The sequence below is a fragment of the Bufo bufo genome, chromosome 2 (genome assembly GCF_905171765.1).
Source record: "Bufo bufo chromosome 2, aBufBuf1.1, whole genome shotgun sequence".
Taxonomy (NCBI): Eukaryota; Metazoa; Chordata; class Amphibia; order Anura; family Bufonidae; genus Bufo; species Bufo bufo.
Window position 1 is genome coordinate 278,593,963 of NC_053390.1, and position 118,357 is coordinate 278,712,319.

General features: G+C 43.0%; 1 protein-coding gene across 1 annotated transcript; it reads left to right on the forward strand.

Moving 5' to 3' along the window:
- Positions 1–2,431: 2,431 nt before the first annotated feature.
- Positions 2,432–90,936, forward strand: LOC120990784 (sodium-dependent serotonin transporter-like). Its single transcript, XM_040419687.1, has 13 exons — positions 2,432–2,645; positions 30,431–30,565; positions 31,022–31,241; positions 38,393–38,531; positions 39,936–40,070; positions 47,420–47,523; positions 48,864–48,991; positions 54,792–54,904; positions 56,410–56,541; positions 74,270–74,369; positions 75,798–75,898; positions 78,123–78,290; positions 90,222–90,936. The coding sequence occupies exons 1-13, from the start codon at positions 2,432–2,434 to the stop codon at positions 90,300–90,302; spliced, it is 1,770 nt and encodes a 589-aa protein (XP_040275621.1). The 3' UTR covers positions 90,303–90,936.
- Positions 90,937–118,357: the final 27,421 nt, after the last annotated feature.

Here is a 118,357-nt window from a genome sequence, read left to right on the forward strand (position 1 = left end):
CTGCCAGAAGTTTACAAGTAGGGTGGTGAACGCAGTAGTGGACTGAAGGAGCTGGAACCAAGAGGGAAGGAGAAGGTAAGTAGGTGTTCTTCCATAAGACTACAGGGAGGAGCCAACATTTGTTAAAAAGCTGGAGAACCCCTTTAAATAAGTGTTTATGACCTCTTAATAGTTTAGAGATAAGGGTAAATACAAACCGGATTCCAAAAAAGTTGGGACACTATACAAATCGTGAATAAAAACTAAATGCAATGATGTGGAGGTGCCAACTTCTAATATTTTATTCAGAATAGAACATAAATCACGGAACAAAAGTTTAAACTGAGAAAATGTACCATTTTAAGGGAAAAATATGTTGAATCAGAATTTCATGGTGTCAACAAATCCCCAAAAAGTTGGGACAAGGCCATTTTCACCACTGTGTGGCATCTCCCCTTCTTCTTACAACACTCAACAGACGTCTGGGGACCGAGGAGACCAGTTTCTCAAGTTTAGAAATAGGAATGCTCTCCCATTCTTGTCTAATACAGGCCTCTAACTGTTCAATCGTCTTGGGCCTTCTTTGTTGCACCTTCCTCTTTATGATGCGCCAAATGTTCTCTATAGGTGAAAGATCTGGACTGCAGACTGGCCATTTCAGTACCCGGATCCTTCTCCTACGCAGCCATGATGTTGTGATTGATGCAGAATGTGGTCTGGCATTATCTTGTTGAAAAATGCAGTGTCTTCCCTGAAAGAGATGACGTCTGGATGGGAGCATATGTTGTTCTAGAACCTGAATATATTTTTCTGCATTGATGGTGCCTTTCCAGACATGCAAGCTGCCCATGCCACACGCACTCATGCAACCCCATACCATCAGAGATGCAGGCTTCTGAACTGAGCGTTGATAACAACTTGGGTTGTCCTTGTCCTCTTTGGTCCGGATGACATGGCGTCCCAGATTTCCAAAAAGAACTTCGAATCGTGACTCGTCTGACCACAGAACAGTCTTCCATTTTGCCACACTCCATTTTAAATGATCCCTGGCCCAGTGAAAACGCCTGAGCTTGTGGATCTTGCTTAGAAATGGCTTGTTCTTTGCACTGTAGAGTTTCAGCTGGCAACGGCGGATGGCACGGTGGATTGTGTTCACTGACAATGGTTTCTGGAAGTATTCCTGAGCCCATTCTGTGATTTCCTTTACAGTAGCATTCCTGTTTGTGGTGCAGTGTCGTTTAAGGGCCCGGAGATCACGGGCATCCAGTATGGTTTTACGGCCTTGACCCTTACGCACAGAGATTGTTCCAGATTCTCTGAATCTTCGGATGATGTTATGCACAGTTGATGATGATAGATGCAAAGTCTTTGCAATTTTTCGCTGGGTAACACCTTTCTGATATTGCTCCACTATCTTTCTGCGCAACATTGTGGGAATTGGTGATCCTCTACCCATCTTGGCTTCTGAGAGACACTGCCACTCTGAGAAGCTCTTTTTATACCCAATCATGTTGCCAATTGACCTAATTAGTGTTAATTGGTCTTCCAGCTCTTCGTTATGCTCAAATTTACTTTTTCCAGCCTCTTATTGCTACTTGTCCCAACTTTTTTAGGATTTGTTGAGACCGTGAAATTTTGAATCAACGCATTTTTCCTTTAAAATTATACATTTACTCGGATTAAACGTTTGATCTGTCATCTACGTTCTATTACAAATAAAATATTGACATTTGCCATCTCCACATCATTGCATTCAGTTTTTATTCACAATTTGTTTAGTGTCCCAACTTTTTTGGAATCCGGTTTGTAGATGACTGGCACAAAGTGAAAGTCACACAGTTAGAAAAACTGTTAACCCTTTGTGACTGAACAGCTCAATATTTTTAATAAATGGCAATTGAAAATATCATTCAATCATAATTTTTTTTTTACTTCAAATGTGTACATAGCCTTTAATCTTTACTACACATACTTAACTGCTTCCTGACATCAATGGCAAACAAGTATTTACATCAAAAGATCTGTAATTTGTAATTTTATACTTTCATGAGACCCATCATATTTCAGCAAAACAGTGACAAGCCTTTTGCTTTGTCTTTCTTCTACATTTTGTAAAATAACGATTAAGTACCAAAATGTCAAGTAGTTTGATCAACCATGATTGCAAGATGTTACTGTTTTTATCAAATTGATGGCGAACAAAACAGCCAGGTTCACATGTCACAACTAAGAAGAAGTTCAAAGTGAAAAGGCATACAGCAATTCTATCCCTTCTCCATTCACAGTGAACTATGTGCTTAGTACTGGGGATTTGCCACTGTGAAGGTGGAGGATTCACTTTGTGTTGTACCCTCCTCCTTTCCCTCTCTCCCTCCTGTCAACAGCCTTATGAAATTCTCCCTGACTTACACTTATTCAGCTGAAACCCTGCTTGGTATATAGGAGAGGCAGCATGTCAGAGCAGAACTCCACAGCCCCTGCAGACAAGTACCCCAAACAGGATGCAGTTCCACCCAACAGTAACACTTTACCACTTTCAATTTCTCAGACGGATTCAAGGGATAAATGGAGCAAGAAGATGGACTTTCTACTCTCTGTCATTGGATTTGCAGTTGACTTGGGAAATGTGTGGAGGTTCCCATACATCTGCTATCAGAATGGTGGAGGTAGGTTATATGTTTTCTAGGTTGTTAATATTAGTTGCAGTCATTTTTCAACTACTGGTTGCTTGAGTTCCATTAAACATTAATGAACATTTTCAGAAATGAATTTCTCTTATGGAAGTTGTACAATTTAATGCAACATCTATAATTATATAATATTAATATGATTTCCAATGACTTGCAGCTATAGTTGCTTTTAAAGTATTAAATTCACTGTAATAATTTAGATTTCTATTCATTTTTAAGCAAACACATAAGTCATAGGTCTTGATACACTCTGAATGCATATTAACTGGAAAGCAGAATATTTAAGTTTTAAACTTACAGATGTGTTTTGCCTTTCCTCTTGGTTCAAGATACCCTATGATGAGTGGCAGAAGGTGACCAGCTTGGAAACAATAATTTTTTGCTCATATGTACAATTCTGATATTGTAAGCAATTCTGTTTTTAACTCAGTTATTATTATACCATGGCCAAATTTTACCAGAATATAATAAAATCTCAAAGTTAGTGGAAAGAAATGTATTCACTTGACATCATACAGTATACAGAAAGCTGGGTATGGAAAAAAAAACGTAATAGGTAAGTTTTAAAAATATATCTTGCATCTTAGGGTATGTTCATACCGCCTATCTAATTTAGCTCAGGATACAGTGTGTTTTTCGCTTAGTTTTTTACACTGTTTTGGTGCATTTTTGGGCAAATTTTTTATTTTTAATCAATGGGTGTTCAATATAAAACTGCATTTTCAGCTTCAGATATTGGGGTTGATCCGCACCAAAAACCATGCATAGAACGCACATAAAACCCACAGACTTGTACAGAGCTTTTTTTTTATGCTTACCGCTCATTTCAATGTGTTGATTCAGCGCTGATTCTGCCCCAAGATAGGGCATGCTGCTTCTTTTTATCGCACTTCTTTTTTCCACATTTCCGATACAAATGAATAGGAGGCCGTTTTCAAACTCTGTGTGAACTGGCCTTAGTGTTTTCTCAATCAAGCTTGTTATCCTGTATTAACATAAAGTTATGGCTATTGCTGTGTATGGTAAAAAAGAACTTGTACAATAGCTTTAACTTTATTTTAGGTATCCTTTATTTATGGGGATAAAAACTGACTGCTTCCAGATTCTTGTTAAGCCGCTGTACTGGTAATATTCGTTCTTACGGCTTTTGGCAGTGATCCAATGACTCATTTTATTGTACTTTTTTTTTTTTCAACAATCTACTGTGTAGTAGATATCATTAAGAGTGTTGTGGTTGTTAGTGTTTTTTTCTAAACTAGCCTTTGTGTACATCCATATGCAATAAGGTAAGCCGCAATCTACCTTTGCAATAATTCACAGTTACAATCTTTTCCTATTATTTGTATTGACCTTTAACGCTGAAATATAATTTGAATGTTTAAAAGCCAATGTAATACATGACGACTAATACCAATAAAAACCATTAAAATGATGCATCTGCAATATAAATAACTTCTTACATATATTCATTAATTGAATGAAACATCATTTTATCTATTTTGACTCTGTTTTGTTATATTATACATTATATTAATCCCTTTATCAATTAGTCAGATCTATCTATCTCTCTATTATCTGTCTATCTGTCTATCTATCTATCCATCTATCTATCTATCTATCTGTCTATCTTTTTATCTAGTTAGTTTGGCCATCTTCACTTTTCCACCCCAAGAAGCTGAATCTCACATGCTGTAATCTGGAGTTATGTAAATTCAATGAAGGGATGCCACAGAGAATTCAAAATTTCAAACAGTTACTCTTAAATCTTTTTTTTTTAAACCTATAAACTAGTCTTTACCATGCTTTTTAGTCAGCTATTGGACACAGGATGCAGTAAAACCACAAGGACAGTAAACCCCCTGCAATGTACCTATATCCTTCCCCTGAGGGTAAGGCTACTTTCACACTTGTGGTAGCAGGGTCCGGCAGGCTGTTCCGGTAGGGGAACAGCCTGCTGGATCCGTACTAACGCTAGCCCACCGTGCCGCCAGAGGTTCACTCCGGCCCTATTCACTATAATGGGGGCGGGCCGGAGGTCCGGCCGCAGCACAGCAAACAAGCCGAGAGGCAGCCAGACAAAAACTGCATCGTTCCGGTGGGGGGAACAGCCTGCCAGACCCTGCTACCGCAAGTGTGAAAGTAGCCTTATCCATCTAATAGTAGTAAACAAGCACAAAAATACATCGAAAATACTAAAGATTCTTTCTATTATTAAAATGTACACTTAAATGCACATAAATACTAACTGTGAATATTTTACATATATTAATGTTCATATATGTGCAAGAAGTTTTATTAAAAGTGTATGATTTCATTAGAAGAAGGTATGAAACAAAGAAACAGTAACTAGAAATAGATTTATGATTCTAGTGCACACACATTGTGGTTTGAGTAGGATATATTCTATATGATCTATTCCATGCAACCTAACAAAAAACCTAACAATATTAATGTGCATATTAAAAGGATGAGGGTTTACATCTGTGAAGTTAGAGTACATCTCAGGGAAGAACTGTATTCACTATAACTGACACATCTCAGGCAAAGCCCAGCATATGCATGAGCTGTCCATGGTGCTGTTCTAGCATGTAAATTTCTTTTATGTTATCTATATGTGATAAAGTACTCATTAATGCGGCTTAAGGAACACTTGCTGGTTTAATTTGTATCAGTATATGCAGAAAAAGATATAGCAATTAGAATTCTGTATGCTCATTACATAGCAGTATACTGCACTCAAACATTTTCAAATGTGTATTACATATATTTTACAATGATAAGTTACTGTATTTTTTGGACTGCTATATAAGACGCATCTAGGTTTTAGAGGAGGACAATAAGAAAAAAAATATTTTTCATTAGACCTCAGATCAGACCAGGAAGCAGACCCCCAATGTTAATCAGACCCTCAAACAGACCTCAGATCAGACCCCAATGTTAATAAGAGCCCAATAAGACCTCAGATCAGACCCACAATCAGACCTCAGCTCAGACCCCAATACAAATGACCCTCAATCAGACCTCAGATAAGAGCCCCAATATAAATAAGATCCCCCATTCAGACATTAGATCAGACTTCCGTGCCTCAAAACAGCCCCCATGCCTCAGATCAGACCCCCATGCTCATATTAGCCCCCCCATGCCACAGATCATCCCCCCATGCCACAGGTCAGCCCCCAGCCTCAGATCAAATAAAATAAAATAAAATCCACTTACCTCTCCTGCTTCAGATGCCGCCACTCCTCACCACCAGTGCTGTTCTTCTTCCTGCCGTCGGCTGTGACCCGACACGCACAGCGTGCGCAGCCACAGCACAGCCGACCGCAGAGGACCAGGAAGCAGTGAGTACAGACCACAGGGTGCACTGCATTCACCGCTTCCTGGTCCTCCGATACTAATGAATGCTACCATAATGGAAGCGCTCATTAGTATTTGCCCCATAAGACACACTGATTTTTCTCCCCCACTTTGGGAAAAAAGTAAGTCTTATGGGGTAAAAACTACGGTATGTGAATTAGCTTAAGCACAATAGTTCTACAATGGCTAATTCACATAACTTATTGCAAAGTTTTTAATAGTTTTTCTAATTTGAGGATATGCTGCATTGTAAGTTTATTAACATTACAAATGTATTCAAATGTAATACACACGTCTACAATGGGATTATTTCCAAAATTGTTCTGTATTTGATGTGCTTAATATGAATTTAATAATTTCAACATGAAATAGAACAGGAAATTTCTCTCCTTAGTTACACTTAAGTTTAAGTGCTTTTTTTCTGGAGAATAATTTTCTAATTAATTAGAAACAAGATAGAAAACAGACGGACAGTTACAGCTAATGTGATTACATATAAAAATGTTAATGAAATAAAAACTTTAAAATACTAAGTGCAGAGGGGTTTTGAAAATTTTATTAAAGCCTTGGTGAACTGCTGGCTCCAGGATTTAAGTGCTTGATGGTTACATTACAGCACTCCATCCTCTGATTGATCAGTCACTTGTATGCAGTGCACATGCATCATCTGGAATGCTGGCTGGTCATGTAACAGACCATAGAGGGGCACCGACAGCCAGGACCTGCAGACATCACTGGAATGTGCGCAGGAAAGCTTCTTTTTCCAGAGGGGACCTTTTTCCCTTCTTGCAAGTAAAATTATCTAGATAATGAATTTTAACATTTGGATTAATATATTCTATTAATATACTACTAGTGTTGGGCGAGCATGCTCTGCCGAACACTAATTTTATTTTAGCATTGCGATGCTCGGCACATAGCAGTGTCTCAAGAGGTTGATGATGAGGATGAGACACAGTTGTCAATAACTGAGGTTGTTGTTAGGTCAACGAGTCAGAAGGATAACCAGAGTGAGGAAGTGGAAGAGGAGGTGGTGGACGATGAAGTCACTGACCCAACCTGGGAAGGTGGCAAGCTAAACGAGGACAGCAGTACAGAGAGCAGCACCGCAACAGGCTGGAAGAGGCAGTGGGGTGGCAAAAGGGAGAAGGCGGTCCACACCAAACAGGCCCGCAATTGTTCCCCGGAGCACCCCATTGCGGCAATCTCCCTTGCCATTGGGTAGGTGTTCCGCAGTCTGGCGCTTTTTTAAAGAAAAAGTGCGGACGATAAAAGAATTGTTATTTGCAACCTGCGCCGTACCAAAATGAGCAGGGGCATGAACACTAGCAACCTCAGCACAACCAGTTTGATCCACCACATGGCATCAAAGGACCCTAATAGGTGTCTGCGGGTCACACCACTGCCTCCTTCTCTTCCCCTGTGTTACATGCTGGCCAATCCCCTGTCCAAGACGCAGGCCTGGATGCCTCCCGCCATGCATCTGGACTTTTGCAAGCACCATCAGCTAGCACATCCACTTCTGTGTCCCAGCGCAGCGTACAGATGTCTATACCCCAGGCCTTTGAACGAAAGCGCAAATACCCAGCCACTCACCCACAGGCCATAGCACTAAATGCGCACCTTTCCAAATTGCTGGCCCTGGAAATGTTGGCATTTAGGCTGGTGAACACTGAGGCTTTCTGCAGCCTGATGGCGGTGGCCGTCCCGCGTTACTCTGTCCCTAGCCGCCAATATTTTTCACGGTGTGTATTCCCAGCCTTACACCAGCATGCGTCCAGTAACATCACCCGTACCCTGAGCAATGCAGTTATTGGGACGGTCCACTTAATGACTGACACATGGACAAGTGCTTTTCGCCAGGGACGCTACATTTCCCTGACGGCACACTGGGTGAACGTTGTGGAGGCTGGGAGCGAGTCGTACCCTGGGATGGCACAGGTGCTACCGACACCAAGGATTGTACAGGCAGAGAGATGGGGTTGTGAAGTGGAATAGGATATGGGGCGGTTGGAAGACTTGATTGGTTGTAATAATTTATAAAAAAAAAAAAAAGAAATTCCCCCTTTTTTTTTTTTCCCTCTTTCTCTTTTTTTTTATTTTTCTTTTCTTTCCTCTCCCCTCCCCCTGTCTCTGCCCCCTTTTTTTTCTTGGGGGGGGGGGCAGAGGGGGAGGGGAGGGTGGACGCATCACAGGTTTGGGGTGGGGGGAGGGGAGTTGGTTTGGTGGAATAGGCATAAGGGGAAAATATATTGAATATGTGGAGTGTTTATTTAATTCTTCTGTTTATTGTGACTGGTTTTGGTATATTAATAAAGATAATTAATTTAAAAAAAAAGGATTGCAGGCCCTACTTCCATCAGGGTTTCCACCACCACCTACGTTAGTGCCTGCAACCCCCCTTCTCACCCTCCACTTCCCCCTTCTCACCCTCCACTTCCACCTCTGAATTATCATCTTGCAGTACCAGTCAGACATCAGTCAGTAGCTGGAAGCAGTGTAGCACTGCAGTGGGGAAGCGGCAATAGGCCGTGCTTAAACTAATCTGCTTAGATGACAAACAGCACACCGCCGCAAAGTTGTGGCAGGGGATAAGGGACCAGACTGAGCTGTGGCTCTCACCACTCAACCTACAACCAGGCATGGTTGTGTCTGATAATGGCCGTAACTTGGTGGCGGTTTTGGAGCTCGGCAAGCTCACACACATACCATGCCTAGCCCACGTGTTCAACCTAGTGGTTCAGCGGTTTCTCAAAACCTACCCCAATTTGCCTAAGCTACTGGTGAAGGTGCGCCGTGTGTGTGCCCATTTCCGCAAGTCATTGACAGCTTCCGCCGGTCTGGAAACGCTGCAGCTGCGCTTGAAATTGTCAGCTCACCTACTGTTGTGTGACGTGAGCATGCGCTGGAACTCCACGTTCCACATGTTGGCCAGGCTTTGTTAGCAGCAAGGGCAGTAGTGGAATACCAGCTACAACATGGTCGTCGCCTTTACAGTCAGCTTCCGCTCTTCACAAGTGACGAGTGGGAATTGATGTCTGACCTCTGTGAGCTTTCACGCAACTTTGAGGAATCAACACAAATGGTGAGCGGTGATAATGCTATTATCATCGCAACCATCCCACTTCTGTGTCTACTCAAATGCTCGCTACTCACGCTTTGCATGTGGAAGACATGGAAATGTGGGAAGACAGTACACAGGGTGAAAGCCAGACCACCCTCAGTTCGTCTTCTCAGTGCAAATTGGATGGGGAGGAGGAGGAGGAGAAGCAGGAGACGGTTGCCTCCGCTACAGAGGGTAGTACCCATGGAAGTTTTATTCCATCTGTTCAGCATGGATGGGTAGAACGGGAGGAAGAGGATGAGGAGATTGAGAGTCATCCTCCGGATGAGGACAGCGAAGTCTTGTCTTTTGGGACTCTGGCACACATGGCTGACATTATGTTAGGCTGCCTTTCCCGTGACCCTCGCATTGTACACATTTTGGCCAACACCGATTACTGGTTGTTCTCCCTTCTCGACTCCCGATACAAAGGGAACTTCTCATCTCTCATTTCTGTGGTGGAGAGGACAAGCAAAATGGTGCAATACCAGAAGGTCCTTGTGGAAAAATTGCTCCAAAAATTTCAAGCTGACAACACTGACTGCAGAGTACGTAGTTCCTTGGCCAGGGGAGGGGAGACAAGGGAACACACAGCAGTTACAACAGAGGCAGGGCAACACTCTCCAAGGCCTGGGACAGTTTCATGACACCCCACCAGCACACTTAACCTGATGCGCGGCCTAGTGTAAGAAGGAGGGAAAAATTTTGGAAGATGGTGAAGTAGTATGTAGCAGACCGTGTCAGCATCCTCAGTGATCCCTCTGTGCCTTCCAACTATTGGGTGTCCAAGCTCTACGCCTTGGAGGTGCTGGCCTGCCCCGCCGCCAGCGTTTTGTCAGAGTGTGTATTTAGTGCTGCTGGGGGCATAATAACTGATTAGCGCATCCGCCTGTCAACTGAAAATGCTGACAGGTTGACTCCTATAAAAATGAACAAGGCCTGGTGTAACGGGGCGCCGGAGGCGCATTCGGTCTCCCATCAGCCGCAGACCTGCTGCTTAGCTTCCGGAGCGAGGATCTGTGTTTGGCCTCGTTCCCAGGGCGGCTTTGCTGCTGGGAGGCTCCCTGCTCCTAGGTCTGCCTTGAGCGCCGAGCTGATCACTTGGTGCTCGACTTGTCTGTCTGTCAGTCATGTGACGCTGGCCACGTCACATGACCCTCACTCCCCACTATAAATACAGGTGGCCTGCTGGCTACAGGTTGCCTGTGATTTTCTTCCTATAGGCTGTGTACTTTATTGTTATTTAGCTACCTCTGGAATTGAACCTCGATCCGCCACTTGATACCTCTCCTGCCTGCTCCCTGTACCTTGACGATACCTCTCGGATTTTGACCTCGGCTTGTTTACGGATTTGTCTTTGCCTCTTCCCTTGTTATGACGTGACCTCCTGGACTGACCTCGGCTAGTTTACCCGCCTCGCCTTCCGTTTTTGTTCTACCTCTTGTCCGCTTATTGTAACTTCTCAGTGGCTGTCCTCTTCCCTTCTGTCTCTTTCTCTCTGCTTGCACTTAGTAGGTTAGGGACTGTCGCCCAGTTGCGCTCCGTCACCTAGGGCGGGTGGTGCAAGTAGGCAGAGACAGGGGACCGGGTGGCAGCTCAGGGGGTGCACCTCCGCTCTATCTTGATTCCCGTGACTCTACCCGTGACACCTGGATTGCTCCTAACTTCTCTACTCCACCAGAAAGCGGCTGAACATAAAGGCACTCTAAATGTGTTTTTTATGGTGTATTGAATACACTGTATTCCCATGCAACCCTTCCACCACTAAAAAGGGTATATGGTTCAATCTCTTTTTTCTCATCCTTCTCCTCCTCCTCTATCATATCAACATGCTTATTAGGCTTCCCTTTCTCCTAATGTTTTAGAGGGTCAGTTCAGTAGCAGGCCCTCACCCATAATGTTTTAGAGGGTCACCAGCAGGCCCTCGCCCATAATGTTTTTGAGGGTCACCAGCAGACCCTCGCCCATAATGTTTTTGAGGTTCAACAGCAGGCCCTCACCCAAAATGTTTTAGAGGCTCACCAGCAGGCCCTCACTCATAATGTTTTTGAGGGTCACCAGCAGGCCCTCACCCATAATGTTTTAGAGGGTCAACAGAAGGCCCTTGTTCTTAATGTTTTAGAGGGTGACCAGCAGGCCCTCGCCCATAATGTTTTTGAGGGGCACCAGCAGACCCTCGCCCATAATGTTTTTGAGGTTCACCAGCAGGCCCTTGCTCCTAATATTTTTGAGGGTCACCAGCAGGCCCTCGCCCATAATGTTTTAGAGGGTCACCAGCAGTCCCTTGTTCAAAATGTTTTTGAGGGTTACCGAAAGGGCCATCGCCCCTAAGTTTTAGATGGTCAGATCAGCAGCAGGCACTCTCCCTTAATGTTTTAGAGGGTCAGCTCAGCAGAAGACCCTCACCCCTAATTTTTTAGATGGTCAGCTCAGCAGCAGACCCTCACCCCTAAAATTTTAGATAGTCAGATCAGCAGCAGGCCCTCGCCCCTAATGTTTTAGAAGGTCAGATCAGCAGGCCCTTGCTCCAATAGTTTTTGAGGGTCACCAGCAGGCCATCAATCATAATTTTTCAAGGGTGTGTATGATGCCCTGCTTTATGTGTAATAAAGGGTGTATTGTAGTGTCGGTTCCTTGTAATTGTTGGCAGCCCTTTCACTTAGTGCATAGGCTTTATGAGTGTAGACGTCCCACTACCTGAACAATTGTACCACAATGTAAAATGAGACCCTCCTTTATGTGATATACAGGTTGTATCGGAGTGCCTCTTCCTTGTAATTTTTGGCAGCAATTGCACTTTATATACAAGTAAATATACAGGAAAGAATGTTTTCTAACAATTTTTCCTCTAAAATCGATTTTATCTTCGGTTTTGTGCGTATTATTGTCAGTCTGTAAAAGTGGTGTACTACTCGGACAACAACGTTCCCAGCAGCAACATAGTCCAAGATGCATCCAGACATCCTCCCCATGCTGTTCCTGAACCATTTCAGTGGTGTTTCCATAATTTTCTGACCTTTTCCTGTGAACCAGACACTCTCCCCTCTTCAGAGCAGGGGGTGCCTGGTTTAATGCTCGGGTTCTTCCATTGACTTCCATTGTTCTCTGGCGCTCGACCAACACTATATACTACGTTGTTCTCAATCCAACCAAAACAAATATTTAGAAACTTTTAATACCATGGCTGTAAGCATAGTGCATAGTTTGGGTCCTGAAAGGAGAGGTGAATTGTAAAACTGGATAATAGTATTAGAAAACTGGGCCTTATGTGGAGAATGGATGCCTGGAACTTCAGTAGCGGTCCTGAGCAAGGATTTCCTGCATGTGTACTAGGGATATTGTTCATTGAACCTCACATCACCCTGCAGTACTACAATAGTTAATTCTCTTGTGCTCTGTGTGCAGCTGCTTGACTAATGTGCTAATCAGTTCTGCTATATATGCTGTGCTGTTGGTCCCACACTTTGCCTTAGCAATAGGTTTCAGTAGCTTGCTAGATCTTGCAACAGTGCTATAATTTGCTTGTCTGCCTATGTGCCAATCTCTGCCAATCAGATTCTGGCTGCCTGACCTGTCCTGTGCCTGTTCACTGTACTGACCCTATGCCACAAGCCCTGACCTTTGGACTGTTACTGAGTATGAGTTTTGCCTAATTCCTGGTGTTTCTGACCCCAAAGAGTCAGCAGCCAGCCACACAGAGACTACTTTCAAGAGGTAGCAGCCTGGTGCATTCCCTGCAGCGAAGACTAGATCCCTGTATATTGGTTAAAGGGTAAAAACCAGGGAGCTGCCAGCATAACGCCCTAAGGTTTAGCCCAAAGCCAAATCCGTAGCATGCAGTAAATGTATTCAAACAGAGAAGAGAAGAATATGCTAGGCTGGAATTAATAGCAAAATGTTTAATATTCATAGTAGGTGATGATCTAATCTGAAATATGAAATACTGTGAAATGTCCTGTAGAGATGCACAGACATTAAAACTGCTTAATGTATGTTATTTTATAGATTGTATTGACTTCTCTAAAGTTCTGGCTAATACTTAGGCTCTGTCTGCACCTGGGTGAAAGCTTAGTTAGGAGCCTTCATTTCAGGTTCTGTCATTTTTGATGCATACAGAACTATTTTTTCCCATCATAACAACAGACACCTTGGTGGAACTAAAAAAAACTCAATAGTTAATGAGATCCAGAAACACAGTGCAGATGTGAACAAAACCTTACTTTGCTTACACAATAACACAGGTCACACTTTGTTCACAGGTAAATTATTTAGCTTATTTTAAAATTTTAAGTATACAGTAATGTTACTTGTTTTGTTTTACTGTACAAAAAGGGTTGTTAAATAGTAAAGATTGTAGAAAGGCGCAAGGGGCCGTCATTGATGGAAGGTACGTGTCACCGAGATTCCTGGCCTCGGGGAGGTAAGAGCTGGTAGTTTTAAGTGTCAGCGGCAGCTAGTGCTGGTTGACACTGGTTGTTGTTAGTGTGGCTGGCCGGGCCGGCTCCTACTGGGAGTAGCCAAAATGCTGGATGGGTGGCTACTCCCCACGCTCCAGGCCAGGTCTTCATTGGCCTATATAAAACCCAGACAGCAGTCTCAGCTGGGTGTGGATTATCCTCCATCTGACAGGGGAGCTCTGTCAGTCTCTGTGTGTTTTGGAACTGAGAACTTGTGCCGTGAGGGTAAGGCTGAGAGACGCCTGCTGGGAAACAGGCTCTAAAGCCTGCTGTGGGCTGCGGGTGGAAAAACTGCTGACCAGGTGAAGGCTTTTTTTTCTGTGGACTTTTTATGGTGTTAACAAACACCAAGGCTGCAAACCGTTACTTTCTGTTTTTCCCTATGTGTGACTAAAATACTGAACTGTTTAAGTAAAAGACTTTGTGATTGCCTCTGTACTGCGTCCGCTAGCCTGTCTACCAGAGCAAATTTCCACAAGATGTATATATCACTACACAATGTAGTGATGTATAATACTAGCATGTCATACAACATGCCTATTGACTAAGTTTGACACTTTGTTTGGATTATCAAGGTATCCCCTTAACCCATTTTGCGCATCTAAAAGTAAGTTGCAGTGTGTGGATGCCCATCAAATGCTAGTGAAAGCCCACGTCTTCTCTTCCTGTTACATACATCCATACTTACTCACTAATGTCAGAGGTCAGAAAAGGTTTAAGATTTATGCCCCTTATGCCATTAACCCTTACACGTGCCACATCCTACAGTTACGTCATGGTGACATATAAAGTGAATGGTGCAGGCTCACACGCTGATTGGGATCAGTGATGCCGCTGATCTTGGTTACTTAATCTCTCAGATGCAGCAGTCATTGCTGACCCCAGTTATTTAACTATTGTGGTCAATAGTGATTTCAGCATCTGAGGGGTTAGACAGAGGGAGGGGGCTACCTCAGCTGCTGAGGTCAATAGCAATTGCGGCATCTGAGGGTTCAGATAGACGGTCCTTCGGAGCCACACTGTAAAATTCTAAGGTTTTTATTTTTTTACAAGTAGTAAAACATAATAAAAATTATATAAATTTAGTATTGCCATAATTGTACTGACCCATAGAATAAAGTTGTCCTTTTTAGCACACAGCGAATGTCGTAAAACCCAAACCCAAAAAACCTTGGAATTTCCGTTTTTCCCCGATTTCACTGCACAAAGAATGTTTCTTTCGTTTTCCAATAAAAACTATGCGGTCCTAGCACAGAACCGCCTGAGGCTGCAGTCTCACTTTGCCTCATGAACAGCTCTCCCCTGCCCCAGGGACATCATCAATCAGGATATCTACTATGGTTGATCAGGCACTGATCTTAGCATGTTATGGTGAAAACCCAAATTACATCATCAGTCAGGAATCAGGATATCTACCATGGTTAGACAAGCCCTGGTCATAGAATAGACCCCAGTGACTCTTTCTCTTTCTACATTGTATCTCTAAGGCTACACAACAGAAGTCTGGTATTATTTCAACTATAAGTAATGACACTTCATAAAATAATACAGAATGTACAGTTTATGCACAATACTGTTACATAAACAAAATAACAAAATATTACAAAATAAAGTTTTGATCCTGGAATGAAGAAGTAAAAAAAAACACATTCTGCTTCTAAAGTCCAAAATAACTTTTGTATTGTGGTACTTAAAGGGGTTGTTTCACTTCAGCAAACAGCATTTATCATGTAAATAAAGTTGATACAAGGCACTTACTAATGTATTGTAATTGTCCATATTTCCTCCTTTGCTAGTTGGATTCATTTTCCCATCACATTATGCACTGCTTGCATCCAGGGTTTATGACCAAGCCATCAGTGATGGCTGTTCTTATACAGTATAGGACAAAGTGCCAGCCTAGGTGCACTCCTATGGTCCTGGCCACCATAGTGCCTTTTCCTGTAGTGTTGCCCACTTTCCTTTACTGCTGGGTCTCACCAATTACCCAAGCCTGGCAGCATCCTCTTCTGAGCCCTTTTGGGAACATCCTGGTCACTTGCTGTAAGTCTCTGTAGAGCGGCCACAATCACCTCTCTGTCAACAACCACTTTCAGCTTGTCCCCCAAATCAGCACACATCTATTTACATATGTACTGCATGATTCCATTCTGCCGACTATCACCAAGTATAATGACCTTCCCCAGAATGCAGGCCAAGGATACAGTAGTTGTACATATAATTTGACACAGGCTTGGGATGCAGTTAACCAAGTCAACATTTGCTTGGCTTTCTTACACTTAAAGAGGAACTACACTTTTTTTCTAGGGACACATCAGAACTGTTGATCGGCGGCGGTCCCAGCTCTGAGACCCCAACTGATTGCTAGAACGAGGGATCAGAAGCGCTCAGCCGAGAACAGCTTCTCCTCGCTGCTGAGCGCGAGACTGTAGACGTACTCAATAAAAAGTCTATTGAGTTTGTCTACAACATTTTAGCTTTGATGATGGTCCTCAGGGACATCAGCCAACTTAGTGGTTCACTCTCCTTTTTTCATTTTTCTCTATTTTCCGCTGTATGAACATACCCTTAAGAGGTGTTCCAGGAGTTTGTGATTGATGGTATAAACCGTGCCTTTCATCTGTTTTATTCGTAGCTCAGGCACCATAAATACAGAGCTCTGTCTTTGTGTAGTGGATGGAGAAAGTTGTTACAACACTGCATTCACTTTAGTGGAAACAGAGCTGCAGTAACCAGTGCTGTCCAATACACACTGGACACAGCCTCAACTTCTGGCGCCTGAGCTATTACAGAACAGCTGATGGATGGGGATTCAGACTCTGCTGATCAATAATAATGGGTTATCCTGAGGATAGTAAAACCTGAAATACCCCTTTAAAATTAAAAAAATGTGATGCCAATTTTACTTTTGTATAAGGACTCATGCACATGACTCTGATCATCACAGGAAACACAGATCTACTGGGCCGACTGCGACTCCCCTGACCAGAACTAGCTGTATCATAGGCAAATACAGCACCAGAACCAAGTCTATAAGTCGAACACAGCACCAGAACCAAGTTTACTGCATAAATACAGCACCAGAACTAGGTTCACTACAAAAAAATGCACCAGAACCAAACGCATAATTCAAATACAGCATCAGAACCAAGTTCATTACATAAATACAGCACCAGAACCATGTGCAGTACATATATACATCACCAAAATGGTAAAAGTTCAGTACAGATACCATTTGAGTAGTCGGGTCAGCCCTCGCCATATAAGCTTGTACGGTGTGAAACCACAGCTCCCAGTATGGCCTGAACAGTAGTAAAGGGATGCTGGGAGTTGTTGTTTCACAAAACAGCATGCTACCACCCATTATCAGCTGTAGATCACCCAGGTGACTACAGTACTCATCATACCCAGTCAGTGGCAGAATAATAATTTACATTTAGTGACTTACAGGTGATATCTCCTCCTGCGTTGTTCTCCATATGGTCCAGGCCACAATGATGATATCTCTCGGCCACTATTCGGCTCTGCAGATCTCTTCAGCTTCTCATTTTACCAACACATTGGCACCCTGCATACTAACACAAACTCTTCTTAGTGCCATATGCTGTGCCCTGAATATAATAGCAGCATTAGTGCTGCATACAGGGCCCCCAATGGTAGTGCTACATGCTCTGTGCCCTCTGTATATAGTGTCACATACTCTGTGCCCTCTGTATATAGTGTCACATGCTCTGTGTCCTCTGTATATAGTGCCAAATGCACTGTGCCCTCTATATAGTGCCACATGCTGTGTCATCTGTATATAGTTCCACACTAAGAGGTACTGTATAATAAATGCAGTGGGTATATATAGTATATACAGCAGTGTGTTTATATGTGGGCTTGCAGTATAAATTACACCCTGTATTTCAAATATCAGTACACTGCTTTATATACCATACATCTGTACACACTGCATCTATTATACCTCGTACCTCACATATCAGTACACTGCTGTATATAATATATATCTGTACTGACTGCATCTATTATACCTCGCACCTCACATATCAGTGCATTGCTGTATAATATACAAACCGGATTCCCAAAAAGTTGGGACACTAAACAAATTGTGAATAAAAACTGAATGCAATGATGTGGAGATGGCAAATGTCAATATTTTATTTGTAATAGAACGTAGATGACAGATCAAACGTTTAATCCGAGTAAATGTATCATTTTAAAGGAAAAATACATTGATTCCAATTTTCACTGTGTCAACAAATCCCAAACAAGTTGGGACAAGTAGCAATAAGAGGCTGGAAAAAGTAAATTTGAGCATAACGAAGAGCTGGAAGACCAATTAACACTAATTAGGTCAATTGGCAACATGATTGGGTATAAAAAGAGCTTCTCAGAGTGGCAGTGTCTCTCAGAAGCCAAGATGGGTAGAGGATCACCAATTCCCACAATGTTGCGCAGAAAGATAGTGGAGCAATATCAGAAAGGTGTTACCCAGCGAAAAATTGCAAAGACTTTGCATCTATCATCATCAACTGTGCATAACATCATCCGAAGATTCAGAGAATCTGGAACAATCTCTGTGCGTAAGGGTCAAGGCCGTAAAACCATACTGGATGCCCGTGATCTCCGGGCCCTTAAACGACACTGCACCACAAACAGGAATGCTACTGTAAAGAAAATCACAGAATGGGCTCAGGAATACTTCCAGAAACCATTGTCAGTGAACGCAATCCACCGTGCCATCCGCCGTTGCCAGCTGAAACTCTACAGTGCAAAGAAGAAGCCATTTCTAAGCAAGATCCACAAGCTCAGGCGTTTTCACTGGGCCAGGGATCATTTAAAATGGAGTGTGGCAAAATGGAAGACTGTTCTGTGGTCAGAATAGTCACGATTCAAAGTTCTTTTTGGAAATCTGGGACGCCATGTCATCCGGACCAAAGAGGACAAGGACAACCCAAGTTGTTATCAACGCTCAGTTCAGAAGCCTGCATCTCTGATGGTATGGGGTTGCATGAGTGCGTGTGGCATGGGCAGCTTGCATGTCTGGAAAGGCACCATCAATGCAGAAAAATATATTCAGGTTCTAGAACAACATATGCTCCCATCCAGACGTCATCTCTTTCAGGGAAGACCCTGCATTTTTCAACAAGATAATGCCAGACCACATTCTGCATCAATCACAACATCATGGCTGCGTAGGAGAAGGATCCGGGTACTGAAATGGCCAGTCTGCAGTCCAGATCTTTCACCTATAGAGAACATTTGGCGCATCATAAAGAGGAAGGTGCAACAAAGAAGGCCCAAGACGATTGAACAGTTAGAGGCCTGTATTAGACAAGAATGGGAGAGCATTCCTATTTCTAAACTTGAGAAACTGGTCTCCTCGGTCCCCAGACGTCTGTTGAGTGTTGTAAGAAGAAGGGGAGATGCCACACAGTGGTGAAAATGGCCTTGTCCCAACTTTTTGGGGATTTGTTGACACCATGAAATTCTGATTCAACATATTTTTCCCTTAAAATGGTACATTTTCTCAGTTTAAACTTTTGTTCCGTGATTTATGTTCTATTCTGAATAAAATATTAGAAGTTGACACCTCCACATCATTGCATTAAGTTTTTATTCACGATTTTTATAGTGTCCCAACTTTTTTGGAATCCGGTTTGTACTATATATCAGTACAAGCTGCATCTATTATACCTCTTACCTCACATATCAGTACACTGCTGTGTATACTATTTCGCTGTATCCACTGCATCTATTATTCCTCATACCTGACATATCAGTACACTACTGGATATACGATATACCTGTACACACCTGTACCATAAAATACATGCAGTGCGTATAGATATATAGTATACACAGCAGTGGACTGAAATATCTGTACTCACTAGATCTTTTATACCTCATACCTGACGTATCAATACACTGCTTTATATAGTATATATCTGTACACCCTGCATCAAGTATACCTTGTATCTGACGTATCAGTAGTATACTGTATCAGGTACGAGGTATAAGGCTACTTTCACACTAGCGTTTTAGTTTTCCGGTATTGATATCCGTCATAGGGTCTCAATACCGGACAAAAACGCTTCAGTTTTGTCCCCATTCATTGTCAAAGGGGACAAAACTGAACTGAACAGAACAGAATGCTCCAAAATGCATTCCGTTCCGCTCTCATACCGGAGAGCAAACTGCAACATGTTGTAGTTTGCTTTCCGTCCTGGGATGTGGAGCAAGACAGATCTGGCATAACCCCTAATGCAAGTCAAGGGGGACGGATCCGTTTTCTCTGACAAAATAGAAAACGGATCCGCCCCCCATTGACTTTCAATGGAGTTCATGACGTATCCGTCTTGGCAAAGTTAAAGATAATACAAACGGATCCGTTCATAACGGATGCAGATGGTTGTATTATCAGTAACAGAAGCGCTTTTGCTGAACCCTGCCGGATCCAGTAAAAACACTAGTGTGAAAGTAGCCTAAAAGATGAAGTGGGTACAGATATATGTGGACAGTCATATTTTATGGTCACTATGTGAGCTACGTAAGGTATTGGGGCTGTAGTTAAAGGGGTTCTGCACTTTGTTTTAACTGATGATCGCGTGGGCGCGGCTAAGCTCCATTTGAGTGAACAGAGCTTAGCCCCACCCACGCTATTTGACACTAGTCGTGACGTCAGTGGGCCGGCGGTAAACAGTGAGAAGGCTGCGGCGCTACTGGAGCACCGCTGCCTTCTCAAACAGCTGATCAGCGGGGGTCCCGGGTGTCAGAAGCGGATGATCTATCCAGAGGATAGATCATTAGTTAAAACAAAGTGCAGAACCCCTTTAAGTTTAGCGTTAGGCCGAATGCACACGGCCGTGTTCCGCGGCCGAGAGCGGTCCGTCGTATGCCGGGCTGGATTCCTGTTCAGAGCAGGAGCGCACGGCGTCATTGGTTGCTATGACGCTGTGTGCTTCATGCCGCCGTTGCACTACAGTAATACACTCGTATAGTGTATTTCTGTAGTGCAACGGCGGCATGAAGCACACGGCGTCATAGCAACCAATGACGCCGTGCGCTCCTGCTGTGAACAGGAATCCAGCCCGGCATACCACGGACCGCTCTCGGCCGCGGAACACGGCCGTGTGCATTCGGCCTTAGTCTTAGGTTTAGAATTAGTATTACGGTTAGGAATAGTAATAGGATTAGTGTCCGCATTAGGATTAGGCCTCATGCACACGACCAATCCGTTTTTTGCATTCCGCAATCCGCGGATTCACAAAAAACGGAAGCCACCCGTGTGCCTTCCGCAATTTGCGGAACGGAACGAGCGGCCGTCAATATAAATGCCTATTCTTATCTGCAAAGCGCGGACAAGAATGGGACATGTTATATTTTTTTAGCGGGGCCGCGGAACGGAGCAATGGATGCGGACAGCACACGGAGTGCTGTCCGCATCTTTTGCGGCCCCATTGAAGTGAATGGGTCCGCATCCGAGCCGGCAAAACGGCGGCTCGGATGCGGACCCAAACAACGGTCGTGTGCATGAGGCCTTATTATTAGGGTTAGGCTGGTTTCACACGGGCGTTGCGGGAAAAGAAGCTGGTGCGTTGTGGGAACATGCGCAATTTTTCCGCGCGAGTGCAAAACATTGTAATGCGTTTTGCACGTGCATGAGAGAAATCGGCATGTTTGGTACCCAGACCCGAACTTCTTCACAGAAGTTTGGGTTTGGGATCCGTGTTGTGTAGATTGTATTATTTTCCCTTATAACATGGTTATAAAGGAAAATAATAGCATTCTTAATACAGAATGCAAAGTAAAATAGCGCTGGAGGGGTTAAAAAACTCATGTGATGACTCATGTGATGGATCATGTGATGAGCGCAGTGACGTCATCAAAGGTCCTATTCCTCAAAGAAGAAGACAGAAGAGAAGCCAGGCTGCGCGAACAAGTGGATTAAGGTGAGTTAAATTATTTTTTATTTTTTTTTAACCCCTCCAGCCCTATTTTTACTATGCATTCTGTATTAAGAATGCTATTATTTTCCCTTATAACCATGTTATAAGGGAAAATAATAATGATCGGGTCCCGATCTTGCTTGCGGATGCTTGCGATTTTCACACAGCCCCATTCACTTCTGGGGTCTGCGTTGCGTGAAAAATGCACAATATAAAACATGCTGCGATTTTCACGCAACGCACAAGTGATGCGTGAAAATCACTGCTCATGTGCACAGCTCCATTGAAGTGAATAGGTCCGGATTCAGTGCGGGTGCAATGCGTTCACCTCACGCATTGCACCCGCATGGAAATTTCGCCCTTGTGAAAGGGGCCTTAGGGTCAGTATTAGGGTTAGGGCACATGGAGAGAAAAGGGAAGGGCAGTCTACTCACCTGTCTTGATGAGGTCCCACAATAAAAAAAAGTTTAAAATATTTATGATTAGCATTGTTTAATAGATTAACTATTGAAATGTCTCCTTTTTAACTTATATTATATTTTGTTGCCTATGAATATTTTTAGTTTTACATAAAGGTTGTATTCACTTTTTATGAAGTGATGGCATATCCTTAGGTTAGGCCATTACTAGCTAATCAGCAGGGGTCAGAGATTTCGTCAATCAGCTGTTCAGCAATAGCTCTGCTGCAGGGTGTCAGACTCCTGACAATTAGCCAACAGTCAATAAAAGCTGGACAAACCCTTTAAGTTATATTTAAAAACCTAGCATGACCCACATTCATCAATCACAATAATTAAAAAACAGCATTGCACATTTTAATACACATTTTATGCAACCGACTTTAAAAGAATCATATTTATTTTATCCCTTAGGCACATGTTAAGTAATCCCAGATGTAAACTTTTTAAGTATGCAAAGTTATCATCATCATATCTCATAATCCTATATTTTTAATAACTACTTACTTTAATTATGTAAACTGATCTATTAAATATTAACACAAGGCTCACAGACAAAAGCACAAATCTTTGCACATTTTTTCGCACAGTTTCCTTGTGCACTTAATTCACTTCAAAGTTGTTTTAAGTCTAGGGAATTAACCTGTTTGTTGCTAGAAGGCTTTGATGTGATTTTATTTTATTTATAAAAATACATGAGCAATCATAAAAGCTCTATTTCTTATTAAACATTCTGTGTTGTTCCTAGTGAAATAAATATCATGGTCATTTATTTCAGGCTAGGCTCACTGCGGCAGAGAGCTCCGGCAGGCAGTTCTGGTAGAGAATAGCCTGCTGGAGTTCTCTACAGGGTGGGCCATTTATATGGATACACCTTAATAAAATGGGAATGGTTGGTAATATTAACTTCCTGTTTGTGGCACATTAGTACATGTACATTGTCAGGACTGCTGTGCATGCACACAAAGAGTTCTTTCCATTATATTAGAAAAGCACTGCAGTCCAGACTATGTATTTCTGCACAGCTTTGAGAGCTCACAGCAGGGGAACGGGAGACAGTAGGAAAAAAAAAATAGCTATCTGGACTCCTTATCGGCAGGACTTCTCTTATATTACTATAGATAATAGTCCAAAATCGAGGTGACAAGATTCCCTTTAAGGATAGCCAGTACCTCCCCTAAGTATATTCTTGTGAGAAGTGTGCCAGGTTTTACGTAATACTAATCCGTTTGACATTGTAGCCTTAAAATGCTAACATTAAAGATGGACGTATAATATTTTGGTTTATTACTACAGGGAGTGCAGAATTATTAGGCAAGTTGTATTTTTGAGGATTAATTTTATTATTGAACAACAACCATGTTCTCAATGAACCCAAAAAACTCATTAATATCAAAGCTGAATATTTTTGGAAGTAGTTTTTAGTTTGTTTTTAGTTTTAGCTATTTTAGGGGGATATCTGTGTGTGCAGGTGACTATTACTGTGCATAATTATTAGGCAACTTAACAAAAAACAAATATATACCCATTTCAATTATTTATTTTTACCAGTGAAACCAATATAACATCTCAACATTCACAAATATACATTTCTGACATTCAAAAACAAAACAAAAACAAATCAGTGACCAATATAGCCACCTTTCTTTGCAAGGACACTCAAAAGCCTGCCATCCATGGATTCTGTCAGTGTTTTGATCTGTTCACCATCAACATTGCGTGCAGCAGCAACCACAGCCTCCCAGACACTGTTCAGAGAGGTGTACTGTTTTCCCTCCTTGTAAATCTCACATTTGATGATGGACCACAGGTTCTCAATGGGGTTCAGATCAGGTGAACAAGGAGGCCATGTCATTAGATTTTCTTCTTTTATACCCTTTCTTGCCAGCCACGCTGTGGAGTACTTGGACGCGTGTGATGGAGCATTGTCCTCCATGAAAATCATGTTTTTCTTGAAGGATGCAGACTTCTTCCTGTACCACTGCTTGAAGAAGGTGTCTTCCAGAAACTGGCAGTAGGACTGGGAGTTGAGCTTGACTCCATCCTCAACCCGAAAAGGCCCCACAAGCTCATCTTTAATGATACCAGCCCAAACCAGTACTCCACCTCCACCTTGCTGGCGTCTGAGTCGGACTGGAGCTCTCTGCCCTTTACCAATCCAGCCACGGGCCCATCCATCTGGCCCATCAAGACTCACTCTCATTTCATCAGTCCATAAAACCTTAGAAAAATCAGATATTTCTTGGCCCAGTCTTGACGTTTCAGCTTGTGTGTCTTGTTCAGTGGTGGTCGTCTTTCAGCCTTTCTTACCTTGGCCATGTCTCTGAGTATTGCACACCTTGTGCTTTTGGGCACTCCAGTGATGTTGCAGCTCTGAAATATGGCCAAACTGGTGGCAAGTGGCATCTTGGCAGCTGCACGCTTGACTTTTCTCAGTTCATGGGCAGTTATTTTGCGCCTTGGTTTTTCCACACGCTTCTTGCGACCCTGTTGACTATTTTGAATGAAACGCTTGATTGTTCGATGATCACGCTTCAGAAGCTTTGCAATTTTAAGAGTGCTGCATCCCTCTGCAAGATATCTCACTATTTTTGACTTTTCTGAGCCTGTCAAGTCCATCTTTTGACCCATTTTGCCAAAGGAAAGGAAGTTGCCTAATAATTATGCACACCTGATATAGGGTGTTGATGTCATTAGACCACACCCCTTCTCATTACAGAGATGCACATCACCTAATATGCTTAATTGGTAGTAGGCTTTCGAGCCTATACAGCTTGGAGTAAGACAACATGCATAAAGAGGATGATGTGGTCAAAATACTCATTTGCCTAATAATTATGCACGCAGTGTATTATAATTATTATTTAAAGTAGTTTTTTTTCTGAGAATTATTAGCATACTTACCTGCTCCCCACAGCTCCGGTCCTGCACTATTAGTCCCATTATGCTATTTTCCGGTCCCCGGCTTGTTTTCTTTCACTAATGTCCTGTCACGGTGGAGAGTGGGGGAAACCCCCTACCGTACAATGTAAAAGGGATAAAAGTAGCAACTAGGCCAGGACGCCGGGATCAGGGAGCCTCCCATTGCATCCCTAATCCTCTCCCTAACTCCTAACCGTATGAGCGGACCCTGATGGTGGGACGGCTCATACCCTGGATACCTAATATCGTGAGTCGCCCTGGAAATCCCTCACTTAGGAGCAGGGGAGAGATGACCTGTTCATCCACAACACGGAGGAACAGGAGTCTCTAAAGGCCTAGAAGCAAGAGGATCGGCAGGTAAGAACAACATGACAACTCACTCACCTGCCGAAGTCTCCATGACTGGAACCCGAGCATAAGTACAGGTGCCCACACACCAAACAGGACAAACAACACACACAGGTATCCAGCACTCCTGATACTGCCTGGACCCCATGCCACAAGGAGCACGGCAGCCCCAGGCAGAACTGCATACAGACTATTGGTTAACCCCTCAGAGAAACCAGCCCACTCACGGAGGTTTCAACATACCGGGTGACTATAGCATACATGCAGGGACCAACACCAACAGAAGCCCAGAAATGTAACAACCAACAAAATGCTTAACACACCCAGAACATAAACCCACACCACACATATAACAAGTGAGGGTAAAGGTACAAGGAGGGTACATAAGGGAGGACAATTTATGTTCCATAAGGTGGCCCTCAAGGACTGGGCTGGAACACCCAGGCAAGGAGCGAAGGTTGCGGCCACACCCAGGAAACACCTTAATCCCCACTAGCCAGAACATTAACCCCTTGCTCACCAAACAGCAGGGAGGCACACCTTAAAGTGGAAGTGCACGTGCAAACCACAAACTACACGTTGCCCCTGGCAACCAGTCTGCACGGCAACCGCGTCACGGTCAAACACCAATATGACCGTGACATGTCCTCTTCAACAATCTCTGGGTCAGGAGCCTGACTGCTCGCAACACCAGCTCCCACGCCACTCTCCTCACTACTTGCCCGCCTACCGGAGGAAGCGGCGGATGTCTTCTCCACATCTTGCCTGGTCAGTAGCTGCTGACTGTCCTCTAGTAGCTCGTCCTCGCTGTATAGTGGAGCTGAGCCCACAGCATATAATACTTCTCTGGCTGAGGTAACAGAAAATTACAGAGGCAGGTTGAGGACATGCCAACTAAGGGTTGTGTCTGATGAACCCACCGACTCTTGGTTGGGGGTGTCTGATGTCACGTGGGATGAAGCGGAAAACCGAGTCAACCATTCAAGAACCGCTGGGTTGCTGGTCAAGACACGACCGCTAGATGACACAGGGAGCTCAGGCCTCTCGCTGCAACTCCTGCTGCCACACCCCCTTACTCTGCTGCGACCTGTGCCAGAAACATTTAGGCCTCTGCCACTCCCCTGTGCAGGGTCTGGCACTTCTCTGTCTGACATACTGTTAGATCAAGTAAATAAAAAGGAAAATAAATAAATAAAAAAAGTCTGTAATTTTCTCACTTCACCAAACAATGGCTAATACGCCCTTTTTTTTCCACTAATACATGGCAAAAAGGGCTTTAGAACACATAACTGCACCGCTGAATGGCAAATAGGCCCTCACTTTTTTCCACTTATACATTCCACAAAAGGCTTTAGGACATATAACTGCACCGCTGAACGGCAAATAATATATTTTTTGCCACTAATACACGCCAAAAAGGGCTTTAGAACATAGAACTGCGTCGCTGAACGGCAAATACTGTATATATTTTTTGGCCACTAAAACACTCCAGAAAGGGCTGTCATTTTCTCACTTCACCACACAATGGCAAATGCTTTCTTTTGTGCTACTAATACAAGCCAAAAAGGGCTTTAGAACATATAACTGCACTGCTGAACAGCAAATAGGTCCTTATTTCTTTCCACTTATACAGCCACAAAAGGCTTTAGAACATATAACTGCACAGCTGAACGGCAAATAATATATATTTTTTTGTCTCTAATACATGCCAAAAAGGGCTTTAGAACATATAACTGCACCACTGAATGGCAAATATATATTTTTTTGCCACTAATACACGCCAAAAAGGGCTGTAATTTTCTCACTTCACCACACAACGGCTAATAAGCCCTTTATTTCCCTCTAATACAAGCCAAAAAATGCTTTAGAACATATAACTGCACTGCACAAGGGCAAATAAGACATTGAAATATTTCCTTGTAATAAACCCTGTTAATGGCTGTATCAAACAGCACTTGCACCCCAATAACAAGAACGGTTTGCTAATATTACAGAGCTGTATAATGGCAATTTGGATCCGCAGTCAGTGCAGCAAGGTGTAATAGGATTGTTCCTATTACCAAGGCTGTAAACTCCCCTACTGAACCCTGTTCTGCTTCAATACTGTAGAATGATTCCTCCCTATCCTTTCCCTGAACTTCTATACAGCAAAATAAAAGTTTTAAAGTATTTTCTACCACTGTCCCTAGCGCCTGCTGACATCTCTCTCTGCACTAAGTACACTGGAAAATGGCTGAATCCAAGATGTCTGAGGCTATGTATAAGGCTGTGACATCACAGGGTGGCTGCTGATTGGCTGCATGCATGACATTGTGGGTGATCCCTCGTTACCAGAGTTCCTTGCTCCATATCCTAACACGTGCAGCAGTCATTTTAGGAAAAAATGTGATTCGTTACAACGAAGTGTGAGGAAATTCAGATTCGGTGCGAATCAAATTTTTCCTGAAATTCGGATCGAATTCTACTTCGTAAACTTCGATTCACTCAGCTCTAGTAACCACTAACATATAAAAATTATTGTTTTCAAAGGTTCCATGGAATTAAATGGTCCCTGTCATTTTAATAAATTTTGCATTAATCAGTAGTACAGGTAATATAAGGAACTTTGTATATCTTAACAGATGAAAAAAAATCCTTTTTCTCCACGTATCAGGCTTATTTTCTCACCCCACCTAGCTCCATAGAAAGTAAGAGGAGAGCAATATCTCCTATAGTTTATGTGCCGTTTATGGGAGATATCATAGCAGCTAGTCTTCAAACATTAGCTCAGGGAGAACTGAAAATTACAACCTACGGAGTGAAAAATACCTTTACAAATAGTATAATAGAGCTACTGAGGAAGGGATGACAGGATACCCCGAAACGCGTTTAGCCAGGACCCCAATGACCGTGACCCAGCCAGGACCCCAGTGACCGTGACTAGCCTGCTGACTGTTATTCCGTCTGCCACGCGAATGGGAAGGTGAATCACACAGCGTAAGACTAACCATATCAGCTGGAGTCTAGCTGCACATGGCCAACAAACCACCATCGTGGGAGAACGGAGACAAGAGTCGCTCGTGAGTATTGGCCTGACAAATACAGGACCACCGAGCCGAGCTCCTTTGGGACATTTACTTATACGGTAAGATCGTCCTGATTCTTCCGGCAGGCAGTCATAAGGAGCACGAGAAAGTTTCTTTCCCCAGTGGGACGTCGCTGGTGATAGTTTATAGCGGGACGCCGCTATCTCTCTGAGTGTATGTACACACTATTTACAATTGACTTATAGGATCCAGTTTGTGTTACCATACCAGGAACATCCATTTGATCCTTTTTAGGATATTTTGTAAATATCGATTACATTTGGGACTATACATCAAATGCGACTATATATTAAGTGCAATCCATCTACCTCATCGACAGTGCTGTTCTCTATTCTTCAGCGATATTTTGTTACTTGTGGCCACTTGTATATTTATTTATATTTATATTTTAGGGTTTCTTGTTGGCATGTATATTCTTATCTTTAGGAGCATCTATTAGGATGTGTATTGGTAGCGGAGGTTTATGAATTTGCATTTTATCAATTAGTATTTTATTTATTTGTGTAGTAATAAATTCTTTATGGTCTGATTATCTTGAGAGTGCCCAGATTTTCCTTTGTTACACGTATCTGACCTTTTGAGGATACGGTGAGTCCTCTTGTCTGAGAGCACCTCATTTGGGTCCTAGTGAATACTGTGCGCCACATCCATTACTGTTAAATAGTATAATAGACAGATATAGTTCCACTCCTCAGATATACTTCATTTGCTTTAACCATCAACAAGAACCTCTCCTTAAAGGGATTGTCTGAGTTATGAAAAAAAAAATATAGCACTGTAAATCTGATGGTCAGCAATATATAACTAAGCTAAGAAAGTTTTCAGCAAACAAATAAAAATATTTTCTTATTTCACTGGTTCTCTTCTGGGCTTTTATTTACCTGCAATAACAACAATCTCTGCCCCTCCCCCTGCTCTGAAAAAGGGAGTGAATACGAGTGCTGCCCTAAGTGGCATGTCTGCCTGCTAGGAGACTCAGCTGCATGTTGTATTTGTAGGACAAGTCCCAGCTGTACAATGACACTGCTGATACACAGAGGATCTTCTTCCTACCTGTTCTTGTGCAATGCTCTGCAGAACTCCTCTGTCAGCTCCTGTGCCCAGCATTTGTCTCCTCACTGCCTGAAGCTACTCAGTAAAGCCTTCAGCCCTGAGTCTGTGCAGCTGAAGGGGTTAAGAATCCAGGGAGAGAGCAGACAGCAGAAGACGGCAGTGAACGCGGCGTGGCCAGCACAGTGACGTCTCGTGTACAGACTTATATCTGATCTCTCAGGCTTGTGCATGAAACATCATCAGAGTAGGGAGAGAAGCTGACATCACAGGTCATGTGACGCTCAGTGAAATCTGAGAAAGCAGCAACTACAGATGCAGTAAGTGCATGGTAAAGCTGTTACATTTGTCTAGTTAGAAACATACAAAGAACAAAAAAATAGCTCAGACAACCCCTCTAAGGCTACTTTCACACTGCCGTTTCTGGGTCCGCCTGTGAGATCCGTTTCAAGGCTCTCACAAGCGTCCCAAAACGGATCAGTTTAGCCCCAATGCATTCTGAATTGATAAGGATCCGTTCAGAATGCATCAGTTTGGCTCCGTTCCGCCTCCATTCCGCTCTGGATGCGGACACCGAAACGCTGCTTGCAGCATTTTGGTGTCCGCCTGGCGATACAGAGCCAAACGGATCCGTCCTGACTTACAATGTAAGTCAATGGGGACGGATCCGTTTACATTGACACAATATGGTGCAATTGTAAACGGATCCATCCTCCATTGACTTTCAATGTAAGTCAGGACGGATCCGTTTGACTTACACTTAGACTTTTTTTTGACATAGTAATGCAGACGGATCCATTCTGAACGGATACCAGCGTTTGTATTATAGGTGCGGATCTGTCTGTGCAGATACCAGACAGATCCGCACCCAAACATAGGTGTGAAAGTAGCCTAATGCCTTTTTAATGTTTGAAAATCTAATATCTTCTTTTTCTAATAAATGCTTTTTTCAGACATAAAAAAACAAACTTTGCATAAAAAATCTGTATGTTATGGCAATGTTGACATTGTATTATCTATTATTTTAGGAGCATTCCTGATTCCATATACCATTATGGCCCTATTTGGTGGTGTCCCTCTCTTCTTCATGGAGTTGGCTTTAGGACAGTTTCATAGAACAGGCGCTATCCCCATTTGGAAACATATTTGTCCTATCTTTAAAGGTAAAATTTATCTATTCAGTATACTTCTTGTACTGGCTTATGTAATCATACATTTATACAGAAGTCTGCAAGCAGAAGGTCTCTATGATACAGAGTTCATGTATGCTAATATACTTTTCCACAAACAAAGGCAAAACCCAGCTCACCGGTTCTGGACTGTTCATTTTTTGGATATACTAATATTCCTATTTTAGATGGCAAATGCCAAAAAATAGATTGTATTTTGTATTATTTGCAAATTTGCTACATTTCCCTTGCTGCATCCACTTGCTATGGCTTCCCCCAGCAAAATCAACTGTTTACCAAGGTGCCAGGAGTGGGACCAAGGGTGATCAGTTGATTAACCAGGGATCTACATTCTGAGAGACCTACATTAAGCTGTCTCTAATGAACTTGTTGCTTCTTCACGTCTAACACAACGATAACAATATTATAACCAAAGCTTCTTTTTTCTAGGCATTGGGTTCGCTATATGCATCATTGGATTGTACGTATCCTTCTACTACAATACTATAATAGCCTGGGCGTTGTATTATTTCTACTCCTCTTTTTCCACAACTTTGCCATGGACAAGTTGTGACAACCCTTGGAATACAAAAAACTGCACAAATTACTTTGGAAAGAGCAACATCACATGGACTAATTACTCCAAATCCCCTGCTGAAGAGTTTTATACGTAAGTGCATGTAAGTGGATTTAAATTAGATGGTCTAGATTGGATATTATTGTATAGTTTAGACTTAAAGTCGCATTTAATTTACAATTGATTACATATTCAAAAACACTGCAATTATCTATTTTTCTATCTATCTATCTATCCATCCATCTATCTATCTATCCATCCATCTATCTCATCTATCTACAGTTGCAAGAAAAAGTATGTGAACCCTTTGGAATGATATGGATTTCTGCACAAATTGGTTATAAAATGTGATCTGATCTTCATCTAAGTCACAACAATAGACAATCACAGTCTGCTTAAACTAATAACACACAAAGAATTAAATGTTACCATGTTTTTATTGAACACACCATGTAAACATTCACAGTGCAGGTGGAAAAAGTATGTGAACTCCTAGACTAATGACATCTCCAAGAGCTAATTGGAGTGAGGTGTCAGCCAACTGGAGTCCAATCAATGAGATGAGATTGGAGGTGTTGGTTACAGCTGCCCTGCCCTATAAAAACCACACACCAGTTCTGGGTTTGCTTTTCACAAGAAGCATTGCCTGATGTGAATGATGCCTTGCACAAAAGAGCTCTCAGAAGACCTACGATTAAGAATTGTTGACTTGCATAAAGCTGGAAAGGGTTATAAAAGTATCTCCAAAAGCCTTGCTGTTCATCAGTCCACGGTAAGACAAATTGTTTATAAATAGAGAAAGTTCAGCACTGCTGCTACTCTCCCTAGGAGAGGCCGTCCTGTAAAGATGACTGCAAGAGCACAGCGCAGACTGCTCAATGAGGTGAAGAAGAATCCTAAAGTGTCAGCTAAAGACTTACAAAAGTCTCTGGCATATGCTAACATCCCTGTTAGCGAATCTACGATATGTAAAACACTAAACAAGAATGGATTTCATAGGAGGATACCACAGAAGAAGCCACTGCTGTCCAAAAAAAAAACATTGCTGCACGTTTACAGTTTGCACAAGAGCACCTGGATGTTCCACAGCAGTACTGGCAAAATATTCTGTGGACAGATGAAACCAAAGTTGAGTTGTTTGGAAGAAACACATAACACTATGTATGGAGAAAAAGACGAACAGCACACCAACATCAAAAACCTCATCCCAACTGTGAAGTATGGTGGTGGGGGCATCATGGTTTGGGGCTGCTTTGCTGCGTCAGGGCCTGGACGGATTGCTATCATCGAAGGAAAAATAAATTCCCAAATTTATCAAGACATTTTGCAGGAGAACTTAAGGCCATCTCTCCACCAGCTGAAGCTCTACAGAAGATGGGTGTTGCAACAGGACAACGACCCAAAGCATAGAAGTAAATCAACAACAGAATGGCTTAAACAAAAGAAAATACACCTTCTGGAGTGGCCCAGTCAGAGTTCTGACCTCAACCTGATTGAGATGCTGTGGCATGACCTCAAGAAAGCGATTCACACCAGACATACCAAGAATATTGCTGAACTAAAACAGTTCTCTAAAGAGGAATGGTCAAGAATTACTACTGACCGTTGTGCACGTCTGATCTGCAACTACAGGAAACGTTTGGTTGAAGTTATTGCTGCCAAAGGAGGTTCAACCAGTTATTAAATCCAAGGGTTCACATACTTTTTCCACCTGCACTGTGAATGTTTACATGGCGTGTTCAATAAAAACATGGTAACATTTAATTCTTTGTGTGTTATTAGTTTAAGCAGTCTGTGATTGTCTATTGTTGTGACTTAGATGAAGATCAGATCACATTTTATGACCAATTTGTGCAGAAATCCGTATAATTCCAAAGGGTTCACATACTTTTTCTTGCAACTGTATATCATCTATCTATATCATCTATCTATCTATCTATCTATCTATCTATCTATCTATCTATCTATCTATCTCTATAATCTCTCTATCTATCTAAAACAGTTCATTGTATAGAGTAGGTTTATGGAGGCTACTATATTGATGTGTCTGAATTATTGAATCTTTACAGCAAGGCTATCGGATATACCACTGGGAAACTGTATGCAATGAAAATGTGGCAAGGAAGTTGGGGATCTCAGTGAATAATTAATACATATGTAAATTGCCTTGAAACAAACCCATCCACAAATGTTATTGGTGTGATCTAATTAATAACTATATTAAGGGTACGACCACACAACGTGGTCAAGTCTTGGTAGTGATGCACGGTAATACAAGCTACAGCGGCTTCTAATTAAACTAATTATGAACACACTGTTTAGTTGGTCTGCTTTGTTAATGGCTTTGCCGTATTGCGGTTGCCATGCGGCTATTAACAATGCAGACCGACTAAACAGAGCGGACTAATTGGTCTAATTAGAGCCCGCTGCGGCTTGTATGGTTGCAAATGCAGTGCAAGCACATAACAGCTGAGACATGACTGTGCCATGTGGTTGTACCCTAAATATTAGGAGTTAACCACACAGTAAGGCCTCATGCACACGACCGTTGTGTGCATCCGCGTCCGTTCCGTCATGTTTCACAGTTTAGCGGAGGTCCCATTCATTTCTATGGAGCTGTGAAAAAAAACTGATAGTCCTCTGTTTTTTCTCCACGTCCGTGATTCCAGTCCGTCATAAAAATATAACCTGTCCTATTCTTGTCAGTGGAAAACGGAGGACGGACCCATTCAAGTAAAAAAAACGGATGCACAACTGGTATGTCATCCGCGTCCGTGTCCGTTTTTCTCTACAAGACCTTGGTGCAATAAAATTACACTTTTCATTACCCTTCCTTTTTTTCCCCCTGTCAGACAAAAAAAAAAGGAAGACACAAGGAAACACAACTGAAGCAAAATCGGACACGGACCACTGAAGCCAAATCACTGACAGTGAAAAAACACTGTCGTGTGCATGAGGCCTAACACATCCACATATTAAACATTTCTCAAAATAATCGAAATGTACTGCATATAACTGTTTATCAGCATTTAGGTAGTGCAGCATTTGTTTGTGGTTTAGCTGCGTCACCTCAGCTACACAGAGTGACAAACGCTACTGGAACAAATAATTTCTACTGGTGTGATATACCAGTTGCCCCCCCCCCCCCCCCAAAAAAAAAAACACTGATTGAAGCAGGGGTGTTATATACAAATAATATACTTTCGATATAGTGCATTTAGGTAGTGCAGCATTTGTTTGCGGTTTTGCTGTGTTACCGCATCTACACAGAGTGACAAACACTATTGGAGCAACTAATTTCTACTGGTGTGATATACCAGTTGCCCCCTAAAAAAAGTAATTGAAGCAGGGGTGTTATATACAAATAATATACTTTCTATATAGTGCATTTGGGTAGTGCAGCATTTGTTTGCGGTTTTGCTGCATTACCACAGCTACACAGAGTGACAAACGCTATTGGAACAAATAATTTCTAATGGTGTGATATACCAGTTGCCCCCCAAAAAAACGTATTGAGGCGGGGTGCGATATACCTTCTTCCACAAATACTGCTCTTCTATAGGGACTTTTGTCACAGGGTCATTTTAAAAATGACAGGCAGAGGAAGAGGCAGGCCATTCTGCAGGGGTGGTAGGGGTCGGGCAGGTGTTTTAGGCCGAAGCCTAAGTGGGAAGTTGCAGAAGGTGCGTGCGATTACATCAAAGGACGCACCAAACTTGGTTGAGTGGCTTACTCAGCCTTCCACTTCTGCACCCTCCTCATCCTCTCTATTTGCACCCTCTTCACTCTCTGCTGTGTGCACCCCTAAAGACACCACCTCCACCGCCATATCCCCTCCGCTCGAGTCAATCAGGTATCAACGGTTGCCACCCAGCAGTCTGACAACAGTACCCAGATCAGCCCAAGGAGGGTGGTCCCCGCTGTTGCTGCCTACTCCGAGATCTCTAACATCAGTGGTGGTGAAGGTGACGATGATGACGTGTCTATGGACGTCATGTGGGTGTCCACAAGAGAGGAAGAAGAGGGGAGTTCAGAGGGAGAGACGGAGCAGCAGATAGGGAGGAGAAGCAAGCAGAACTTACAGTGCACAGGAGGTAAAAAGCAGACTGCTAATGTATCTGCAGCGAGCCATCCACCATGTACGGTCACATCTGGCGCTCCCAGAATGCCGGCACATGTCCCTGCAGTGTGGGCTTTTTTTAACGTGTCCACTGCTGACAATAGTGTTGCCAACTGCAACCTCTGCTGTCAACGCATAAGTTGTGGTAAGCCCAACACTCACCTAGGGACTAGTGATGGACAACATCTGCCGGGACGGTTCGCGAACGTGATCGCGCGAACACGATCAAATGTTCGCAAACCGCAAGTTCGCGGGGGGTCCCATTCATTTTAATGGCAGTCGAACCTTCGGCTCATATTTGCAGCCAAGAAATAATTACTAGAAGTGCACAAATAGTACCACAACATGGACAGTGACATACCAGATGTATTATTCGAATTTGCAATCTCCATTCATAATTTTTTTCAATGCGAAATATCGGCAATATAATTTTTGCGTACGCGCATGTGCAAATGCACTATACAGTACCCAAATGCACTATAAAGAAAGTATATTGGTATATAACACCCCGCTTCAATCAGTTTTTTTGGGGATGACTGGTATATCACACCAGTAGAAATTATTTGTCCCAATAACGCTTGTCCCTCTATATACCTGCAGTATCGCAGCAGAACCGCACACAACTGCCGCACAATGCAAATGCACTATAATATACTTTCTAACATAGAAAGTATATTATAACATTGTACAAGGAAGGCAATCCATTAGAATATACATAAAGATAAAATGTAACCTTTAATAATGTTACTATGAGGGTCCATTCACACGTCCATAAGTGTTTTGCGGATCCGCAAAACACGGATACCGGCAATGGGCATTCCGCCATTTGCGGACCGCACATCGCCAGCACTATAATAGAAAATGCCTAATCTTGTCTGCAATTGCGGACAAGAATAGGACATGTTCTATTTTTTTGCGGAAGCGTAAGCATGGATGCGGAAGTGCGGATGCTGATCCGCAAATGCGGATGCGGACAGCACATTCTGGCCCCATTGAAAATGAATCGGTCTGCATCCGGGCCGCAAAATTGCGGAATGGATGCGGACCCATTTTGCGGACGTGTGAATGGAAAAGATATCCCTCAAAATGAAAATAAATAAAATTATTAAAGTTAAGCAAAAAGCATAGATGTGGTAGGCAATAACAAGTGTTCGGCGGCACCAAATCAGAAACCATATATCCTACCACAATCCGGGGGGTTCCAGTGCACATCCATGAATCCAGGAGGGAAAGCAAAAAACATCTATCCCTTGGCTAGATGATGATGTGGTATTGAAGGACAGGGTGGGCAAAGAACTGTACCTGATATTGCCCTACAGGGGGGTGCTATTCTGGCCCTGATAGCCTAACCACAAACCACCCGTCCTGATAAGAGCGACCCCTTTCGAAACCTAACCCTATATAAAAATGGCCCTAGTAAGCCCCTAGCTCATGACTTCCAGGTGATCACTATATAGATCTATGTGTTTTTGACTCATTATAAAAGTATATTATAAGTATTTCGCACCCCTCTGTGTATCATACCTATCGATAGCACACCTATACCAATCCTTAAAAGGACTTTTGTGGCCCTATTAGCTAGCGTTTGGTGTCCCTAACAGCCTGTCCCTGTTCCACACAGCAACCTCTCCCTACACTGGCAAAACACTGTAAAGGGAAATGACGACCAGAACAGGTTTATTTATAAGGTAGGGGGTATGTCCATGTGCTGAAACGTCTCAATTGGCTGTCCTGTACCACCTGATGGATGTGTCATGGGTCAAAGTTCTTGACAATGTAAAAGAATATGGCAGGCGCGAATATCTCCATATGTTCAGCTTATCGCGAACACGCAAAGTTCGCCGCAAAACGACCACCGGGCAAATATCCAATGACCATGTAATCTACCTCCAGCCACATACTTTCTTTTCTGTACGCTGAATGAATAATTGTTGTGGCCTCGGAGGAATTCAACACCAGTGACGACCACATGTTATTGGAATTTCAACTATTATCATTAGGGTTTTTTTCAAGAGGAAGGATTTCGTTAGCCATGTTTTTAATCCAATTTTATATTTTTAGTTCTTTTAAACATATGTATTTGACCTGTATTTGTACTGGCCTTCAGTAAAATTGATATCCATTGACCGTGTAATATACTGTACCTCCGGCCACATAATCACTTGATCTTTTCTGTCCGGTGAATGCCTAATGTTTGTGGCCTGTAGTCCAGTGGCCTACAGTAAAATTTGTATTCATTGACTGCATAATGTACCTCGAGCCACATAATCAGAATTTCTTTTATGTCAGGTGAATGCCTAATTTTTAAGGCCCGTACTCCCGTGGCCTGAAATAAAAAATTTCTAGGCTCCGACAGGGCACATTTCAGAGAATTTCCTTTTAAGACGCATAAAAATGTCCCCTGATTAAGACACATTTTTTGTTGGAATTTTTTTCATTGATCCCCCCTCTAGTATGTCACTGTCCATTTTGTGGGACTATTTATGCACTTCTACTAAGTATTTGGTGGCTGCAAATATAAGCTGAAGGTTTTTCAGGTTCGCCTGCCATTAAAGTGAATAGGGCCCGCTGCGAACTTGCAGTTCGCAAACATTTGATCGCGTTTGCAAACCGCCCCGACCGATTTTCGTCCATTACTACATCTAGCCTATAAGAGTGAGCGGTGGAGCAGGGAGACATCGGCTCCCATGCCCGGCCACAATGTTCGACTGTATGTCAATCCGAAGGCTTTAGGCTGCTAGGGAAGTCCTGCATACCCTTTACCCTTTGGGATACATATAGCACAGGTTGAGAACCACTGTACTAGAGGACATGACCCTGCTTGATTGCTGCTCCATTCAAATTCCACCATCAATGCGGTCATGCAGTGAGGAATAACTGCAGGGACCTCAGTTCTAGTAAATCATGTAAGTCCAAAGGGTGGCACACCTAGGCATTATAAATGTATTACCTATCCTGCGGATAGGTGATGAAATATAATTTGTTGGAAGAACCCCTTAGCTATGTGCTATACAGAAAAACATCATGCCTACAGTATAATTACATTAAAAAAAAGAAGACAATGAACATTTAGTCAAATTTTATGTGACTGGATTACTCATTGTATATCATTCCATTATTGCAGGAGGCATGTACTGGGCATACATGAAGCAGATGGTTTAGAACATGTTGGAGGGTTGCGATGGGAGCTCCTTCTTTGTCTTTTTTTAATCTTTACTATAGTTTACTTCAGTTTGTGGAAGGGAGTGAAAACATCTGGAAAGGTAAGTAAGTTTTACCTCTACAAAATGTCCTTCCATGTGAATAAATAGCATTTTCCTTTAAAATAAAATGATTGCCTGTGAGTAAATCTTTTGTACCACTGTGTGATGAATTTTAGTATTCAGTTCATCCCTTTTCTGACTTGCACTAGTTTCTGGGCAATGTGGATGACAACCAATAAATGCTGCCATCACAACTTTCACGAATGTTGTGTGTGACACTCTGAGGTCTCTTAGGAAATGTTTTCACTTTCACTCTTGATCTCACCCAAAATAAACCTAAATCACCAAAAATCCGGATTTAGATGCTACTCAAACTTTTACAAAATTCAGGTAAAAAGTCATATTTGGACTCATAGGGAGCGGCTTTCACAAGGTGGCACTAGCAAGATTGTTCTCTTCCTTATGAGATAACTCTTTGCATAAAAAACGGATGATTTCCAGCACTAACATAATCTCTGGTTAAAAATTAGTTTTATTAACTCCATCCATTAATAATTGAAACAGAGCAGCAGGACAGGTTACCTCTTTGTATATTCTTTTCCCATGGAGCATCACCAATAAGGCTCCATACCAAGGAGTACTTCCAGTAAGTCTCTATACAAGACTGGCCTCTTCAAGGAGATACCGCACCCTGCATAAGCTGCTTCCAAGGCATTGCATTGAGCCAGCCAGAGTCCTACTCCATACTGACGAGGGGCGAGCACCCCAAAACAGTTGTCTAAGGATGGACCTTTAGCTTGGCTATATTACCTTGTCAAATCCAAAGCCTTGTTAAAAAGTTGGATTTTGACTCATAGGGATTCAGTTCTACAAGGTGGAGCTAGCGAGATGGTTTGGGAGATACCACTTTACATATTCTTTTCCCATGGAACATTACCAACAAGCCTCCATACCATGGAGTACTCCCAGTAAGTCTTCAAAAGACTGGTCTCTTTAAGGAGATCCAGTACCCTGCCTAAGGTACAAAATACAGGTAAAATCCAAATCATTTACAATTGGATATGTTCATCTCTAATCAGTGCATAGCTAGACAGATTTGTTATTCAGGAGTTTGGCAAAGCTGTGTGAAAACCCATGTGGACACTGTAATGGCAGCCTTATTAGGTCACAAAAAGTACATGCACTTTTTAACCATAAAAAAAAGAAAGAAAAAAAAAAAGATGCAAACAAAACATTGTGTTAATAAAGTTTAAGGAGACTATATATTGTTGCCTGACTCAGACGCTAAGTCCAAGGATTGATATAAAGTGTATGATAGGTAGGCAGTGAGCTACCAGTTGAGAACTGAAAAGATGTCTTGATGTTTGTGTCATAGAAAAAAACTACTGTGAAGAGTGTGAACGAAAGAGAAATGGTCCTGTAAAATGTCAATTCTACAGTCACACCCAGAGCTTTGCCTTCCAGGTAGTATGGGTGACAGCGACTTTTCCCTATGTGGTCCTTTTTATACTCCTGATCAGAGGTGCCACGCTGCCTGGAGCATGGAGAGGTATCGTGTTCTACCTGAGACCCAACTGGCAGAAGCTGACAAACACTGCAGTAAGTAACAAAATGTTAAAAATTCTGATATAATGTTTGCTAGCATGGACAAATTCTCCTCCTAGGCTATCAAAAGTGATTTTTCATAAAACAGCAATTTCATTGAATATATATGTGTGATATATATGTGTCTGTGTGTGTGTGTGTGTGTGTATGTATGTGTGTAGCCCACTGCCATCTGCAAATAGTCCATTAGCTAGTCATTATGCCATCCAGAGTACTCTCCATTATCTATAAAGCCATTAAGAATGCCCACATAGGTGTATGCCCATGTCCATTGATATTAACTTTTATTTGAATGAATGGTGAGTGACGAAAACCCAGTCTCCATTCACATTTGGACAGATATGGGGTCCCAGTGTTGGACCGATCAGACAATTGTAGATTGATAGAAATTGTATGGCAGTCAGGTTAGAAAGTTTGGGCCATAAAAACTGTTTCCTGGTTGGTTTAGTCTATCATGTTGCTGGTGGGACCGTTCATACAAACCATACCACAGATAACTGTTCAGCCCCAATGCAGCCAATTATTATCTCATGTCAATGGTTGGCTTTATTCCATCATACCATGGCCATGGTTAAACCTGGTTTGTAACTTAAGTCATGTACAGTTGATATCAAGCAAATATGAAACTGTGGCAGTCATTGCTTTGTTTTGTTTTTTAACCATATTATACAAAATGTTGCAGTAAAGCACACAGGACACACCCTGAAGACATGAAATGCTTTACATCCCTGTAACATGATGAGAAAATAACACAAAAGCTAATAAGATTCACGTCTATTGAGCCCTATGTACTGGCAGCTGGTTTAAGATCAGACATGCTTGTATTTACAGAGCTGATTAGATCAGAGATGTGAATAGTAAATATTGCATTGTAATATTCTGTGTAGAGACAGAAGAAGCCCTTGGAAATGTAAATGTTTCATTCAATTACGCATCTCATTTTTCTCAGTATAGTATTAATGCTTTCTCTTCTGTTTTGCAAATCATGGATTATAATAGACTTCCTGTCTGTAATTACAGACCAGCCATATCTCAAAAATTAGAAATTCAATCAATTCTATACTTGTTAAGTAACATCCAGCTAGAATCTGATTTTAAACAGTGTACAATGTACTCAAGCACAGTGTATATATAGCATTTGGTGTTACCTCCATGTGCCTTCAAAACAGCCTCAATTCTTCTACGTAGACTTGCACAGTATTTGAAGCATCTCGGCAAGAAGAAGGTTCCAAACATTTTGGAGAATGAACCACAGATCTATGGATTTAGGCCCCTTTCACACGGGCGAGTATTCCGCGCGGATGCGATGCGTAAGTTGAACGCATTGCACCCGCACTGAATCCTGACCCATTCACTTCTATGGGGCTGTGCACACGAGCGGTGATTTTCATGCATCACTTGTGCGTTACATGAAAATCGCAGCATGCTCCTCTTTGTGCGTTTTTAACGTAACGCAGGCCCCATAGAAATGAATGGGGTTGCGTGAAAATCGCAAGCAAGTGCGGATGCGATGTGATTTTCACGCACGGTTGCTAGGTGACGATCGGGATGGGGGCCCGATCATTATTATTTCCCCTTATAACATGGTTATAAGGGAAAATAATAGCATTCTGAATACAGAATGCATAGTCAAATAGGGCTGGAGGGGTTAAAAAAAAAAATATAATAATTTAACTCACCTTAATCCACTTGTTCGCGCAGCCGGCATCTCTTCTGTCTTTAACTGTGAGCAATAGGACCTTTGATGACGTCACTAAAACCATCACATGATCCATCACCATGGTGATGGATCATGTGATGAACGTAGTGACGTCATCAAAGGTCCTATTGCTCACAGATGAAGACAGAAGAGATGCCGGCTGCGCGAACAAGTGGATTAAGGTGAGTTAAATTTTTATTTTTATTTTTTTTAACCCCTCCAGCCCTATTTTACTATGCATTCTGTATTCAGAATGCTATTATTTTCCCTTATAACCATGTTATAAGGGGAAATAATACAATCTACACTACAACTAACCCAAACCTGAACTTCTGTAAAGAAGTTTGGGTCTGGGTACCACAGTCGGTTTTTTATCACACGCGTGCAAAACACATTGCACCCACGCGATAAAAACTGAACATCGGAACGCAATCGCAGTCAAAACTGACTTCAATTGCGTTCCTACTCGCGCGGGTTTGCCGCAATGCACCGGGACGCATCCGGACCTAATCCGGACACGCCCGTGTGAAAGAGGCCTTAGGCTTGCTCAAATCCTTTTGTTCCAGACAGACTTGATGATGTTGATATCAGGGCTCAGGATTCCTTGTACTTCATTCTTACTTTGCAGCATTTTTTTCGTACCTGCCTAAAACTTTTGAACAGTACTTTATATATATATATATATATATACACACACACACACACACACACACACACACTGTATGTATGTATATATACACAGTCCTACTTTTAAAATCAGCAGGACATAGCTCATGAAGGAAGTCATGTGCTTTGAGCTAGCTTGGTGGGTAGATAAGGTGTGCGGTAGGCTACACACATATCTCTCGTTGCTGTCATGGCTAAAAGGGGCAATTTATCAGAGTTGCAAAAAGGGATGATTATTGGCTTTGAGGCCAAGGGTGGTAGTATTTCTGAAATTGCACAGTTTTTGAACTGTTTGCGTGCTGTTGTTGTTAGTGGACAAATGGCCCCATTGTGAATAAGTGTTTTAATCAATTCAATATCAAATTTGAGAATAGAATAAGCTTAAACAGGCTAAATTAATAAATACATTTACTAAATGTGATTAAAAAATCTAAAATAAACAAATCACATACAGAGTAGTAAAGGTAAATAACAATCACCTGGTCTGCAAGCTCCCATCGCCATGCAAGCAACATAGCACATGGCCGACACCCCATAGTAATATGAGACAGATAGTAACCTAAAACATTCTACCTGGATGATGCTCTCTTTGGAGCTCAGTTCTTTGTGTACACCTTTCAGCCTTCCTCCTAAGGATGTCCAGTGTGCAGTACTCATGTCCTGTAAGTTAACCACTGGAATGTGGCCTGGTGGCCATTCACACAGATAAATGGTTTTGTATATGTTAACTAACTATCCCTAACTCACTACATTACAATGAATATATAAGGTAATATAATTAAAGGGGAAATAACCAATCAGTATTTTATTTAAAAAAAAACTTCTAACACAATAAGAGCATCATGTGCCATTGATTTGAGTGGTGGACTTTGGATAGGAAGGTGTGCGAGGGCAGATCGGCACAATACAGTGGAGAAGTTCACCACCAAAATGAACCAGGAGGACACCAGATGTGAGTCTAAAACAACAGTTCAGTGAACCCTACTACATATGGGGCTCCGAAGCAGACGGATCATCACTGCACCTCTGTTAACAAAATTGTATTGGCAGAAAAGCCTTCAAATTTCGCAGCAGTATCAGAATTGGACCTCCGCTGATTGCCAAAGGGTTGCCTTCTCCAATGAGTGATGTTTTTTGCTTCATGGAAAGGATGGACGTTGGTGAGTCAGGTGAGAAACATCAGAAAACAAACACCCTGCAACCATTGGAGGTTATAAGTTAGAGATGGCTCACCTACTGAACAGCAAGAAAAAAGGGTGCACCTAATGAAAAGATACACCCAGTCTTAACGAAAAAAGATTAAAATATATTAAATAGTAGGGCACACCTACATTCAGATACACATGGAAGCAAGACTGTAATATCAATAAACGTTTATTATAACTGTAATATAGCAAGATAAAAAATCCCCCTTTAAAAATATTAACAAAACAACATTGTATAACGTACTTGCATAGGTTGTGTACCCTCTAAAGATAATTGGATACAAATCTCACTTATAATAAAATGACCAATTGTGCTGGCATTAGTGGTACTGTGACTGTGTAGTATCAGCACCATACACGTGTAGACTGTGCACGGAGATTAAGTAGCGACGTGCTAGCGGTATGTATGTGATTCCCCTGTGCACAATAACCACTAGGTGCCGATCAACTCTTGTATATGCTATAAACAAGGTTTGTGTGTGGAGTTGTACCTTTGCACATATAAACTGTCAGCAAATCGTAAATACTTGATTATAATATTGACATAAATAGTGCTTATCACTATAATACTTATACCACTGTTGGATTGTGATATACGTAGTATAGCACATCTACTGCACTCAGATAGACTTCTTTGTCCTAGGCGATGGACAAAAACTGGCATCGCCTATGTGCCCTATGTGTCGCGCAAATTATTGTCGTCGTGTAGCCGTAGCCTAAAGCTGACCTACAGCAGTGAAGAAAAATAGCTGGGTTGTTATGGAAACCTGGAGTAAAACTGTGTGTATGTGGAGACTAAGGGCCTGCAAGCTTCTATTGGCTGATAAGGGACATGTGACCGTGTGTATGGCAGTTGGGATATGAGGAGAAAGACTTGCAGGCTTGTATTGGCTAATGCAGGTCATTTTATGGGAATATCTCAGGAACGGTACATCATATAGAGCTGTGACCCCCACAAGATTTCTTTTCAGGTAACAAGGTATGTGTATACCAGGTTTCATTGAAATCAATGGTTGCGTTTTTGAGTGATGTCACAGCGACGTTTCAGTCCCCTCAATGAACCTTTCTCAAGTCAAGTGAATTACAAAGTGCAAGTGCATATATTTATATATCCCATAATTAGTTAATTAGTGACCAAAACAATCCATAATTTACATACAGTGTCAACATGATTCTATTCAAATATAGTTCATATATGTACATACATGTGTATAAATCTAATAAAGCGCATAAGTGCCTATGAATATACATTAAAAGCCGCTTGGCCTTCAAGATAATATCAACAATATGTAAACCTGTATGTCCAGGGAGGGAATCATGGTCATAAAAACTGTCAGATAATCACCATATCTATACATGTAGATCGTGTGAAAACTGCACCAAGACCTCGGCGTTGTCCTGCTCTCACTGCGCATGCCCCACCTCTAGTATCCTCATATGCTCACCAAACAGCGGTCGCGATCTTGTTTAAGGGCAAAATAATGGGCAACTTCATATTCATAGTTTATAGTTATACAGCCACCTGATACAGGTCCAGATCAAGAAGGGATGCATCGCAAGTTGCGATACACCCTTCTTGGTCGCGCTCTCGTTCAGATCCACTGTGCTTCTTTAAAAAAAATAGCGACCGAAACCGGCAGAGCTAGACCAATCGATTCAGGCATCACTGTAGAGAATTGACCCCTCTCAGGCTTTACATAAAGTACCTGAAGAATATATCTATATATATATCACCAACTGTTGGTAGGTGAAACACAAGGATTTTCATAATAAAAATATCTTACTTTGTTTAAAAATGTCTATGACAGTATGACACATGATATCCTTACCCTGCAATGTAGTTCTTCCATACTGTAAAAAATAAAGAATACAACAATTACCAAAATGGCAAACAAATACAAATTATAAAAAAACAAAAAAACACTAGAATTCACTAGCCACAGTAGCAGAATGGAAGGGGTTCAATAGGTATGAAGGGCGAGACACCTTAACTCATCATACCCACTGTAACTCTGCAATCAACATTTAAACCCTTTGGTTTTAGGGAATTCAAGCGAAATATCCACATTAAATTATGTTTTTTGAGGAGGTATAGTCTATCACTCCTTCGCTTGGGCTTTCTCACTTGGTCTAGAATCATAAATCTCAACTCTTGTTCCTTATGTCCTTTGTCTGTAAAGTGCTTAGACACCGGTAAATCCTTTCTTTTGTTTCTAATGGTTTGTCTATGATTATTAAGTCTGGGTTTGATATCACAAGTAGTTTCCCCCACATACAACAGTTTGCAGGGGCACCACAACACATAAATTACCCATGAAGAATCACATGTCAGGTAATGATTAATTTCGAACCTCTCCTCTGTATCAGGATGTACAGGAATAACCCATGCGTTTGGGTTTAAGAAATGATTTTATCATACAATCCCCTCTAGATATATCTGATTTTACTATTCTATCTCTAATACCCCTTGATCTCTTGTACGACGTCATTGGGGGATCTTTGAATGCAGCTATTTGAGGTTAACCGTTCTTCAACATACCCCAGTGCTTTCGCACAATCTGCTCAATCGATGGATTCCTTATATATTGACACAAATGGTAACCTCTCACTTCTTTGTTTAGTAACAGACATTAATAGATTATTCCACGACATCTGTTTAACTCTAGTTAAATGTCTATGTACTAGATTCTTTGGATGCTTTGTCCAATAACCCCGATCTCACTATTAAACCCGCTGATAAGGGTGGTGGAGTCGTGGTTATGGACACCTCCAAATATATCAAAGAGATCTATATACAGCAAAATGATGGTGAGACCTATGAACAACTGGACAATGACCCTAGATTTGCTAAAGCCAAGAAAATTAATAGGCTTTTGACTTGGGCAGAGGAGACCAATATCATTGATAAACAGCTGAAAGAATACTTGACTGTTATATCTCCAGTAACCCTATTAATATATGTGTTGCCCAAAATACATAAAAGGTTGGAGGACCCTCCAGGGCGTCCCATAATATCTGGCAATTAGACAAATTCTTGTTTGTCAAGTGATTGCATCTTTGATGTGACACAAAAAATGCCTTCTGCTAGCAGCAGATTGTCTAAACAGAGGGTGTGCTGCTGACAATATGCAAAGTGAATGGAGGGGGGAGGGGAGGCGAACGATTAGAATAGCAATCGTCCAAACACTTTAATTTTTTAGTACCATTTGCCACTCTTTTACTGCCAGCATCAGTCCATGTAAAATGACCCTAACATTCACTCTGAATTGTAATAAATCCTATTTGAGAGATGAGGCAGACTGACAGCTAACTAAAGGATCAGACTACAAGCTCCCACAGAAGTCTGTAGAGGGCTGAGGGAGGAGGAGTGATCTGCAGAATGAGAAACAATTAGAGAGACACAGACACCAGTGCTTTATTCACATCAGTATTATTCAGTACTTCTCTATAATGTCCTATTTGATTCTGCTGCTTCTGAGTGAATGAGTGAGATTAGGAGAATCTCGCAGAATCTCCTGTTTCTCCCATTTCTAGTCTATGGGAGACATAATACTTGTTAGTCTCCACCAACTAGTACAGGAAGAGGTGAAAATTAGAGATACGCCCTGCAGAGGGGAAACCAACTAATAAATACAAAATCCTGAAAAATTACCTGAAATGACAGGTACACTTTAACACTTATGTTAGTAATAAATCTCAGTATACAAATGACTTATTGTAATTCAGAAATCACATTATGTTAGTAAAGACTGTCTTATGCTTTCCTTTACCAGGTGTGGGTCGATGCAGCAGCTCAGATATTTTTCTCATTGGGGCCAGGATTTGGCGTTCTTTTAGCACTGGCAAGTTACAATCCATTCAACAACAACTGTTACCGGTAGGATATTATAATATAGTCTGACAATATAAATTAATCCTTCTATGGCTCTACACTCCTCTGGAAAGCTTTTCCACAAGATTTGCAGTCTAATTCATCAGTATATGATGGGGTAGTCAGGGCTCTTTTCAGATGACTTGAGTTACTCCACATCACATTTATCAAGCCAAACCCATATTGCTCTTCATAAACCTTGTTTTGTATACAGGGCATAGAACATGCTAGGAAAAGGACCACAAGAAAGACCACTGTTACCACAAAGTAGGAAGAGACAGATGTCTAAAACCAGATCCTGTGCTGTTGCCCTGGTTTTCCCACCTGGGCTCTGTTTACCCAGGTGTACTAAAGAGGCTAGTGATGCGCTGCAGGTGACCACTGCAGTGCATCACTAGCCTCTTTAGTACACCTGTGTCATCAATTGCATATGCCAGGAGTATTACACAGGAGGCCCCCGCTCCAAAGGCTGGAATGAGATAACTCCAATCCTGGTCTTTTAACCCTTAGATACCACCCTCCTTCACTGTCATGTATCTGAAAAGTAAATGGCTGCTGCAGTAGCCTCCCTGCTGTCCCCTGTCTGCAGTAGGAGAACAAAATTGTCAACATGAACCTTGCGGCTGATTTTTGCTGACCTGTGTGAGAGCAAGATTGCTTAAAGCCCCATCCCTTTACTAAACCCGAATTCCCTTAGCCAAAGATGAAAGAGGTCAAGAGATAAACAGTTACATTGGTGTTCTCTACAAGACTATTTCTGTAAGGATAATTATGAAAAATCAGAAAATACAGCGTGGGCAATTATATTTCTTGTTTACTTTTAGTATTCATTTCTAGATTTAGTGTTCTTTTCAGGGCTGTGTGATGACCACTCCAATACTTAAAAGAGAATAATTACCGCAGCACTCTCTGTCTTCAGTCATATATGGTTTATTCACCAGCTGTGCAACGTTTCGACTTCACAGAGTCTTTTTCAAGTATATGAAAGAATAAGGCCACTCCAATACTTTCACTTTGTTGTCTTTTAAGGGACTGTCAAGTCCTTTTATAGTGGTCTGGTCGCCTATCTATTTACTGCTAGGGGGTTTCATAAATAGCTAAGCATGCTCCCCCATTTTCAGGAGTCCTCTGCATTCCGGACAGCATGCAGTGGGGTCTCATTCTTAAGATAGGAGCAGGTCCCAGGGGGTGGAACTGCACCTATTGGACATTTGTGGCAAATCCTATGGATATGGCATAAATGTTCAAAAAACACATGCCTTTCAAGTAAGCAAAAATATACAAAACCCTAATTAGCATTACAGTGACAGTAAACAGGCATCGTGTCTGCTTTAAATGCCTTTCAGAGATGCTATTATCACCAGCATGGTCAACTGCCTGACAAGCTTCCTATCTGGATTTGTAATCTTTACAGTACTGGGATATATGGCTGAAATGCGTGATGTTGAAGTGGAAGATGTCGCAAAGGACAAAGGTGAGAATAGACAGTTGTTTTTTTTGTAATTTAATATTATATTGATACAATTGCTCATGTTGAATTAAAGGGAGCCCTCTACACAGGCCGAGAATTAGCCAGATAATCGCTAACAAGCGTTCATAGGAACGCTTGTAAGCAATTATCTGGTGGAGTAAAGGTGCTGCCAATTACCCGATGAATAAGCAAGACGCTCATTCATTGAGTAATCACATCTTTCATGCGGTCACCTAAATTGTCATCTGCTGGCAGCAGATTGTGCCGTCTAAAGAGCCTCTGCTGCTGGCAAACAATGATTATGTAAGGGGACGAGTGATGGCATTAGCAATCATTCCTCTCCATACTGTGGAGGAGATCTCTGCACGTAAATGCAGCGGTCTCCTTCACTGACGAGCAGGCACTTGCCAGAAAGGACGCTTCCATCGTGACAACCTTTACACGTGACCCATTGTCACGTGTAAAGGGACCTTAATACTCAGTTTTAACTTAAATGAGAAATGACCCCTCCCCCCCCCAAAAAAAAAACTGAAAAGAAAAGAAAAAAATATATATGAAAGTGTGTAGAATTCCTAAAGGGAACGTGTCATTGATATTTTTTTAATAATTAAAACCAGGCAGTGAAACACCCCCTTTTTTTCGAAACTGTTTTCATATTCTTATTGTAATTTTTTATCACATGATTATAGGGAAGCCATCTTGCCCAGCATTTATAGATATGTTGTAAGGCCCCTTTACACGAGTAGATAATTGATTCGTTACAGCGGCAAACAAGTCGTTATTTGAGTTGTTAACATTCGAAGGACAACCATTTAGATGCGCAGAGTATGGTGTAAAAATGTGTGTGTGTGATCGTGTAATTGATCATTTGTCAGTTGCATTTATACTAAAAGATAATTGACTGTGTGGCTGGTGTTTGGGATTGTGTTTTTCGCTTGTAGGTGTGAGAAGGGTGTGTTAAAAAGTTGTGCAAAGACCCTTTGTTCCAACTTCTTAACCAGCAAACACTGCCTTCCCTCCTATATGCAATCTCCATTTTGTCTTCAGTTGAGATGTAATAAACATGACATGAGTGGCGTCACGATTCCACACCCACGGTGCGGTAAATGATACCTGCTTACTCATGTGAAATTCTGGACGACCAACAATCATCTAGGTGTCTACATGAGCGATTGTAAGAACAACAAACTAAGCTTGTCTTTCGATCATTCAATGTTTTTGCACTACTTGATAATTGATCACTTTTGCTCGATTTTACCATTTTTTTGAAACAATTATCTACTCATGTAAAGTAGCCGCACAACCATAAGAACCTGTAGACTTGAGATGGCTCTGACCTCTATAGGAAGGAGATTTTATAGGCACGCTCTGTGAGTTTGCATTGTTCTGGGAGAGAAATTAGCTAAACTATGACAATCGCTTATTGTGAATTGTGTGATCCTTAGCAGACAGTCTAAAACTGCAGGATTTTTTTAAATTAGAGATGGTGACAGGGGAAAATAAGAATGACCACTAAAAATTATAAAAAAATCTGTTTAACATAAAAACTTAATTTAAACAGTAGGTCATCTTCTGATGACACATTCCCCTTAACCCATTAGATGCTTTGGTCAATAGTGGCCACTGCATCTAGGTGATTGACAGAAGGAGGAGTCTTTCTCTGTACCCCATCCATCCCAGCGACCAATCACAGTGTCTCCATGGTTGCCATGGCAGCTGGAGTCCTAATAATGACCTCCGGGCTGCAATCTACAGAAGCTGATTATTCTAAGAGCTTGTTCACACGAACGTGCCATGTTTTGTGGTCCGCAAAACAGGGATGCCGCCCGTGTGCCTTCCGCAATTTGCGTAACGGAATGGATGGCCATTTATAGAATGCCTATTCTTGTCCGCAAAATGGACAAGAATAGGACATGATCTATAATTTTTGTGGGGACACGGAACGGAGCAACGGATGCGGACAGCACACGGAGTGCTATCCGCATCTTTTGCGGCCCCACTGAAGTGAATGGGTCCGCACCCGAGCTGCAAAAAATGCGGCTCGGATGCTGAACCAAACCACGGTCGTGTGAATGAGCCCTAATAAGCAAATTGTCATTGTAATACTGACAGATGTACTTCAGTGCAATACAAAAGTTTTGCAATGTATTATGCTAGTAATGCAAATGTCAGATATTTAAGCCCACAAGTGGGACTTAAAAAAGAGTAAAAAAAATTAAATTAAAAAAAGGCTTTTCAAAAAAAATAAAAAAATGCAAGTTAAAAAAAGCACCTTTTCCAAAAAAATAATATATATACTACACATAATGCGTTTTCGCAGAACCTGGAACAACCCAGTCTATAAAATGATCATGTTACTTATCCCACATAGTGAAAGACATAAAAAAATAAATTAAAAAAACTTTCAGAATTGCTGTTTTTGGTCATCTTATCTCCCTAAAAAATTATAAATGTTCCCGGTTCCTGTGTGTGAATGGACAATCGGTCTATTTAGAGCTGCTGTTGAATTTTGGGGCATCCTGCGGATTTTATCTGTTTAAACAGGGCGGACAGCTAACAAGTGTCTGATGGTTCTGAGTAACCCATGGAAAAATATTTGCTTTGGAGCAGGATGCTGTAAATACACTTCCCCTAAGAGAAGGCAGGACTCCGTTTGGTACCAATTGGTACCTGAACCAGCCACTGCAGTATGTAGTACTATATCCTCCTCTCAGCCTCCACTGCTGTGCCCAGATAATGAGGACTCTGACAATGACCCAGTCCTACCTGGACTGGATATATCCTGCAAACATCTAGCTACTGAATTGCCAAAGCTTCTTGCTCCAGACAAACCCTATCTCGATGCTACAGTAGCCTTGGCCTTAATCAGATACAGGCTGAGGTAGGCACTCGTTCTGGTAGATTTTCAGAGTTTAGAGCAAGGACTGGGTTTAGTGAAGGACAAACTAGAAGGGGCACAAATAAAAATGAGGGAAATGCTCAACCCCTTCGTGCTAAAGGATGTAACTTTATGATCAGATCGTGAGTGATTTACTGCAATCCAATGTACAGTAACATCAACTGGATGGCATAGGCTCAGGAGCTGAACCGGCTCCATCTTCAGTGGCTATCAACTGTGACATACAGCTGACTTCTTGCTACAACTGCTGAGATCAAATCTAGCTCAGAACTCAGCAGTTTAACCCCTTAGATGCCACAGGCAATAGTGTCTGCAAATCTAAGAGTTGACAGAGTGAGGACCTTTTCTAGCCATCGGCCATCCTGATCTGCCAGCTACAGAAGCCAATTAGACCCTGCTACAAGTGATTATACACTGACAAGTGTTTTATACCAATCATCTTTATAGAGCAAATTCACGTTCTGTAGTGGAGACAGAAAAGTAAAAAAAAAAATATATATCTTTTTAAAAAAATTATAAAGTGAAGAAATGCCCTTTCCCCTTATCTAGTCTTTTACTGCTGGGAAAAAAACTATACATAATTGGTATTGGTGCATCCAAAATGACCAGATCTATAAAATGATCATGCTACCTATTCCACACGAATGCTGTAAAAAAAATGGTATAAAAAGCAATCAAAAAGTCATATGTACCCCAAAATAGTACCAATAAAAACTCATCCTGCAAAAACAAGCCCGCTTACAGCTGTCTCAACAGAAAAATAAAAAAACGTATGGCTTCTAGACCATGGTGACACAAAATACAAATCTTTTTTTAAGTCATTTTATGGTGTACAATTCATAAAACACTAAAAGACTATATACAGTATTTTTGTAACTTTAAGGCCTCATGCACACAGCCGTTTGTTTGGATCCGCATCCGAGCCGCCAAAATGCGGACCCATTCACTTTAATGGGGCCGCAAAAGATGCGGACAGCACTCAGTGTGCTGTCCGCATCCGTTGCTCCGTTCCGCGGCCCCGCTAAAAAAATATAACATGTCTTATTCTGTCCGCGCTTTGCGGACAAGAATAGTCATTTATATTGACGGCCGCCCGTTCCGCAAATTGCGGAAGGCACACTGGCGGCTTCCGTTTTTGGCGAATCCATTGGTTGCTGTGACGCCATGCACTTCAACGTCATTGGTTGCTGTGACGCCATGCACTTCATGCCGCCGCTGCACTACAATAATACACTCGTATAGATCATATGAGTGTATTACTGTAGTGCAGCGTCAGCATGAAGCACACGGTGTCATAGCAACCAATGACGCTGTGCGCTCCTGCTGTCAGCAGGATGCCAGGCCGGGATACCACGGACCGCTCACGTCCCTGTTCCATGGCCGTGTGCATTCGACCTAAGACACACTTTTTAGCAAGAAAAAAGTCCCTGCGTCTAGTCCACAGTCAGGGTGGTCCAGCTCCCTGACTGCTTCCTTAATGTTCCATCAGAGTGCTCATACAGCGCTCTCTCTATCTCTGCCCAACAGCAATATGTATGATCAGTGCAGGGAGGAGAGGAGACTGAATGGTCCGTTCAGCACATGGAGGGGAAGGTCCTAAGCTGCACTGAAAGGAGATGAAATCTCCAAGTGATTGCAGCTGAAGGACACATGATGTGACCAGTGGGAGGGGCAAAACCAGGAAGAGTTAGTTTTTATTAAGGTTGTGACTGCATCCCTACCTTTTTATTAACCCCTTCACCCCCATATGGTTTTTCATTTTTGTTTTTTCACTCCCTGCTTTTCTGGGACCATACGGCTTGTTTTTTGCAGGACAAGTTGTACTTTCTAATCAGACCATTTAATATTTCATACGATGTAGTGAGAAGCTGGAAAAAAATTCCAAATGGGGTGGAATTGGAAAAAAACACAATTCTGCCACAGTTTTATTGGTTTTGTAATTGTTTATACAGCATTCCCTATGCAGTATAACTGATCTGTTACCTTCATTCTCCAGGTCAGTACAATTACAGTGATACCATATTTGTATAAGTAGCAAAAAAAAGGTTTCTGCACGTCAGGATAAACTATAGTTCTTTTATTCAAAAAACATTAAAAATAGCATTTTGGTTTTAATGATTACATTTATTTATTTAGAGAATAGGACGTCAAACTATTTTCTAATATAACTCTATTTAAAAGTTTGCTTGCAGACTTTTATTATATCCATACAGTAACCTCTCTGTAAAGAAAAAATTGTATGGCCCATTTGAGTCCTGTAAAATGGATCCATAGGGAGTTATCTGAGATGTCATGTGACCTCACAAGTATCATGGGACCTGGCTTTTAGTGAACTGCCCAGGTATCTAACAGATGAAAAGTAGTATATTAGGGAGCAGAACATATACAGTATATACAGTATCATTACCTGCGGCAGCCCATCATGTCTGTCAGTATTTGTTTAGAAACAGATCTGTGTGTGTTGTGTTTGTTTTTCTTTATTAACATGACAACATCACCTAGAGACAGGCAGCCATTTTACTGCTTGTGGCCACATCACCACTGAAGCCAGTCATTGGCTGGAGTGGTGCATGTGACCAAGCCTATGGCCAGCTGAACATGGAGGGGACCGGAAGATGGAGACAGTGGAGTACCAGAACAGTGTGGAGCAGGTAAGTATGAATCTGCTTTTTTAGAAGGCAGGCTGGGGACATTACATAAAATATAATTATTACTGAAAAACCCCTTTAAGGGGTTAAATGGATTTTCTAGTTATTTTGATCTCTTTATTTTAATGAATCACTTAAAAGTACATTGTTATATTCACATGCAGCAGATTAGTTTGCTGAAATTTCTGTGACTCATCCATAAATCTTAATAAGGTTTGTAAAAATCTTGCATTATTTTGTTTTGTTGCCTTTATAGGACCTAGCCTCCTATTTATAACATACCCAGAAGCAATTGCTAACATGGTCGGCTCAACTTTCTTTGCTATCATATTCTTTATGATGATGATCACTCTTGGTTTGGATAGTACGGTAAGTCAATTCATATACCATCAAATTCATATTCTTCCTATTCCTTCCATACAAAAATTATGAAACAATCCAAACAGATCCAGGGCTCATTCACTCGACCGTAGGCAATATACGGGCACCAGCCGTGTAAATCCCGTATCACGGACGCTGAACCATTGACTTGAATGGGTCCGCAATCCGCAAGAGACAGCGCGGTGTGAAGGCACGGATCAGAAGCACTAAGAAGCGTTTCAGTGGGCTTTTTGGTCCGTGCCTCTGCACTGCAAAAGATAGGACATGTCCTGTCTTTTGCCATATATTGGGGATCGTGGATTCATTCAAGTCAATGGGCCCGTACCGTAATACAGGTGTCACGCTGGTGTGTGGGAAGAAAACACAACACCGAGCATAGGAGGGAAAGGGGATACCGGTTATAAGGCCTGGAAACTAGGGAAGGAAGATGGACACCTCCTAGAGAAAACCCTAACTCCAGTCCTGACAGACTACCAGTATGAACAGGCCCCAAAGATAGGCCCGTTCATACACCGGATACCTAGAATCCTATCTCACCCTATAGAACCCTGGAACTAATGTCAGGACTGAGTCTACCTGTTCCTCCAAAGTGAAGGACGAACAGGAGTTTCCCTCAGGCCTAATGACAAACAGGGAAAGGCAACACACACACATATATATATATATATATATATATATATATATATATAAACAAAATACAAAAGGGAAAGGAAACACTTATCTTCAAGCTTTGGTAACACCAGGAACTCAGCCGAGAACCAAACCAAAACTTTCTGTTATGTATTATTTTTGAAAATACAATACAATTTAAAGGGGGCTTCTGAAAACAGGTTGTCTGAGATAAATAAAAATCTCAGATAAGACCTTGAATGCTCGAAAAAAAATATGAGGGTATACTTACCTCTTCCTCCAGGGCTGTTCTCTGTGCCACCGCTGCGGTCCTCCTGCTTGTTTTCAAGCCTCAACGGTGACATGCCACTATATGGTATCTGACTGCTGCAGCCGATCACTGTCCTCAGCAGTGGGGGGAATTTACTAATTAAAACAAGCCAGAATTCTGATGCAGATTGCACAAAGAATGACTGTAGCTGGCATAGACTTCAGTTTCTGGCACACAGCAGGGCAGAGATGCTCCTAATATATTAATCTGTCACTTAATAAATTAGGCGCCAGTGCAGGGAGATCATGCCAGTGCAGGGAGATCACGCCAGTGCAAGATGATCACACCAGGGAGATCAAGACTGGCGTATGGGTACGCCAGTCTTGATAAATGTCCCTCAAAGTATGGTAGGAGCTGGTATGGGATAGATCATCAGACACCTCTGCTAATTACTAAATTAAAAAAACAAGAGCAATTGCAACAGGAGCTTACGGGTTATGGTGAAAACCACTTCTGTCCCTTCATTGCGTTAATCTGTGGGGCTCACCATATCCAGACCCCCCACAGATCAAAACTGTTTAAACCTTTTGCATATTTTCTATCACATTGTTAGTTTGGAGGCCTTGAAGCTGTTATAACTGCAATCATGGATGAATATCCAGACATTTTGGGTAAGAGAAGAGAGCTGTTTGTCCTTGGCTTGGTCACAGTCTGCTTTACTGGATCACTCAGCACTTTAACTCAGGTAGGATGGACAATCGATCAAACTGTCATCACTCCAGTACTGCAGTCATACAGTATATAATGCTACTGAATATATTAAGCACATTCAGTTGCTCTGATAAACCCATTCACACGACCACATGTAGTGTCTGCCTCCAATTGTTTTCAATTACAGTGCTGCAGTTTGCAGGTCAGCGGTCTAAATCCAGGACTGCGCATAGAAGCGTTAATTTTAACGTAAATTTGTTTTCCATTAGTCCTAACAGCAGCACAAGTGGGGAGTTCTCCAGTGTGAAACTGGTAGGACAGGTGGAGTTTTCATTGATCAATAATACTACCAAGATAATTAAACAATTAACCCACCCCCTATAAAGGGACGCCCGCCCTTCAACCAGTTCTTTATCAGCAAGTTCACGAAACAAAGATAGGGTGGGAAATTTGTGTGCTGCTGTTAGGACTAAGGGAAAACAAATTTTCGTTAAAATGAACGCTTCCCTTACGTCTTAACCAGCAGCACAAGTGGGGACCTAGCGAGGAGCAACAGACAAATTGGGAGGGTTCCCCGTTCTCTCTTTTTTTTTTTTTTTTTCATGAGAGGGCGGCACTGAGAACGGTACGATCAAATGCCACTCCCTCAGAGCGCTTTGAGTCTAGGCGGTAATGCTTTATAAAAGGTGCTGTGGGGGCTCCAAGAGACTGCAGCACAGATTTGTTCTAGCAGAACCAAACTTTTCTCTGCGTACGAAGTAGATACTGCCCTTGTAGAGGGGGCAATGACAATGGAGGAGTCAACCCCTGAGCTAGAAAAGTTTCATGGATTGCCTCTTTTACCCATCTACTCAAAGAGGCTTTAGAGGCCTTTAGACCTTTTTTTTTCCCCGACAAGGAGAGCAGGAGGTGTTCGGATCTTCTGAAGTCCGCAGTTCTGTTCAGGTAGATTCTGAGATTTCTTGAAATGTCCAAGGAATGGAGGGCTTCTTCCTCCGGAGATGAGGGAGAGAGACATAAAACCGGTAAGGTGATGGTCTGATTAGTATTTCTAAATGATGGTACCTTGGGGACAAAGGTCGGTAGAAACCTCAACAGAACTCTGTCCTGGAGGAAGAGGGTACAAGGCTCAGCGGCCGCCAAGGCCTGAAGTCCTTCAATCCTCTTGGCCGAAGTTATGGCCAGTAGAAATGTGACCTTTAAAGATAAAAATCTAAGGTCCACATTTTCCAAGGGTTATCAGAACCACAGATAAATCCCATTCAGGTATGGGTCTCAGGATTCTAGGTTTTAATCTTTCGGGTCCTTTGAGGAACCTCCTGAGTAGGGGGTCTTGAGCTAAGGGTCTGCCTAAAAAGGCAGAAAGCGCACTGGTATTTACTCTGAGCATTGACGGGCTTAGACTCTTGTCCAGGCCATCCTGCAGAAACTGCAGAATACCTGAAAGAGGAGACTCTGAGGGTACAACCTCTTTATCAGCACACTACTGAAGGAAGATCTTGTATATCCTTGAGTAAGCTTTGTTTGTAGACTCCGCCCTGGAGTGTGAAATAGTTCTCAAGACCTCCGCAGAAAGCCCTCTAGCTTCTAGTAGGGACCTGTCAATCTCCAGGCTGTCAGATTGAGTTTCCTCAGATCTAGGCAGGTACCTGTGTCCTGATACACTAGGTCCTGCATTAGGGGAAGTCTCCAATATGTGCCCTGACTCATCTTCATGAGCTGGGTGAACCAAGACCTCTTCGGTCAGAATGGCATTATCGCAATGACCTGGGTCTGGTCTTGCTTGATTTTCATCAATACCCTTGGTATCATGAAAATTGGAGGGAATATGTAAGCCAGCTTGAACCTCCATGTTATGGACAGAGCGTCTTGTAGAGGGAGCAGAATCTGTCCACCTTGGTGTTCAAGATGGGTCGCCATCAAGTCGATCTCTGGAACACCCCACCGGAGAGTGATCTGGGTGAAAACGTCTCTGTTCAATGACCATTCGCCTGGAACTTGCAGACCCCGACTCAGCCGATCTGCAACTATGTTGAGATTTTCTCTGATGTGAACAGCCAAAGGGTGGGATAGACTGGTTTCTGCCCAAGCAAGAATTAGACCAACTTCCTGGAGGAGAGGTTGAGATCTTGTGCCTCCCTGTCTGTTAATGTAAGCGACTACCGTCGTATTGTCCGAGCGGACTCTTACCGCCTTTCCGCGGATAAGAGGAGCAAAGTGGTAGAGAGTGAGACAAACTGCTCTCAATTCTCTCAGATTGGATGAGAGAAGCCTCTCCTGCGGACTCCAGGTACCTTGTACTGGATTCTCCTCCAGATGGGCTCCCCAACCTAGAAGGGAGGCGTCTGTGGTCAACGTGATCCACCGAGGTTGAATCAAGGACCTCCCATCTGATAGGTTCCTCCACCACCTGAGGGAGGAATGGACTTCGGTAGACAGGGAGTGCGTCTTGGCCAACCCCTTGGGGTCGCGATTCCAGACTGCTAACACTTCTTCCTAAAGTGGACGTAGGTGCCATAGGGCCCAAGGAACTGCTTCCGCAGATGCTGACATGTGGCCTAACATCTTCATGAGAGTTCTGATGGACACCAGCCGAGGTGCCATGAGGAACTGTGCAGCTCTTATCACTCGATCCTTCCTCTCTGAAGAAAGGGAAAGAGTCATCCGTTCGGAGTCCACAACAAAACCCAGGAACATCCTGGAAGTAGATGGAACGATCTCCGATTTTTCCCAATTTATGAGCCAGCCCAAGCACTGGAGAGACTAAAGAGCCAGCTGAAGATGAGATAAAAGAACGTCTAAAGTGGCGGCTTTTAAAAGCCAGTCGTCTAGGTATGGCACGATCTCTAGCCCTTAAAGCCTGAGTTGGGTGACAACCGGAGACACAACTTTTGTGAAAGTGTGGGGAGCGGAAGAAATGCCAAAAGGCAGAATAGCAAACTGGTAATGTTTTACCACCCCTCTTATGGAGACCGCAATTCTTAAAAATCTCCTGTGAGCTCGGTGAATGGGGATATGAAGGTAAGCATCCTTCAGATCTAAGGTGATCATTAGATCGCCGGGGTTTAGGATGCTGATAAGTGATCGAATGGTCTCCATTCTGAAGCCCTTTGGTCTTATAAACCGATTTAGGTAACGCAGGTCTATGATCATGCGCCAATCACCCGACGGCTTCGGGACTAGAAAAACGGGGGAGTATACTCCCAGCCCTTGTTCGTGAGGAGGAACTTCCTCTAGGTCCCTTTTCTGTACATAAAGGAGGACCGAATCCTCTAAGATAGACTGTTTGGTCTGGTTTAGGGTTTTGGTTAAAACAAACTTCTCTTGGGGAGGGGACAGAAAATCTATTTTGTACCCCAACATAATTATCTCTAGGACCCACTGGTCCGGAATGTTTTGCAGCTGAAACAAACTTAGATGACCTCCAACCGGAGGGGAACTGAAATTCTGAGCATCGCACAGACGATTTGGAGGGGATGGGGAAAGATAAGCGGGAGAGCATAGATCTGCTTTATGGTCCTTTCCACGACCGTGACCCTGTCCGCATCTGGATGACTCCTGACATCTCTGAGACCTGGAGGGGCCCTGGGTTCTTGAACTTCTGGGCCTACTCGGGCCCCGAAAGGATTGTTGGGGGAGGGACTTCCCCTGTTTGTCCGCAAGGCTCTCCATTAACTTGTCCAATTCTGAACCAAAGAGTCTTCCTGGTTCATATGGTAAGCCACACAGATTAAATTTGGAGGCATTATCGGCAACCCAGGGACGCAGCCATAGGGGCCGCCGACTGGCGAAAGAGAGAGCCATGCCTTTGGCGGCTAACTTCAGGTGCTGTGTGGAAGCGTTACACAAAAAATCCGTTCCTAGGAGTAAGGTTTTGAACTGATCTAGTACATCAGTTCTGGAGACTCCAGATTGCAGGTCCAACTGGATTCTGAGAACACGGGACCGAACAAACTCCGTGACTTCTGAGGAAGCAACTACAACTGAAGCAGAGGCTGCGGAATATCTGCGCCTCAAAGTGCACTCGGCCCTACGATCTAATGGATCCTGAAGGTTGCTTCTGTCATCAGAAGGAACTAAGGTCCTTTTAGACAACTTGGAGATCGCCATATCGACCTTCGGAGGCGGTACCCACAGTTCTGATTCAGCCCCCTGGAGAGGAAATAGTTTAAATCTCTTAGTGAGAACCGGACCTATTTCAGGATGCTTCCATTCAGTTAACATAAGTTTCCATAAATCTTTATCCACTTTAACCTCTTCAGGACACAGGGCGTACAGGTACGCCCTTATGTCCTGGTACTTAAGGACACAGGTGCACCTGTACGCCCTGTGTATTTCTGATCACCGCCGCGCGGAAGGCGGTGATCGGAAGCCGGTGCCTGCTCAAATAATTGAGCAGGCACCTCGGCTAAATGCGCGGGGGGTCCCGTGACCCCCCAATGTCGGCGATCACTGCAAACCACAGGTCAATTCAGACCTGTGGTTTGCGGCTTTTTATGGTGCGGGCGGCGGCGGTGCCATCGGGTCCCCATGGGGCTGTAGGGGGGACCCGATGGCATGGAAGGCAGCGCAATGCCTTCCTGAGGCATCGCCGCTGCCTTCCTGTGACGTGCCTGTGAGATCCAGCCCCCTGGATCTCACAGGCCGGAAGCTGTATGAGTAATACACACAGTATTACTCATACAGCCGATGCATTCTAATACAGAAGTATTGGAATGCATTGTAAAACGTCAGACCCCCAAAAGTTGAAGTCCCAAAGTGGGACAAAAAAAGTGAAAAAAAAAAGTTGAATAAAGAAAGTCCCCCCCCCCCCAAAAAAAATTAAGTTTCAAGTAAAAATAAACAAAAATGTCATTTTCCCCAAATAAAGTAAAAAAATATATATAAAAAATAGGGGAAAAACAATAAATAGACATATTAGGTATCGCCGCATGCGTATCGACCGGCTCTATAAACATATCACATGACCTGACCCCTCAGATGAACACTGTAAAAAATAAAAAATAAAAACTGTGCTAAATAAACCATTTTTTTGTCACCTTACATCACAAAAAGTACAACAGCAAGCGATCAAAAAGGCGTAAGCCCACCAAAATAGTACCAATCTAACCGTCACCTCATCCCGCAAAAAATAAGCCCCTACCTGAGACAATAGCCCAAAAAAAAACAAAAAACTATGGCTCAGAATATGGAGACACTAAAACATCATTTTTTTTGTTTTAAAAAAGCTGTTATTGTGTCAAACTTACATAAATAAAAAAAAGTATACATATTAGGTATCGCCGCGTCCGTATCGACCAGCTCTATAAAAATATCACATGACCTAACCCCTCAGATAAACACCGTAAAAAATAAAAACTGTGCTAAATAAACAATTTTTTGTCAACTTACATCACAAAAAGTGTATTGGCAACCGATCAAAAAGTCACATGCACCCCAAAATAGTGCCAATCAAACCGTCATTTCATCCCGCAAAAATCATACCCTACCCAAGATAATCGCCCAAAAACTTAAAAAACTATGGATCTCAGACTATGGAAACACTAAAATAAGATGTCACCGCCAGTTCTGTGAGAAGGTCTGACAGACGTTCTTCTCTACCTCTTGTATGACGTTCTTTGTTTTGGTTTCACTTTGTCATTTCCTTTCCTTCTGCCAGGTGTCACTTATTTAGACTAATTGTCTTCCTTTATATTCCCTCCCATACTGCCTCACTTTGTGGTTTATACTACTTCCTGGACGAAGTGTTCACTGCTGGAGGCTGCTCAGATTAGTCTTTTCCTTTATTGTGTTTCCTTGCTGGCTTGATTCTAGGTGACCCTGACTCCGTCCGTATTAAGTGCAGGGAGCCGGTGGTCGTGTCCCCTCACTATTATAGGGTTTTCAGGTGGTACGTGGGCATGCAATCGTCTACCATTGAGACCCTTGCATGTGCTTTGCAGTCAGAAAGAGCTCTTAGGGTTTTATAGGTCTCACCTATATGCTCCTTAGATTGGGATCAAGCCAGTCGGTCGTTTATTTATAAGTTCCAGCTATCTGCAACTTCACCCGTGACATTATAAACTGCCTAAACCGTCTTAAGCATGGATCCGGTTTCAGCCTTGATTGACCGCATGCAAGGTCTTTCGCTGGAGGTAGAAGATCTCCGTAAAACTGTGTCTCAGTTTCAGGTGACCGGTTCTGCTGGCGTTCATGGAGTTTGTTCCGAGCCTAAGATCTCACTTCCGGATACGTTCTCCGGGAGTAGTGAGAATTTTGTTCGCTTTAGAGAGGCTTGCAAACTCCATTTTTGCCTACTTCCCCCTTCCTTTGGTGATGAGGAGCAGAGGGTGGGGTTCATCATCTCGCTGCTCAGGGATAACGCTCAGTCTTGGGCCTTTTCGCTGCCGATGGGGGCACGGCCCCTCTGATCGGTGGATGAATTTTTTGTAGCCCAGTGGGAGATATATGATGACCCGGATCGTATTGCTCTGGCTGAATCTAAACTGCGTCTTTTATGCCAGGGTAAACAGTCCGCAGAGATATATTGTTCTGAATTTCGGAGATGGGCAGCTGATACTGGTTGGAATGATGCTGCACTCCGAAGTCAATTTTGCCATGGTCTTTCGGAAAGATTGAAAGATGCATTTGCTTTTCATGAGAGACCAGCGTCGTTAGAGTCTGCCATGTCTCTAGCTGTTCGTATTGACAGGCGTCTTAGAGAGAGAGAGGAGACTACTCTTTCCTGTCATATTCAGCCCAAGGACAGTGGGGCTGTCTCATTCAGTGCGCAGGGGTCTCAGTCTGTTTCAATCCCCTCTGAGGAGGAGGCCATGCAGCTGGGTTTGCTTGCCTCTGATAGTAGAGGATTCAGCTCTCAGAGGAGGGTTTGTTTCTGTTGTGGGGGTATAAATCATTTGGCTAATGTTTGCCCCTCTAGGAGATTCATGGAGTTTTCTGAGGGTAATAAAAAAAAAGAAAAAAAAAGAAAAGAAACCCTCTAAAAACTTTCCATTTGCTACTATTGGCAAGGTTGATGCGGAAATTGAAGGTTTGCCGTTTGCTTGTAGTTCCCATTTTCTCCTACCTGCCAGGGTGGCGCTAGACAGCAAGAACATTGTTTGTGAGATTTTTGTAGATAGTGGAGCAGCTGTTAATCTCATTGATAATCAATTTGCAACAACTCATGGTTTCCAGGTGTGCACATTGGAAAAGGATATACCTGTTTTTGCTATCGATTCCGCTCCACTTTCTCAAAGATCGTTAAAGGGCATAGTTCACAATATCCGTTTGACTGTGGGTGACGCTCATGTTGAGGATATGTCATGTTTCGTCTTAAGCAAATTACCTACTCCTCTAGTGTTGAGGCTACCCTGGCTCACTAAACATAATCCCACCATTGATTGGCAAGCAAGGCAAATAAATGGTTGGAGTGAGTTTTGCAGAGAGAATTGCCTCACGGCGTCTCTTTCAGAGGTTTCTACCAAGACTGTGCCATCTTTTCTCTCTGAATTTTCTGATGTGTTTTCCGAGAGTGGTGTCCAGGCGTTGCCCCCTCACAGGGAGTATGACTGCCCTATTAATCTCATCCCAGGCGCCAAGCTGCCAAATTCACGATTATACAATCTCTCCCAACCTAAATGAGTCGCTATGCGTACTTATATCTCTGAGAGCCTGAGAAAGAGACACATCCGACCCTCGAAGCCACCTGTTGCCGCAGTTTGTTTTTTTTAAAGAAAAAAGATGCTTCTTTAAGACCTTTTCTGGATTTCAGGGAGCTTAACCGTATCACGATTCGTGACCCATATCCGCTTCCTCTGATCCCGGACCTGTTTAACCAGATTGTTGGGGCTAAAGTTTTTTCTAAGTTGGATTTAAGAGGGGCATACAACCTAGTCAGGGTCAGGGAAGGGGACGAATGGAAGACGGCCTTCAATACCCCTGAGGGTCATTTCGAGAATTTGGTTATGCCCTTTGGTTTGATGAATGCTCTGGCTGACTTCCAACATTTTGTGAACAGCATTTTTTATCATTTAATGGGGAAATTTGTACTTGTGTATCTAGATGACATTTTGATTTTTTCTCCTGATTTCAAGACTCATCGTGACCACCTATGTCAGGTCTTGCTGATTCTGCGGGAGAATAAATTGTACGCTAAACTGGAAAAATGTGTGTTTGCGGTTCCGGAGATTCAATTTCTTGGTTTTCTTCTCTCCGCTTCTGGTTTTCGGATGGACCCTGAGAAGGTCCGTGCTGTGCTTGATTGGGAGCTTCCTGAGAATCAGAAGGAGCTGATGCGGTTTTTGGGTTTTGCCAATTATTACAGAAAGTTCATTTTGAATTATTCCTCTCTTGTTAAAGGGGTTGTCCGAGATCAAAATTATTTTTTAAAAACAGTTTACTCACTATTACTAACCGAGTCAAGGTTCCCCAGATGTATTTAGGTCGTTTTTACACTGCTGCATGGCTCCTACGGTCCCCAACAGATTGTTGACATAGTTGTTTATCTGTGCGATCACTTCCTACCGCACTGCACTGTGGGTCCCAGCGCAGCACGGCATCTCCCACTTTCTACAGTCTACAGTCGTCCCTGCACCCGCCCCTCTCATATAGTCCACTCCTCCATCTATCCGCCCCCTTATAGAAAGCTGCATGACCGGTGACGTCACCGGACTGGAGGGGCGTGGCTTAGCGCTATGTCGGCCAGCCTTGTTACCGCCCCTTCTTCAACTCTGCATAATTACTTAGGCTGCTGCCGGTGACGTCACCGGACTGGAGGGGCGTGGCTTAGCGCTATGTCGGCCAGCCTTGTTACTGCCCCTTCTTCAACTCTGCATAATTACTTAGTCTGCTGCCGGTGACGTCACCGGACTGGAGGGGCGTGGCTTAGCGCTATGTCGGCCAGCCTTGTTACTGCCCCTTCTTCAACTCTGCATAATTACTTAGGCTGCCGGTGACGTCACCGGGCTCCCTGAGCAGCCGGAAGAAGAGGCTGCGATCGCCTGCAAGGGACCCGGTACGTCACCGGGTCTAAGAAAACAATCACTTCCGGCTAATAATTTCATATATGAAAACTGGGCTTCACAAATATCTGTCAAGGGTAGGACATGCATGTATGTAATATGTATGTCACTATAGTACTATTGCAACCATGTCCCCAATCCCGGACAACCCCTTTAAGCCACTCACTGATATGACTAAGAAGGGGGTGGATTTTTCCTCGTGGTCGGTAGATGCACTTAAAGCCTTTTCTAGTATTAAAGAGTGTTTTGCTTCCTCTCCCATTTTGGTACAACCTGATGTCTCTCTACCTTTTATTGTTGAGGTGGATGCTTCTGAGGTGGGTGTGGTCTTATCTCAGGGTCCTTCTCCTGCCAAATGGCGACCGTGTGCCTTTTTCTCAAGGAAACTCTCCTCTGCAGATAGAAATTACGATGTGGGAGATAGGGAGTTATTGGCCATCAAATTAGCTTTTGAGGAATGGCGCCATTGGTTAGAGGGAGCCAGACACCCTATTACCGTGTTTACCGACCATAAGAATCTGGCCTACTTGGAATCGGCCAAGCGTCTGAACCCGAGACAGGCCAGATGGTCTTTGTTCTATTCTAGGTTTAATTTTGTTGTCACGTTCCGCCCTGGGGTTAAGAATGTGAAGGCTGATGCCCTGTCACGTTGTTTTCCGGGAGGGGGGAACTTTGAAGACCCGGGTCCCATTTTGGCTGAAGGGGTGGTCGTCTCTGCTCTTTATCCTGATTTGGAGGCAGAGGTTCAGGCAGACCAGGCAGAAGCTCCTGATCTTTGTCCTCCTGGGAGGTTGTTTGTGCCTCTCGCTTTACGATACAAGGTTTTTAAGGAGCACCACGATACTGTCCTTGCTGGGCATCCGGGGAGTAGAGCCACAGTGGATCTCCTTGCTCGGAGATTCTGGTGGCCGGCTCTTAGTAAGACGGTTGAGGGTTTTGTGGCAGCCTGCGAGACCTGCGCTCGTGCCAAGGTCCCTCATTCACGGCCATCGGGTTCTCTCCTCCCGTTACCCATTCCTTCCCGTCCTTGGACGCATCTGTCTATGGACTTCATTATGGACCTGCCTCATTCCTCGGGGAAGACTGTGATTTAGCAAAATGGCGCATTTCATTCCCTTTCCTGGGTTACCCAATGCTAAGACGCTGGCGCAAGCGTTTGTTGATCACATTGTTAAATTGCATGGCATTCCTTCAGACATCGTTTCTGATAGGGGCACGCAATTTGTTTTCAGATTCTGGAAGGCCTTCTGCTCTCGCTTGGGGGTTCGGTTGTCGTTCTCTTCTGCTTTTCACCTGCAGTCGAATGGTCAGACCAAACGCGTCAATCAGAATCTGGAGACATATCTGCTCGCCGCGTCCTTATCGACCGGCTCTATAAAAATATCACATGACCTAACCCCTCAGATGAACACCGTAAAAAATAAAAAATAAAAACTGTGCTAAATAAACAATTTTTTGTCACCTTACATCACAAAAAGTGTAATAACAAGCGATAAAAAAGTCATATGCACCCCAAAATAGTGCCAATCAAACCGTCATCTCATCCCGCAAAAAATTAGACCCTACCTAAGATAATAGCCCAAAAACTTAAAAAACTATGGCTCTCAGACTATGGAGACACTAAAACATAATTTTTTTTGTTTAAAAAATGAAATCATTGTGTAAAACTTACATAAATAAATAAAAAGTATACATATTAGGTATCGCCGCGTCCGTGACAACCTGCTCTATAAAAATACCACATGATCTAACCTGTCAGATGAATGTTGTAAATAACAAAAAAAAGTACCAATACAGCTATTTGTTGTTACCTTGCCTCACAAAAAGAGCAATATAGAGCAACCAAAAATCATGTACCCTAAACTAGTACCAACAAAACTTCCACCCTATCCCATAGTTTCTAAAATGGGGTCACTTTTTTGGAGTTTCTACTCTAGGGTTGCATCAGGGGGGCTTCAAATGGGACATGTGTCAAAAAACAGCAGTTTACGACCACATATGGGGTGTTGGAAAATCTGCCAAAAAAGTGAAATTTTGAAATTGTATCTCTATTTTCCATTAATTCTTGTGGAACACCTAAAGGGTAATCGCCGTTTGTAAAATCAGTTTTGAATACCTTGAGGGGCGTTGTTTCTTAGATGGGGACACTTTTATGGAGTTTCTACTCTAGGGGTGCATCAGAGGGGCTTCAAATGGGACATGGTGTCAAAAAAAACACTCCAGCTAAATCTGCCTTCCAAAAACCGTATGGCATTCTTTTCCTTCTGCGCCCTGCCCTGTGCCCGTACAGCAGTTTACGACCACATATGGGGTGTTTCTGTAAACTACAGAATCAGGGCCATAAATATTGAGTTTTGTTTGGCTGTTAACCCTTGCTTTGTTACTGGGGAAAAATGGATTAAAATGGAAAATTTGCCAAAAAATTGAAATTCTGAATTGTCATCTCCATTTGCCAATAACTCTTGTGGAACACCTAAAGGGTTAACGATGTTTGTAAAATCAGTTTTGAATACCTTGAGGGGTGTTGTTTCTTAGATGGGGACACTTTTATGGAGTTTCTACTCTAGGAGTGCATCAGGGGGGCTTCAAATGGGACATGTGTCAAAAAAAACAGTCCAGCTAAATCTGCCTTCCAAAAACCGTATGGCATTCCTTTCCTTCTGCGCCCTGCCCTGTGCCCGTACAGCAGTTTACGACCACATATAGGGTGTTTCTGTAAACTACAGAATCAGGGCCAAAAATATTGAGTTTTGTTTGGCTGTTAACCCTTGCTTTGTAACTGGAAAAAAAATATTAAAATGGAAAATCTGCCAAAAAAGTTAAATTTGGGTAATGTAAAGTAATAACTATTTTTGGAGGTATTACTATGTATTATAGAAGTAGAGAAATTGAAACTTGGAAATTTGCAAATTTGGTATTTTTTTATAAATAAAAATTATTTTTTTTAACTCCATTTTACCAGTGTCATGAAGTACAATATGTGACAAAAAAAGAATCTTAGAATGGCCTGGATAAGTCAAAGCGTTTCACCTTAACTATTTCACCTTTAGGACCAGGCCATTTTTTGCAAATCTGACCAGTGTCACTTTAAATGCTGATAACTTTAAAAAGCTTTGACTTATCCAGGCCATTCTGAGATTGTTTTTTCATCACATATTGTACTTCATGACACTGGTAAAATGAAGTAAAAAAATACCAAATTTAAATAAACCAATAAAAAATTGCAAATTTCCAAGTTTCAATTTCTCTACTTCTATAATACATAGTAATACCTCCAAAAATAGTTATTACTTTACATTCCCCATATGTCTACTTCATGTTTGGATCATTTTGGGAATGATATTTTATTTTTTGGGGATGTTACAAGGCTTAGAAGTTTAGAAGCAAATCTTGAAATTTTTCAGAAATTTTCAAAAACCCAATTTTTAGGGACCAATTCAGGTCTGAAGTCACTTTGCGAAGCTTACATAAAAGAAACCAACCAAAATGACCCCATTCTATAAACTACACCCCTCAAGGTATTCAAAACTGATTTTACAAACGTCGTTAACCCTTTAGGTGTTCCACAAGAATTAATGGAAAATAGAGATACAATTTCAAAATTTCACTTTTTTGGAAGATTTTCCATTTTAATTATTTTTTTCCGGTTACAAAGCAAGGGTTAACAGCCAAACCAAACTCAATATTTATGGCCCTCATTCTGTAGTTTACAGAAACACCCCATATGTGGTCGTAAACCGCTGTACGGGCACACGGCAGGGCGCAGAAGGAAAGAAATGCCATACGGTTTTTGGAAGGCAGGTTTTGCTGGACTGTTTTTTTTTTACACCATGTCCCATTTGAAGCCCCCCTGATGCACCCCTAGAGTAGAAACTCTATAAAAAGTGACCCCATCTAAGAAACTACACCCCTCAAGGTATTCAAAACTGATTTTTACAAACGTCGTTAACCCTTTAGGTGTTCCACAAGAATTAATGGAAAATAGAGATACAATTTCAAAATTTCACTTTTTTGGCAGATTTTCCATTTTAATAATTTTTTTCCGGTTACAAAGCAAGGGTTAACAGCCAAACCAAACTCAATATTTATGGCCCTCATTCTGTAGTTTACAGAAACACCCCATATGTGGTCGTAAACCGCTGTATGGGCACACAGCAGGGCGCAGAAGGAAAGGAATGCCATACGGTTTTTGGAAGGCAGGTTTTGCTGGACTGTTTTTTTTGACACCATGTCCCATTTGAAGCCCCCCTAATGCAACCCTAGAGTAGAAACTCCATAAAAGTGACCCCATCTAAGAAACTACACCCCTCAAGGTATTCAAAACAGATTTTACAAACGTCGTTAACCCTTTAGGTGTTCCACAAGAGTTATTGGCAAATGGAGATGAAATTTCAGAATTTAAATTTTTGGGCAAATTTTCCATTTTAATCCATTTTTCCCAGTAACAAAGCAAGGGTTAACAGCCAAACAAAACTCAATATTTATGGCCCTGATTCTGCAGTTTACAGAAACACCCCATATGTGGTCGTAAACAGCTGTACGGGCACACGGCAGGGCGCAGAAGGAAAAGAATGCCATACGGTTTTTGGAAGGCAGATTTAGCTGGAGTGTTTTTTTTGACACCATGTCCCATTTGAAGCCCCCCTGATGCACCCCTAGAGTAGAAACTCCAAAAAAGTGGCCCCATTTTAGAAACTACGGGATAGGGTGGCAGTATTGGTGGTACTAGATTAGGGTACATATGATTTTTGGTTGCTCTATATTACACTTTTTGTGAGGCAAGATAACAAGAAATAGCTGTTTTGGCACCATTTTTATTTTTTGTTATTTACAACATTCATCTGACAGGTTAGATCATGTGATATTTTTATAGACCAGGTTGTCACGGATGCGGCGATACCTAATATGTATACTTTTTTTTAAATTTATGTAAGTTTTTTACAATGATTTCATTTTTGAAGCAAAAAAAATCATGTTTTAGTGTTTACATAGTCTGGGAGCCATAATTTTTTTCAGTTTTTGGGCGATTACCTTGGGTAGGGTATGATTTTTGCGGGATGAGATTACGGTTTTATTGGCACTATTTTGGGGTGCGTGTGACTTTTTGATCGCTTGCTATTACACTTTTTGTGATGTAAGATGACAAAAAATGGTTTATGAGTAATACTGGATCTCACAGGCTCTTCACCAGAAGGCAGCGCAGATGCCTCAGGAAGGTATCGCGCTGCCTTCCATGCCATCGGGTCCCCCCCACAGCCCCATAGGGACCCGATGGCACCGCCGCCGCACCAGGTAAAATTCGCAAACAGCAGGTCTGAATTGACCTGAGGTTTGCGGCGATCGCCGACACGGGGGGGGTCACAGGACCCCCCGCGCATTTAGCCGAGGTGCCTGCTCAATGATTTGAGCAGGCACCTTGTTCCGATCACCGCCCGCCGGGCGGCGGTGATCGGAACAACACATGACGTACCGGTACGTCGTGTGTCCTTAAGGACTCTGGAAAAATGCCGTACCGGTACGTCATGTGTCCCTAAGGCGTTAATTATCTTGGTAGTAATTTTGATCAATAAAAATTCCACCTGTCCTACCAGTTTCACAGGGGAGAACTCCCCACTTGTGCTGCTGGTTAGGACGTAAGGGAAAAGACATGTTCCTCTTGACAGCCAGCATTTGGAGCCACAGCGGATGTCTTCTTGCGGTTTAGCTCAATTCAGTGGAGCCCTTAGGGTACTTTCACACTTGCGTTGTTTGATTCCGATTGGCAGTTCCGTTGCCTGAACTGCCTGCCTGATCAGGCAAACTGCATGCAAACGCGTGTAATTTTTTCTGACTGATCAGATATTTTTTAGACTGATCAGTCAGAAAAATGCATTGCAATACCGGATCCGTTTTTCCGGTGTCATCCGGCAAAACGGAGTTGGTATTTTTTTTCTCCACATTTTTAAAGGTCTTTTGCGGTATTTTGAATGCCGGATCCGGAACTATAATTCCTATGGAAAAAATGCCGGATCCGGCATTCAGGCAAGTGTTCAGTTTTGTTGGCTGGAGATAAAACCGCAGAATGCTGCGGTAATATCTCCATCCTGAAAAGTCAAAAAGACTGAACTGAAGACATCCTGATGCATCCTGAACGGATTGCTCTCCATTCAGAATGCATGGGGATAAAACTGATCAGTTCTTTTCTGGTATTGAGCCCCTATGACGGAACTCAGTGCCGGAAAAGTAAAACGCTAGTGTGAAAGTACCCTAAGCCATGAGCGGGTCTGCAGTCTGCAAGTGAAAAAAAACATCAAAATCCACAGTATGAATGGAGCCCCTATTGCTGCTCATCATAGGTTACAAAGCTTTTCTTCTTATTATTATTATTTATTATTAAAGCGCCATTCATTACATAGCGCTGTACATATGATAAGGGGTTCACATACATAATACAGACAATTGCACAAATGATAAACAAGACGAGTTACAAACTGGTACAGAAAAAGAGAGGGCCCTGCCCATGAGGGCTTACAATCTACATGGTATGGGAGAAGGACACAGTAGGTGTGGGTGAAGTTGGTCATGGTGGTATAGGGGCAGCAGGGTCACTGGTTGTAGGCTGGTCTGAAGAGGTGGGTTTTCAGGTTTCTTTTGAAGGATTCCACTGTAGGTGAGAGTCTGATATGTTGGGGTAGCGAGTTCCAGAGTATGGGGGATGCACAGGAGAAATCTTGCAGTCGATTGTGGGAAGAGGCGATAAGAGGAGAGAAGAGAAGAAAGTCTTGTGAGGATCGGAGAGTGCGTGTGGGGGTGTATCGGGAAAGTAGCTCAGAGATGTAGGTGGGGACAGGTTATGGACGGCCTTGTATGTATTTGTTAGTACTTTGAAGTGAATTTGCTGGGCAATGGGGAGCCAGTGAAGGGATTGGCAGAGGGGAGAGGCAGAGGAGTAATAGGGTGAGAGGTGGATTAGTCGGGCAGCAGAGTTGAGGATAGATTGGAGGGGTGCGAGAGTGCTAGATGGAAGGCCACAGAGGAGAATGTTGCAGTAGTCTAGGCGGGAGATGATGAGGGCATGTACAAGCATTTTCGCTGATTCAAAGTTAAGGAAAGCACTGATGCGGGAGATGTTTTTGAGTTGGAGGCGGTAGGAGGTGGAAAGGGCTTGGATGTGCGGTCGGAAGGAAAGGGCAGAATCCAAGGTCACTCCAAGGCAGCGGACTTGGTTGACCGGGGAGAGTGTGCCGCCATTGATCGTGATAGATAGGTCTGTTGGGGGGTTTGAACAAGATGGGGGAAAGATTATGAATTCTGTCTTATCCATGTTAAGTGTTAGAAAGTGAGAGGCGAAGAAGGATGATATAGAAGATAGACATTGTGGGATTCTTGATAGTAAGGTGGTCATGTCTGGACCAGAGAGGTAGATTTGTGTGTCGTCAGCATAGGAGTGATACTGAAAGCCATGGGACTCTATGAGCTGTCCCAGGCCAAAAGTGTAGATAGAAAAGAGCAGGGGTCCTAGGACAGAGCCTTGCGGGACACCAACACAGAGGGAATGAGACGAGGAGGTGGTGGGAGAGTGGGAGACGCTAAATGTCCGGTCTGTGAGGTATGATGTGATCCAGGAGAGGGCCAGGTCAGTGATGCCAAGAGATAAGAGAGTTCGCAACAGAAGGGAGTGGTCAACAGTGTCGAAGGCAGAGGACAGGTCAAAGAGAAGGAGGACAGAGTATTGTTTCTTGGTTTTGGCTGCCAGTAGGTCATTGGTGACTTTGGTAAGGTCAGTCTTAGTCGAGTGGTGGGGTTGGAAGCCAGATTGTAGGCGGTCAAAGAGGGAGCAGGAGGAGAGGTGAGAGGACAGTTCAGAATGGACATGTTGTTCAAGTAGCTTTGAGGCATACGGAAGAAGTGATATGGGGCGATAACTGGACAAAGAAAATGGGTCAATTGAAAGCTTTTTGAGGATGGGTGTAATGGTAGCATGTTTAAAAGCAGAGGGGAAGACACCAGAGGTTAGTGATAGGTTGAAGAGATGAGTTAGGGCTGGGATAAACACGGTGGGGTGAGGGTGGGGTGGGGTGGGATGGGATGGGATTGGGTCAAGTGCACAGGTGGTCAGATGAGATTTGGAGAGTAGAGTGGAAAGTTTTTCTTCTGTAATGGTGGAGAAGCGGGTTTTGGGAGAAGAGGACCGAGCAGCTGTGTAGAGGGTCTGTGGGGACCGTGTAGTGAAGCTTTCTCTGATGTTGATTATCTTATATCTGTATTCACTATTTGTGTAAAGGATGAATATACATTTCTTTCTGCATCTTTCTCCTCCAGTTTTCAGAGTTTCTGTTCTTATAAGTTTGTTATTTAAGGCCTGTTTCACACTGGTGTTTACTCGTTCCGGCAGGGGAACAGCCTGCCAGATCCTTACTACAGTGTACATCTGTGTGCTGCCGGAAGTTCGCCTGGCCCCATTCACTATGATAGGGAGCAGCGTAGATCTGGCCGCAGCATGGCAAATATGCGGAGAGGAAGCCGGACAAAAACCTCTGTGAGCAGCGGTATTTGTCCGGCCGCTTCTTAGCATATTTGCCGAGCTGCGGCTGGATTTACGCCGCTCCCCATTATAGTGACTGGGGCCAGGCGGACTTCCAGCAGCACACGTGTGAACACTGTAGTACGGATCCAGCAGGCTGTTCCCCTGCCGAAAAGAGTAAACACCAGTGTGAAAGTAGCCTAAGTCTATTATGCCTGTATTACGGTTAATAGTTTGCAACTATCATATTTTATTAGGGAGGAGCATATGTTGTGAAGCTTCTGGAGGAATTTGGGGCTGGCTGTTCTATCATTGCAGTTGTATTCTTAGAAGCAATCGCTGTGTCTTGGTTCTATGGTAAGACAAATGGCATTTACTGTAGCTGCATATGTGTCTTATGTTTCATTATTCTGTTGTACAATGTTTGAGCATGGGCTGCTGTCAATGAAGAGTAATTTCCCCTAAAAGGAATATAAACTTTGTGAAAAGTGCTCATCATCTCTCCTGACATGTCTGTTTTAGTAAATACTTGTATACACCATATGGAGTAACAATGCTGAAGCCTTTGTATGTATAATTGAAGTATTTACTAATGCAGACATATCAGAAGGGCTAGATGGTTTAACACTGGGGTTAGGAACCATCTGGCAGACTGTTCCGGCAGAGGAACAGCCCGCCAGAGTTCATTGTATCCGGCATATTCGGATACTTCCTTTCCCTGACGGTGTCCATTCGCCATAATGGGACCTGGCGGGGATCCAGCATATTTCCAGCATGAGTGCCGCAATTCGGTTGGACAAAAAATGTCATCAGCATCGTTTTTTGTCCGTCTGAATCCTGGCACTCACCCCAAAGAAAAGGCTGTATCCCTGTTGGGTCCCTTTATAGTCAATAGGGCCTAGCGCCCTTCCGGCTGTTTCCGGCAATGCTAGTGTGAAATTGTCTTCTGTCAAGTTTTATTCAACTATTTCTTACATAGGTTTGTGGGAACACTGAATAATAACTTCTTATGGCAACTAAAGAGGTTGTCACACAAAAAATATTCTACGTTTTTAAAACCAGCACCTGAATCTGAACTCTTTTGTATTTGCATGTAATATAGCATAGCCACTGAGTTATTCAGTAAAATCTATCTGCATAGCGCAATCTGCTGTTTGTTCTTTCTTTGTCCTGCTCACCGAGAAGGCCGCACATGCTCAGTTTCATCCTTTAACTGCCTCCTGAGCTGTGATAGGGAGAGCATGGGCACGCCCCCTGAGCTGTGATAGGGAGAGCATGGACACGCCCCCTTATCTGCAATAGAATAGACACTCCCCTTGAGCTGTCAGCTTGATATAAATCTAGCAGAGTAATGAATGGGGAGATCTCTGGATCCATGTGAGGTACAGGGCTGGTTCTAGCTTTGTTACATAGAAATTGTCATGTACTATATGATGTCTGATTTAAATTTTTTACATAAGTCATGGGATAACACTTTTAATAATGCCATAACCTTATTGGGCAAGGGGTATATTACTGCATAACTACACTAATTTGTAATTCAACAGCTTGGGAAGGTTGTATCATGTTATGGGAGCCTGAATGGTAGCCATTGCTGTTTTTTGCTTTTTCCTCAAAACATTTTACTGCAAAATGCAGAATACAATTGTCTTCAAATTGACAGCAGAAGACTACTCAGGTAGCTTTAGGGTTAAATTACACAGGCCAATCGTACACAAATGTCCAGAGATAATTCCACCAATCTTTTAAGGCCACAGTTTAAAATAATGTGTACTCAATTCACAGGAATACAAAGGTTCTGCAATGACGTGAAGACCATGCTAGGCTTTACTCCGGGGATATACTGGAGAGTTTGCTGGGTAGCAATCAGTCCTGCATTTCTGGCTGTAAGTATAATTGCTTGTCCCTAATAATAAAAACATTCCACTATACGCAGATCCACAAATGAATATTAGGGTACTTTCCCAATTGCGGCAGAGGATTCCAGCAGGCAGCTCCGTCGGACACAAACTAATGGCATTTGTCAGACGGATCCGGATCCATCTGACAAATGCATTGAAATACCGGATCTGTCTCTCCGGTGTCATCTGGAGAAACGGATCTGGTATAAAATTTTTTTGCATTTTTAAAGGAAAGCCGGATCAGTTTTGCCGGAACACTTAATGCCGGCACTAATACACTTCAATGTAAATTAATGCCGACATGAGTTCAGTATTTTTGGCCGGAGTGAAAACTGCAGCATGCTGCGGTATTTTCTCTATCCAAAAAACGTAAGAGGAACTGAACTGATGCTCTCCATTCAGAATGCATTAGGATACAACTGATCAGTTTTTTTCCAGTATTGAGCTCCTGTGATGGAACTCAATACCGGAAAACAAAAACACTAGTGTGAAAGTACCCTAAGACATTACTTTCATGTCTTACTTCTATAGGGGTTGTTGGAGTCACAAAAACATATGCCCGTATACACATATTACTGACACAGAGGAGTCCCAGCCCAGCTTGTTATATGTGGCTTACTGGTAAAGAGTGATCTTTAAGCAATGACAGTATATTTGCCAATAGATAGCCACAAGATAGGTTATGTATGATGATGGGGACCCACCAATCCACTGTTCCGGTCAGCCCCATAGACTTTGAATTAAACAGAAATATGTATACTTACCTGCTGTTCCATTTAAACCCCTCCTCACAGACCTTCAGTATGTTGGCCGAACACTGCAAAAATTAAATACAATTTTTTGGGGGAAATGTGATGTGGAGAAATGAGGAACTTAGGATCCCTGTTCTAGTCATGGGCAGGAGTTCTAGCAGTGGCACATTTATCACCTGCTAATGTTATATTACAGCCTCTATAGAAGCTGGAAGAGAAACCTCCGATCACAGCCATTTAACCTTCTAGATCCCATGGTCAATAGCAGCTACAGCAACTAGGTAGTTTCAGAGGAAGGGAGCTCCCTTCTCCACTGCCCTTAACCAAATGTGGGGTGCCGGTGGTTGAGGTGACAGCAGGAGGTGTAGCAATAACCTCCATCTCTGCCATGTACAGGAGTCTATTTGTCCTTGCCAGAGACAGGGTCTAAGGGCTCATTCAGACAGCCGTATCTTTTTGCGGTCTGCAAAAATGCCGATCCGTTTTTTTGCGGTCAGTTCAACATGTCTGCAAAAAACGGATTGCATTCCGCATTTTTTGCGGACCCATAGACTTTAATGGGTCTACGTCCCGATTTTCACTGACAAGTATAGGACATGTTTTATTTGTTTTGTGGGGCCATGGAATGGAAGAAAAGATGCGGACAGCACACTGAGTGCTGTCTGCATCTTTTGGGGCCCCAAAGTAGTAAATGGGTCCGCATCTAATCTGCTAAATTGTGGTGTTGCTTGTCAGTGTAAAACGACAAGCTGAATACACTGCAATAATTCTCATGTCCAAAGCCCTGTGTGGGACTAAAATATGTAAATAAAATTCAACATTACCACATGTTCACTGTAGGAAAATATAGAGTTAGGGCTCGTTCACACGAACATGTGAAGCCCGTGCCCATGCTGTGGACCGCAAGTTGCGGTCCGCAATGCACGAGCACAGTCCGTGGGGCAGGCGCATGGGGATCGCAGACCCATTTACTTGAATGGGTCCGCGATCCTTCAGTTCTGCCAAAAGTTAGAGCAAGTTCTATCTTTTTGTGGTGTGGTAGCACGGAACGGAACCCCAGAAAGCACTCCGTAGTGCTTCTGTTCCGTTCCGCATCTCCGGATTTGCGGACCCATTGAAATGCATGATGCGGTCCGCAATACGGCAACGGACTTCACGCGTTCGTGTGAACGAGCCCTTAATGGAAGAAAAAGCTTAACCACCAATCAAAGACTTATGTACGCTAGAATAGTATAAATAAAAACTATACCTCATTGGCAAAAAAATCCTTTATAAAGCTCCAATTCTTTGTTTTTAAGTGTTTTATTGTGTAAATGAAAAAAAAAAACTGTATACATTTGGTATTGGTGTAATCATATTAGCCCAGAGAAAAAAAATAAATCTACATATTACACAAAACTCATTTGCTGACATATATTGGTGCACTGTATGTTCATATCTGTTTCCTATCCCTCTAGTTTATCATAGTAAGCTCATTTATGGATCAACCACCTCTGATGCTATTTGATTATAAATATCCTGAATGGACAATATCAGTTGGTTACCTAATTGGGGCATCGTCCTTTATCTGGATTCCAGTATACATGGTTTATAAACTAGTATGGACTCCAGGATCCCTCAAACAGGTAAGTGTTTGCAATACAAAATGGTTTCTATAAAAAGTATCTGAATCACCAATGCAACACACACACACACACATGTATGTTCTTTCAACTATCTTTATATACGGTTTCACTGGTCTGCAAATGTTTGGGATGTCTCTATTTATCTCTACCACCATATATATTTGTTTCTCATCCAGATCCATGTCTATGGATTACATTTCACTTATTGTAACATATTTCATATCTACTGTGCATTTATGTGTTCATAAAAGAAGAATGCATAATATTAGGGCTGTCAGGCAATGTGTCAGATAGGCTGATTAAATACACACGGGTTACATAAAAGAATGCGTAAAGCAGCAAAATGGCATAAGCCCCTCAGCAAAAAGCTAACTCAGAGATAACTAGAAAAACCTATAAACGAACACTGAGAGTTGATAAGCTCTAAAAATAAATTTTTATTGAAGTACATGATTAAAAACATATATGAAATGACAGACAAATCCGTATCAGAAAAGTGCGGTACAACCCTGGGAGAATTTGGTAAAGAGTGTGACATAAAATAGAGCCTGGAGGGAGAGTATTAGGATAAATCCAAAATATGGATGTCTAATCAATGGGGTCAAAAGATGCCATATATGTAAAGTGCAAGTGCAAGCCGCAAATAAGCAGCAAGAAAACCACGGCTCTACAGAGTTCGTGGGTGCATCCGTTGAGTAGACATCCAATTAATAAAATGCAAGAAATGCCATGATAAAGTGCATGTGCAAGCCACATATAAGTGGCAAAAAAAACATAGCAATATCCTATTCAAAAGGCTCATAAGTGATGATGTAATGAGTACAATGTAAACCTAAAAAGTCACATACCGTAAGTCAAAGTAATAACTCCACAGGAAGACCGCACACCCCGACGTGCGTTTCGGTGGAAACCTTCCTCAATGTGTCAGATAGGTAATGGCTGTGAAAGGAAAATGGAGGCTTCTGACTCCGCCTCTCTGTTTATCATCTTGTTCCTTTACTATCCTACCGTGCGTGCTAGTATTATGACTGTACTTAAAGGGGTTGTCCCTACATACCCATATTTTCACCCAGGCAGCCCCCCTGATGTTAGCATCGGAGCATGTCATGCTCCGATGCTCTCCCCTGCCCTGTGCTGGATTGCGCCGGGCAAGAGCTTTTTTTATTTACAATAATACACTGTTGGGTGGAAGCTTCTGCCTAGCAGTGTGTTTGGTGACGTCACCAGCTCTGATGGGCTGCCTTTAGCGCTAAAGCCCACCCATCAGTACCAGGGACGTCACCGGGCTTACTGCTGGGCGGAAGCCTCCGCCTGGCAGCCCTAAGTCCGGTACGACACCGGATTTCCTGAAAATGCCTTTGCCCTGCGCAATTCAGTGCAGGGCAAAGGAGAGTATTGGAGCATGAAATGTTCCAATGCTCTTGTCAGGGGGCTGCCTGGGTGAAAATATGGGTATGTCCGGGTTCAGCTCTGAACCCGGACCACCCCTTTAAGACTCTGTACACTGAATTTTAATAAAATGTATTTATTAAATACTACATAGTCTACAGTCACAATTCATGTGATACGAATACTTACAGTTGCAAGAAAAAGTATGTGAAACCTTTGAAATGATAAGGATTTCGGCACAAATTGGTCATAAAATGTGATCTGATCTTCATCTAAGTCACAACAATAGACAATCACAATCTGTTTAAACTAATAACACACAAAGAATTAAATGTTACCATGTTTTTATTGAACCCCCATGTAAGCATTCACAGTGCAGGTGGAAAAAGTATGTGAACCCCTAGACTAATGACATCTCCAAGAGCTAATTGGAGTGAGGTGTCCGCCAACTGGAGTCCAATCAATGAGATGAGATTGGAGGTGTTGGTTACAGCTGCTCTGCCCTATAAAAAACACACACCAGTTCTGGATTTGCTTTTCACAAGAAGCATTGCCTGATGTTAATGATGCCTTGCACAAAAGAGCTCTCAGAAGACCTACGATTAAGAATTGTTGACTTCCATAAAGCTGTAAAGGGTTATAAAAGTATCTCCAAAAGCCTTGCTGTTCATCAGTCCACGGTAAGACAAATTGTCTATCAATGGAGAAAGTTCAGCACTGCTGCTACTCTACTGGCCGTCCTGTAAAGATGACTGCAAGAGCACAGCGCAGACTGCTCAATGAGGTGAAGAAGAATCCTAGAGTGTCAGCTAAAGACTTACAAAAGTCTCTGGCATATGCTAACATCCCTGTTAGTGAATCTATGGTATGTAAAACACTAAACAAGAATGGATTTCATGGGAGGACACCACAGAGGAAGCCACTGCTGCCAAAAAAAAACATTGCTGCATGTTTACAGTTTGCACAAGAGCACCTGGATGTTCCACAGCAGTACTGGCAAAATATTCTGTGGACAGATGAAACCAAAGTTGAGTTGTTTGGAAGAAACACACAACACTATGTGTGGAGAAAAAGAGGCACATCAAAACCTCATCCCAACTGTGAAGTATGGTGTGTGGGGGCATCATGGTTTGGGACTGCTTTGCTGCGTCGGGGCCTGGACGGATTGTTATCATCGAACAAAAAATTAATTCCCAAGTTTATCAAGACATTTTGCAGGAGAACTTAAGGCCATCTGTCAACCATCTGAAGTTTAACAGAAGATGGGTGTTGCAACAGAACAACGACCCAAAGCATAGAAGAAAATCAACAACAGAATGGCTTAAACAGAAGAAAATATGCCTTCTGGAGTGGCCCAGTCAGAGTCCTGACCTCAACCCGAATGAGATTCTGTGGCATGACCTCAAGAAAGCGATTCACACCAGACATCCCAAGAATATTGCTGAACTGAAACAGTTCTGTAAAGAGGAATGGTCAACAATTACTCCTGACCATTGTGCAAGTCTGATCTGCAACTACAGGAAACGTTTGGTTGAAGTTATTGCTGCCAAAGGAGGTTCAACCATACTTTTTCCACCTGCACTGTGAATGTTTACATCGTGTTCAATAAAAACATGGTAACATTTAATTCTTTGTGTGTTATTAGTTTAAGCAGACTGTGATTGTCTATTGTTGTGACTTAGATGAAGATCAGATCACATTTTATGACCAATTTGTGCAGAAATCCATATCATTCCAAAGGGTTCACATACTTTTTCTTGCAACTGTACATATATATATATATACATGTAACTATAAATATATATATACACTTCAACACTACAGCACTATAACAATGCACACTATAAAAACACACAACACCCTCTAAATTCCAATACTCCCACCCAATGTAAACACACACACTAGTGGTCCCTCCCCCACCTAGCACTAACTGTCCCTAGACAAGGGAAGGACAAGGTCACCGTAGCAATGAATCTGGCAGGGAAAAGTTTAATGGATTACCCTTGATGTAAAAGGGTTAAGCAGTGCTCCAGACTAAAAAAAATACCTAGTAGCCATTGGCTTCTGAACTGAAAAATTTAGGAGCCAAATCAAATTTTTAGTCGCCAAATGGAAACCAAATCAAAATTTGGGTATCGTGACCACGCTACGCCGATCAGATCGGTGTAGGGTTGTTTCGATACCAAAATTTTGATTAGCTTTCGTCACCATAAAAAAGTATTGCGATACTCAATACCGCGCAAAAAAAAAAAAACACCAAAAAAAGCCGCGTGCACTTCGCATTTTATGAAACGTTCGGCCCATAATAGAACAGTCCTATCCTATTTTTTGGGGTGACAAGGTGACTAAAAAAATGGCGAATGCTCACCGCATAGGAGATATTTTTTTTATAATTTAATAGTTTGGACTTTTTGGACGCAGCGCTATGTAATATGTTTATTTATTTATTGTTTATATATTTTATATGTAAAATTGGGAAAGGGTGGATTTAAACTTAATATTTTAGGGTACTTTCACACTAGCGTTTTTCATTTCCGGCATAGAGTTCCGTCCTAGGGGCTCTATACCAGAAAAGAACTGATCAGTTTCATCCCCATGCATTCTGAATGGAGAGTAATCCGTTCAGGATGCATCAGGATGTCTTCAGTTCAGTCATTTTGACTGATCAGGCAAAAGATAAAACCGCAGCATGCTCCGGTTTTATCTCCGGCGAAAAAAACAGAAGATTTGCCTGAATGCCGGATCCGGCATTTTTCCCCATAGGAATGTATTAGTGCCAGATCCGGCATTCAAAATAACGGAATGCACCCGCACTGAATCCGGACCCATTCACTTTTATGGGGCTGTGCACATGAGCGGTGATTTTCACGCATCACTTGTGCGTTGCGTGAAAATCGCAGCATGCTCTATGTTGTGCGTTTTTCACGCAACGCATGCACCATAGAAGTTAATGGGGCTGCGTGAAAATCGCAAGCATCCGCTAGCAAGTGCAGATGCGGTGCGATTTTCACGCATGGTTGCTAGGATGAAAGTCTATTCACTGTATTATTTTCCCTTATAACATGGTTATAAGGGAAAATAATAGCATTCTTTAATACAGAATGCTTAGTAGAAGGTCAATATAATAAACATTATATACACTCCAGTATAATAAACATTGGTGGCGCAGTGCGCCCCCCCTCCCAACACCCCAGTATAATAAACATTGGTAGCGCAGTGCGCCCCCCCAACACCCCAGTATAATAAACATTGGTGGCACAGTGTGCCACCCGAACACCCCAGTATAATAAACATTGGTGGCGCAGTGCGCCCCCCCAATATAATAAACATTGGTGACGCAGTGCGCCCCCCCCAGTATAATAAACATTGGTGGCGCAGTGCGCCCCCCCAACACCCCAGTATAATAAACATTGGTGGCGCAGTGCGCCCCCGACCTAAAAAGTCTTGTCGCCATTTGTAAATTCTAAGTCGCATTGGCGACCATTTTGGTCGCCATCTGGAGCCCTGTTAAGGGCAGGGCAATGTGATCAGACAGGGAGAGGGTTAATACTGTATATATAATGATGCAGGGCTTATTGCAGGGAAAGGGTTAGGCCCCTTTCACACGGGCGAGTATTCCGCGCGGATGCGATGCGTGAGGTGAACGCATTGCACCCGCACTGAATACCGACCCATTCATTTCTATGGGGCTGTTCAGATGAGCGGTGATTTTCACGCATCACTTATGCGTTGCGTGAAAATCGCAGCATGCTCTATATTCTGCGTTTTTCACGCAACGCAGGCCCCATAGAAGTGAATGGGGTTGCGTGAAAATCGCAAGCATCCGCAAGCAAGTGCGAATGCGGTGCGATTTTCACGCACGGTTGCTAGGAGACGATCGGGATGGAGACCCGATCATTATTATTTTCCCTTATAACATGGTTATAAGGGAAAATAATAGCATTCTAAATACAGAATGCAAAGTTAAATAGGGCTGGAGGGGTTAAAAAAAAATTAAAAAAAATTTAACTCACCTTAGTCCACTTGATCGCGCAGCCCGGCATCTCCTTGTGTCTCCTTTGTTGAATAGGACCTGTGGTGAGCATTAAATACAGGCACAGGACCTTTGGTGACGTCACTCCGGTCATCACATGGTACGTCACATGATCTTTTACCATGGTGATGGATCATGTGATGACCGGAGTGACGTCATCAAAGGTCCTGTAATTGTATTTAATGCTCACCACAGGTCCTATTCAACAAAGGAGACACAAGGAGATGCCGGGCCGCGATCAAGTGGACTAAGGTGAGTTAAATTTTATTTTTATTTTTTTAACCCCTCCAGCGGTTTTACTTTGCATTCTGTATTCAGAATGCTATTATTTTCCCTTATAACGATGTTATAAGGGAAAATAATACAATCTACAGAACACCGATCCCAAGCCCGAACTTCTATGAAGAAGTTCGGGTTTGGGTACCAAACATGCGCGATTTTTCTCACGCGCGTGCAAAACGCATTACAATGTTTTGCACTCGCGCGGAAAAATCGCGGGTGTTCCCGCAACGCACCCGCACATTTTCCCGCAACGCCCGTGTGAAACCAGCCTTAGTATAATGCTCGTTGTCTAGGGTTACTTAGCCAGTCCTCCAGCGAATTAATGCTCATCCTCTAGCAGGATGATCTCGCTTCTTGCTCATTGTCCCTGGGGATTGCTTGTTCTCTTTGATGATTCTTGGCAGGGGCACTCAGCTGGACTGATGAGCACTCCACTGCCGGGTTACTTAAACCTGGCGGGGCGCGCTCCTCTGCAGACATACGAGCAAACCTGCTGGCAGTGCACGAAGGCTGGAGTGGTGACATGACGTCACCGAGCCAGCTCACGTTCTCGCCTCCAGGCAGTGGATCTCTTTGATCCTTCTGCCTCTGAAGTACACGCATATCTCAGGCGCTGCATAATGGACGTGTCCAGCTGTTTCTACCAGGCAGAGGATCTCTTTGATCCTCTGCCTCTGATGTACCCGCAACTGGACACATATGTCCAGTTACCCGGATGGCTTCCCTCCCCAGGAGGCACACTGACAAGTGCCTGCAGGGGAGTCTTTGAAAGGAACTATATATATATATATATATGTAGTGGGATGCGAAAGTTTGGGCAACCTTGTTAATCGTCATGATTTTCCTGTATAAATCGTTGGTTGTTACGATAAAAAATGTCAGTTAAATATATCATATAGGAGACACACACAGTGATATTTGAGAAGTGAAATGAAGTTTATTGGATTTACAGAAAGTGTGCTATAATTGTTAAAACAAAATTAGGCAGGTACATAAATTTGGGCACCACAAAAAATAAATTAAATCCATATTTAGTAGATCCTCCTTTTGCAGAAATTACAGCCTCTAAACGCTTCCTGTAGATTCCAATGAGAGTCTGGATTCTGGTTAAAGGTATTTTGGACCATTCCTCTTTACAAAACATCTTTAGTTCATTCAGGTTTGATGGCTTCCGAGCATGGACAGCTCTCTTTAAGTCACACCACAGATTTTCAATTATATTCAGGTCTGGGGACTGAGATGGCCATTCCAGAACGTTGTACTTGTTCCTCTGCATAAATGCCTTAGTGGATTTTGAGCAGTGTTTAGGGTCGTTGTCTTGTTGAAAGATCCAGCCTCGGCGCAGCTTCAGCTTTGTCACTGATTCCTGGACATTGGTCTCCAGAATCTGCTGATACTGAGTGGAATCCATGCGTCCCTCAACTTTGACAAGATTCCCAGTCCCTGCACTGGGCACACAGCCCCACAGCATGATGGAACCACCACCATATTTTACTGTAGGTAGCAGGTGTTTTTCTTGGAAAGCTGTGTTCTTTTTCCTGCATGCTTAACGCCCCTTGTTATGGCCAAATAACTCAATTTTAGTTTCATCAGTCCACAGCACCTTATTCCAAAATGAAGCTGGCTTGTCCAAATGTGCTTTAGCCCACCTCAAGCGGCACTTTTTGTGCTGTGGGCGGAGAAAAGGCTTCCTCTGCATCACTCTCGCATACAGCATCTCCTTGTGTAAAGTGCGCTGAATGGTTGAACGATGCACAGTGACTCCATCTGCAGCAAGATGATGTTGTAGGTCTTTGGTGCTGGTCTGTGGGTTGACTCCTAACTGTGGAAACAGACAGCTGAAATCTCTGAGACAGCTTTCTGTATCCTTTCCCTAAACCATGATGGTGAACAATCTTTGTCTTCAGGTCATTTGAGAGTTGTTTTGAGACCCACATGTTGCTATTCTTCAGAGAAAATTAAAAGAGGAGGGAAACTTACAATTGACCCCCTTAAATACTCTTTCTCATAATTGGATTCACCTATGTATGTAGGTCAAGGGTCACTGAGCTTACCAAGCCAATTTGAGTTCCAATAATTAGTTCTAAAGGTTTTGGAATCAATAAAATGACAACAGTGCCCAAATTTATGCACCTGTCTAATTTTGTTTAAACAATTATAGCACACTTTCTGTAAATCCAATAAACTTCATTTCGCTTCTCAAATATCACTGTGTGTGTCTCCTATATGATATATTTAACTGACATTTTTTATCGTAACAATCAACGATTTATACAGGAAAATCATGACGATTAACAAGGTTGCCCAAACTTTCGCATCCCACTGTATATATATAGTGGGGTTTCGCTCTGGTAGACAGGATTAGCGGACGCAGTATAGAGGCAACAACAACTTCTCTAGACCAAACAGTTCAGTGTTTTATTCACACTTTAGGCAAGTGACAAAACAAGCAGTCATAATCAAACAAAAAGTCACCTTGCGGTGTTGGTGGAAATTCACACCATGCGGCAACTCTGCCACAAAGAGTCCTTGACCATAGCAGCACCAACCTGTTTTCACGCTAAACAGGTAGAAAGCCTTCATCCAGACGCAAGGCTCCCAGATCCCAACACAGAGACATGGCTTCTGAGCCCAGCTGCCTATTTAAGGACAGCCAGGTGCTGCCAAAACCCAGACTGACACTTAAAATCCGGTCCGGTATTTGACCTCACCTGGCTGTAAATCAGCCCAGCAGCACATGCTGGGAGGAAAATACCTGTTTTCCCAGACAAAACCTCTCACTGTGTCACAATATATATATATATATATATATATATATATATATATATATATACAGTATAACTGGGCACTTCCCTCTACAGGGGGCACTACTAAAGGGGAGAGCATCTCTAAGGGGGCATATTATATATACATACAGTACAGACCAAAAGTTTGGACACACCTTCTCATTCAAAGAGTTTTCTTTATTTCCATGACTATGAAGGCATCAAAACTATGCATTAACACATGTGGAATTATATACATAACTAACAAGTGTGAAACAACTGAAAATATGTCATATTCTAGGTTCTTCAAAGTAGCCACCTTTTGCTTTGATTACTGCTTTGCACACTCTTGGCATTCTCTTGATGAGCTTCAAGAGGTAGTCCCCTGAAATGGTCTTCCAACAGTCTTGAAGGAGTTCCCAGAGATGCTTAGCACTTGTTGGCCCTTTTGCCTTCACTCTGCGGTCCAGCTCACCCCAAACCATCTCGATTGGGTTCAGGTCCGGTGACTGTGGAGGCCAGGTCATCTGGCGCAGCATCCCATCACTCTCCTTCATGGTCAAATAGCCCTTACTTTCAAAGTTTTCCCAATTTTTTGGCTGACTGACTGACCTTCATTTCTTAAAGTAATGATGGCCACTCGTTTTTCTTTACTTAGCTGCTTTTTTCTTGCCATAATACAAATTCTAACAGTCTATTCAGTAGGACTATCAGCTGTATATCCACCTGACTTCTCCTCAACGCAACTGATGGTCCCAACCCCATTTATAAGGCAAGAAATCCCACTTATTAAACCTGACAGGGCACACCTGTGAAGTGAAAACCATTTCTGGGGACTATCACTTGAAGCTCATCAAGAGAATGCCAAGAGTGTGCAAAGCAGTAATCAAAGCAAAAGGTAGCTACTTTGAAGAACCTAGAATATGACATATTTTCAGTTGTTTTCACACTTGTTTGTTATGTATATAATTCCACATGTGTTAATTCATAGTTTTGATGCCTTCAGTGTGAATCTACAATTTTCATAGTCATGAAAATAAAGAAAACTCTTTGAATGAGAAGGTGTGTCCAATTTTTGGTCTGTACTCTATATAAACTATGGGGTACCTTGGAACCGAAATGTTTTTTTACAGTACAAATTAATTTATGAAGTTATTACCCGAAGTCTCGCGAGACTTCGTGAAGCAATAAATTCGGCTTATTGGAGCCAATACATTCTAATACTGTACGGAGCTCCTGCTCTGTACAGTAATGGAACAAAGTTTTATGCAAATCAACTTCAGATGTTTCATCCGAAGCCGATTCGCTCATCCTTAGTCATCATTATCAGATCTGCAGGTTCCACCTACAACATGTGGCCACTTTTGGTTTTCTTTTCCAGGGCCACTTTAAGTTTCCAGTCTGCCCCTGATGATGCCACAAGGTTTGCACAACTGGATTTGTGCTAAATTATAAGAATCAGGGCAAAGGTTCTGAATCCTTTTTTATTTTAGTTTTTCCCTTTTAATAAATTAGAAAACATTTCTAAAATTCTGTTTTTACTTTCTCATTGTGGGGTATCAGTGCTCCAGACTAAAAAAACACCTAGAAGCCATTAGCTCCTATACTGAAAAAATGTAGGAGCCAAATAAAATTTTTAGTTGCCAAATAATTTAAAATACATATGATTCTGATTTTAAAAAAAATCATAGGAGGTAAAACGCAGGTCACAGTAGTGAGCCAGCTCTTTGACAGCATACTGCCTGCCAGCACTATGAACTATACAGGAGAATACAGCACCACATACCTCTTATATCCAGTGATGTCTCCTGTGATATAGATGTTCTCTTTCCTCATCTCCTTCGTTTGACCAAGACCACCATGACAGACTTTTTTAGCTGTGTCCTGTCTTTGCAGAGTTTGTTACACGGACATGTTAGATTTCTCAGTTTTTCCATCAACCGCCCCACCTTTTCAACACAAACTACCCATCCTGGTGTCCCAACAATGTCATCCTGCTGCCACTCCCAATACTGTGCTCCCAAATATTATGCTGCTGAACAGATAGTGACCCCAGTAGAGATAATGGGGGATATTTATCAAAGTGGTGTAAAGGAAAACTAGCTTAGTTGCCCATAGCAACCAATCAGATTCCACAAACAATTTTCAGAGCTCCTTTGGAAAATGAAAGATGAAATCTTATTGGTTGCTTTGAGCAACCAAGTAATTTTTCATTTACACCTGTTTGATAAATCTCTTCCAATGTCCCTATAATGCCTCCAGCAATTATTATAATCCCCCTAGTAATAATGTCCACTAAAATGCCCCCAGTAATTATAATAAAACCCTACATTGTGCTCCCAGTAATAATGCATGTATAGTATCCCCAAAAATAATGCCCGCTAATATGCCCCTACAGTGTCTCTAGCATTAATATCCCCAATTTTACCTCCAGTAAAAATGCCATTATATTGCCCCTAAAATAAATAATGTCCCCTATAGTGCCCCCAGTAAAAATGACCCTGTACAAAATATCCTGCTATAGTGCCTCAGTATTAAAAGTCCCGAGTGCCACCAGTAATGCCCTTATACTATACCCAGTATTACAAATTCTCCTATAGTGCCCCCAATAATGCTGCCAGTTATGTCCCCCACAGTGCCCGTCCAGTATTAGTGTCCCCCACAGTAGTAATGTCTCCCACAGTGCCCCTCCAGTAGTAATTTCCCCTACAGTTCCCGCCCAATAGTAGTGTCCCCCACACTGTCTTCCTCTCTCTCCCCATTAATATCCCCCCAGTAATGTCCCCCATAGTGCTTATCCCCTCCCTTGAGTAATGTCTTCCAAAGTGCCCCTTCAGTATTTATATTCCCCAGTGCCCCCCTTCCTGTCATCAATGGTGGGATGCAGGTGGCTAGATGTGCACGTCGTGGCGCTGCGTCCCAGCAAAGGCGGGCACAATTACGTCATCACACCTTCCTGCACTGGTATTTACTACAGCCTATGAGGGTGAATGGCAGGGCACTATCGGCTCCTGTGCCCGGCCACAGTGTTCAACTGCATTGCTGTCCTGGGTAGGTCTAGTCTGAAATGGCGACAAGCCCAATAAGTCTTGTCGCCATTTGCAATAAGTGCATGGGTGACCATTTTGATCGCCATCTGGAGCACTGGGTATTCAGTGCAGATTGATGGGGGAAACTTGAACTTTTTTTGATTTTAGCACAAAGCCACAACATAACAAAATGTGACTTTCTGAATGCATTGTGCATTTTTTCATGCAAATACACATTCTCTTATAGACCAAACTACAGATTCTAATATACAGATTCAAGAAATTACAATATTAATCAGCACTGGTTAATAATGTCCTCAGCAGTGCGCAGTTATAAGTTAAAAAAGCTTTAATTTAAAAAAAAGTTTTATGTATTTTGATGCCCACTGCTTAGTTTCTTGTTTTTTTTTTATTTATTTTCATTTATCTTTAGAGGCTGGCTGTTTGTATCCGACCTGAAAATGTTGGGAAAGATCAACACTCTGATTCCTTGTGCGTGGCAATGGCACCCTAATTACACATGTGTGGCCCAAGGGTTTTTCAGGCTAACCTGAGATGTCACAGGGAATTAGCCAATGGTGCTTTAAATAGTCTTTACTCCTCTGTTAAGGGGTTTTGCCAAGTGCAGTACTATTCAGAAGCTGCTGCTGGAGGTACAAATGAAAAAATGTGCAGGTTCTTTTATATGCTTGTTAACAGTTACATGATGCCACAAAATTTAAGAAATGTATTATACAGTATGATTGTTTTGTGTCTTCTTGCTATATGGATGTATGAATAGGAAGTGTAAATAAAAAGTGTTATTACCATCTCAGACATTGGAGGCATATCGCTAAAATATGCCCCCAATGTCTAATAGGTCAGGGTCCCACATCTGCGACCCGCAACTAGGCTTAGAACGGAGCCCGCAAAGTCCTGGAGGGCACCCCTCCCATGCGCGGGTCATTTATTCCTCTGGGAGCGCTAAAAATAGCCGAGTGGCACGCTCGGCTATATTCGGAATGGGAGGCGCACAGTGCAAACGTGGCCACTGCTGCATTCATTTCTGCGGGGCTGATGGAAATAGCTGAGCCAGGGCTCGGCTATTTTCGGCTCTCTCATAGTAATGAATAGAGGGCGGCCGTGCATGCGCGGTGTGCCCTACAGGACTTTGCGGGCTGCGTTCTAAGCATAGCTGTGGGTCCCAGAGGTAGGACCCGCACCTATTAGACATTGGGGGCATAACCTAGCGATATGCCCTCAATGTCTGAGATGGGAATAGCCCTTTAAATTCTTCTCACAAAATATATCTATATTTTAATTTCTAATTAATTCTGAATTCACTACTGTGGGGTTGTACCATAATCTAAATTTAAACTCTGTAAATGTTATGTATTGCAAAACTTTTTTTATTACTGAGTAAAATTAAAATTTATCAGACTTCATGACAGAATCACAGATATCACATGCACTGTTTCTCAAACTAAGCCTCCTTATTTTTTATGCCTAAAGAGAATATAAATAAATACCTGATTATAGTGTAGTTGTCAAAATGTATATAGCATAGACTGTTATATCTAACATATATTTATTTATCTATTTTGGGGATAAGTGTACACTACATGGCAAGTAAGAGAACCTCAGAATGAACTTAATTTGTTTTACTGAATTACTTGTTTTCTGTAGTTCTTGTATTTCATAATTACATAAAGACACGGCTATAAAGGGGTTGTCCAAGATTATTAAAAATCTCAGACAAGCCCTAAAATGAATTCAAATAAAAAACATGTTATGCTCACCCATTTCTCCAGTGCCATGCTGTGCTGGTCCAGTTCTCCTGTCACTGTTTACAAATAGCGGCGGTATTGTGCCTGGATAAGCCATGTTACCACTGCAGCCAATCACTGTCCTCAGCGGTCTACCCTTGAAAAGTGATTGGCTACAGTCTTCAAGTGCATTATTGCAGCACACCTACGACACTGTGACGTGCAGCTGACCGCTGCTGCCAATCACTGTCCTTAATGATTGACTGCAGCAGTCACATGACTTGTAAACAAACTGTGGCAGAACTGGACTAGCACCGCAGAGGATGGCACAGTAGAAAGGGATACGTTTTTTTAAAGGAATTTTAGCCTTGTCCAAAATTTTTAACTATCTCAAACAACCCCTTCATTGTTAATAGGAGATTCATTGCTCCATAAATTTACAATGTAACATTTAAAGTACCGGTACATATATTCTTTCCTGTCTTGTGCAGCTCTAGAATGTTTACATCATCCACATCAGGATGTTTCTTGATCTTCCAAGATGACATGAAATTACTACTATTGTAATGTAAAAACAATTATGAGAAAGGGGTAAGAATAAACGCATAGACAGAATACAACAATATTCCATATGGATATATGGAATTTATAATGCTATTAATATAATATGTGACAAAGGCTTTTAACAGATTTTTTTTCTACATGGAATAAAGAACAGCAATTATTGAAAAATGGTCAATGAGTAAGTATAGTGTCTGACAAATGTGAAGAGAATTCAGCTGTATCAAGTACCATTTAATTTTGCATTCTACCTACTTTCATGATATAACAGACAGTGAAGAATAGAATAATAAGCATGGCAGACAGAAACGAAATATAGTTTACTGAGTACCGCACACAATAATTGGCATTACACAGGGTTTCTGATTTTAATTGTCTATTTATTAAAATGTTTTGAGGGTTACTGTAATTTATTGTTTTATCCTAAACTGTTCTAATTCTATTTACAAATTATTGTATTGAGTACAATTAAATAAAGTAAACCAAAAATATGATGTGTAGTATTTAAGTGAATTTGTATCCTCAGGAGTAATTACTTTGCGCAGTCTATTTTATCTAAGCTCAACCATTTGTGCTACAGACTTCTCCTTGTGCCAGATTCTCAACCATACTAACCCCTTGATCTAATGTCACTATAAGCCAGACCAGCAACAAGATCAGAAGAGGAACAGAAGTATTTGAACACCCTGCGACATTGTAGGTGCATTCCCACTCTGAGAGACAGAATATTCAGGAAAAATAATTCAGGAAATCACATTCTATGATTTTTAAAGAATTTATTTGTCTTGCACTGCTAAACATAAGTATTTGAACACCTGAGAAAAACTGTCTTAATATATACAGAAGCCTTTGTTTACAATTACAGAAGTCAAACGTTTCCTGTAGTTCTTGACCAGGTTTGCACACACTGCAACAGGGATTTTGGCCCACTCCTCCACACAGATCTCCTCTAGATCTGTCAGGTTTCGGGGCTGTCGCTGAACAACACGGAGTTTCAGCTCCCTACAAAGATGTTCTATTGGATTTAGGTCTAGAGACTGGCTAAGCCACTCCAGAACCTTGATCTGCTTCTTACGGAGCTACTCCTTGGTTATCCTGGCTGTGTGGTTCAGGTCGTTGTCATGTTGGACGACCCAGCTACGACCCATCTTCAATGCTCTGACTGAGGGAAGGAGGTTGTTGATCAAAATCTCACAATAAATGGCCCCATTCGTCCTCTCCTTAATACAGTGCAGTCGTCCTGTCCCCTTTGCAGAAAATCACCCCCAAAGCATGATGTTACCACCCCCATGCTTCACAGTGGGGATGGTGTTCTTAGGATGCAACTCATCCTTCTTTTTCCTCCAAACACGACGAGTGAAGTTTAGACCGAAAAGTTCTACTTTGGTCTCATCTGACCACATGACTTTCTCCCATTGTATACTATATTTTAATGCAGCCCCCACACATTGTATACTATACTGTAATAGAGTCCATACATTGTACACTATACTGTAATGCAGAGTCCATACATTGTACACTATACTGTAATGCAGAGTCCATACATTGTACACTATACTGTAATGCAGCCCCCACACATTGTATACTATACTGTAATAGAGTCCATACATTGTATACTTTACTGTAATGCAGAGTCCATACATTGTATACTATATTTTAATGCAGCCCCCACACATTGTATACTATACTGTAATAGAGTCCATACATTGTCTACTATACTATACTGTAATGCAGAGCCCATACATTGTACACTATACTGTAATGCAGAGCCCATACATTGTACACTATACTGTAATGCAGCCCCCACACATTGTATACTTTACTGTAATGCAGAGTCCATACATTGTATACTATATTTTAATGCAGCCCCCACACATTGTATACTATACTGTAATAGAGTCCATACATTGTATACTTTACTGTAATAGAGTCCACACATTGTATACTATACTGTAATAGTCCATACATTGTATACTATACTGTAATAGAGTCCACACATTGTACACTATACTGTAATGCAGAGCGCATACATTGTACACTATACTGTAATGCAGCCCATACATTGTATACTGTACTGTAATAGAGTCCATACATTGTATACTATACTGTAATAGAGTCCACACATTGTACACTATACTGTAATGCAGAGCCCATACATTGTACACTATACTGTAATGCAGAGTCCATACATTGTATACTATACTGTAATGCAGCCCACACATAGTACACTATACTGTAATGCAGCCCATACATTGTACACTGTACTGTAATGCAGAGCCCATACATTGTACACTATACTGTAATGCAGAGCCCACACATTGTATACTATACTGTAATAGAGTCCATACATTGTATACTTTACTGTAATGCAGAGTCCATACATTGTATACTATATTTTAATGCAGCCCCCACACATTGTATACTATACTGTAATAGAGTCCATACATTGTATACTTTACTGTAATGCAGAGTCCATACATTGTATACTATATTTTAATGAAGCCCCCACACATTGTATACTATACTGTAATAGAGTCCATACATTGTATACTATACTGTAATGCAGAGTCCATACATTGTACACTATACTGTAATGCAGCCCCCACACATTGTATACTATACTGTAATAGAGTCCATACATTGTATACTTTACTGTAATAGAGTCCACACATTGTATACTATACTGTAATAGTCCATACATTGTATACTATACTGTAATAGAGTCCACACATTGTACACTATACTGTAATGCAGAGCCCATACATTGTACACTATACTGTAATGCAGCCCATACATTGTATACTATACTGTAATAGAGTCCACACATTGTACACTATACTGTAATGCAGAGCCCATACATTGTACACTATACTGTAATGCAGAGTCCATACATTGTACACTATACTGTAATGCAGAGCCCATACATTGTACACTATACTGTAATGCAGAGTCCATACATTGTACACTATACTGTAATGCAGCCCCCACACATTGTATACTATACTGTAATAGAGTCCATACATTGTATACTTTACTGTAATAGAGTCCACACATTGTATACTATACTGTAATAGTCCATACATTGTATACTATACTGTAATAGAGTCCACACATAGTACACTATACTGTAATGCAGCCCATACATTGTACACTGTACTGTAATGCAGAGCCCATACATTGTACACTATACTGTAATGCAGAGCCCATACATTGTATACTATACTGTAATGCAGCCCATACATTGTATACTATACAGTTATGCAGCCCATACATTATACACTATACTGTAATAGAGTCCATACATTGTACACTATACTGTAATGCAGAGTCCATACATTGTATACTATACAGTTATGCAGCCCATACATTATACACTATACTGTAATAGAGTCCATACATTGTACACTATACTGTAATGCAGAGTCCATACATTGTATACTATACAGTTATGCAGCCCATACATTATACACTATACTGTAATAGAGACCATACATTGTACACTATACTGTAATGCAGAGTCCATACATTGTATACTCTACTGTAATGCAGCCCCCACACTAGGAATCGACCGATTATCGGTTTTACCGATATTATCGGCCGATATTCAGTATTTTGACCGTTATCAGTATCTATTTTGCCGATATTCCGATAACGTATTGGGAACAAGGATTGCGCTGCTGACAACGCTCTCCGTGTTCCCTCAGCAGCATAGGGGAGAAGGAAGCAGTGTCTCCTCCCCCTGTGCTGCTGCCGCTGCAGCCAGTGAGAGGAGGGAGGACAAGAGAAGGGGCGGGGCTGTGGCCGCTGCGCCACCAATGAAGAGAAATCTCTCATTAATTCATTTACAGGAGGCGGGAGCTGGCTGCAGAATCACATAGCCGGCTCCCGACCTCTATGAGCGGTAGCTGCGATCTGCGGTAGTTAACCCCTCAGGTGCCGCGGATCGCAGCTATTGCTCATAGAGGTCGGGAGCCGGCTATGTGATTCTGAAGCCAGCTCCCGCCTCCTGTATATGAATTAATGAGAGATTTCTCTTCATTGGTGGCGCAGTGCACCCCCCCAAGTATTAATCATTGGTGGCGCAGTGCGCCCCCCACCCCCATATTAAAAACATTGGTGGCGCAGTGCGCCCCCCCCCCACCCAGTATTAAATCATTGGTGGCAGTGGCCACAGGATCCCCTCTCCCCTGCTCCTCCGATCGGAGCCCCAGCTGTGTAATCCTGGGGCTCCGATCGGTTACCATGGCAGCCAGGACGCTATTGAAGCCCTGGCTGCTATGGTAAGCTCCATGCTGCTGTGTGCACAAAGCACAGAGCAGCAGGGACAGTGTGACCTCCTATTCACAACAAGGATTCTAGTCCCTAAGGGGGCTAAAAGTTATTAAAAAAAAAAAAAAAGGAGAAAAAAAAAAAAAATATTAAGTATAAATGAAAGAAAGATTTAAAAAAAATATAAAAAAATACACGTTAACAATAAACATTAATTTTTTAGCAGATTTGTGTAGGAATTTTTTCTTTTTCAAAAATGAAAATTACCAGAATATCGGTATAAATTATCGGCTATCGGCCTGAAAGTTCACAAATTATCGGTATCGGCCCTAAAAAATCAATATCGCTCGATCCCTACCCCACACATTATTTATTTATTTTTATTAAAGTTTAACAAATAAGGCATGTTACAATAGAGCATAGCAGGGATAAATCCCGCGCAGGGGAAACACTGATAACATGATAGATCTCTAGAATCCTACAGCACATATAAGAAAAATCCATTCTTAATCAGAGAGAAGTAAGTAGCAGGTATGATAGAGCAAAAAAACAGAACCCGAGAGCCGCACATTATTATACAGCAGACTTATGAACAATATTGGCCACAGAATACATGCATGCATTGTGCAAAGTTAAATAAGATGAGCTCCACTCTCCTCACACCCTGTGAAACTTTTGTGGGCATTTTCTGTGGATAAATACAATCTTTTCCGTACTCACAGCGTGATTGACCAATGATTTCCACTGACTTAGTGTGGGTGCTCTATCGGCCATCCACCTCAAGGCAATAGCTTTTCTAGCAAAGAATAAAGTCTCACTCAGGAACACCCTGTGATAGTGCCCCCAAATCTCCTCATTTAATATACCCAGAACACAAACTTTAGGGCAAAGCGGTACTGCAGAGGGAACCATCGTTGTCAATACCTCAGTCACTTCTCTCCAGAAGCCTCCTAGGTGCGTGCATTCCCACATCAGGTGCCAAAAATCAGCGTTATCCTCTAAGCATCTGTGGCATCTATTGTGTGGTAGTCTACCCATTTTGTGTAGCCTAGTGGGCGTAAGATAGCTTCTGTGCAAAATAAACTGCTGAATCAACCTATTGTTAATTGATGGAGAGACCTTCAACGGAGCCATTAAGGCTTCATTCCAATCATCAGCCGTCAGAGACGGTATTGAGATTTCCCACTTTCCCTCGATGGCTAGAGGGTTCAACATCATGCAATTACTAAGCAGGTGTGTATAAAGCACAGAAATGATATCCCTCGGGCCCTGCGACCTCAGTATACCTATTAAAGGGTATTTTGAGATGTTTCGCCCTCTCTCCCCAAACTGGGCCTTTAACGCATGTCTCAGTTGCAAATATCTAAAGAAAAAGTTAGCTCAAATTTTTCCTGCATCTGCGAGAAGGAACACAGAGTGCCCTCAACATATAGGTCTTGCAGGATAAGGACACCATGAGATTTCCACAAATTCATTCCTTCCAGTTCTCTCAGATGACCAAACATGGGATTATCCCATATTGGAATATCATCCGGGAGATCTCTAAATGATTGCATCTTAGCAGCACTCCACACCTGATGAGCTAATTTATAAAGAGGGAGCAGACGTGTGGGGACAAGCCGTGACTCTTCCAGTAATGGCCACAGGGAGGACATGTGTAAGTATTCCCTAAGATAATATTCCGCATTTGGTAATTCTAATGCTGAGATCCAAGAAGATAAGAATACCAGCCAGATAGTATAAGAAAAAAATCGAGCAGGGCAGTGCCCCCCTCTAGCTTAGATCTCTGCAGAACATTAAGGGAAATTTTCCGTCTAGCTCCTCCCCAGATAAAGTTAGCCACCAGTGCATGAATGCGGCCAAAGAATCCCTGCGGTACCGGTGTGCATGCATGTGCCAGTAGATATACAGGGAGTGCAGAATTATTAGGCAAGTTGTATTTTTGAGGATTAATTTTATTATTGAACAACAACCATGTTCTCAATGAACCCAAAAAACCCATTAATATCAATAGTTTTTAGTTTGTTTTTAGTTTTAGCTATTTTAGGGGGATATCTGTGTGTGCAGGTGACTATTACTGTGCATAATTATTAGGCAACTTAACAAAAAACAAATATATACCCATTTCAATTATTTATTTTTACAAGTGAAACCAATATAACATCTCAACATTCACAAATATACATTTCTGACATTCAAAAACAAAACAAAAACAAATCAGTGACCAATATAGCCACCTTTCTTTGCAAGGACACTCAAAAGCCTGCCATCCATGGATTCTGTCAGTGTTTTGATCTGTTCACCATCAACATTGCGTGCAGCAGCAACCACAGCCTCCCAGACACTGTTCAGAGAGGTGTACTGTTTTCCCTCCTTGTAAATCTCACATTTGATGATGGACCACAGGTTCTCAATGGGGTTCAGATCAGGTGAACAAGGAGGCCATGTCAGTAGATTTTCTTCTTTTATACCCTTTCTTGCCAGCCACACTGTGGAGTAATTGGACGCGTGTGATGGAGCATTGTCCTGCATGAAAATCATGTTTTTCTTGAAGGATGCAGACTTCTTCCTGTACCACTGCTTGAAGAAGGTGTCTTCCAGAAACTGGCAGTAGGACTGGGAGTTGAGCTTGACTCCATCCTCAACCCGAAAAGGCCCCACAAGCTCATCTTTGATGATACCAGCCCAAACCAGTACTCCACCTCCACCTTGCTGGCGTCTGAGTCGGACTGGAGCTCTCTGCCCTTTACCAATCCAGCCACGGGCCCATCCATCTGGCCCATCAAGACTCACTCTCATTTCATCAGTCCATAAAACCTTAGAAAAATCAGTTTTGAGATATTTCTTGGCCCAGTCTTGACGTTTCAGCTTGTGTGTCTAGTTCAGTGGTGGTCGTCTTTCAGCCTTTCTTACCTTGGCCATGTCTCTGAGTATTGCACACCTTGTGCTTTTGGGCACTCCAGTGATGTTGCAGCTCTGAAATATGGCCAAACTGGTGGCAAGTGGCATCTTGGCAGCTGCACGCTTGACTTTTCTCAGTTCATGGGCAGTTATTTTGCACCTTGGTTTTTCCACACGCTTCTTGCGACCCTGTTGACTATTTTGAATGAAACGCTTGATTGTTCGATGATCACGCTTCAGAAGCTTTGCAATTTTAAGAGTGCTGCATCCCTCTGCAAGATATCTCACTATTTTTGACTTTTATGAGCCTGTCAAGTCCTTCTTTTGACCCATTTTGCCAAAGGAAAGGAAGTTGCCTAATAATTATGCACACCTAATATAGGGTGTTGATGTCATTAGACCACACCCCTTCTCATTACAGAGATGCACATCACCTAATATGCTTAATTGGTAGTAGGCTTTCGAGCCTATACAGCTTGGAGTAAGACAACATGCATAAAGAGGATGATGTGGTCAAAATACTCATTTGCCTAATAATTCTGCACGCAGTGTAGACCCTTAGGCAAGAGAATCATTTTGGCCAGGTTCAATCTCCCATGATTGATAACGGTAGGGACTTCCACGTTCTAAATTTATCAATAAACAGGGATTCCAGGGGTGCTATATTTAGGGAGTACGACAATTGGGTATTCTTGGTGATAACAATTCCCAGGTATTTGAAGCGGTCCACAACCGGTAAATTACAATATTGTGTGGGCCACGTATGTGCCCATAGGGGCATAATTGCAGACTTCGTCCAATTTATATGCAAGCCCAAGTACTCCCCAAATTCACCTATTATTTCAATCGCTGTAGGAAGCGTAGTGTCAGGCTCATCCATAAAAAGGAGATCGTCTGCATATAATCCAACTTTATCTACTCTATCCCCCATGCCAACACCTATAAAAGACCTGTTCTTGCCTAATCCTAAGGGCGAGATGTTCTATTGCCAATGCGAATAATAGCGGCTACAGGGGGCACCCTTGCCTAGTGCCCCTGTGGAGCCTGAAAGAATCTGACTGAGACCTATTCACTAATATGTTTACCATGGGAATTTGATATAGTACCTCTATCCATTTGATAAACTTAGGGCCAAAACCAAAGCTCTGTAACACCTCTAATAAATACATCCACTCCACTGAGTCGAAAGTCTTGGCCGTATCCAGCGATGCCAGGGCCCAATGCTTATCTCCTGCCATACCTATCTGCGCTATGGCCTGCACTCTTCTAATATTATCAGATGTTGATCTACCCGGTATAAATCCCGACTGATCTTTATGTACTATAGTGGAAATTACCTTGTTTAATCTGCTAGCCAGCAGCCTCGTTAGTATTTTATAATCTAGGTTAAGAAGCGAGATTGGTCGATATGACCCGCACTCCAAAGGATCTTTATCTTCCTTCAGGATCACCACTATAGTAGTGTCATACATGGATTCTGACAACTGATGTAGTTGCTGAGTAGCTAGATATAACTTAAGTTGGGGCCCTAGTACATCAACATATTTAGAATACACTTCTACCGGAATACCGTCTGGGTCAGGCGCTTTACCAGCAGGCAGCTCCTTTATTGCCATTTGGATTTCTTCTAGTGAGATGTCAGCTTATAATAGGTTCCTGTCCTCTTCATTAAGCTGGGGATGCACTACCTCCATTAGATAGTCAGTCCCCTAACTCCTGTGCTGTATATTGAACTGCGGACTTATATAGGTCTCGGTAGAACCCCTTGAAACATTGTAATATACCCTCCACTGATTCCACCACCGAGCCCTCAGAGTTCCTTATTCAGATGACTGGAGGGGACATGTTGTTACTACGTACAATATGAGCAAGCAATTTACCGCAATTTACCCGCCTGATTGCCTGACTCAAAGGATTGCTGCTTTAAAAAGAATAATTTGCGCTCACTCTTTTCCCTGAGGTGCATCATATAAAGCCTACCTTTGAGCATCCATTCTTGTCTATTCGCCTCAGAGGGATCAACCCTAAATGAGCTCTCTGTTTCCTTACAATTAGTATGTAATTCCAGTTCTTTTCACATTGAGTCTCTCTTGATATAGGAGATAGATGATTTGAGACACCCCCTCAAGTAGGCTTTCATCGTCTCCCAGAGTAGCAAATCATCCGACATCTGATCCTGCACCTCCAGAAATAACTGAAGCTGGTTAGGGATTCTGTCATTCATGGTCATAAGGGACAACCAGAATGGATGAATGCGCATTTTGATACTCGACAACGTCATGAAGTCTAAGTTGAGCAAAGATCGGAGCATGGTCCGAGGGTCCCTGTGATCCATACCCAATATCTTCAAGATCTGTGTATACTGCGGCGTTGCCAAGGAGGTAATCAATCCTGGACAAGGCACCCCTGGCAGGAGTAAAACAGGAATACTCCCTCTGAAGCGCATGTTTAAGTCTCCACATATCTAGCCAGCCCAATTCCTCAACCACCCTAGAGAGGTTGGTGACATGTTGAGTGAAACCGTCTCCTCCCCCCACCGAATGAAATATATCCATATCTTTGTGCATCACTAGATTAAAGTCTCCTATGCAGAGCAGTTTAGCATTGGGATACTGTGCAACAAAGCCCACCACCAGCTGGAATATGGTCATAGTAGCAGGAGGGGGGGGTTGTATATATTGACCACCACATATGGAGTGCAGTTGATGAATGCATACACAAAGATATATTGCCCCTCTGGATCTATCACTGATTGCTGTACCTCCCATCTAATCTTCTTATGAACAAGTATAGTCACTCCCCTAGAATGCGTCGACCCGTACGCGTTCAGAGACCACTGAACCCATGGCTTCTTAATTCTATTCCCTGTCTCTGGTGTGAGGTGGGTCTCCTGCAGTCCCAGGATATGGGGATTGTGACGAGGGGACATCCTCTGCGTCTGGAGGAAAGAAGGTTTGTACACAAACATAGAAAAGGATTCTTTACGCTAAGAGCAGTGAGACTATGGAACTCTGCCTGAGGAGGTGGTGATGGTGAGTACAATAAAGGAATTCAAGAGGGGCCTGGATGTATTTCTGGAGTGTAATAATATTACAGGCTATAGCTACTAGAGAGGGGTCGTTGATCCAGGGAGTTATTCTGATTGCCTGATTGGAGTCGGGAAGGAATTTTTTATTCCCCTAAAGTGGGGAAAATTGGCTTCTACCTCACAGGGTTTCTTTTTTTTTTTTTTGCCTTCCTCTGGATCAACTTGCAGGATAACAGGCCAAACTGGATGGACAAATGTCTTTTTTCGGCCTTATGTACTATGTTACTGACGTAAATGGGAGAATACAGCAATTCTTTTCCTAGGGCTGCCCAGTCCTCTTACATTCCAGGACACAATATTCAAATCTGCCTTCTATAACCCAACAACTCTTTCTCCAAATGAATCAGCTCTCCAGCCTCAGAGGGATAAAACCCTCTCTCTTGGACCTTCTCTCATATGCCCTCTGCACTAGAATACTATGAACAGTGTACCATGCCTTCCAATTAAGCATCCGCGCCAAAAGAGGTCTTGGGGGAGCTCCTGGAGGGGGAGGCCTGGCGGGAACCCGATGCGCTCTTTCAACAGCGTAGGCGCCAGAAAATGGCGCTTCAGGGAACTGCGCCTTAAACCAAAGTTCCAGAAATGTGGCCGGATCCGAGCCCTCCGCTCTCTCTGGTAGTCCCAGGATCCTGACATTATTCCGTCTGGCCCTGTTCTCAAGGTCATCACACTTTTGTTGCCATAGGCTCACAGACCTTTCCACGTCATGCACTCTGCCAACAAGTGGCCTAGTGAGGTCTTCTAAAGCCAAGACCCTGTCTTCTGTGTGACGCACCCGCTCCCTGAGCTGCTGCACATCTTGCCTTAGCAGGCCTAGATCCACCTTCACTTCCTCGATTTTGCAGGTGAGTGAGGTCTGACAGGTGGAAATTGCTGTCAGGAGCTGGTCAGAAAAAGAGTTTTTAAGGTTATCTCAGGCTCCCCTGTACCTTCCGCCTCTGACTGCGGCGTTGCTTGACCTCGCGTGATTGCCGCTCGCGGTGTAACAGGAGCGGCGGCGCCATTTTGAGCCTCTTGCCTCACATATTCTTTCAGCTTTTTAGCCGCTGACTGTGCCTTGCTGGGGCCCATCGCCAACTTCCCAGGTCTTTTCCTCCTTTTGTGCACTTGCCACTCGGTGTTGAGAGTGGCCAGTATGCCAGGATATTGCAGGATTCTTTATGGGGTACGTAGCAGCTTTCAAGTGCATGCGCTCATGCCGGCAGTTGGCCACGCCCCCATTATTATTATTAATTATTAAAGCGCCGTTCATTCCATAGCGCTGTACATATGAGAAGAGGTATACATACATAATACAGACAATTGCACTAATCATAAACAAGACGAGTTACAAACTGGTACAGAAGGAGAGAGGGCCCTGTCCGTGAGGGCTTACAATTTACATGGTATGGGAGAAGGACACAGTAGGTGCGGGTGAAGTTGCTCGTGGAGGTATAGAGGCAGCAGGGTCACTGGTTGTAGGCTTGTCTGAAGAGGTGGGTTTTCAGGTTTCTTTTGAAGGATTCCACTGTAGGTGAGAGTCTGATATGTTGGGGTAGCGAGTTCCAGAGTATGGGGGATGCACAGGAGAAATCTTGGAGTCGATTGTGGGAAGAGGCAATAAGAGGAGAGGAGAGAAGGAGGTCTTGTGAGTATCGGAGAGTGCGTGTGGGGGTGTATCGGGAAAGTAGCTCAGAGATGTAGGGAGGGGACAGGTTGTGGACGGCCTTGTATGTATTTGTTAGTACTTGAAGTGAATTCGCTGGGCAATGAGGAGCCAGTGAAGGGATTGGCAAATGGGAAAGAGGCAGATGAGTAATAGGGTGAGAGGTGGATTAGTCGGGCAGCAGAGTTGAGGATAGATTGGAGGGGTGCGAGAGTGCTAGATGGAAGGCCACAGAGGAGAGTGTTGCAGTAGTCTAGGCGGGAGATGATGAGGGCATTTACAAGCATTTTCACAGATTTAAAGTTAAGGAAAGCGCGGATGCGGGAGATCTTTTTGAGTTGGAGGCAGCAGGTGGTGGAAAGGGCTTGGATGTGCGGTTGGAAGGAAAGGGCAGAATCCAAGGTCACTCCAAGGCAGCGGACTTGGTTGACAAGGGATAGTGTGCAGCCATTGATCGTGATAGATAGGTCTGTTGGGGGGGGGGGGTTGAGCAAGATGGGGGAAAGATGATGAATTCTGCTTTAACCATGTTAAGTTTTAGAAAGCGAAAGGCGAAAAAGGATGATATAGAAGATAGACATTGTGGGATTCTTGATAGTAAGGTGGTGATGTCTGGACCAGGTCAGTGATGCCAAGAGATGAGAGAGTTTGCAACAGAAGGGAGTGGTCAACAGTGTCGAAGGCAGAGGACAGGTCAAGGAGAAGGAGGACAAAGTATTTTTTCTTGGTTTTGGCTGTTAGTAGGTCATTAGTGACTTTGGTAAGTTCAGTCTCAGTCGAGTGGTGGGGTCGGAAGCCAGACTGTAGGCGGTCAAAGAGGGAGCAGGAGAAGAGGTGAGAGGACAGTTCTGAATGGACATGTTGTTCAAGTAGCTTTGAGGCATACGGAAGACGTGATATGTGGCGATAACTGGACAAAGAAGATGGGTCAAGTGAAAGCTTTTTGAGGATGGGTGTAATGGTAGCATGTTTAAAAGCAGAGGGGAAGACACCAGAGGTTAGTGATAGGTTGAAGAGATGAGTAAGGGCTGGGATAAACACTGTGGTGAGGTTAGGGATGAGGTGGGATGGAATTGGGTCAAGTGCACAGGTGGTCAAATGAGATCTGGAGAGTAGAGTGGAGAGTTTTTCTTTTGTAATGGTGGAGAAGCGGGTTTTGGGAGAAGAGGACCGAGCAGTTGTGTGGAGGGTCTGTGGGGACTGTGTAGTGAAGCTTTCTCTGATGTTGACTATCTTTTGTTTGAAGTGTTTGGCAAAGTCCTCAGCTGAGATGAGAGGAGAGGGTGGGGGACGGAGAAGGGAGTTAAAAGTGTTAAAAAGTATGTATACTATGTATGTATGTATGTATGTATATATACTATACTGTAATAGAGTCCATACATTGTATACTATACTGTAATGCAGCCCCCACATATTGTACACTATACTGTAATAGAGTCCATACATTGTCTACTATACTATACTGTAATGCAGCCCCCACACATTGTACACTATACTGTAATAGAGTCCATACATTGTATACTATACTGTAATGCAGCCCCCACACATTGTATACTATACAGTAATAGAGTCTATACATTGTATACTATTCTGTAATGCAGCCCACACACAATGTATACTATACTGTAATAGAGCCTATACATTGTATACTATACTGTAATGCAGCCCCCACATATTGTACACTATACTGTAATAGAGCCCATACATTGTATACTATACTGTAATGCAGCCCCCGCACATTGTACACTGTACTGTAATAGAGTCCATACATTGTATACTATACTGTAATGCAGCCCCCGCACATTGTACACTGTACTGTAATAGAGTCCATACATTGTATACTATACTGTAATGCAGCCCCCACACATTGTATACTATACAGTAATAGAGTCCATACATTGTCTACTATACTATACTGTAATAGAGCCCATACATTGTATACTATACTGTAATAGAGCCCCCACATATTGTACACTATACTGTAATAGAGTCCATACATTGTCTACTATACTATACTGTAATGCAGCCCACACACAATGTATACTATACTGTAATAGAGCCCATACATTGTATACTATACTGTAATAGAGCCCATACATTGTATACTATACTGTAATGCAGAGCCCATACATTGTACACTATACTCTAATGCAGAGTCCATATATTGTATACTATACTGTAATGCAGAGCCCATACATTGTATACTATACTGTAATGCAGCCACACACTGTCATGCTGCGCCCACACATTGCTGTATTCCAGGCACTGCAGCTCATACACGGTATATCACACGTCGCTTTCACCTCACGCAGGACTATGAAATGACGCGCCTGAGGGAATCACTGGGAGCGGCCGCCTGTGACTCCTCCCAGTCAGGTCAGGGCGGAGTCTCCTCCTCCTCCCCGTATCTAGGCCCCACCCCTCTAGCTGCATGGTGACCTGGGAGAGATGGAGAGAGGCCGGATGCTGAGGAGGATGGAGATGAGGTCCCGGGTGACGCCGCTGCTCCTCGTTCTACACCTGTCCTTGTGGGTGTCCAGCGCCCGTGCCCAGACAGACAGCACCCGCTCCTATCATGTGCTGCTCAAACAGAACCTGGGTGAGTGGAGGTCATTGTTCAGGGGTGATAGGGGCGGGGCAGCCGTGGCCAGGTGCCTGTACATGCAGCATGTATCCTCAGGGTGGCGCAGTGTGGGCCAGGGGAACACAGAGGATGATGCTGGATGTGATATAGAGAATCAAGCCCTGTATAGGATCTGCAGGTGATGTGGAAGCACATGGTGACATGACTGCCAAGCTCTTTCCCTGTCTAGGGGCTCTTACTGGTGGTGTCAGGAGAGCAAATGCCAGATGTGTCATTTGCGTCAGATTGTGTTGTCACCAGTGTCACCTGCCCCTCAGTACCTGATCCAGCTCTTTAGCTCCCTGCATGTTTTCACTGCACTTCTGGTCGTCACCTGTGGACTTCTGCATGGACAAAGTCATGTGCACCACTGCAGCCAATGATTGGCCTTGGGTGACCTGGCATCGGCATACTTACCAACATCTCAGTAAAATCAGGGCATATAAGCCCCACCCCAGAGAACGCCCAGGAATGCGCCCATTTTCAACTCGGGACAGCACCAATTTCCCGAGACTGCCTCTGACAATCAGGTATGAAAAGAAAAAAGGAGTGGTGTTTGTTAGGGGTCAAAGTTTTTTGGGGATAAGGACGAAAGGGTGAAATAATACCAGAGGGTGATCTGTGCAGAGGCGGATGTGAAAGAGGGCGGCAGCTCCCCAAACGAAAAAGAAATATCAGTCCACAAATCGTGAACTGTATGGCAAATTGTGGAGTACAGGTTGATGGGACTTTTTCAGGAACCTCCTGAAAGAGCCCCAGGGGGCGCCAAGCCACAGAGTGATTAGAAAACAGGATGAACGGATGAAAGTGCAATACCCTTGATAGGCAATATTAAAAGAATGACGTGCATAAAAAGTGTTCCAGTGACACGTTCTCCATGTATTTATGGTTCAGCACTTACTTCACCGGGGAGGAGGGTATAGGATAAATCTCAAGACACCTATACCTCTACCTCCCTTCGCCGAGGTCGCTTGTAAAGATGCACCAAAAGAATCTCCTGGTCCCCAAGCAGATGACACCGGGGTTGTAGAGGAAGTCTTTATTTATTTCAGCTCGACGCGTTTCGGGAGTAATCCCTTTTTCAAGAGCCTGTACATAGACCAAGTGTAACAAACTTATATAGGGATACAGAGGCACAAGGTTTGAGGTCAGAGGGGGTGTCCCCTCTGATGTCACTTCCTGGTGACAATTGTGTTCAGCAAAATATATAAAACATACTAAGATCTTAGATGGTTCAAAATGATCTACAGCCCTCATACACATAGGCATGGAAATAAATGTTTTATTGAGTGGTATGAGTATTTTAAAATCTCAAGTTCCTCTATGAACCGGAAGAGGAAGTGATGCTGTTAGAATAGAAAATTAACATTGCGTTCCATGATGGAGCGCATATTTAGTTCTCCATCTGTGGAAATGAATCCCCTGACAGATGCCCCACCATTCATTTCCACAGATGGAGAACTAAATATGCGCTCCATCATGGAACTGTACAGGCTCTTGAAAAAGGGATTACTCCTGAAATGCGTCGAGCTGAAATAAATAAAGACTTCCTCTACAACCCCGGTGTCATCTGCTTTGGGGACCAGGAGATTCTTTTGGTACATCTTTACAAGCGACCTCGGCGGGGGAGGTAGAGGTATAGGTGTCTTGAGCTTTATCCTATACCATCCTCCCCGGTGAAGTAAGTGCTGAACCATAAATACATGGAGAACATGTCACTGGAACACTTAGGGGGGTACTATCTTTCCTTAGGGAGAGAGCACCTTAATCAGCGTGAGGAGACTTATAGACCATACATGCTCCTCTGGGAGCTATCCTATAAGTCAATGTTCAGCTCTTTAACTAAGCCTTGAGACATGACTTGGATATTAAATAAGCCAGCACTTCATCTGCATACAGCTGTTTCGGGATGATTGCCCCTCATGCTCTCTCCCTAAGGAAAGATAGTCCCCCCCTAACCCTGACAGGCCTCTCACCCAGTCAAGCCAGTACTCTCTGCTCTGCACTGATGAGGGGCAATCACCCCGAAACAGCTGTCAGCAGATGAGGTGCTGGCTTATTTAATATCCAAGTCATGTCTCAAGGCTTAGTTATAGAGCTGAACATTGACTTATAGGATAGCTGCCTTACATCTGGTGGCATTCGAGGCAGAGCTTGTTAAGAGCTCATTTGCATCCCTTTCCTCACTGGAACACTTTTTATGCACGTCATTCTTTTAATATTGCCCTTTCACGCGTTCATCCTCTGTTTTCTAATCACTCTGGCTTGGCGCCCCCTGGGGCTCTTTCAAGAGGTTCCTGAAAAAGTCCCATCAACCTGTACTCCACAATCTGACAATCAGGGACAGTCCTGGCAGATTTGGGATAGTTGGCAAGTATGCATTGGTGGGGACTGGGAGTGCAATGAACAGAGCCAGAAGCCATTGAGCATCAGGGAGCAGGTCTGTTTTTTTTTTTTTTTTTTTAAACAGGTACCAGAGTGTGTGTGTGTGTTCCTGGTCAACCCATTTAAGATAATCTCTATGAATCGTATATCGCTCTCTAAATGACACATCCAACACACAATATAATATTAGCACAAATGATTCATAACAGTACCGGATATTGTATACTGTATGCCTTTAAAGAGGACCTTTCATGGGTCCAGGCATTATAAGATAAGTAGCACGTTATGTAGGGCATAAAGCAGGGATCTAATAGCGCTTTCTATTTTTCCTGGGCGCCACTCCGTTCGCCCGCTGTGCCCCTGTAGAATTCTCCCTCCTGGTATGCTAATGAATATCATCGGTACAGGGAGGAGACGGCCCTGTTTCTCAATGGGCGTCTCCTTCTCGCTGGCTGTGTCGCTGTCCAATCAGAGCAGAAAGTGTCACAGCCAGGAAGAAGGTGAGTTTTTTTTTTTTTTTCTCCCTGGCTGTGACATTCTCCACTGTGATTGGATCGCGGCACAGCCAGGGAGAAGGAGACGCCCATTGAGAAACCATGGGGTATTCTCCTCTCTGTACCGATGATATTCATTAGCATACCAGGCGGGAGAATTCAACAGGGGCACAGCGGGCAAACGGAGCGGCGCCCAGAAAAAATAGTAAGCGCTATTAGATCCCTGCTTTATGCCCTACATAACGTGCTACTTATTTTATAATGTCTGGACCCATGAAAGGTCCTCTTTAAGACGCAGCTAGAATTTAGGAGAGGAAAAAGAAGAAAAACAAATATTTTGAGCCAAATAGTGTGCTAAAATAAGGCCCCCTATAGTGCCCCCAGCAGTAACAAGGCCCCTCTATAAGGCATCCCTTTAGAGCCCCCAGTAGTAATAAAGCCCCCCTATAGTGTCCCCAGTACTTCTAATGCTAGGTGTTTGCCTGATTGATTGACACGGTACTGTTGCACAGGCATTAATAGTGGCCCTACTGTAATTAAGATGCCCCTGGTTGTCAGGCAAGAAAACCCCAGGTACCACACTCTGCCTTTGGTCTGCCAGGAAACCTGCCACTGTGCGCCATTCACCCCGCTCCTCCCCCATCTGGTACATGGCAGCTGAGTCCTCCACAGAGGCAATGCTAGTGCGCTATGTATCCCAACCCTGTCAGTGTCACAGTGTGCCATTACTTCCCCCGCCCCACAGAGACAGTGCCACCATATCACCACTTACTCACAGTCTGGCACACAGGAGCAGAGCAGACCTATTCCACAGAGGCAGTGCCAATGCCGAATCCCAGTCTGAGGTGGCACACAGCAGCAGTCCCTTACAAGTGGAGGGACTACACCGCGCTCAAGGGGACAGGAATGAACTGTGGTGGGCTCACGATTCTTGCAAATTAACAGAACTGGTGAAGAGTGCCCATTGGATTCGGATCACAGGTCAGCTTCGGTGATACAGTCAGCACTGTAGAGGAGGGCAGAGCCGCCAAGTGAGTGTAATCTACTAGTCTGTCCTGCTGGCTGCCTCCCCTGCAGCGCGGAGGCAGAGTGCAGGCGCAGAAGAGGAAGCGCTAAAGGTCACTGCCAGAGTTAACTGGTGCATCGATGCCGCCCCCTCAAAGACAGTACAAGCCTTTACTCTATAAGCCGCGCTGACATTTTGCCGACACTTTTAGGGAAAAGAGTGCGTCTTATAATGCGGAAAATAATGTATCTCACTGTCACCACTGCTCTGGCCATGTGGGCCCTGTGACTGTGCCCAGAATCACAGCTGCAAAGGTGGGGATTGGATATGACACAGATCTAAGCCGTTTAACCACTTACATACTGCGGCACCTAAGTGGCTAGATGGAGGGGCTCCCTCTGTCACATCATTGTTCCCCTTGCGACAGAGGCGGATTGGCCATTTATTGGACAGGGAAAAATCCAAGTAGGACCTCCAGGTTATGACATCATGATGCCGTTCCTCCCCAAAAACAATTTTAATATATTATACGATGATACACTGAAGACCCATACGCCAGTACACTATGTGGCATCACCAGTACTGTTCCTCATCCGTACAGACATTACATTAGTTATATGCAGTTGGAACAAGAACAGCCAGTGAGGCCACTTAGAGTTCCCAATTTGCCTTGGTCACGGTGTGTCGATGGTTGCTATGGCATTTGGAGAGGTAGGTTGTAAATGAATGCCATTCTCCCCTGTGAAGCTGAAGGGCACAGCACCTTTATTCTTTTTCTGATAGCTTTGTCACTTCGTAATACAAAGCATTACTTGTGTGCAGCAGCCCTGGAATACTATTCCAGTGTCACAATAAAGTCGTTTACATCAGAACAAAAAGATTTCCAGTTAGGACAGAAATGTGTCTTGTGCATTCTTCATTGCAATAATTTAAGAAAAAAAGTCCAGATGCCAATGAGGTCCTTATAGCTGGTCTGTCATGAGAGCTGTTCAAGCACAGTGCCATTCATTGTATAGTGGTTTTCCTTTGTATTGCAGAACAGGCCCATTCACTTAGGCCATGTGACCAATGAACATGACATTGCTTGAAGGCTGTAGCCTCTTCAAATAGCTGAACAGTGGGGGTGCCAGGAGTCAGACCCCACCAATCAGATATTGATGACTTATCCTAAAGAACTGAATATCCCATAATGCAAAAGTGAAAACAGAATGTGTACCTGCAGCCAGTGGCGTAGCTAGAAATGACTGGGTCCCACAGCAAATTTTTAAATGGGGCCCCCCTCCCCCAGTAATTTTTTCGCAACCCCTTCCTTTCATGCCGCCCCCATTCCTGTGGCTAGTAAAGATCGCTCTCTCAGACCAGGGCCGGCAGCTGTTCCATTCATTTTCTACATTGTCTATACTGTCACTGTATATCATTTCATTGTGTAATACTGTTAAGGGGGCCCTGACAAAATCTTGTAGTCCTCCTGGATGGGCCCCTTCTGGGTCAGGGCCCCAAAGCAGCTGCTTCCCCCATAGCTACGCCCCTGCCTACAGCACTGATTGGATAGAATGAGTCTGTGCAGGTACACACCCCAACTGGTTACCTCCCCTCTGTACCCTTACTGCAGACTGCTAGCAATTCATTCATAACTTCTAGTAGAAATAATAAAGGAACAGCAGGACATAGAACCATAAGAATAGATGATCCAGAATTGTTATTACATGGGGAACGCATGAAGCTAATAAAACAGGCATGTCAGGAGTGGTGAATACATTGCACCTGCCATCTGCACTTACACTGTTGGGAGTTTAGTAGTAGGTGCAGTGTGTACGAGTGGAGGAGGCCGAGCTATTTTCCTGGTCACATGGCTCTCCATCAGCGACCATCGTATGGACAGGACCTCTATGTGGACACTAAAGACTTTGTAAACCACTGGGCATACCTTGAAATATAGAAAATGGTGCAGAATTTCAGCAAAGGCTATATTAGTAAGTGCCATATAATCATCTTATATACACATTGGTCAGCAGCAGCCAGAAAGTGGCCAACCCTTTTAATCTTTTGGATTGTATTGCCTCCATATTTGTATAGGTTAGGCTACTTTCACATGTGCGGGAGAGCTCTCTGGCAGAGAATGCCGCGAATCAGCCAGACAAACGCTGTTGCGTGCAGTGTCTGTCCGAATCCCGGCATATTTGCTGGGTAGTGGGCGGATCCCATTATAGTCAATGGAAGCAGGCGGCACTATTTGGCAATGCTGGGTCCATAGAATTCTGGCAGGCTATTCTCTGCTGGAGAGTTGTGCTGCAGATGTGAAACTAGCCTTATATATTTACTTCTACAGGATTACATAGGTTATTGGGGTTGTCTGAGTTAAATAAAAACTCTGGCAACCCAGGTGCATGTGGTTAAGGCCTCCTGCACACGAACGTATTTTTTTGCGGTCCGCAAAAACGGGTCCCGTTTTTCCGTGATCCGTGACCGTTTTTTCGTCCGTGGGTCTTCCTTGATTTTTGGAGGATCCACGGACATGAAAAAAAAGTCGTTTTGGTGTCCGCCTGGCCGTGCGGAGCCAAACGGATCCGTCCTGAATTACAATGCAAGTCAATGGGGACGGATCCGTTTGACGTTGACACAATATGGTGCCATTTCAAACGGATCCGTCCCCCATTGACTTTCAATGTAAAGTCAGGAGTCCCTTTTATACCATCGGATCGGAGTTTTCTCCAATCCGATGGTATATTTTAACTTGAAGCGTCCCCATCACCATGGGAACGCCCCTATGTTAGAATATACTGTCGGATATGAGTTAAATCGTGAAACCTCATTTCCGACAGTATATTCTAACACAGAGGCGTTCCCATGGTGATGCGGACGCTTCTAGTTAGAATATACTACAAACTGTGTACATGACTGCCCCCCCTGTGTACAGTGTGCGCCCCCCATCGGCCCCCCCCTCCCTCTATAGCATTAACAACATTGGTGGCCAGTGTGCGCCCCCCCCGCCCCCCCCCCTTCCTCCCTCTATTGTAATAAATCGTTGGTGGCACAGTGTGCGCCCCCCATCGGCCCCCCCCTCCCTCTATAGCATTAACAACATTGGTGGCCAGTGTGCGGCCTCCCATCTCCCCCCCCCCCCCGATCATTGGTGGCAGCGGGTCACTAGCAAAGATTCATACTTACCTGGGATCTGCGATGTTCGTGTCCGGCCGGGAGCTCCTCCTACTGGTAAGTGACAGTTCATTTAGCAATGCGCCGCACAGACCTGAGGCTGTCACTTACCAGTAGGTGGAGCTCCTGGCCGGACACGAACATCGCAGCAGCAGCCAGCAGCAGGTAAGTATGAATCTTCTACTATTGTACTATTGCTAAGTAACCATGGCAATCAGGACTGTAGTAGCGTCCCGGTTGCCATGGTTACCGATCGGAGCCCCAGCGATTAAACTGGGACTCCGATCGGAACTCCGCTGCCACCAATGATGATGGGGGGGGGGATGGGAGGCCGCACACTGGCCACCAATGTTGTTAATGCTATAGAGGGAGGGGGGGGGGGCCGATGGGGGGCGCACACTGTGCCACCAACGAATTATTACAATAGAGGGAGGGAGGGGGGGGCGCACACTGTGCCACCAACGAATAATTACAATAGAGGGAGGGGGCCGCACTGGCCATCAATGATATTCAAACTGGGGAGGGGGGGGGGGGTCTGCCCCCTGCTGCCTGGCAGCCCTGATCTCTTACAGGGGGATATGATAGTACAATTAACCCTTTCAGGTGCCGCACCTGAAGGGGTTAATTGTGCTGATCACGGCCCCCTGTAAGAGATCGGGTGCTGCCAGGCAGCAGGGGGCAGTCTTGTACACAGTTTGTAGTGTATTCTAACTAGAAGCGTCCCCATCACCATGGGAACGCTTCTGTGTTAGAATATACTGTCGGTTCTGAGTTTTCACGAAGTGAAAACTCAGCTTTGAAAAAGCTTTATGCAGACGGATCTTCGGATCCGTCTGTATAAAAAGTAACCTACGGCCACGGATCACGGACACGGATGCCAATCTTGTGTGCATCCGTGTTCTTTCACGGACCCATTGACTTGAATGGGTCCGTGAACCGTTGGCCGTGAAAAAAATAGGACAGGTCATATTTTTTTCACGGCCATGAAACACGGATCACGGATGCGGCTGCAAAACGGTGCATTTTCTGTTTTTTCCACGGACCCATTGAAAGTCAATGGGTCCGCGAAAAAAAACGGAAAACGGCACAACGGCCACGGGTGCACACAACGGTCGTGTGCAGGAGGCCTAAATAACAAGAATCAACGCTCAGCCGTTTCTCCTCTGTTTCCTTCCGGTGCTGCGCTCTGCTCCTCCTGCCGCTGTGTGTTTTCTTGGCTGCAGCAGTGATGTTCCATGCACACAGGTCTCTACATAGTGATGTCCCGTGTACTGCTAAGGCTAGTGATTGGCTGCACTGGACGTCACTGCAGCACCCAGGAAGATGATGTCAGCAGTGGGAAGAACTGGAGCTCAGCGATGGAAGTGGTAGGGAGAAAATGTGTGATTTTACCATTTACAGGCCTGCTCGAGTTTTTATATAACTCGGACAACCCCTTTAAGGGGTTATGACTGATCAGTTGTTAGAAGAGGTTGGGCACTCGATGAGCGCTGCAGCCTCTTCCTAGGCCATGTGATGTCACCGTACATGGCCTAGTTGAAGTGAATGGGGCTGAGCAGCAATGCCAAGCCGGAAGTGCTCCACAAGGCTACGGCTCCCTGAAAACAGCTGATCGGGACCCCCACCGATCTGATAATGATGATCTATCTTAAGGATAGGTCATCATTATCATTTACCGGATAACCCCTTTAAGGTTTCTGGCTCTTACTGTTGGGTTCGGTTTTCTTTCGGTGAGTGACTTGAATGGATCTGCAATTCGCGAGATATGGAAACAGATAACACATGTCCTATCTTTTGCCGTATCTTGCGGATCGCAGACCCATTCAAGTCAGTGGGTCCGCAAACGGGGCGCACACAGCCGTTGCCCATGCATTGCGGACCACAGTACGGAGCACTTGCATTGATCTGAATGGACCCTAAACCAAGCACCACATAAGGAATTCATTTTGCAGTTAGACTAATTGTTTCTTTTCTTTCAGTGCTTCTTGGCAGCGTCTTAACTGTCCTGTTTATTGCTATGATCTTCCTGGCTGTCTGTGTGTACAAGCCTGTAAGAAGACGGTAACAGAATTATGGACTAAGCATTATGGAAGAAGGATTACTGTAACCCCTAGATTGTCAGTTTGGGGACCCAGGGATGGCTGCCTATACTTTCATCACAATGGAACAAGAATTTTCGGCTTCTCATATGTATGCTGCTTCTACGTTTTTTTTTCTAATAATAATTTTATTATTTTGTTCATAACCACCCTATCAGCGATGCACGGCTTAAGTGAATGTGATCATGAAAGCAGTATTAATTTGGGGTACATAGTAACATTTTCTATAAAGTAATTATAAGAGCCGAACTAGAGACATATAGTGTTGTATTTCTGTGGTTCCACTCACGTGGATGCTACTTTTTTACAACTTGGTTCATTACAAGTGTAGTAAACCTGAGGTGCCCAATCGCTCTAATGAGTAGATGAGACTAAACTTGAGGCATATGGCCTGTGAAAACTGCCGTCCCTGGCTAAAACATGCTTTCTTGCCTTGAGTGGCTGTTGTCAACATTTATAAGTTAAAGGGGTTGTCCAGGATTTTAAAGGGAACCGGTCACATTGAACATCGTATCTGAGCTGAAGGTACCAAGTTATAGAGCAGGAGGAGCTGAGCTGATTAATATATCGTTTTGTGGGAAAAGGTCCAGTAAAACTTGTATTTCATTCATTTATATTCCTGCTCATTCTGGGCTTTGAAGTCAAGCAGATTGTCCTATCAGTAATTGACAGCCTCCCCTCTATGATTGTGTATACAGAGATAGCTGTCAGTCACTGATGGGACCGCCTCCTTGACTTCAGAGCCCAGAAAGAGCAGGAATATAAATGAACGAAATACAAGTTAAAAGGGTTTTCCGAAACTTAAAATAATTTTTTTTAACTGATGACCTATCGGTGGGTATCCGACAACCAGGATCCCCGCCGATCAGCCGTTTGAGAAGGCCATGTGACATCACGTTCATCGATCACGTGGCCTAAGGGCAGCTCAGCCCCATTAAAGTGAATGGGGCTGAGCTGCAGTACCAAGCACAGCCGCTATGCTTGGTAAGCACGGAGAAGGCAGCGGCGCCCACAGGAGTGGCGCTGTCTTCTCAAACAGCTGATCGGCGGGGGTCCCACCGATTAGATACTGATGGCTTATCCAAAGCATAGGTCATCAGTAAAAAAAAATCTTGTAAAAACCTTTTAAATTGAATTTATTCCCACAAAACTGTACAGTATATCAATCTGCTCAGCTCCTCCTGCTCTACAACATGCAGCCTGGCCATTAATTCACATTTTCATGGTGACAGGATACCTTAAATAAAGTTGGCAACTCACTCATTAAAGGGGTTCTGCTGTGGATAGATCATCAGCATCGGCCTTCTCACTGTTTACCGCAGGCCCAGTGACGTCACGACTAGTATCAACTAGCCTAGGCGGGGCTAAGCTCCATTCAAGTGAACAGAGCTTAGCCGCGCCCAGGCTGTTGATACTAGTCTTGACATCACTGGGCCAGCGGTAAACAGTGAGAAGGCCGCGGCGCTGCTGGAGCGCCGCTGCCTTCTCAGACAGCTGATCGCCGGGGGTCCCGGGTGTCGGACCCCCGCTGGTCAGATGCTGATGATCTATGCAGAGGATAGATCATCAGTTTAAACAAAGTGCAGAACCCCTTTAAATCTCCTGCTGCTGTAGTGCTGATGTTCTAGTGGTCCCATAATGATGTACATTATGCCATATACATCATTCATGTTACTTCTGCAGCTAAACACAGTAGTCACGTGCCATACATGCAAGCATCACCACTGCGGCCAGCTAACATGTGAATGATGGCATTTCTACAGGATCAGCAGGGAAGGGTGGGTCAATGGGTGAAAAATGATTATTTTATCCTATTTGATGCTCTTAGGCAGCTTTCCTAAAATCCCAGACAACTCCGAATTCTAAATGCAATACTATTTCGTTAGTGCACTGGACAGTTTTTATAAGTTATATGTTAAATTTTTGTTAACATTCCATTATTTTTCTTCCCTATAAGGAAGTGTGTAATTTAAATTATAGAGATTTATCATGTATTTGAAATAAACATTAAATGTGTATTTTACGTTAAATGTAGTGAGCAGAGCATTTTTTCAAGAACATTCATGTGTTTAAAAACTATGGGTTTTAGTCCAGGTTTTTCATCCTCTTCATAGTACAGCTCTACCGACACCACTAGGGGGAGCTCACTGATTTAGGCAGCATTCACATCTTTGTGTTCGGCTCCTTTAGGGGGCTCTTCGCCGATTCTGTCAGAAGTACCACACGAAAAGTTCTGCATGCAAGACTATTTAGTCTGGTAAAATGCTGTACTCCCTAGAGAAAACCCAAAGGACCCCATTATGGTTAATGGGGTACATCTGGCTGCGTTCTTTTAATTAAAGGGGTTGTGCCGAGTTAATTTTATGGTGTGTTACAGCACTTTTGAAAACATCAGCTCCAGTTGTTTGTGGGAAGTCTATTGGAAATGTGAAATGCAAGACACACAAATATTTTATGGCTAGTGGAATTTTTTTTGTTTTTCTGGAGGTTTTTTTAGTTTTTTTTATTGCTAAAGCAAATCTTTTTAAGTGTTTTTCCATCTTCTCTCTCTCTCTCTCTCTCTCTCTCTCTCTCTCTCTCTCTCTCTCTCTCTCTCT

Bases quoted from the DNA above. Each gene is read 5' to 3' on its own strand.
- LOC120990784 (XM_040419687.1), top strand. From the start codon at position 2,432: ATGTCAGAGCAGAACTCCACAGCCCCTGCAGACAAGTACCCCAAACAG. The intron at 56,542-74,269 runs GTAGGATGGACA...ATATTTTATTAG, and splicing joins CACTCAGCACTTTAACTCAG to GGAGGAGCATATGTTGTGAA. The intron at 74,370-75,797 runs GTAAGACAAATG...CTCAATTCACAG, and splicing joins CGCTGTGTCTTGGTTCTATG to GAATACAAAGGTTCTGCAAT.